The following is a 133,889-nucleotide window of genomic DNA, read 5'->3' as shown; positions in this document are numbered from 1 at the left end:
GTTTCCTCCCACACCAAAGATGTGCGGGTTAGGTTGATAGGCCATGCTGAATTGACCCTAGTGTCAGAGGGATTAGCAGGGTAAATATGTGGGTTATGGGGATAGGGCCTGGATGGGATTGTGGTCCCTGCAGACTTGATGGGCCAAATGGTCTCTTTCTGCACTAGGGATTCTATGATTCTCTGAACTGGATGCTCCAAAGCTCTGTACAACCAATAAGTACTTTTGATGTGTAGCATTAAGAAATGAGGGCAACAGAGTTGCACAAAGCGAGAGTGCCCAGGAACAGTAATACGATAATGATCAGACAGTCTGTTTTTTGTGATGTTGACTGAGAGATCAATAATGGCCAGGATAGGGAGGGATAATTCTTATTCAAAAGAGTGCCTCAGAATCTTTTGTCTGGGCCCAAGCAAGCCGACAGGACCTTCGTTTAACATCCCATCTAGGATATACAGTGGCACGGTGGTTGTCACTGCTGCCTCACAGCACCAGTGACCCAGGTTCAATTCCCGGCTAGGGTTACTGTCAGTGTGGAGTTTGCACGTTCTCCCTGTGTCTGCGTGGGTTTCCTCCGGGTACACAGGTTTCCTCCCACAGTCCAAAGATGTGCTGGTTAGGTGGATTGGCCATCTAATTTGTCCATTAGCATCGGGGGGATTAGCCGGTAAATATGTGTGGTTACGGTGATGGGGCCTGGGTGGGATTGTTGACGGTGCAGGCTCGATGAGCCAAGTAGCCGCCTTCTGCACTGTAGGGATTCTATGCTTCTTCTATTCTATGATATGGCACTGCCCACAGTGCAGCACTCCCTCAGTACTGAGTCAGTCTAGATGCAATAAGATATTTGATGTTGGAAAGATTAGATTTTGAGAGCTTGTTACTGCGCAGATAATAGTTGTCTCAGACAGAGAGATAATTCCATTTAAAATTATGTTTTTGAATTCCAAATCTGTTTTCCCTTAAGTATTTGATCAACAGGCTCGGAAGGAAATTGCGGGTCCCCTAGCAGAGATATTTGAATCATTGTTAGTCACAGGTGAGGTGCCTGAAGATTGGAGGGTGGCAAATTGTTTAAAAAGGGCTGCAGGGAAAAGCCTGGGAACTACAGGCTGGTGAGCCTCACATCTGTGGTGGGTAAGTTTTTAGAAGGTATTTTGAGAGACAGGATTTACAGGTATTTAGAGATGCAAGGACTGATTAGAGACAGTCAGCATGGGACCCGGGTGAGTGGAAAATCATGTCTTACAATTTTGATTGAGTTTTTTGAAGGGGTAACCAAGAAGGTAGATGAGGGCAGTGCAGTTGATGTTGTCTACATGGACCTTAGCAAGGCCTTTGACAAGGTACGGCATGGTAGGTTGTTGCATAAGGTTTTAATCTCACGGGATCCAGGGTGAGGTATTTAAATGGATACAAAATTGGCTTGATGACAGAATGTGGAGATGCCGGCGTTGGACTGGGATAAATGCAGTAAGAAATCTCAACACCAGGTTAAAGTCCAACAGGTTTATTTGGTAGCAAAAGCCACTAGCTTTCGGAGTGCTCCTCCTTCGTCAGGTAAGTGGGAGTTCTGTTCACAAACGGCATATAAAGACACAGCTCAATTTACAAAATAATGGTTGGAATGCGAGTCTTTACAGGTAATCAAGTCTTAAAGGTACAGACGATGTGAATGGAGAGAAGGTTGAGCACAGGTTAAAGAGATGTGTATTGTCTCCAGCTGGGGAGACAATATACAACTCTAACCTGTGCATTCCAATCATTATTTTGTAAATTGAGTTTGTGTCTTTATATGCCTTGTTTGTGAACAGAACTCCCACTGACCTGACGAAGGAGCAGCGCTCCGAAACCGAGTGGCTTTTGCTACCAAATAAACCTGTTGGACTTTAACCTGGTGTTGTGAGACTTCTTACTTGATGACAGAAGCCAGAGGGTGATTGTAGAGGGTTTTTTAAACTGGAGACCTGTGCCTCAGGGATCTGTGCTGGGCCCACTGTTATTTGTCATTAATATTAATGATTTGGATGAGAATATAGGAGGCATGGTTAATAAGTTTGCAGATGACACTAAGATGGGTGGCATAGTGGACAGTGAAGAAGGTTATCTCGGATTGCAATGGGATCTTGATCAATTGGGCCAGTGAGCTGACGAATGGCAGATGGAGTTTAAGTTAGATAAATGCGAGGTGATACATGTTGGTCGATTGAACCAGGGCAGGACTTACTCAGTTAATGGTAGGATGTTGGAAAGAGTTACAGAACAAAGAGATCTAGAGGTACAGATTCAAAGCTCCTTGAAAGTGGAGTCACAGATGGACAGAGTGGTGAAGAAGGCAGTCAGCATGCTTTGTTTCATTGGTCAGAACATTGAGTTGGGACGTCTTGTTGAAGCTGTACAAGACACTGTTAAGGCCACACTTGGAATACTGTGTACAGTTCTGGTCACCCTTTTATAGAAAGGATATTATTAAACTAGAAAGCGTGCAGAAGAGATTTACTAGGATGCTATCGGGACTTGATGGATTGAGTTATAAGGAGAGGCTGGATAGACTGGGACCTTTTTCTGTCGAATGTAGGAGGCTGAGGGGTGATCTTATAGAGGTCTATAAAATAATGAGGGGCACAGATCAGCTAGATAGTCAATATCTTTTCCCAGGGTAGGGGAGTCTAAAACTAGAGGGCATAGGTTTAAGGTGAGGGGAGAGATACAAAAGTGTGCAGAGGGGCAATTTTTTCACAGAGGGTGGTGAGTGTCTGGAACAAGCCGCCAACAGTAGTAGTAGAGGCAGGTACAATTGTGTCTTTTAAAAAGCAGTTAGACAGTTAAATGGATAAGATGGGTATAGAGGGATATGGGCTAAATGCGGGCAATTGGGACTGGCTTTGGGTTTTTTAAAAAAGGACAGCATGGACAAGTTGGGCCGAAGGGTCTGTTTCCATGCTGTAAACCTATATGACTCCATAACATTAAACTTAAGTTTTTGTCAGGGTTTCAAAAAAATCAATTTCTGCCACAGTTATCCCAAAGAATTTAAATTGTTCTTCATGTTCAATGTCCTTCATCTTGTTTCAATCATTATCAAGAAAGCAGGTGATTTGCCACGAGATGCATAATGTTTCTGTGGAGCTACCGTGCCGTCCACATCCACATCCAAAGTGGATGGGGCGGCACGGTAGCACAGTGGTTAGCACTGCTGCTTCACAGCACCAGGGACCTGGGTTCGATCCCGGCTTGGGTCACTGTCTGTGTGGAGTTTGCACATTCTCCTCGTGTCTGTGTGGGTTTTCTCCGGGTGCCCCGGTTTCCTCCCACAGTCCAAAGATGTGCGGGTTAGGTTGATTGGCCATGCTAAAATTGCCCTTACTGTGTCCTGGGATGCGTAGGTTAGAGGGATTAGTGGGTAAATATGTAAGGATATGGGGGTAGGGCCTGGGTGGGATTGTGGTAGGTGCAGACTCAATGGGCCGAATGGCCTCTTTCTGTGCTGTAGGGTTTCTAAGATTTCTAAGCTGGTTTAACAAAAGGGAGCCAACCTCTGTACAACTAGAAGTACTTTTGACATGTAGTCGCTGTTGTAATGTTACGAAACTAGGGCACATGAAGTAAGAACAAGGAATTACATTTTATTCTTTCTGAAAGACTGAAGAAAAATGGTACAGGTTTTTTAATCATAAAGGGAAAGGGAATTAGCAAAGTGGATGTGGAATAGGAGGGATAGATTTTATCTATGATAATCTAAAACGTGAAACTGAATCAAGTCCATTTTACATCTCTGTTTTTTATGCCCAGTGTCTTCAATCTGTTATTTTCTCAAAGGGAATGACCCTGACTAAATGTGGAGTGGAGTTCTACTGGTCAGTTAGTGTTTTCCTCAAGTTAGCACCTTCCAGTAACTCCTGCCTGACTAGGCTGCACACCTGTAGGCTTTCAACTTTCCTCTGGATACAAGTCAACCAGGTCATGAGATCATAAGACATAGGAGCAGAATTAGGCCACTCGGCCCATCGAGCCTTCTCCACCATTCAATCATTGCTGATATTTTTCTCATCCCTGTTCTCCTGCCTTTTCCCCATAACCCCTGATCCTCTTATTAATCAAGAACCTATCTATCTCTGTCTTAAAGACACTCAATGACCCGGCCTCCACAGCCTTCTGGGGCAAAGAGTTCCACAGATTCACCACTCTCTGGCTGAAGAAATTCCTCATTTCTGTTTTAAAGGATCGTCCCTTTAGCCTGAGGTTGTGCCCTCTGGTTCTAGTTTTTCCTACTAGTGGAAACATCCTCTCCACGTCCACTCTATCCAGGCCTCGCAGTATTCTGTAAGTTTCAATAAGGTACCTCCCTCATCCTTCTAAACTCCGACGAGTGCAGACCCAGAGTCCTCAACCGTGATGAGGGGGCTGCAGATGCTAGACGTGTTGAGCATGGCTCCTAAACCTGTGCTGAGACCATGCAGCAAAACGGAAAGATAATCTTGCGTCTTGGAGGCTGGAATAGGAGGACGATGAACCTTGGCATGAACATGAGCCAAACTCCTCAGCAAGTGTACGTGAGATAGCCCTGTAATTAATTAGGACATGAAATATCAAACTTAAATATAACTTCAGTTACGACTTCACATATCAACACCACAGCCAAGGTGGGAGATTCAGATGGGTGTAAATCTGTCCTAACAGCCCATTACTAACACAGTAACACCCTGTAAGCCGACAGAATCACAGGCCTTACAAATATTAATCTTGGGCCTCATTTAAATCACGGAATCATTACGGCGCGGAAGGAGACCAAATGGCCCATCGTGTCTGCACCGGCTCTTCAAGCGAGCATCAAGACCTAGTGCCGTTCCCAGCCTTTCCCCTGTACATTGTTTCTATTCAAGTAATCACCTAATGCCAGCTTGAATGCCTTGATTGAACCTGCGTCCACCATCGTTCCAGGCAGTGCATTCCAGATCTGAAACACTGGTTGTGTGAAAAAGCCTTTTCTCACATCACATTTGCTTCTTTTGCAAATCACTTTCACTATACTTTTACAAGTGGCAAAAGTTTCTCCCTATCTACTCAGCCCATCATTCTCGTGATTTTGAACGCCTCTATTAAATCTCCTTTTAGCCTTCTTCCCTCCAAGGAGAACAGTTCCAACCACTCCAATCTATCCCCACAACTGAAGTTTCTCATCCCTGAAACCATTCATGTAAACCTCTTCATTCTCTCCAATGTGTTATATCCTTCCGATGGTGTGGCACCCGGAACTGTACAATAATCCAACTGATGTCTTGTATAAGTTCACCATAACCTACTTGCTCTTGTACTCTATGTCCCTATTCATAAAGCTGAGAATGCGAGATGCTTCATTAACAGACCTCCACCCATTCTGCCACCTTCAGTAATCTATGCACATATACACCCAGCTCCCTCTGCTCCTGAATCCCTTTAAGAATTTTACCCTTTATTTTATATTCCCTCCATGATCTTCCTACCAAAATGCATCACCTCTCACTTCTCTGTATTGAACTTCATCTGCCACCTATCTGCCCACTCCACCAACTTGTCTCTGTCCTTTTGAAGTTCTACTCCGTTCTTGTCAAAGTTTACAATACTTCCAAGTCTTGTGTCATCCATAAATTTTGAAATTGTCTCGATCATTAATATATATCAAGAAAAGCAAAGATCCCAATATTGACCCATGGGGAACAGCACTATAAACCTTCCTCCAGTCTGAAAAATATACACTGACCGTTACTCTCTGGTTTCTATTATTCAGCCAATTTTGTATCCATGTTGCTACTGTCCCTTTTATTCCACGAGCAACAACTTTTCTGTTGTGCGGCACTGTATCGAATGCCTTCTGAAAGTCCATGTACACCACATCAGCCGCATTATCCTCATCAACACTTTCTGTTACTTACTCAAAAACCTCCAGCAAATTATTTAATTTGATTTCCCCGTTAGAAATCCATGCTGGCTCTTCCTGATCAACCCACATTTTCTGTGTGACAACTAATTCTATCCCGAATAATTGTTTCCAGAAACTTCCTCACCACTGATGTTAAACTAACCAGCCTGTAATTGCTGGGCTTATCCTGGCAACCTTTTTTGAATAAGGTCATAACATTTGCCAAATGCGGGCAATTGGGATTAGCTTAGGGATTTAAAAAAAAAAGGCGGCATGGACAAGTTGGGCCGAAGGGCCTGTTTCCATGCTGTAAACCTCTATGACTCTAATTGCAATTCTCAAATCCTCTGGCACCTCCCCCGAGTCTAGAGAAGACTGGAAGATTATGGCCAGTGCCTCTGCAATTTCCATTCTCACCTCCTTGATGCCTTGTCAACTTTCAGCACTGACAGTCTATTCAACACTTCCTTCTTAACATTTTGAACCATTCGAGGGACAGAGATTCGCTGCTGTCACCATGCCCTGGTTAGCATCTACCTCCTTGGTAAAGATGGATGCAAAGTATTCATTTAATACCCCAGTGATGCCCCCAACCTCCATGTTTAAATTCCATCAGCCCTGCTCCTCCTTTTACCACTTTTTACTATTTATATGACTAGGAGACTCTATGTTTGCTGCCAGTCTTTGCTCACAATCCCTCTTTGTTTCTCTAATGCGCTTTTTCACCTCCCCTCTGAACCTTCAGTATTCCTCTTGGTTCCAAGCTGTGTTTTCTACCCGACACCCGTCATTAGCACACTTTTTCTTCTTTATCTTAATTTCCATCTCCTTTTTTAAACAGGGATCTCTGGATTTGTTTGCTCTGCTTTTCACTTTTAAGGGAATGTACCGTGACTGTGTCCAAATTGTTTCTGAGTTGAAGGTAGCCCCTTGTTCAGCTACAGATTTTCTCGCCAACGTTTCGTTCCAGTTTAACCAGCCCAGTACCAATCCCGTCTTGCCCTCCTTTGAGCCAGGTCCTTATTATCGCCACATCATATTTCCACAACACAATCTGCACCTGTAACTACCCAATCTAATTGACTATACTTTGTGTATTCACATAATGCACAATAACCCTGATTTAAATGTAATTACTTTCTCCCTTACTCCGACTTCACTTACTATTCACTACTCCGGGTGCTCCAGTTTCCTTCCACAGTCCAAAGATGTGCGGGTTAAGTTGATTGGCCAAACTAAATTGCCCCTTAAGGGAATTAGCAGGGTAAATATGTGGAATTACAGGGATAATTGTTGATGCAGACTCAATGGGCTGAATGGCCTCCTTCTGCACTTTAGGCATTCTATGATACCAGTCCTTCCTGTCCCTTCCAGTATTTTGTAAAGCCTGATTTTCCTCTCCTGCTGAGTTAGTCTGAATCCCACTAAACAGCTAAAGTTTATTATTAGTCACAAGTAAGGCTTACATTAACACTGCAATGAAGTTACTGTGAAATTCCCCTAGTTGCCACACTCTGGCGCCTGTTTGGGTCAATGCACCTAACCAGCTCGTCTTTCAGATTGTGGGGGGAAACCGGAGCACCTGGAGGGAACCCACGCAGACACGGGGAGAACATGCAAACTCCACACAGACAGTGACCCAAGCCGGGAATCGAACCCGGGTCCCTGGCACTGTGAGGCAGCAGTGCTCACCACTGTGCTGCTTGCTGCTCACCCATTTCTAGTCGCCCTGGCCAGGGAGAGGAGAACTGTACAGCAGCATCAGGAGGCAGCTGACTGAAGTACAGGGTATTGCAAGAATCTTAGTGCTGGGTGGAATGGAGGTGGTCGGACAGTGTTGAACCTGGGGCAGAAGAGCATTCCTTTTCCTTCAGAGCCCACTAAGGAAAGTTTTTTGTAACTGACTTCTTGACAGCTGCCCCTCTCAGGAATGGGTTGAGTGGCTCTGGCATCCCATGCAAATCCTGGAACCAGGATTATCTTTATTAATGAACCTCCCGATGCCTCAGCCAACGTCAAAACCAGTGAACAGATTGGGAAGTGCAGCCGTTCAGTTTTAACTGCTCCTTGCTCTGTTCCCGGTGAGCAGAGAAGGTTAAAATCTTCCTGAAAATACTTTTTATCTTAGAATTATAGAATCATAGAATCCTACTGTGCAGTAGGAGTCCATTCAGCCCATCAAGTCTGTACAGACCACAAACCCACCCAGGCCCTAACCCCATAACCCAATACATTTACCCTAGCTCATCCCCTGACACTAAGGGACAATTTAGCATGGCCAATCCACCTAACTCACACATCTTTGGAGGGTTGATGGAAATCCGCACATCTTTTGTGGCGACCTGCTTTAAACGTGACAATACAATGATGGCGCTAGTCAGTATCGAGAAATTCTATTGTGTCACCCTCCTGTAAATACCACTTACTTCAGTTGGAAATGACAAGTTTTCAGATTAAATAATGTTGAAGATATTTTTGAAGACCCCTATTACTGAATTTGGACTTCCTGTTCTTTCACAAATAGTTTTGAGGTATCACTAACTGGAGAGGAGTTCAAAACCAAACTTACCTAACTTTGTGAAAGAAAGATCTGCTTTTCTGATGCATGACTATTCTTCTGTGACATGAATCACTGAACTTTTACAGTGTAGGAGGAGGCCATTTGGCCCATTGGATTTGCACTGGCTCTCTGAAAGAACATTCTACTCAGGCCCACCCCCGGCCTTATACCCATAACCTTGCACGTTTGTTCTTTTCAGACAGTAATCCAATTCCCTTTTGAGTATCGCGCGATTGAACCTGCCTCTACTCAGGAAGTTCACTCCAGACTCTAACCACCTTCTGGGTGACAAGATTTTTCCTCACATCACTTCTACTCCTTTTGCCCATTGTTTTCAATCTGTGCCCTTTAGTTTTTGCTGCTCTCTCGAAAGGGAACAGTTTCTCACACTATTTACCCCGTCCATACATGAAATAAGTATCACATTTTGTATTGTGGCTACAACAGTGAATATCTTCATTACAGTTGTTGGCTATAGGCCACTTACACTAGTTTGCTTTCAGGGAAAATGCTGCTGGCTAAACTGCAGTGTCACTTGCGGGTGATCATTTGTCACCACCAGCAGCTGGTGATTGAAAGCAAAGGTCAGATGCCAATTAAACAATGTCTTTAAAAAACCTTTGGGAACTTCTTAAACTTAACTTTGCACTGGCTGGACACAGTATAGTCAGTGCAGACTCAATGGGCTGAATGGCTTCTTTTTGCACTGTAGGATTCTATGATATCTGTGCCAAAAGGCAGAGTAAAATAATCAAAAATTATTTCACATACGTTTGGCAGATTTTTCAGGTGCATTATTGCGAGGGCGGACTTATTATTTACAAAGGTGAGGAACTGCAATGCTGGAAATCTGAGAGACCTGAAACATGAACTGTTTTTTATTATTCATTCATGGGATGTGGGTGTTGCTGACTGAGCTAGCATTTACTGCTGCTTAACCGCTTTAACTGTTTCTCTTGTCACAGGTGCAGCCTGGCCTGCTGAGTATTTCCATCATATTCTGTTGTTTCAGAGTTGATATTCGCTTGATCAGAGATCTAGCTGAGGCTTTGAGCAGGATATTGATTAAAGATAAATGAAAATGGCTGAGGAATGGCCAAATCTCGAGAGGGCACAGAGTATCAATCAGGGTGATTTTATATCAAAAACTCAGGTTTTTTGGAACAATAGCAGTTGACCTTTTCGTGTGGAGAAGGAAGCGGCGTTGGAGTTTATGAAGCGTTTCCATTTTACGATGATGTAGCTGCTCCTGCCAAAGGATTCAAATGGATATGGATCACTTAGAGACAAAAAGCCTTGAGAAAGATGTCATGTGTAGATGCAGGCTTGGTGGGCCAGGGGGCCTGTTTCTGTCCTTTGTTTGTCTCTGTTTTGCGAGAGATTACAATAATTAAGATGTCAGGACTAAGAACAAAAGTTCTGTAGAACGTTTTCACCTAAATTTAATATTAATCACTTTTAAAATAAACCAACAGGAAACCTTTTGAAGTGAACAGTGTAAGTGGCTCTGGAGAAGTCATACAGACTCGAAACGTTAACTCTTTTAACTCCATCACTCAAACCAGCTTCCCATCCATTGACTCTGTCTACACTTCCCGCTGCCTTGGAAAAGCAGCCAGCATAATTAAGGACCCCACGCACCCTGGACATTCTCTCTTCCACCTTCTTCTGTCAAATAGTGACCACAACTCTGTTAACTTTAGGATAGTAATGGACAAGGATGAGTGCTGTCCTACGGGCAGGGTGCTAAATTGGGGGAAGGCTAACTATAGCCGGATTAGGAAGGAATTGGTGGATGTTGATTGGGAGAGGATGTTCGAGGGTAAGTCCGCGTCTGGCATGTGGGAGTCTTTTAAGGAACTATTGATAAGGCTGCAGGATAGGCATGTGCCTGTAAAAAGGAAAGATAGGAAAGGTAGGATTCGAGAGCCGTGGATAACCAGGGAAATTGAGGATCTGATTAAAATGAAAAGGGAGGCGTACGTTAAGTCCAGGCAACTGAAAACAGATGGAGCTCTGGAGGAATACAGAGAGAGTAGGAAAGAACTCAAACGGGGAGTTAGAAGGGCAAAAAGAGGTCACGAGATGTTCTTGGCAGGCAGGATTAAGGAGAATCCTAAGGCATTCTATTCATACGTTAGGAACAAAAGAGTTGTCAGGGAGAAAATAGGACCTCTCAGGGACAAAGGAGGGGAATTATGCTTAGAACCCAAGGGAATAGGGGAGATCCTAAATGAATACTTTGCATCGGTATTCACGAAGGAGAGGGGCGTGTTAACCGGGAGTGTCTCGGAGGGAGGTGTTGACCCGTTAGAGAAAATCTCCATTACAAGAGAGGAAGTGTTAGGTTTTTTAGGGAACATTAAAACTGACAAAGCCCCAGGGCCTGATGGCATCTATCCTCGACTGCTCAGGGAGACGAGAGATGAAATTGCTGGGCCTCTGACGGAAATCTTTGTCGCTTCTTTGGACACGGGTGAGGTCCCTGAGGATTGGAGGATAGCGAATGTGGTGCCGTTGTTTAAGAAGGGTAGCAGGGATAACCCAGGAAATTATAGGCCGGTGAGCTTGACGTCCGTGGTAGGGAAGTTGTTGGAGAGGATTCTTAGAGACAGGATGTATGTGCATTTAGAACGGAACAATCTCATTAGTGACAGACAGCATGGTTTTGTAAGAGGGAGGTCGTGCCTTACAAATTTGGTGGAGTTTTTTGAGGAAGTGACAAAAACGGTTGATGAAGGAAGGGCCGTGGATGTCGTCTATATGGATTTCAGTAAGGCATTTGACAAAGTCCCACATGGCAGGTTGGTTAAGAAGGTTAAGGCTCATGGGATACAAGGAGAAGTGGCTAGATGGGTGGAGAACTGGCTTGGCCATAGGAGACAGAGGGTAGTGGTCGAAGGGTCTTTTTCCGGCTGGAGGTCTGTGACCAGTGGTGTTCCGCAGGGCTCTGTACTGGGACCTCTGCTATTTGTGATATATATAAATGATTTGGAAGAAGGTGTAACTGGTGTAATCAGCAAGTTTGCAGATGACACGAAGATGGCTGGACTTGCGGATAGCGAAGAGCATTGTCGGGCAATACAGCAGGATATAGATAGGCTGGAAAATTGGGCGGAGAGGTGGCAGATGGAGTTTAATCCGGATAAATGCGAAGTGATGCATTTTGGAAGAAATAATGTAGGGAGGAGTTATACAATAAATGGCAGAGTCATCAGGAGTATAGAAACACAGAGGGACCTAGGTGTGCAAGTCCACAAATCCTTGAAGGTGGCAACACAGGTGGAGAAGGTGGTGAAGAAGGCATATGGTATGCTTGCCTTTATAGGACGGGGTATAGAGTATAAAAGCTGGAGTCTGATGATGCAGCTGTATAGAACGCTGGTTAGGCCACATTTGGAGTACTGCGTCCAGTTCTGGTCGCCGCACTACCAGAAGGACGTGGAGGCGTTAGAGAGAGTGCAGAGAAGGTTTACCAGGATGTTGCCTGGTATGGAGGGTCTTAGCTATGAGGAGAGATTGGGTAGACTGGGGTTGTTCTCCTTGGAAAGACGGAGAATGAGGGGAGATCTAATAGAGGTGTACAAGATTATGAAGGGTATAGATAGGGTGAACAGTGGGAAGCTTTTTCCCAGGTCGGAGGTGACGATCACGAGAGGTCACGGGCTCAAGGTGAGAGGGGCGAAGTATAACTTAGATATCAGAGGGACGTTTTTTACACAGAGGGTGGTGGGGGCCTGGAATGCGCTGCCAAGTAGGGTGGTGGAGGCAGGCACGCTGACATCGTTTAAGACTTACCTGGATAGTCACATGAGCAGCCTGGGAATGGAGGGATACAAACGATTGGTCTAGTTGGACCAAGGAGCGGCACAGGCTTGGAGGGCCGAAGGGCCTGTTTCCTGTGCTGTACTGTTCTTTGTTCTTTGTCAGGAAAAAGATGCAAAAGTCTGAAGTCACGTACCAACCGACTCAAGAACAGCTTCTTCCCTGCTGCCATCAGACTTTTGAATGGATCTACCTCGCATTAAGTTGATCTTTCTCTACACCCTAGCTATGATTGTAACACTGCATTCTGCACTCTCTCCTTTCCTTCTCTATGAATGGTATGCTTTGTCTGTATAGCGCGCAAGAAATAATACTTTTCACTGTATGCTAATACATGTGACAAATCAAATCAAATCTTTTTTTCTCTCTCAAGATGCTGCCAGACTTGCTGAGTCTTTCCAGTATTTTCTGTTTCTACTATCGTATAAATGGTTTCTGTGGGTAATTCAGTGTTCTTGGGGCACAAAGCATCAAGGGTATTGTGAGAACACAAGTCGATGGAGTTGATTTTTTCAATAGATACTTGACAATATTAACAGGCAGGATTCCAACTGCCCTCAACTGTTAGACTTGCGAGTGCGGTTGACAGAGGGGAACCGGTGGATGTGGTGTTTTTGGATTTCCAGAAGGCGTTCGATAAGGTGCCTCACAAAAGGTTGCTGCAGAAGATAAAGGTACACGGAGTTGGGGGTAAAGTGTTAGCGTGGATTGAGGATTGGCTATCTAACAGGAAGCAGAGAGTTGGAATAAATGGGAGCTTTTCTGGTTGGCAGTTGGTGACTAGTGGCGTGCCGCAGGGATCGGTGCTGGGGCCTCAACTGTTTGCCATATACATAGACGATCTGGAGGAGGGGACCGAGTGTAGGGTAACAATGTTTGCGGATGACACAAAGATGAGTGGGAAAGCGAATTGCGTGGAGGATGCGGAAAGTCTGCAGAGAGATTTGGATAGGCTAAGTGAGTGGGCAAGGATCTGGCAGATGAAGTATAACGTTGACAAGTGTGAGGTTATCCACTTTGGAAGGAATAATAGTAAAATGGACTATTATTTAAATGGTGAAAAATTACAACATGCTACTGTGCAGAGGGACCTGGGGGTCCTTGTGCATGAATCGCAAAACCTCAGTTTGCAGGTGCAGCAGGTGATAAAGAAGGCAAATGGAATGTTGGCCTTTATCACGAAGGGGATGGAGTATAAAGGCAGGGAGGTCTTGCTGCAATTGTACAAGGTACTGGTGAGGCCGCAACTAGAGTACTATGTGCAATTTTGGTCCCCTTATCTGCGGAAGGATATATTGGCCTTGGAGGGAGTACAGAGAAGGTTCACCAGGTTGATACCGGAGATGAGGGGGTTAGCTTATGAGGAGAGATTGAGTAGATTGGGCCTGTACTCGTTGAAGTTTAGAAGGCTGAGGGGAGATCTTATAGAGGCATATAAGATAATGAAGGGGCGAGACAGGGTAGAGGCAGAGAGATTCTTTCCACTTAGAAAGGAAACAAGAACTAGAGGACACAGCCTCAAAATAAGGGGGAGTCAGTTTAGAACAGAGTTGAGGAGGAACTTCTTCTCTCAGAGGGTAGTGAATCTCTGGAATACTCTGCCCATTGAAGCAGTGGTGGCTACCTCGTTCAATATGTTTAAGTCACAGGTAGATAGATTTCTGATCAATAAGGGAATTAAGGGTTATGGGGAGCGGGCGGGTAAGTGGAACTAAACCACTATCAGATCAGCCATGATCTTATTGAATGGCGGGGCAGGTTCGAGGGGCTAGATGGCCTACTCCTGCTCCTATTTCTTATGTTCTTATGTTCTTAAGGATCAACAAGGTCATCTATGTGTGGATCCACAAGAGATGGGTGAGATCCCAAATGAATATTTCTCATCAGTATTTACTGGGTGTTTTCTATAGGCTGCCCAATAGTAGCAGGGATGTGGAGGAGCAGATTGGGAAGCAGATCCTGGAGAGATGTGATAATAACAGAGTGGTCGTGATGGGAGATTTTAATTTCCCAAATATCGATTGGAATATCCCTAGGGTAAGGGGTTTAGATGGGGAGGAGTTTGTTAGGTGTGTTCAGGAGGGCTTCCTGACACAGTATGTGGATAAGCCTACAAGAGGAGAGGCTGTACTTGATTTGGTATTCGGGAATGAACCTGGGCAGGTGTCAGATCTCTCAGTGGGAGAGCATTTTGAGGATAGTGATCATAACTCTATCTCCTTTACATTAGCATTGGAGAGAGATAGGATCAGTCAAGCTAGGAAAGTGTTTATTTGGAGTAAGGGCAATTATGAGGCTATTAGGCAGGAAATTAGAGGCATAAATTGGAAGGAGGTTTTCTCAGGGAAATGTACAGAAGAAATGTGGCAAATTTTCAAGGAAAATTTGTCTGGAGCTCTGCACAGCAACGTTCCAATGAGATAGGGGAGTTATGGTAGGTTACAGGAACCATGGTGCTCAAAAACTGTAATGAATTTAGTCAAGAAGAAAAGGATAGCCTACAAAAGGTTCAGGGAGCTAGGTAATGTTAGAAATCGAGAAGAGTATACGACTAGTAGGAAAGAACTTAAGAGGGAAATTAGAAGAACAAGAAGGGGTCATGAGAAGGCCTTGGCAGACAGGATAAAGGAAAACCCCAAGGCACTCTACAAGTATGTTAAGAGCAAGAAGATAAGATGTGAAGGAGTAGGACCTATCAAATGTGATGGTGGGAAAGTCTGTATAGAACCGGTAGAAATAGCAGAGGTACTCAATGAATACTTTACTTCAGTATTCACAGTGGAAAAGGATCTTGGTAGTTGCAGCGCAGACTTGCAGTGGACTGAGAAGATTGAGCATGTGGACATTAGGAAAGAGGATGTGTTGGAGCTTTTGAAAAGCATCAAGTTAGATAAATCGCCGGGACCGGATGGGATGTACCTCAGGTTACTGTGGGAGGCGAGGGAAGAGATTGCTGAACCTCTGGCGATGATCTTTGCGTCATCAATGGAGACGGGAGAGGTTCCGGAGGATTGCAGATGTGGTTCCGTTATTCAAGAAAGGGAGAAGAGATAGCCCGGGAAATTATAGACCAGTGAGTCTAACCTCAGTGGTTGGTAAGTTGATGGAGAAGATCCTGAGAGGCAGGATTTATGAACATCTGGAGAGGAATAGTATGATCAGAAATAGCCATTGTTCAAGGCAGATCATGCCTTACGAGCCTAATTGAATTTTTTGAAGATGTAACTAGACACATAGACGAGGGAAGAGCGGTAGATGTAATTTATATGGATTTCAGCAAGGCATTTGATAAGGTGCCCCATGCAAGGCTTATTGAGAAAATGAAGGGGCATGGGATACAAGGGGACATTGCCTTGTGGATTCAGAACCGGCTTGCCCACAGAAGGCAACGAGTGGTTGTAGATGGGTCTTTTTCAGCATGGCGTTCGGTCACCAGTGGAGTGCCCCAGGGATTTGTTCTGGGACCCTTACTCTTTGTGATTTTTATAAATGACCTGGATGAGGAAGTGGAAAGATGGGTTGGCAAGTTTGCTGATGCCACAAAGGTTGGTGGTGTTGTGGATAGTGTAGAGAGATGTCAGCAGTTGCAACGAGACATAGATAAGATGCAAGACTGGGCGGAGAAGTGGCAGATGGACTTCAACCCAGATAAGTGTGTGGTGGTTCATTTTGGCAGGTCGAATAGGATGAAAGAATATAATATTAAGGGTAAGACGCCTGGCAGTGTGGAAGATCAGAAGGATCTTGGAGTCCGGGTTCATAGGACGCTCAAAGCAGCGTCGCAGGTAGAGGCTGTGGTTAAGAAGGCATATGGAATACTGGCCTTCATCAATAGAGGAATTGAGTTTAGAAATTGGGAGATAATGCTGCAGTACTCCACCTGGAGTACTGTGCCCAGTTCTGGTCGCCTCATTACAGAAAGGATGTGGAAGCCATAGAAAGGGTGCAGAGGGGATTTACAAGGATGTTGCCTGCATTAGGTGGCATGCCTTATGAGGATAGGTTGAGAGAGCTAGGTCTTTTCTCCTTGGAGAAGCAAAGGATGAGAGGCGACCTGATAGAGGTGTATAAGATGTTGAGAGGTATTGATAGAGTGGATTCTCAGAGGCTTTTACCCAGGGCTGAAATGGTTGCCACAAGAGGTCACAGGTTTAGGGTGCTGGGGAGTAGGTACAAAGGAGATGTTAGGGGTAAGTTTTTCACTCAGAGGGTGGTGGGTGCGTGGAATCGGCTGCTGGTAGTGGTGGTGGAGGCAGATTCGATAGGGTCTTTTAAGAGACTTTTGGATAAGTTCATGGAGGTTAGTAAGAAAGTTATAGGTAAGCCTAGTAGGTAGGGATATGTTCGGCACAACTTGTGGGCCGAAGGGCCTGTTTGTGCTGCAGCTTTTCTATGTTCTATGTTGAGAAAAGCATGGATGTTAGGGAACTTGGAGAAAGTCTTGAGGAGTGTACATATTACAGAGAAGGAGGTGCTGGAAGTATTAAAGCGCATTAAGGTAGATAAATCCCCAGGACATGATGAAATGTATCCCAGGATGCTGTGGGAGGCTAGGGAGGAAATTGTGGGTCCCCGAGCCGAGATATTTGAATCATCGATAGTCACGGGTGAGGTGCCTGAAGATTGGAGAGTGGCAAATGTTGTACCTTTGTTTAAAAAGGGCTGCAGGGGAAAGCCTGGGAACTACAGGCCAGTGAGCCTCACATCTGTGGTGGGTAAATTGTTGGAAGGTATTTTGAGAGACAGGATCTACCGGCATTTAGAGACGCAAAGACTGATTAGGGACAGTCAGCATGGCTTTGTGAGTGGAAATTTATGTCTCACAAATTTGATTGAGTTTTTTGAAGGGGTAACCAAGAAGGTAGATGAGGGCAGTGCAGTTGATGTTGTCTACATGGACTTTAGCAAGGCCTTTGACAAGGTACCGCATGGCAGATTGTTGCATAAGGTTAAATCTCACGGGATCCAGGGTGAGGTATCTAAATGGATACAAAATTGGCTTCTGAGGCTGGTTGTAGAGGATTGTTTTTCAAACTGGAGGTCTGTGACCAGCGGTGTGCCTCAGGGATCAGTGCTGGGCCCACTGTTATTTGTCATTTATATGAATGATTTGGGTGAGAATATAGGAGGCATGGTTAGTAAGTTTGCAGATGACACTAAGATTGGTGGCATAGTGGACAGTGAAGAAAGTTATCTCCAATTGCAATGGGATCTTGATCAATTGGGCCAGTGGGCTGATGAATGGCAGATGGAGTTTAATTTAGACAAATGCAAGGTGATGCATTTTGGTAGATTGAACCAGGGCAGGACTTACTCAGTTAATGGTAGGGCGTTGGGGAGAGTTACAGAACAAAGAGATCTAGGGGTACATGTTCATAGATCCTTGAAAGTGGAGTCACAGGTGGACAGAATGGTGAAGAAGGCATTTGGCATGCTTGGTTTCATCGGTCAGAACATTGAATACAGGAGTTGGAATGTCTTGTTGAAGTTGTACAAGACATTGGTAAGGCCACACTTGGAATACTGTGTGCAATTCTGGTAATCCTATTATAGAAAGGATATTATTAAACTAGAAAGAGTGCAGAAAAGATTTACTAGGATGCTACCGGGACTTAATGGATTGAGTTATAAGGAGAGGCTGGATAGACTGGGACTTTTTTTCTCTGGAGCGTAGGAGGCTGAGGGGTGATCTCATAGAGGTCTATAAAATAATGAGGGGCACAGATCAGCTAGATAGTCAATATCTTTTCCCAAAGGTAGGAGAGTCTAAAACTAGAGGGCATAGGTTTAAGGTGAGAGGGGAGAGATACAAAAGTGTCCAGAGGGGCAATTTTTTCACACAGAGGGTGGTGAGTGTCTGGAACAAGTTGCCAGATGTAGTAGTAGAGGCGGGTACAATTTTATCTTTTAAAAAGCATTTAGATAGTTACATGGGTACGATGGCTATATAGAAATAATGAGAGTTGTATGCGATAAAGAGGAAGAAGAGAATGAGGAAAAAAGAGATTGCAGGAGATAGAATTACAAATGTTTCAAGTAGAGCTTTGGAGAGTGAAGTTAGCTATTGATGAAAGAGTTTGAGAGAGAGAATTATGCTACACAGTATGAACTGTCTAAAGTGAAGCTTCAAATAAAAGGATAAAGGAAAGGTAATGATTTAGATGGTGACTGATTCTTTTCAGGAATTTGATTTAACTAAACATCTTTGTCTCTAAGATTACAGAGGATTGAGTTGAAAGATATTTCTCCTCATTCGCAAAGTTGGCTGTGAAATTAAATTGGCCAAGGGATTCTTGGGCTATCAAGTTACAGAGTGTTTTATCAGGTACAGCTATGACTGTGGATGCAAGCTTATCAGGGGGGCAGTCTGCAGACTATGAGATAATAAAGAGAGCAATATTAAATGTTTATGAGCTTGCCCCTGAAGCGTATCAGTTGAAGTTTAGAATGAATGAAAGAGGCCAAAGCAGACTTTTGCAGAGTTTGCAAGAGAAAAGGAAGATCTCTGGGATCAATGGTTTAGATGATTAAATTTTGACAAGACATATGAAAATCTAAGAGAGGTTATGATTATGGAAGAATTTAGAAATAGCATACAAGTCTCTTTATTTCTATCTCTTAATCTATTCTTCCCCTTTCCCCTTTCTCTCTAATTCAAGTTTTCTCATTTCTCTTTCTTTTTCTTTCTTCCAATTCAAGTTTGTGCCCTCTGTATCTCTTTCAATATCAAGCTGTTAACTTTAAATGCTGGGTAAGTACTTTAACCATACCAGTCTGACCAGACCCTGTTTTCATTTTCACCTTAATTAAACCAACTCTCACAGTCAAAAGGCTTTAGCTGAAAGATGGAATAAAGAGATCAAGAAAGCTGTTGTTTTAGCTGACATGATATTTCATGCAAACAGTAAGTGAAGAGTCATATAGAAATCAGCAAGGAAATTGGAGATACAGGAAGTCTAGTGAGGGTAAAAATTGTAGTTACCAGGAAGAAGCCAAAGGGCATTGCACTTGGGGCGAATGGGATCAAAGGTTATGGGGAAAAAGCAGGATTAGGCTACTGAGTTGGATGATCAGCCATGATCGTGATGAATGGTGGAGCAGGCTCGAAGGCCAAATGGCCTCCTCCTGCTCCTATCTTCTATGACATTAATTTACTAAAGGTGGAAAGGTGGAGAAAAATATTGAAGGATAGAAGACAATAGGTTACAATAATTTTCCTCTGGGTGCTCTGGAGGACTGATCCTCTCACAATCCAAAGACATGCTGGTTAGGTGGATTGGCCATGCTAAATTGTCCCTTAGTGTCCAAAGATGTGTAGATGAGGGAGGGTAGTGGGGTAAATATGTGGGGTTATGGGGATAGGACAGTGGGTAAGATGCTTTATCGGCGAATTGTTTCAGACTCGATGGGCCGAATGGCCTCCTTAGGGGTTCTATTCTTTTCTATAAGGGTGGACACACAAGACCACATTGTTGAGGTTTAAATGGAAAACCTATTGCAGTAACAAGGACTCAGAAGAGTTCTGTGAGTCAGAATAACGTGGGCTCTGAGACTTTGGGGCAAGACAAGGCAATAGCTTTTGTACAAGTGGCAAAGAAGGGATAGTAACAATTAAAGAAGTGGCAATGTATTCACACCCTACCCAAGGGAATTTTGAAGGACAGGTTACAGTGCTGTTTAAAGATTTCATATACAAAGGAAAAATATATCCATGTGTACAGGGAAGAGAAGGAAAACGTACGAGGATGAGTCAATCCTTAATGTTGTGGGATATTACTGTCTCTTGCCCAGAAGGGTTATGGCAGGAAAGAGTATTAATCAATGGAATTCATGGGGAAGCCAAACATATTCCATTGTGTAGGTAAATTTAAGAAATAATTTGTCGTGGTTGTTGAGGTAGTGGAGAAATTACCCATTGCAGGAATTCACTTTAGCCTAGGGAATGATAATAGCTGGGTCACAGATGTCGACAATGTCTACTGAAGTAAAACAGCCCGCTGAGATGCAATCAACAGAGATTTTGCAGAAAGAGCATCCTGAATTGCTTCCAGATTGTGTAGTGAAGAGGTCATAAATTCACAAATTTAAACAGGAAGAGGAAGAATCGAAAAGGCAAGAGTAGGATGCTGAAATTCAGTTAGCTGGATGGCTTTGAAAAGATTACTCAGGAGGAGAAGATTGAAGAAAATGAGACTGTAGTGTTTAGTTCAGTGAAATTAATAGAGTTACAGCATCAAGTGACAAAGGCAAGTGCAGATAGAAGATAGAAGGGCAAAGGCTGTGGCTGGGGAAAAGGTCTTAGTTTTGCTGTCAGTGTCAGGTGAGTTATTAAAGGTAAGGTTTAGTGGACCGTAACAGATTGAAAAGGGACTGAGCAAGGCAAACTATTATGTAAATACCCCAGATAGAAGAATCAATGGATATGTCATGTTAATATGCTTTAAAAATACTTTAACATCCACATCATAAAAAATACTTTGACAGGGAGCATGACGAGAAGGTGGTAGTAAATAATGAAAACAGGGTAGAAATGAAGGATTCTGAAATTGACTTTCCTTTAATCGGACAATGAGGAAATACTCAGGAATCTAACTGTGATTGAGTTACATTCCACAATAGTGTCAAAGTGATTTGAAAGAGCTATTGCAGTCACAAAAAACAGTCATAAAAAGCTGGCGAACACAAATTTAGCTGTACGTAATGTGGATGTGGGGAATTGCAGTCACAAAAAGCAACATCCCTATAAATCCAGGAAAATTAGTACAGGTACAAAAGGAAATTGAATTCATGTACAGCTCAGTTGGAATACCTGGAGTTTGCCCAATGTGATAGTGCTGGGATGGATCACAAAATCTGGTATTGATTATTGCAAAGTGAACACACTTAGCAGAAGTGGACTCGCATCCTATTCCACAATTGGAAGATTCAGAAAATGGGACAATCACAGCGTTTATCACAATAATTGATTTGCTGCAGGGATATTGGCAAGTACCCTAAGAAAGGGAGAGAAATCAGCTTTTGTGATGTCGGATGATCAATACCAATTCAAAGTCACACCATTTGGTACAAAGAACATTTCATTACAACAACATTTCAAAGACTAACAAAGTAATTGCAGGACTGAGTAATTGCATTGTTTATTTTGATGACTTTCAGTCTAACACTGGGAGGAGCTGTTTAAATGAACCTGTTTGATCATTTCCAAGAAGCCAATTTGGTTGTAAACTTGGTTAAAAGTGAATTTTCAGAAGTGCAAGTTACATATTTGGGCCACATTGTTGAACATGGTCAAGTGGCTCCATGAGATGCAAAAGCAAGACATTGTGGAATGCCCGCTGCCTACTGCTAAACAGGAAGTTTTGAGATTTCTAGGCGCAAATGGATTTTACTGAAAGTTTGTGAAAATGTTAGCAGTGTGGTGCCTCCACTGACTGAAATTAAAACAGAAAATTCCAATGAACACACGAGTGTCAGAATACATTCGACACTTTATAAGCTGTACTACTGCACCTGCTCTAGCAACACCTGATTATACAAAGCAGTTTAAGTTGGCTATTGATGTGGGTGTCAGTGCTGTGTTATTACAAGAAATTAACTCAGAATTGAAAAGCTGGTGGGATATTTCTCAGGGAAGTTGAATGGACGTCAGAAGAAATGTTTAACCATTGAAAAAGAAACACTCAAGGCTGGTGTTAAATTTCAAAACGTTGCAAAGCTTTGTTGCAAGCAATTCTTCAGAGACAATTACTGGCCACAATCCTTTGAAATTTCTGCAAATCGTTTTGAAACCAGAGTGCCAGGCTGTTCAGCTGGAGTTTTTACTGAAACGAATTGTACATGTGGCTGGACGAGAAAATGTGATTGCAGATGCATTGTCAAGAATTTAAAATTGAAAGGAACTTGGACATTTGGAGAATGGGCTGAAAAGAACTCTATTTTAACAAGATAATTGTGCATAATTTCTTGATTGGTGCATGTACCCTATAATGTAATCATTTTGCGTATAGGGATAAATATAACATTTTTTATTGCCCATGATTTATGATTGCATTAGTATACAGTGAAAAGTATTGTTTCTTGCATGCTATACATAGCATATCATTCATAGAGGAGAGAGTGCAGAATGTAGTGTTACAGTAATAGCTAGGGTGTAGAGTAAGATCAACTTAATGCGAGGTAAGTAAAGCATTATTAGAGTTTAAAAGAGTTAGAATAAAGTTTTAGAAGCATAGAACGAGAGTAAAAGATAGAATTAGAAAGTATGCTGGGCACAGCTTGCAAGAAGTCGCCCCCCCACCTCCCCCTCCCCTCAAGGAAATGGTAGTGAGCTGCCTTCTTGGGTTGCTGCAATCCCTCATGTGTTGGTATGTCCCAGTGCTGTAAGGGAGTTCCAGTACTTTGACCCAGCGACAGTGAAGGAATGGCGATATATTTCCAAGTTGGGATGGTGAGTGGCTTTGATGGGAAGTTACAGGTGAGATGGTGTGTTCTCAAGTATCTGCTGCCATTGTCCTTCTAGTGCATCTTGTCAATGGTACACATGGCTGCCACTCTTCATCAGTGGTGGAGTGTCAATATTTGTGGACAGGGTACCAATCAAGTGGGCTGCTTTGTCCTGGATGGTATTAAGCTTAGAGTGTTGTTGGAGTTGCACTCTTCTAGGCAAGTGGAGCATATTTCATCACTCCTGACTTCTGCCTTGTAGATGGCAATGGTTCTTACCCCATAACACTCGTGTTATGATCCTTGGTTAGATTCTGGGAGATCTGGTTCGGGACCAATAACATTGTTTAAAATAGATAAAAATTAAGATTCAAGACACTTGCTTTTGGGAATAAAGTCGCAAGATTCCATGGGTTTTGAATACACAAAAAAACTACTATACAAATTCAGAAAGATAAAACAATTGACAATACCTATCTTATATTCGAACATTCAGGGCAAGTATGTGGTACATGTGAATTAACAGACAAACTATTTGGAAGGCTGACTAATGGAATGTTAGCCTTTATTGCAAGATTTGAATTTAGGAGAAGTGAGGTCTTGATTCAATTGTATGGTAGCTTGGCTACATAACACCTGGAGTAGTTTGCACAGTTTTGTTCCCCTTCCCTCAGAAAGGATATTACCATAGAGGAAGGTCCACCAGACTTGTTCTGGGGATACCTGGAGTGTCTAATGAAGAGTGATTGGGCAAACTGGGTCTGTATTCTCTAGAGTTTTGAAGAATTGAAACCTACAAAATACTTAAAGGAATAGACATCGTAAATGTTTCCCTTGGGTGGGGAAGCCGAGAACCAGGGACACAATTTCAAAATAAGGGGGAATGCCACTTAAAACCAAGTTGACGAGAAATTTTACCCCATCTCTCTTCATTAGACAGTCCAGGTATCCCCGGAACAAGTCTGGTGAACCTTCCTCTATGGCAATAATATCCTGAGGGAAGGGGACCAAAAATGCAAACAACCCCAACTGCTATCTAGCCAAGCTACCATACAATTGAATCAAGACCTCACTACTCCAAAACTCAAATCTTTTTGCAATAAAGGTTAATATTCTACTAGCCAGCCTTCCAAATAGCTTGCTGCACTGCATGTGGACCTTAAGTGACTTACAGACAAGGACACCCGGGTCTCTTTGTACATCTACACTCTCCAATTTCCAATGTGAGATCCTCTCTTGAAACATGAAGTCCCAAAGGACCGTAGGCTGCACTCCCCTTTGAGAGAGACAGCTAACTGGTGGTAATTTGACCTGAGGGTCATCACACCTCAGACGAGGGGCAAGGTTGAAAAGGCTGGGCCTTTATGAATAACCTCAGCATTACGGAAATTGAACCCACACTGTTGATGTCGCTCTGCATCACAAACCAGCTGTCCAACCTACTCAGCTAACTGACCCCCTAGATCCTCGCTTACTACTGCCCTGACCCCATCCTTATTATCAACGCAACTCAACACCTCCTTTCCCTTCTTGTCTGTCATTGCTAAATGTTGAATGTCCTTGAATATTCAGTTCTAAGTTTTGGTTACCATGCAGCCATGTTTCTGTAATGAATCATATCATTCCATTTAGCTCTACGTGTTTTTAGATCAACAACTTTGTTATGAACGTTGCTCACATTCAGGTAGAGTGCCCTTAATTTTGTCTTTTTGACATTCTGCATTTGGCGCATACTCTGCTTTTTTACCTCTTGCCTTCTAGGTCCACTACTACTTTCTGTTACTGACTTTACTTCCTCCCAATTTGGGCCACATCTCGCTGACCAGTTAGTTTAAACTCACCTCAATAGAATGAGGAAATCTTGCGAGTATATCAATGCCAGTCCTGTTTTATAACCTGTCCAACTTGTACAAGTCCTACCCACCCCGGACCTAGTTCCATGGCCTCAGAAATCTGATGCCCTCTATCCTACACCATTTTTCCAGCCACGTATTTAATTGACCAACCCTCCTATTCCTATGCTCACTAGCCAGTGAAACAGAGTAATCTTGAAATTACTAATCCGGCTCTTGAGGTCCTGCTTTTTAATTTCCTTCCTAATTCTTTGAAAACTTCTTTCAGGACCTCATCCCGCTTCCTACCTATGTTGTTGGTACCAATGTGGACCATGATTTCTGGCTAATGTGTACTTTCAGTGGGGAGGGCAATCAGACCACAAGAAACTACAAAGGGTTGTGAAAGAAGCCCAGTCCATCACTTAAACCAGCCTCCCATCCATTAACACGGTCTACATTTCCCACTGCCTTGGAAAAGCAGCCAGCATAATCAAGGATCCCCACGCACCCCAGACATACTCTCTTCCACCTTCTTCCATCGGGAAAAAGATACACAAGTCTGAGGTCATGTATCAACCGACTCAAGAATAGCCTCTTCCCTGCTGCCATCAGACTTTTGAATGGACTTACCTTGCATTAAGTTGATCTTTCTCTACACCCTAGCTATGACTGTAACACTACATTCTGCACCCTCTTGTTCCCTTCCCTATGCATGGTATGCTTTGTCTGTATAGCGCGCAAGAAATAATACCTTTCACTGTATACTAATACAGGTGACACAATCAAATTGAGGGTATTTTAACAATTTAATGATTGCACATTAATTTTTGCCATAACATTTAATTGTACAGTAATGCATATTCAAATATCTGCTATAGATGCACAAAATAAATTTATTTGAAATTTAAAAAGCATTGCAAAATCTTCAACTTTCAATCACAGAGGAACGATATTTGTTCCGTTAGCTGGTAGTGCATCATGAGAAGTGATGAAGAACATGATTTTTTAAAAACTGTATCTATTTACATCATGTAGGCTGAAGCTACCATTCTCATATTGTTGCAATACAACAGATTTATTTCAACACAGGGTGGCCATTTGGCCTTTTGAATCCACATTGTTCCATAGAGAGCCAATCCAGTCATTCTACTGCTTGATCCCTGTATCCCCGCAAGTTTATTTCTCTCTTGAATTCATGGACCATCTCTACCACAATATGGTCGAATTTCTGATTCAGATGGAAGAGGAGAAAGTTTGGTCCCAAACCAGTGTCCTCTGTTTGAACAGAGGGAAATATGATAGGATGAGGGATGAATTGGCTAAGGTAGACTGGGAGAGCAGGCTGGCAGGTAGGATAGCTGAGGAACAGTGGAGGATTTTTAAGGAGATCCTTTTCAGTTCTCAGCAAAAATATATTCCAGCAAAAAACAAGGATTGTAAGAAAAGGGAGAACCAGCCGTGGATAACGAAGGAAATAAAGGAGAGTATTAAAATAAAAACAGCTGCGTACAGAGTGGCCAAAAATAGTGGAGAAACAAGTGATTGGGAAAAATTTAAGAAACAACAAAGAGAGACTAAGAAAGCGATAAAGAAAGGAAGGATAGACTATGAAGCTAGGCTAGCAATTAATATAAAAAATGATAGTAAAAGTTTTTATAAATATATAAAAAGGAATAGAGTGGCTAGAGTGAATGTTGGACCCTTGGAGGACGAGAGGGGGGAGTTAATAGTGGGAAATGAGGATATGGCTGAGTCTTTAAATAAGTTTTTTGTGTCGGTCTTCACGGTGGAGGACACAAATAGTTTGCCAAATATTAACGATAGAGGGTTGGCAGCAGGAGAAATACTTAATACAATTAATGTAACCAGAGAGGCAGTGCTGGGTAGACTAATGGGACTGAAGGTGGACAAGTCCCCGGGTCCGGATGGAATGCATCCCAGGGTATTGAAAGAAATGTCAGAGGTAATAGTGGATGCGTTAGTGATTATTTATCAAAACTCGTTGCATTCTGGGGTAGTGCCGGTTGATTGGAAAACGGCTAATGTTACGCCGCTGTTTAAAAAAGGAAGGAGACAAAAGGCGGGTAACTATAGGCCGGTCAGCTTAACGTCTGTAGTAGGGAAAATGCTGGAATCCATTATTAAAGAGGAGATAGCAGGGCATCTGGATAGAAATGGTTCGATCAATCAGACGCAGCATGGATTCATGAGGGGAAAGTCGTGCTTGACGAACATGTTGGATTTTTATGAAGATGTGACTAGGGCGGTTGATGGAGGAGAACCGGTGGATGCGGTGTTTTTGGATTTCCAAAAGGCGTTTGATAAGGTGCCCCATAAAAGGCTACTGAAGAAGATTAGGGCACACGGAGTTGGGGGTAGTGTGTTAAAGTGGATTGGGGACTGGCTATCCGACAGGAAGCAAAGAGTCGGAATAAATGGGTGTTTTTCCGGTTGGAGGAAGGTAACTAGTGGCGTGCCGCAGGGATCGGTACTCGGGCCGCAACTATTTACCATTTATATAGATGATCTGGAGGAGGGGACGGAGTGTAGGGTAACGAAGTTTGCAGACGACACAAAGATAAGTGGAAAAGTGAATCGTGTGGAGGACGGAGAAGATCTGCAGAGAGATTTGGACAGGCTGAGTGAGTGGGCGAGGATATGGCAAATGGAGTATAACGTTGATAAATGCGAGGTTATACACTTTGGAGGAAATAATAACAAATGGGATTACTATCTCAATGGAAACAAATTAAAACATGCTACCGTGCAAAGGGACCTGGGGGTCCTTGTGCATGAGACGCAAAAGCCCAGTCTGCAGGTACAACAGGTGATCAAGAAGGCAAATGGGATGTTGGCCTATATTGCGAAGGGGATAGAATATAAAAGCAGGGATGTCTTGATGCACCTGTACAGGGCATTGGTGAGGCCGCAGCTGGAATACTGTGTGCAGTATTGGTCCCCTTATATGAGGAAGGATATATTGGCATTGGAGGGAGTGCAGAGAAGGTTCACCAGGTTGATACCGGAGATGAGGGGTTTGGATTATGAGGAGAGGCTGAGGAGATTGGGTTTGTACTCGTTGGAGTTTAGAAGGATGAGGGGGGATCTTATGGAGACTTATAAGATAATGCGGGGGCTGGATAGGGTGGAGGCGGAGAGATTCTTTCCACTTAGTAAGGAAGTTAAAACTAGAGGACACAGCCTCAAAATAAAGGGGGGTCGGTTTAAGACAGAGTTGAGGAGGAACTTCTTCTCCCAGAGGGTGGTGAATCTCTGGAATTCTCTGCCCACTGAGGTGGTGGAGGCTACCTCGCTGAATATGTTTAAAGCGCGGATGGATGGATTCCTGATCGGTAAGGGAATTAAGGGTTATGGGGATCAGGCGGGTAAGTGGTACTGATCCACGTCAGATCAGCCATGATCTTATTGAATGGCGGGGCAGGCTCGAGGGGCTAGATGGCCTACTCCTGCTCCTATTTCTTATGTTCTTATGTTCTTATGTTCTTACTTCCACCATCCTCGTAGGCAGCGAGTTCCAAAGAGAAAATCAAGAAAAATGAATTTTGCTTCCAATACACCAAATAACTCTTGTGCAAATGTAATTTTGCTTCTTCCCCAAAGAAACAGTCTGCCAAATTATTTTTTAAACAGAAGTCAAATTGCTCGTGTGAGCAATGAATGAAGTTCACAATGTAAAACACACTACTGCTATGGGCGACACATTCTCTCCGTGTCTGCGTGGGTTTTCTCCGGGTGCTCTGGTTTCCTTCCACAGTCCAAAGATGTGCGGGTTAGATGAATTGGCCATGCCAAATTGACCCTAGTGTCCGGGGGATTAGCAGGGTAAATGTGAGGTTACGGGAGTAGGGCCTTGGTGGGATTGTGCAGATTAGATGGGCCGAAAGGCCTCCTTCTGCACTGTAGTGATTCAATCCTTACAAACCAAAGCCTTTCCCCGTGAGTGTACCTACCGCTCAGAAAGAAAAGTGCAAGTCAAAGCATTGCTCCATTTATTACCTTCAAAACACACACTGCCACCTGGTGCATACAAATTGGAGGAGTATTCCTATTCTAGCACACAAGTTTGAGATATGTTTTCAGGTTGAAAGTTTATTTTATTAGGGTCACAAATAGGCTTACATTAACACTGCAATGAAGTTACTGTGAAAATCCCCTAGTCGCCATACTCTGGCGCCTGTTCGGGTACATGGAGGGAGAATTTAGCATGGCCAATGTGCCTAACCAGCACATCTTTCAGACTGTGAAGAAACCGGAGCACCTGGAGGAAACCCATGCAGACATGGGGCGAACGTGCAAACTCCACACAGACAGTGACCCAAGCCGCGAATCGAACCTGGGTCCCTGGTGCTGTGAGGCAGCAGTGCTAACCACCATGCTGGTGAGAAATATCTAGATGGAAAGTATACCTTAACTGTATTGATCATATAAAGGTCCTGACATATAGATTTCATAGAAACAGAGCAAACGAGAGTTCCAGGGAATGTATTACAAAGTCTCTTTATTCCTTCATGGGATGTGGGCATTGCTAGTACGGCCAGTATTTGTTGCCCATCCCTAACCGCCCTTGAACTGAGTGGAAGGCAAGAGTCAACCACATTGCTGTGGACCTGGGAGTCACATGTAGACCAAACTGGGCAAGGATAGCAGATTTCCTTCCCTAAAGGACATTGGTGAACCAAATGGGTTTTTACGACAATGGAATTAAAAGTCTAATGATGACCAGAGGTTTTTTCTAAAAAATGAATTGAATTCAAAATACACCATCTGCCATGGTGGGATTTGAACACAGATTCCCAGGGCAGTATCCTGGTTCTTTGGATTACTAGTTCAGTGACAATACCACTACATCACCACCTCCATCCATCAGCACCAACATTTTCCAGGTTTTGATTTTGGAAAATATTTGAATACTATTACCTGATATTTAAGGTTTCATAGCATATTATTCCGGAGTGTTTTTGGATAGTGCAGAAAACACAACCCCAAAAAAATGTTATGCAGTATTTATTGCAGAGTTGGATAAATAACCAATTTACAGCTGCTGTTGATACAAGGTAGGTGACAGAGACATTCATTTGTGATCCAAGCTCACCTCTGATGTATAGGAGGCATATTTTAAAAATTGTTTAATATACTGCACAATTTATATGGTTATCAGTACATGGTTCAAATACTGATTTATATACATACATCCAAGTAAAAAGTTATTTAAAAACTACTTTGCAGTTCCAGTTGCTCATATGGAGTTTTTCTATCAAACAACAACTTTCAAAAACAGAATCAAGTCTGATCATGCAAATGTGAATCTATTTTCTTTTTCAGATAATGTCTGGCCCATTGTCCATCTTCAGCACTGTTTTTCTTGGAGATGGCCACAATTGTCACGAAACCCTGCTGATGTTACGTGCGAGAATGTTCCAACCTGAACACCAGTTTCCCATGATGTACTGTTCTTTTTTTGGATATTAGGGAGAAGCGTTTATGTAAACTGAGAACTCAGATCTTTCATTAAATCACAAATAAAAATTAAAGTAGAAGATAATAACTCTGCAAAGAACAATCTTATACTTTGACAAATTAACACTAAGCACAAAATCCAAAAGTACGATTCCCTCATAAATCCCAAATTCTGTTGCGACCCCAATTTCCCAGACAACAAAATCAAGCCAATGATTTCCACACCAGACATCTTAAGTGACCAGGGCAAGAGAATGGTCTTCAATTACATAGAACATAGAACAGTACAGCACAGAACAGGCCCTTCGGCCCACGATGTTGTGCCGACCTTCATCTGAAACCAAGATCAAGCTATCCCACTCCCTACCATCCTGGTGTGCTCCATGTGCCTATCCAATAACCGCTTAAATGTTCCTAAAGTGTCTGACTCCACTATCACTGCAGGCAGTCCATTCCACACCCCAACCACACTCTGCGTGAAGAACCTACCTCTGATATCCTTCCTATATTCAGTGAAGAAAACAATCTTCTGCACAAACTGGTTGTTGCCCTCAGCACTTCATCTCTAGTCGAGTCCCAAAGATGGCTGTCCCTCTCTCCTGCTGCCTTCAGCCCCTAATCTCTGGCTGAACTGGTTCCTGGAGATGGCTGTATCTCTCTCTCTCGCTGCTGCTTCTTCAACACCTCATTTGTGTTGAAACTGCTTCCTGGCTCACAGCACTGACTACCAATTGTATTAATTGCAAGAACACTGCTCCCTATCTTTCCTTTTCCATCCTTTCTTAGTTGCTGCCCTGACATGGTTTGCAAAATACATGGCAGTTTGATTTTATTTGTGCAAAACTCATTTCATTTTAATAACATCCTATCATTTTGTGACACCATTTATCATATCTGTTTTACCTCATTTTTTGAGCATCTTTGTTTCTAGGTAGGACACAGTACTAAAGAATTGTTTTGGTAGACTGCCTCAAAGCAGAAAGGGGAAGGTAGCTGTTTAGCTATTTTCTTCACTCGGAGAAGAGCAGTCTATATCTCCCAGGCCACACTGTTGATAAATTAAAGTCTTTCAACTTCCTCCTAATACATCCAGCATGTTACAGTTGTACAGAATTTTAAACTTGGTAAAAATGTTCAAAAGGGTCTTCACAGGAGTGTTATCAAGCATCAGGTAATATTAAAAATGAACAGGAACTAATCAAAAAAGGTAGGTCTTAAAGAGCGTGCTGAAGGAGAAAAGAAAAGCAGACGGGTTTTTAAAGGGAGGGAATTAGAGTTTAGGGCCCAGGCCGCTATAAGCATGGCCACCAATGCTGGAGCAAATAACATTCGGGATGTCTAAGAGGCCAGAATTGAAGCAGCAGAGGAATCTTGAGCCACTGAGGGGCTGGGGGAAACCACAGAAGAATGGATGTGGAATTTGAAATTAAGATCTCCAAGCTTGATCATTCCATTGATGTCTTGGCTCCTCTCATCTTCCAACCTAAATTTTTGCTTATCCAAATTTCCATTTCCTGTATCTAAACTAATTCCAAATTTACTCAATCACTCCACTTGCAGATCTTCACCAGTTCCCCGTGACAACACTGGATTTTAAAAATCCTCATCTTGGTTTTCAAATCCTTCCATGGCCTCATACCACGTCATCTACATGATCTCTTCCTGCCCAATCTACGTACTCCTGCAACTCTGGTTTTTGGTGGCTGCGCTATTGTCTTAGCCCAAAGCTCTGCATTCTCTTCCTTCTCTCTCCTCTTTAAGATACTCCTAAAAACTTAACTGATCAAGCTTGCATTCATCTTTTCTGATTCTCCTTCTTCGACGGTGTAAAAAGAAACAAAAATGGTTTTAATTGCTCTGGTTAAGCATCTTGGGATGTTTTACTGTAACTGCATTATGTAGATAAATAATTATTAAAATATAAAACTCTTACAGCAAAGTTAACTATAGAAAACCTTGATTTTTTGATACTACATAATTTATTGTATGTTGACTTAATTGGGGGAAAAAACAGAATCCCGATGAGTCAAATCCCAGGTGATCCGCCCACAAATTCATGTTAAACAAGGAGCTTTGTGATGGCTGAGACAACCCCATTCCCACATGAATATGTCTCTATGTAACCTATATGCCTACAAACACACAGTCCATGTCAAAAACAACAGATTCAAATACCAAATGCAAACAGTAAAGCACTGAATGTATGAAAAAGTCTTTATTTGATTTGTTCACACCTTGTAAAAGGCCAAAGTTTTGCATTGAAAAACCAAGAGTTAGCCCTGGAAAAACCCCCGAATCTTTTTCTGCTTAGCATGCTGTCTTTTGCAGGTGTGAGATACAGTCCACAATGTCAATGTAGTCAAACACATTTTCTGTATTTTTGTGCTGCAAAGTCCTGGAGCATCTTTACGGCTTTTGCGGCATCAGCGAGGGAAACAGGCTGGTGAGCAGATAGATGTTCATTGGAGTCTTTGGGATCATCTGCGTCTTCAGCTGAAGAACGTACTACATCTATGATGGCATCACTGGTCAGTTCTGTCCTGCAGCACACAGCATCATCTATTGCCATGCAAGTTTCTATGGTTGTTTCTGCTGGAATTTCCATGCTGTTCTCCCGCAGGCGAGTAAAAGGTTCCTGCTCATCAGGTTGGTTGGCTTCTCCTGCTCCATCTCATTGGCATCTTGTGCAGTTGTAACCTGATTGAACCCAGCATGGCAGAAGCTGTTGGCAAGTGTTGCTTCTGTCACCATCTTCCATGCCTTCCTCATCATGAACATGCCTCTAGTACAGTTGGATCGTATTCCTGTTTATTGATGGCCTCAAGAACCAGAGAGAGCAGCTGCCATCAGGAGTGGGTTTTCATTTCAGGCTCCTAATCCCCTGATCCATTGGCTGGAGCGTGGCCGTGGTGGTGGGAGATAAAAACATCAGCTGGATGCTTGAGGCCAGTGATGTTGGAGCGTGCAGGACAGCTGTCTGGTGACGATCATTTTCCCTTTTGCTGATATGTTTTGTCCACTTATCTGATCCAAGCCTCAAAAATACTGGAGGTAATCCAGGCAGTTTTGTTCGTCTCGTACTGTACGGGGAGTGTCTTGACATTCACGAAGCAACTTAGCTTCTTGGACTTTCCTATCATAAGAGGCGGTGGCTTTTCAGTGCCATCCATGTTGGAATAGACCATAGCAGTGACACATTTCTGACTCTGTTTTTCACCTTTAAACAAAGGGTGGTCTGGCAAAGACAGTAAAACAGTCCGGTTCGACAGGTCTGAAAAGTGATGCATACTCATTCAAAATGTGGGCGAGACCATTTTGGGGCCAATCTGTCATTGCTGTTGTAATCGCCACGCCCTCACCGCTTACTGTGTGGAAGACTGTGCCATGCTAGGTCTTGAATCGGTCCAGTCATCCATCACTGCAGGTGAACTTCATGTGGCCCAACTTCTTTGCCAGGGTAACTCACCTCTCCTGCAGAATTGGACTGGAGATGGGAATGTTCTCTGCTCAGGCTGCCTTAAACCAGGTTGACAGAGCTTCTTAATTGTCAGGATAGGCAGCCGTCCTTATCCGCTTCCTCGCTGGAGAGAATGCCTGCTTCTTGAACTGTTCCAAGATGTTTGTCTTGTGTTTCATAATGGTGGACAAACTTGATGGCAGAATCTCCCACTCCTTTGTGATATCACCTTTCTGCTTTGCGCCATGGTTTTCCACTTGCAGTACCAACTTCACTTTCTCTCTGATCGACAACACTTTTAGCTTTCTCACAAGTTTAGCCATACTGGCAGATTTTGCCCATCCTTTCAGAGAATTGCAATAGCAAATGATGGTTTGTCTCGCAGTCCACGATTTTGCACTTGTTTTGTCTTACTCTGCTCCAAGTGGTCAGCACAGTCATCTTTGACAAGTTCGGCAAATCCAGAGTTATCAGCACAGAATCTCAGTTTATCCCAGGTATCGCTCGATGGAATTTGCTATCCTTGTGGCAGGGTTGATGACAACTTCAACACAGTAAGAAGTCTCACAACACTAGATTAAAGTTCAACAGGTTTATTTGGCATCATGAGCTTTCAGAGCACTACTCCATCAGGTGGAGAAGAAGTGTAATCCACCTGATGAAGGAGCAGCAGCACTCCAAAAGCTCGTGATACCAAATAAACCTGTTGGACTTTAACCTGGTGTTGAGACTTCTTACTGTGCTCACCTCAGTCCAATGCCAGCATCTCCACATCATAACTTCAACATAACCAGAACTTCACATCATTTGCATTTAACTCACTGCAATTTTACTGTACATCCCTTAAAATAACAACAAAGAAAATTACATTGCAGGAACAGGCCCTTCGGCCCTCCAAGCCCACACCGACCATACTACCCAACTTAGCTAAAACCCCCTACCCTTCCAGAAACCATTTCCCTCTATTCCCATCCTATTCATGTATTTGTCAAGACGCCCCTTAAAAGTCACTATCATATCTGCTTCCACTACCTCCCCCAATAGTTGAGTTAATTCAAATAGAAATTTATATTCAGCTACTCTACATTTTTACACAATAATTAGCACTAATTGATAAACCACAAATAATAAATCTCAACACATTTTCAGTTGCCTGTTTCTCAACGAGTTCAAGTATCAGCAAACACTGCAAGTTAAAATATTAAATTGAAACACAGCAACATTGAAAACAAATGAGTGCATAGCCTTCAACACTGAGGGTGTCTTGATGTAGTGGAGCTTTTAGTCCCTTTTAAAAAAAAAGTGGGCCGATAATAAACCATTTTCTCCGCAAGCACGATGGGACATTCCCTTTAAGAGTGCAGGCACCCTCTCTGGTGCAGAGATGTTGAGAAAAGGGTCGCATCTACCACCCACACACGCTATAAAAATACACCTGTCATGTGCATTTTAATTATGAGAGACTTAGCAACAGTCTCATTGCCCGAGGATCGCATTCTATTTATATACAGAAAGAAAGTGGACCTCTTTCGATTGAACTGCGCCAATCCCTTTAATTTTTCTCTGCCATGACCTCTTAAAGGGGATGGAAATAAAAGGCGCCATTTGCCCGATTTAAAGGTACCGGCACCCAAGCCCTCAGAAAAGATTATTGCCTACCACATACTTCCCCGCTGCTTCCCCCAAGAACTATATAGGTGAGCAAAGTAGAACAAAGAAGCCGTTTGAGAGGAGGCGACCGCTGTCAGCGACAACACCTACCTCCCACTCGGGTCGGCGACTAGGCGCCGAATGAGTTTGCTTTTTGAAATGCAAACCGACCAGCAGGCGCGTGACACAGGGGCTCGCTCCAGCAGCCAACGGTCGCGGCGGCTGGCTGTGCCCACTGCGCGTGCGCCGACCTCCCCCTCAGTCAGCCAATAGCCTGTGTGCGCCTGCGTGAACTCCGGCAGTCGAAGCCGCGGCGACGGCCGCCACTTGCTGCGCCTGCGCATCAGCTCCCTCCGCCAGGCCAGTCTTGTCAGCTTGCAAGTCCCTCCCGCACTGGAACCGTCGCGCCTGCGCATTTGGGCCGAACCGGCTGACGGGCTTAGCGCGCGTGCGCATTGAGCTCAACCGGCCGGCAGACGGGCTCGCACGCGCGCATTCGGCCGCAGTGCGCGTGCGCACCACTTCGGGGCCAGTCAAAGAGATGGAGCGCGCGTGCACGGGGGTGGGTGGGCTTGGAAGCGCGCCGCCGCTGGGCCCGCGCGTGCCCGACCCCCGCCCGCGCGTGGCATTGTGGGTGCCCGGGTTGCCCGCCGAGGCGCGCGCGGATCGAAGGTAAGGCACCGAGTGGAACCATCGAGGGTTAAAAAATTTAAACCGCGACCGTTAACCAAAAAACAAAACTCCCCGAGCGGCCGGCAAAATATCAAAGAAGCGGCATTTTAACCCTGTAGCGCCCACAGGAGTCTGTCCTTAACCATCTCAATGTCTCTCTCAGCACACAGGTTCGGCGGAGAGCAGGAGGAGGGCGACAGAAGAGACATCTTTTTTAAAGCGTTGAGAGTGAATATATACATAATATATATAATATATATCCGCACACACATACACACTGCTTCCTAACCTCTATATGCACGCCAAAACGTACCTGAATCATTGACCATGTCGGTGAGGGAAACGTTCAATCCGGAGCACTATGAGTTGGACAAGAATTTCCGTCTGACCCGCTTCGCCGAGCTGAAGGGGACGGGGTGCAAAGTGCCGCAGGATGTCCTGCTCAAGCTGCTGGAGGCCCTGCAGGAGAATCACTACCAGGAGGATGAGCAGTTTCTGGGGGCAGTCATGCCCCGTCTGGGTGAGTCTGCATACCCTTTTGCAGAAATTTAAAACTGGAATCCGCATTTGCAGCTTGTATTATTCTGCTGTGCTCTCTGCACATTGCACACTCGCTTATTTCTCTTTCTCTCCCCCTCCTTCAGGGTTTGCAAACAAAAAAAAGAGGTGAAAAGTTAATGCCAACTCTCTCTCTGCCCCCGCCCCGGTCCAATCTCGCTTTAATTAAAGAGATCAACTACTTTATTTTTCCCTCCCAAAAAAAATCCAATATTCTGCCCCACTTTATCCATTCTTTCACTTTTCAGATCTTTGGGTTAAATTAGGGTTTTTCAAATGGTGGTAATTGAAACCTTGTCTCTCACTGTTCAATGTATGTATGTCTTTTTAAGAAAAGTTGTACAGCAGTGGAATTCATTAACCCTTCAAAGTCCCTGCATCAAATAAGCATATGTGTATATTTGGTATGGTTAATTATGGTTTTTACTCAATTTTGGAACTCTGAATTTGTTTTGCAAAATACGATTAAGCAGTACAATTGTTAACACTTTGCATGTTTCAGAAATGAACAAAGTGTGTGATACAAACATTTCTCTTATCACTGTAAAGGCACATGTTTCACTGTATGTTTATATGACGAATGGGAGCTTTAAAATGAATGTTTGCATGGAGGAAGACAAGAAACGGCAGAGCTCCAGAGAAACTTAGAAGTCCATGTACAATATTAAAATGTGGACACATGCAGAAAATAATCAAAAAAGTTAATGGTTTATGGTTTATATCTGGAGGACTGGAATACAGGGGGCGGGGGTGGTCAGGGAAAAAATGACATTTGTATAGTGCTTTTTATGAAGCCATCCCAAAGTGTAATGTAGGAAATGCAACAGCCAATTTGTACATAGAAATCTCCTACAAACAGCAAGGTGCTAATGACGAGCTGATCTGTTTTTGTAATGTTGATTTGAAGGATAGATATTGACCTGAACACTGGAGATAACTCCCTTGTTCTTTATAAATATCCAAAGCTATGGTTATACCATACCTGGGGTACAGCGTTCAGTTCTGGAAACACCCCTTTGGAAGAATATATTGGCCTTGGAAGTAGCACAGCGTAAATCTAGCAGAATGCTAGATTTATGTGTTCCCAAGGTTAAATCACAAGACAAGGTTGGCCAAACTGAGGTTTTACTCCCTGGAATTCAGCGAGTCATGAGGTGATTTTGCTCAAGTTTTTAAGTTATCAAGGAGTACTGATCACTGGTAGTAACTATATCCACTGGTTGGGCAGCCTAGGACTGTGCCTAAAATAATTAGAGTCAGGTCTTTCAGTTTTGAGGTTTGGAAGCACTTCTACATGCAAGGAGCGCTGCAAGTGTGGAACTTTCTTCTGCAGATGACAGTTGATGCTGGATCAGTTCATTTTCAATCTGAGATTGTTAGATTTTTACTAGCTGAAGGTATTAAGGGAAATGGGATAAATGGAGTGTATATGGAATTAAGTTGCATACCAGCCATGATCTTGTTGATTGTTGGACCTAGCTCAAGGGGCTAAATGGCTTCCTATTCCTAGTAAGAGTTTTAACAACACCAGGTTAAAGTCCAACAGGTTTATTTGGTAGCAAATGCCATTAGCTTTCGGAGCCCTGCTCCTTCATCATGACGAAAGAGCAGGGCTCCGTAAGCTAATGGCATTTGCTACCAAATAAACCTATTGGACTTTAACCTGGTGTTGTTAAAACTCTTACTGTGTTTACCCCAGTCCAACGCCGGCATCATAGAAACCCTACAGTGCAGAAGGAGGCCATTCGGCCCATCGAGTCTGCACCGACCACAATCCCACCCAGGCCCTACCCCCACATATTTACCCGCTAATCCCTCTAACCTGCGCATCTCAGGGACAATTTTAACCTGGCCAATCAACCTAACCTGCACATCTTTGGACTGTGGGAGGAAACCGGAGCACCCGGGGGAAACCCACGCAAACACGAGGAGAATGTGCAAACTCCACACAGACAGTGACCCGAGCCGGGAATCGAACCCAGGACCCTGGAGCTGTGAAGCAGCAGTGCTAACCACTGTGCTACCGTGCCACCCACATCTCCACATCATTCCTATTCCTAGAACAGTGATGCCTCTTTCTAAAGTTACTTTGCTAACTGAAAAAAATACTGCAGATGCTGGAAATCTGAAATAGAAATTGAAAATACTGGAAATATTCAGCAGCTCTGAGAGTAACTTTCGCAAAAAAAAAGTGAATATTTCGGGTTGGAATTCTGATGAATGGTCATGGACTTGAACCGTTAACTTTGTTTCTCCACACACACACACACCAGATCTGCTGAGTGTTTTGAGCATTTTCAATTTTCATTGCTTTGCTAGTTGACTTTGTTTAAATTTTAATATAGGAGATATTAAATATCTCCTATATCTCCTGTCTGGCACAAAAGCAAATTGGGTAAGAGGGCCAATCCATGGCTTACAAAGGAAATTAGAGAGAGCATCTGATCTAAGGAAGAAGCATACAGATTGGCCAAGATAAATAATAGGTCTGAGGATTGGGAGCAGTTTAGAATTCAGCAAAGAAGGACCAAGGGATTGATTAAGAAGGGGAAAATGCAGTATGAAAGTAACCTTGCCGGGAACATAAAGACTGATACTAAGAGTTTCTATAGATGTGTGAAGAGAAAGAGGTTGGTGAAGACGAATGCTGGTCCCCTACAGACAGAAACGGGGGAATGTATAATAGGGGACAAAGAAATGGCCGAGCAACTGAATACATACATTGGTTCTGTCTTTACAAAAGAAGACACAAATCAGATGCCAGAAATGGTGGAGAATGCAAGGTATAGTGAGAGGGAAGAACTGAGGGAGATCAGTATTAGTAGAGAAATGGTGCTGGGAAAATTGATGGCATTGAAGGCGGGTAAATCCCCAGGGCCTGATAATCTACATTCCAGAGTACTCAAGGAAGTGGCTCTAGAAATAGTGGATGCATTGGTGGTCATCTTCCAGGGCTCTATAGACTCTGGAACAGTCCCTGCAGATTGCAGGGTAGCTAATGTCACTCCAATATTCAAAAAGGGAGGTAGAGAGAAAACAGGGAATTATAGACCAGTAAATTCTCCAATCCATTATCAAGGACTTTAGAGCAGAGCATTTTAGAAAGCAGTGGCAGGATCAGACAGAGTCAGCATGGATTCATGAAGGGGAAATCATGCTTGACAAATCTGTTGGAATTCTTTGAAGATGTAACTGGTAGAGTTGGCAAGCAGGAGCCAGTTGATGTGATATATTTGGACTTTCAGAAAGCGTTTGACAAAGTCCCGCATAAGAGATTATCGTGCCAGATTAAAGTGCGTGGGGTTGAGGGAAGTGTAGTGATATGGATAGAAAACTAGGTGGCAGAGAGGAAACAAAGAGTAGGAATTCATGGGTGCTTTTCAAATTGGCAGGCAGTAACTAATGGAGTGCCACAAGGATCGGTGCTGGGACCCCACAATATATATTAATGATTGGTTGATGGAACAAAATGTAACATCTCAAAGTTTACAAATGGTACCAAGTTGGGTAAGAGGGTGAACTGTGATGAGGACGCAGAGATCCTTCAGAATGATGTGGACAGGTTGAGTGAGTGGGCAAATCAATGGCAAATACAGTAGAATTTGGATAAATGTGAGGTTATTCACTTTGGAAGCAAAAACAAGAAGGCAAATTACTACCTGAATGGTTGTAAATTGGGAGGGGGAGTGTGCAGCGGGACCTGGGTGTCCTTGTGCACCAGTCACTGAAGGTAATCATGCAGGTGAAGAGGGTAAATGGCATGTTGGCCTTAATTGCGAGAGGTTTTGAGTACAGGAGCAGGGATGTGTTGTTGCAATTTGCTACCAAATAAACCTGTTGGACTTTAACCTGGTGTTTTTAAAATTCTTACTGTGTTCACCCCAGTCCAACGCCGGCATCTCCACATCATTGTTGCAATTATACAGGGCCTTGGTGAGGCCACACCGAGAGTATTGTGTGCAGTTTTGGTTTCCTTTTCTGAGGAAGGATGTTCTTGCTCTTGAGGGAGTCCAGCGAATGTTTACCAGGCTGATTCCTGGGATCGCTGGAGTTCAGACGAATGAAGGAGGGGGGGGCGGGGGGGGATCTCATAGAGACTCATAACATTTTAAGAGGACTAGACAAGGTAGATGCAGGGAGGATATTCCCGATGGTGGGGAGTCCTGAACCAGGGGTCACAGTCTGGGGATTCAGGGTAGACCATTTAGGACAGAGGTGAGGAGACATTTCTTCACCCAAAGCATGGTGAGCCTGTGGAATTCATTACCACAGGAATTAGTTGATGCCAAAACGTTGAATATATTCAAGAGGCGGCTGGATATAGCACTTGGGCCGAATGGGATCAAAGCTTATGGGGAAAAAGCAGGATTAGGCTATTGAGTTAGCTGGTCAGCTATGATTGTAATGAATAGTGGAGCAGGCTCGAAGGGCAGGAGGAGGCCATTTGGCTTCTATATTTTGTTCTGTGTTTGAAGTAAATAGCAAGCGCTATGTACTGCTGTTACTTATACGGACGGTATTGGTATTGTCCAGGAATTTGGTGCTGTTAGACTCTTGCTCGTCTAAAAAGGATCAGCTTGCATGTTGAAATCCTGAAGAAACATCTAATAACTGCAACAATACTATTGAATTATCTGCAATGGCTTTTACTGTTGAGAAAACGTTAAAATGATAAACAGCTTCAAAACATAATTTATTTGCCTTTTTCTCTTTTGTCTCTTTCTTTTTCACTTATATCCTTTTTTGTCTTGCATTTTAATTAGGTTGATTGATTAGGGTTAGGTTGATTGGCCAGGTTAAAAAAAAAATTGTCCCTTAGAGTCCTGGGATGCGTAGGTTAGAGGGATTAGCGGGTAAAATATGTGGGGGTAGGGCCTGGGTGGGATTGTGGTCGGTGCAGACTCGATGGGCCGAATGGCCTCCTTCTGCACTGTAGGGTTTCTATGTTTCTATGTTTCTAATTGGTAAGCTTAACTTGTTTTTGTATTTCTATTAAATTGTTGTAAGTCTTTGGAGCTAGGTTATTGAAACTTGGGGTTCAGGTCATTATAGCCACCAAACTGAGATTCCAGACTTTTTTGCCAGAAAAGTACAAAATGACTGATGTGGGAAAACATCCACTGAATCAGCATAGAGTACCACTTTCAGCTGTCTGTCGCAGTGTTAATCAATTCTGATCACACGTTTTGCCATTTCATTATTCAACATTATGGGCCCGATTTTACCATTTTCATTCTAAGTGCCGAATCTGGCTGTAGTACAGATCCGACTTAGAAATCCGCTTTCAGGTGCCCCCATATGCTCTTAGCCATCTCCAGTCCGATTCGTGCTGTGGGCGGGGCTTAGTGTGGCCGGAACGATCGGAGCTCTGAACTGTGCATGCGCAGTTAGAAAAAAATTGGAAAAAGCGCGCCCGTGTCGGATCACTCTCAAGCTGCAGAAAGCGGCCCGGGAGCGAGGGTGTATCTCGGGGTGGGGGGGGGGTGCAGATGGATCTCTGGTGGGGGGGGGGCAGATGGATCTCTGGTGGGGGTGCGGGGGGCGCAGGGGGGTCCGCTGCCACTCTGCGGGTGATTGGTGGGGGGGAGGGGGGTGGTGGATAAGGGGGACAGTGACGTGTGTGTCCCTTATTCACCCCCCCACTACCCAGACCAGTCGCCACCCCTGCCCCCTTCCCCCTCACCGATCACCCGCAGGGTGGCAGCAGACCTCCCTGCCCCCCCACCAGACAACGATCAGCCCCCACCCCCCCCCCCCCACCACCAGACAATGATCGGCCCTCCCCAACCCCCCCCCCCCTGCCAGGGATACATCTGACCCACCTGCTCCTCCTCTCCCCCCCCCCCCCCCCCCCCCCCCCGCCCCAACCAGACAACGATCTGACCTCACTCCCCTCCTCCCCCCTCCAACCAGAGAATGATCTGACCTGCCTCCCCCTCCCTCCCACTCTCCCACCACTGATCTGAGTCAGAGAGCCGTTGGAAGCACTGAACGCGCTCTTCAGAGGCTGGAGCACCCGATTCAGACTTTTATTCAGCAGGTCCCTAAAAGCGCGGTTCCGGATCGGCAAACGCAGTGGTAAAGGGGGAAATGCTGATAGAGTTGGGCGGGCAGTTCATTAATTCAATGTAAATGCATGCAAATACATTTAAATCGTCGTTGTGCCCGATTTGGGCGTGGAACGGATCCCCGCCATTCGCGGGTCTCGGTAAAGTGGCGATCTGTGCGGACACGGGTGCAGATCGCGATAAAGTCCAAAGATGTGCGGGTTAGGTTAATTGGCCAGGTTAAAGAAATTGCCCCTTGGAGTCCTGGGATGCGTAGGTTAGAGGGATTAGTGGGTAAAATATGTGGGGGTAGGGCCTGGGTGGGATTGTGGTCGGTGCAGACTCGATGGGCCGAATGGCCTCCTTCTGCACTGTAGGGTTTCTATGATTTCTATGAAAGGCCTCACACCCGACTTTACCGCGATTATGCGCCCGAAAACGGGCGCAAATTGTTGGTAAAATCGGGCCCTATGACTCTTTGACTCTGTTTCCCACTTGCATAAATGGCTCTTTATCATCACTTTCCATCATTGACCAAGGCTCATGATCCTGAGCATGGAATCCCCACCTGGGCTAACTTGAAAACAGGCAGGAGCAACTACCCCTCCAACTGTCCAAGGTTTCAAAATGCCTTGCTATCCTTAAAATGCTGCCGTGAATGTGAAGAGCATTGCATAAAACTTGATTACCATGCATCCAAGGTAATGTTAAAGATCCTAGAATATAGATTGTAATCAGAATCCATAGAATCCCTACAGTGCAGAAGGAAGCCATTCAGGTCATCGAGTCCGCACTGACTGCAATCCCACCCAGGCCCTATTCCCAACGGCGGCACGGTAGCACAGTGGTTTGCACTGCTGCTTCACAGCTCCAGGGTCCCGGGTTCGATTCCCGGCTCGGGTCACTGTCTGTGTGGAGTTTGCACATTCTCCTCGTGTCTGCATAGGTTTCCTCCGGGTGCTCCGGTTTCCTCCCACAGTCCAAAGATGTGCGGGTTAGGTTGATTGGCCAGGTTAAAAATTGCCCCTGAGATGCGTAGGTTAAGAGGGATTAGCAGTTAAAATATGTGGGGGTAGGGCCTGGGTGGGATTGTGGTCGGTGCAGACTCGATGGGCTGAATGGCCTCCTTCTGCACTGTAGGGTTTCTATCTATCTTCTATCTATATTTACCCTGCTAATCCCCCTGACGCTAGGGTCAATTTACCATTGCCAGTCAACCTAACCTGCACATCTTTGAACTGTGGGAGCAAACCAGAGCACCCAGAGGAAACCCACACAGACACGGGGAGAATGTGCAAACTCCACAAAGTGACCTGAGACCAGAACTGAACCCGGGTCCCTGGCACTGTGAGGCAGCAGTGCTTGCCACTGTGCCACCCTAATGGTTTGCTTTGGTTTCCATTGGCCGTGATCAACTGAGAAGAATTGTGGAATTAGAAAGGCTATAACGGTGATGACAATGTTCAGCAAAAGAATCATAGAATATCAGTAAGAAGTATACACATGCGTTGTGGACTGTCAAAGGCTGGGTGGACTGGCAAAAGCTTTTGGAAGTGACAAACAATCCGAATTGATTGGAGAGATAAAATAATGATTTTAGCTCTGCTTGTGGGACAGATTGCTACAATCCGGACAGATTGAAACTGAACCTGGTGTAATTGGGTGTGGATGAGACCAAGCTGTCTAAATCACTGCTGTTTTTTACCATCTGTGCAGATTAAAAGAAGCTATAGATAAAGGTCAGGAAGGTGTTGAAGTAAGAGATCAGCTGGTGAACGTAGGAGATCTAATGGATGAAATGAATGAAGTGGTGAAAGTTGATGGAATAAAAGTTAATATAAAAGATTAAAATTGGAAGAAATAATGATGGGACAGCTAAGGTCCAATGGGATGAAGTAAAAATGGTTGAGAACTTCAAACCTTTTGGTGTCCAGATCACCAACAACCTGTCCTGGTCCCCCCAATGCCGACACTATAGTTAAGAAAGCTTGCCAAAGCCTCTACTTGCTCAGGAGACTAAACAAATTTGGCAGGTCCGCTACACCTCTCTCCAACTTCTACAGATGCACCATAGAAAGCATTCTTTCAGTTGTATCACAGCTTGGTATGGCTCCTGCTCTGCCCAAGACTGCAATGAACTACAACGGGTCATGAATGAAGCCCAGTCCATCACTCAAACCAGCCTCGCATCAATTAACACTGTCCACACTTCTCATTGCCTTGGTAAAGCCGCCAGCATAATTAAGGGCCCCACACACCCCGGACATTCTCTCTTCCACCTTCTTCTGTCGGGAAAAAGATATAAACGTCTGATGATACGTACCAGCCGACTCAAGAACAGCTTCTTCCCTGCTGCCATCAGACTTTTGAGTGGACCTACCGCGCATTAAGTTGATCTTTCTCTACACCCCAGCTATGACTGTAATGCCACATTTTGCACTCCCTCCTTCCCTATGTATACTTTGTCTGTATAGCATGCAGGAAACAATACTTTTCGCTGTATACTAATACATGTGACAATGATAAATTGAAAAAGAAAGGTCAAAATATAAATGGTCAACAGCTGGAATCATAATTTAAGTACCTTGAAAATATCAATCATCAGAAGATGATTGCTGCCGGAAGTAAATCAGAATTCGAATAGCAATGGCAAGGAACACATTCTCCAAACAGAAAAAAATTACTCAGCATTGAATAAGTAGAAATCTTAAGAAAGGGAATATCAAGATAGTGGTTCGGAGTATCTTATTGTATGAAACATGGACCTGAACCAAAGCAGACATCCAAAAACTGGAAAGTTGTGACATGCGGTTCTGGAGAGGGATGAAGTGGGTAAGTTGGAGAGAACAGGAGCAATAAAGAAGCTCTTCGGATGGTGGAGGAGGAATGATTGTTAGTGAATATCATCATGAAAAGACAACAAGGTTGGATTGGTCCATATTCTGTGGCATGAGAACTTGCTGCAGGCAGTGATTGAAGGAAGGATGGAGACCAATGGGGAGAAAGACAATGATGTTAGAAAATGGGAAGCTCCTACAAGCAACAAAGAGGAAAGCGTCAGACTGTGAGGCATGGAGAGAAGCACTGAATTCCTACAGTGCAGAAAGAGGCCACCGAGACTGCACCGACTCTCCATCCCATCCCTGTAACCATGTGTATTTAGCATGACTAATCCACCCAAACTGCATATCTTTGGACACTAATGGGCAATTTAGCATGGCTAATCCACCAAACCCACACACCTTTGGACTATGGGAAGCAATCGGAGGAAACTCGCACAGGGAGAATGTGCAAACTTCACACAGTCACCGAAAGCCAGAATCAAACCCGGGTCACTGGTGCCACGAGGCAATGTGCTAACCATTGTGCATTGCATTGCCCTGAGTCTCGAAATGAGCAGAAGACCTCGATGAGCCACACAATCAAATGCCAGAATAATGTTTTTGTAATATTGAGCCTGTGGGCTAATTCTTGAAGCGCTTTTGGCACTCTGCTTTCTATAATCGTACACCTTTGCTCTTAACATGCATAGAAAATAGATGGAGGAGTAGGCCATTCAGCCCTTCGAGCTAGCTCTGCCATTCATTATGATCATGGCTGATCATTGGATTCAATACCCTGACCCTGTCTTTTCCCCCACACTTGATTCCTTTAGCCTCAAGGACTGTATCTAATTCCCTCTTGAAATCACACAACATTTTGGCCTCAACTATTTGCAGTGGTAGTGAATTCCACCGATTCACCACTCTCTGGGTGAAGATGTTTCTCCTCACCTCAGTCCTAAAAGGCTTACCCCTTTATCCTCGAAATATGACCCCTAGTTCTAGACTCCCCCACCATCGGGAACATTCTTTCTGAATCTACCCTGTCTAATCCTGTTAAAACTTTATAAGTTCCTTTGAGATCCCCTCTCACTCTGCTAAACTCAGCTTGAATATAATCCTAACTAATTTAAGTCTCTCCTCGCATGACAGTCCCGCCATCACAGGAATCAGCCTAGTAAACTTTTGCTGCACTCCCTCTATAGCAAGGACTTCCTTCCTCAGATAAGGACACCAAGACTGCACAAACCCCAAGTGTGGCCTCACCAATGCCCTATACAATTGCAGTAAAACATCCCTATTCCTGTACTCAAATCCTCTCGCTATGAAAGCCAACATACCATTTGATATCATTACTGCCTGCTGTACCTGCACGCTTACTTTCAGTAAACTGATGCACAAGGCACCAAGGTCTCGCTGAGTATCCACCCCTCTCAATTTACACCAATTCAAAGAATAATCTGTCTTCCTGTTTTTGCTATCGAAGTGGATAATCTCCCACTTATCCACATTGTACTGCATCTACCATGCATATGCCCACTCAGCCTTTTTTCTTGCCAATTTGTATGCTTCTTCTTTGAATCTAGCACTATCTCTAAGTTCCCTTCTAAGCCATGGTTTGGCCACAGTTCCCTTTCCATTCTTGTGCCAGATAGAAACAAATAATGTTTGGAGTTCACCTATTTGTTTCTTGAATGCCTGTCCACTGTCCTTTATTTCAGTAATATTTCTCAGTCCATCATAGCCAACTCACGCCTCGGACCATAGTTACCTTTACTGAGATTCAGGACCCTGGTCTCAGAATCAATGACCTCACTATCCACCTTGATAAAGAATTCTATCATATTATGGTCACTCATCCCCAAAGGTTCTCTCAGAACTAGATTGCCAACTAATCCTTTCTCATTGCACAATGCCCAATCCAAGATGGCCAATTCCCTTGTTTTATTAACGGGCCAGAAAACTATCCCGTACACACTCCAGAAATTCTTCCTTTATTGTACTGTGACTAATTTGACTCATCCAATCTATATACAGATTAAAGTCATCCATAATCACAGATATCCCTTTATCACATACATCTCTGATTTCTTGAGAATTGTTAGTTACCTATCTCTAGCCCTTCACCATCGCTACAGTAGCCTGTTGCTCAAATGTGCAAGAGCAACTGGTACTGTATTTACAACAATGGATACTTCAAGAACTGTATTTACTAATTCTTGAAGTATCCATTGTTGTAAAGCCTTATTCCCATTAATAACCTGGTGAAATTCTTAGATTTCTGCTTTATTCTTAGCAAATAGTTACAATGCTTGTATGGCATTTATGTAGCAAATTGCTGTGCTCTCTGTAAGCAGAGTGATAAACTTGCTAAGAATTGATACATAACTCTTTTGTACTTTACCTTAAGAACGAAAATGCACAGTTGCTGAGGTGGGTGGAGTGGGAAACACTTAAAGCTTTGTTTTACTTTGAGGAAGATTGGTCAGTTTATGTATTCCCATTACCATAACTGCTACAGTACTACTTCACTCTATGCAAATAATTAAGATTGGAGGTTTTTTAGATCCTCTTTCGATCTGTTATTTTTATACTTGTTTCCCATTTATTGTAACTTTGTTTATCTCAAATTATCTTCCGCCATTAATTTTTCTGTTCATTCTTCTGGCCTTAGATATACTGTGACTTTCTTTGCATTTGAAAAGAAACAAAATTAATTATTGAAAAACAACTGCACTGGCATTCTAATATAATATTGCATTTTTACATTGAATCTTTAACTGCTTTTCAAGGCTTGAGATTGTGTGTGGTGTGCGTTTTTAAGCAGCATTTTATTTTTCCTTGGTCCAAATACTGCCTTGCCGATTTGGAATTTGTATCCAATAAAATTAATAAGAAATATGAAATGCTACCTTCTTAAGTGGTAGTTTTCATAAATTGACCTAAGATGTGTTTTTATTTTCTTTTTAACATCTGCAAGTAGTTTCAAATCACATGATATAACTAATTTATGTAAACATGCTTCTGTATTCACTCTTGAATTTGGAAAATGTTCCACTTGCATTTCCCCAGTAGTCTCAAAAAGTAAATTTCATCTGATCAGAAGGAGGATTGAATGAATGTCGTTCATTGACCCAACATGTTAGAGCTAGCTCCAGTAACCTAATGTGGATTCACTTTGTTGCTATGCTGATGGAATGAGTAAATGGTGACCATTTTATCATCTTGTCCAAAAGACAGCATCTCTGTTGCAGCAATCCTTCAGTATTGTGCTGAAAACCCAACCATGCCTCTGTAGTGGGACTTGATCCACAACATGATTGAGGAAAATGTTACCCTTGGACCAAGGCTGACAACCATAGTACAGAATCAAAATTGAGGGATGCATTTGGTTTGCAAGTTTAATGTTGGTGGCAAGTTGTAAAACTGAATTCAAAAATATCTGTTAACATGTGGACTGGAAATTAGTCATGAAAACTGCTGGATTATTTTCAGAGATGATAACTTTCAATCTTTTCTGGCCTACTTCTGACTTTCCTTCTACAATGTGGTTTGTTCCTATGCTCAGTGTACCCAATAAATACTGTCCGGGCTATATTGCCCACATTCCAAGAACAAACAATATAATTCAAAAATAAAATGCTTCTGCAATATAAACCTGGAGTAAAGGACTGACTGCCCTGGGATGAAGCAGCATGCAGGCTTTCTTGTCCAGGAAGTCCAGATGTCTCTAGATTTGGCGTTAACAATAGTTATAAAGGAAAACTATTGCATCAATGACAGAGTTGTAGTGTAAATGAATAAATAAATTGTTTTTTGGGTGCTTTGTTTGTATTGGGTGATAATTATCTGGTCGCTTAGTGTTCTCTAGTTGTCAAAATTCAATTAGTCTTTTGGCCTTCCTTCATATGTCTCAAACTTCGAACAAAATTGTATGCTCCAATTGGTAAAGGACTTCCTGATTTCTTGCTCAATCAAATAAAGTTGTTCAATATTTATTGGTTGTTACTATTAATTTGTAATTATATTTCTGTCATTCTTAATTGTTCATGAAAGTGCCTAGACAAAATTGCTGTCTCTTTTTATGAATATAGAAACTAGAAGCAGGAGTAGGCCATTCGGCCCTTTGAGCCTTCATTTTGATCATGGCTGATCATTGAATTCAATATCCAGATTTCCCCCCTTCCATATCCCTTTAGCCCCAAGAGCTATATCTAATTTCTTCTTGAAATCAGACAATGTTTTGGCCTCAACTACATGCTGTAGTAGTGAATTCCACACATTCACCACCCTCTGGGTGAAGAAATTTCTCCTCGCATCAGATCTAAAAGGTATCCCATTACCCCTAGTTCTGGAGTCCCTCAGCATTGGGAACATTCTTTCTGAATCTACCCTGTCAAGCCCTGTTAGAATTTTATAAGTTTCTATGAGATCCCCCTCATTCTTCAAAACTCCAGTGAATATAATCCTAACCGATTTAGTTTCTCTTCATATGACAGACCTGCCATCCCAGAGATCAGCCTGGTAAACCTTCGCTGTACTCCCTTTAAAGCAAGGACATCCTTCCTCAGATAAGGACACCAAAACTGCATACAATATTCTAGATGTGGTCTCACCAACACCCTATACAATTGCAGCAAAACATCCCTATCCCTATACTCAAATCCTCTCGCTATGAAGGCCAACATACCATTTGGCTTCTTTACTGCCTGCTGTACCTGTGCGCTTACTTTCAACAACTGATGCATGAGGACTCCAAAGTCTAGCTGAGTATCCACCTCTCTCAATTTACACCCATTCAAGTAATAATCTGCCATCCTATTATGGCTACCAAAGTGGATAACCTCACATTTATCCACATTATATTGCATCTGCCATGCAGATGGCCACACACTCAGTCTGTCCAAATCACGCTGAAGCATCTCTGCATCCTCCTCACAACTCACCGTCCCACCCAATTTTGTATCAGTGCAGATTTGGAGATAATACATTCAGTTCCCTCTTCCAAATCATTAATATATAATGTGAACAGTTGGGGTCCTAGCACAGATCGCTGCGGGACTCCGCAAGTCACTGACTGCCAATCAGAAAAAGTGACTGCCAATCAGGAAAAAAAGAACAAAAAAAACACAAATGCTTAATTTGAGCATAGATCAAGACTTCCTGAAAGGTGCATGACTGTAGTTGCATTGATCTTCATCGTTCTTCCAATGATGCAATATCTTTTTAATTTTTGTACAGTTTTATGCAAATACTGTGTAGTGCAGGACCAGCGGTAACCTTGAGACTGCTGACAGGCCTTGGAAAATTGTATGCTCTCTAAGACAGCCTTTCCTTAAAATTCAACTCGTGCTTTGCTAAATTTAATTATAGTAGTAGCTAATCAAATGCCATAAGCAAACATATGTAATTAAATTGCTATAAATATTAGACTTTATGGTTTAAATAGGTATGATCCCCCACTTGGATGAAGTATTTAAAAATTGGTGATTTTGTTTTTAAAAGTCCAAAAATGCATTCTTTCAATTTGTCAGTCAGTTTTAATGAGTTTTTATTATTAATAACTTAGAAGTATGTTTTTGAACTTCCTTCACATTAGAGGAATTTATGGCATGGAATCGTTCTTTGCTTTTGATTCCAGCACTTGTAATCCCCAAAAATTAATGGCTGCCAATCGATATATATTTGGAGTGAGCACAGCTGATTCTGAAAGGTGAGTAACTCTTGAAATATTTAGTCTGGCTTTTACTTTTTGATAGGATACGGAGCACCAAAAATGAGCAGTTGATTGCAACCGCTTTAAGATGAAATATTGACAAAATAATTGACAACCAAAAAGCCAAATAATTAAGACTCCTCTCAATTTTTGTCAGTCACTTTTGCTCATTTTCTCTCTCCTGTTTCTTGATGTCCTCTCTCACGCCACTCTGCCCAGCCTTGCATAAAGAATAGCTATCTGGGAATGTTGGAGCTGCTGCTTTACCGGGAACTATAATCTGCCACTAGTTGATGCCTTAAAAATAGATGAAGGGAGTCAGAGAGAGGAAAAAAATGTGTTCTAGCAATTGTTTATAGCAGCTGCATCCATCCTTGTAATGATGTGTGAAATTAAATGTCAGCTTGTATGTAGAAACTTGTAAATGAGTTTATGCCTTTCCCTTTTGTAACTTGAAAGTGTTTGTTTATATTGTTGCAACCAGAAAAGCGATTGAGGTGGAACCAAACTTGATTAAGTGGGTGGAAAATAATTTGTTTCTGAAGTTGAACATTACTCAAACATAGTTATAGGCTATAGAATGCCACATATATTTGGAATCAGTTGATGTTAACGCTTTCCTTTTTAGGATTATATAACATTCATTTGTTTTGAAAATAATCTCTTGATTTGATTTTGATTTGATTTAATATTGTCACATGTATTAGTATACAGTGAAATGTATTGTTTCTTGCGCGCTATACAGACAAAGCATACCATTCATAGAGAAAGAAAGGAGAGAGTGCAGAATGCAGTGTTACAGTCATAGCTAGGGTGCAGAGAAAGATCAACTTAGTGCGAGGTAGACCCATTCAAGCGTCTGATGGCAGCAGGGAAGAAGTTGTTCTTGAGTCGGTTGGTGCGTGACCTCAGACTTTGTATCTTTTTCCCGATTCTTGGCCGATTTGAAACATCTTTCTCTACATTTGACTGTTTCTTTGGATCTGGGCTGTACTGAAATTTGCTCCTGATTTTTAATAAAGGTTACAGACTATTTTTCCAGTGGGCTATTAATTTTACAGGATCCTTTGGAGTTGTTACCGCAGTTATGATCAGAGATCAGTAATTTCACACAGCTTACACTTTAATCAGTTTCATTAATTTAAAAAAAAATCATTTATGGGATGTGGGCATTTCTGGCTAGGGCAGCATTTATTGCCCTTGAGAAGGTGGCAGCAATCTAACTTCTTGAATCGCTGCAGTCCTTGAAGTGTAGGTACACCCATGTGAAGTTAGCAAGGGAAGTGCAGGATTTTGACCCAGCTACTATGAAGGCTCAATGATGTATTTCCAAGTTAGGGTGGTAAGTGACTTGGAGGGGAACCTCCCGGTGTTGTTCCCAGGTATTTTGTCATTCTAGTTGTTATAACTGTCATGGGTTTGGAAGTGCTGCCTGATTTGATTTGATTTATTATTGTCACATGTATTAACATACAGTGAAAAGTATTGTTTCTTGCGTGCTATACAGACAAAGCATGCCATTCATAGAGAAGGAAATGAGAGAGTGCAGAATGTAGTATTACAGTCATAGCTAGGGTGTAGAGAAAGATCAACTTAATGCAAGGTAAGTCCATTCAAAAGTCTGACAGCAGCAGGGAAGAAGGTGTTCTTGAGTCGGTTGGTACGTGACCTCAGACTTTTGTATCTTTTTACTGAAGGAAGAAGGTGGAAGAGAGAATGTCTGGGGTGCGTGGGGTTCCTAATTATGCTGGCTGCTTTGCCGAGGCAGCAGGAAGTGTAGACAGAGTCAATGGATGGGAGGCTGGCTTGCGTGATGGATTGGGCTACATTCACAAACTTTTGTAGTTCCTTGGGCAGAGCAGGAGCCATACCAAGCTGTGATACAACCAGAAAGAATGCTTTCTATGGTGCAGGGCTGAAATGATTGCCATAAGAGGTCACAGGTTTAGGGTGCTGGGGAGTAGGTACAGAGGAGATGTTAGGGGTAAGTTTTTCACTCAGACGGTGGTGGGTGCGTGGAATCGGCTGCCGGTAGTGGTGGCGGAGGCGGATTCGATAGGGTCTTTTAAGAGACTTTTGGATAAGTTTATGGAAGTTAGTAAGATAGAGGGTTATAGGTAAGCCTAGTAGGTAGGGACATGTTCGGCGCAACGTGTGGGACGAAGGGCCTGTTTGTGTTGTAGCTTTTTTATGTTCTATGTTCTATCTGTAAAAGTTGGTGAGAGTTGTAGCTGACATGCCAAATTTCCTTAGTCTTCTGAGAAAGTAGAGGCATTGGTGGGCTTTTTTAACTATAGTGTTGGCATGGGGGGACCAGGACAGGTTGTTGGTGATCTGGACACCTAAAAATTTGAAGTTCTCGACCCTTTCTACTTCATCCCCATTGATGTAGACAGGGACATGTTCTCCTTTACGCTTCCTGAAGTCGATGACAATCTCCTTTGTTTTGTTGACATTGAGGGAGAGATTATTGTTGCTGCACCAGTTCACCAGATCCTCTATCTCATTCCTGTACTGAGGAGGTCAGTACAGGAATGAGATAGAGAATCTGCAAGGCCTGAGGAGCCTTGCTGAATTCCTGCAGTGTATCTTGAGATGGTACACATTGCTGCTACTGTGTCGGTGATGGAAGGGGTGAATGTTTGTGAAAGGGGTACCAATGAAGTGGGCTGCTTTGTCTTGGATGGTGTTAAGCTTCTTGAGTGCCGTTGGAGCTGCACTCATCCAGAGGATCATTGGAGTTGCACACATCCAGCCAAGTAGAAGGCATTCCATCACACTCCTAACTTGTGCCTTGTAGATGGTGGACAGGCTTTGGGAGTTGTTGGTGAGTTACTTGCTGCAGGATTCCTAGCCTCTGACCTGTTCTTGTGGTCACAGTATTTATACGTCTAGTCCAGTTCAGTTTCTGGTCAATGGTAACCAGAATGTGGTAATTCAGGACATTCTGTAAGTTGAAGCAGATTCAGTGTTGTGAAAATGGTTGGCTTAGAAGCATGCTGTACTATTCTGATTGGAAATGGGCTTATTTAGATCGGCCAGAAAGATGTTAGATTAGCATCTTTTTTATGCATCATTGCAAACTAGATTGGAGTGAAATAACATAGAAAATACTGGAAAAACTCAGCAGGTCTGGCAGCATCCGTGGAGAGAAACCGAGTTAACGTTTCAGGTTCATGACCTTTAATCAGAATGGACCTGAAAAGTTAACTCTATTTCTCTACACAAATGATGCCTGGACATCCTGAGCACTTCCACTGTTCTCTAGATTCCTTTGCGATTTCCAGCATCTGCAGTATTTTGCTTTTATGTAATGTTTTAGATTGGAGTGAAGTTGGATTGAGTTTTTTGGGTGCTAAACGGAAAGTGGCAATAAAAGGGTTGCACTGTAAATTAATCATAGGGATAGTTTAGTGAGTTTATTTTTTTTATAATATAAACTGTACAGCATTTATGTAAATAGTTCTTCCAAGTATTTACACCACTGTTACCCTTTGAATTCAAATATTAATAGTTATTCCTATTATTCTCTGAACAGGATTGGAATTCTTAATAACTACTATATATAATAACCACTTATATATAACTTCTGCTAAGTTACGGGAGAGACCTGAATCTGTTTCAGAATATTGGATTTCTGTGTTGCAAAGCAGCTCTGTGCAGATATGAGAAGTTTCAAATCTTGGCTATCTTCTTAATGGAAGATGCCATAGATTATTGAAGAAAAAATAGTTTTATTGGTCCTTAACAAAAGCCATGTTTTTCAGTGATTTAATTCCTGGCTGAACAGTAAATTATAGTTCAGTGTCAGTAACTGAATTGCATAACTCCATTTGCTGGCCAGCCACTCCAGCTACTTTCCCTGGCCACAGTCTCTGGTTGAACAAGACCATTTGTAACCTTAGTGTCCTATTTCACTTTATGACAGCTTCTGACCTCATCACCAAGACCATCTATTACCACATCATTATATCGTCCATCTCTGCCTCAGGACATCCTCTGATGCTCACATCCATACCTTTGTTGCCACTGGCCTTGATTTTTCCAGTGCTGCTCTGGTTACCTTCCACGTTTTGTAAGCATAAGTTAAACCAAAACACCCTGTTCTTATGAGGCACCTTAGAATCTTTTACCACATAGCTATAAAAATGTGCATTGTTCTTTTCCTCTGGCATTGCATTTGAATCATAGAACAGAAGAGGTTTTAACAGTTGTTTAAATCATTTTTTTTAAATGAATGGCCTCCCTGAAAAACTATCACTTCCTTGGAGAACTGGTATTTATCTGGACTCCCAAGATTTTCATACTGAAATCTTGAACAAAGTAAACCAATTCAGTTGAATGGTTGTAATAATGAATCTTTGATCTTGGAACTTTTAAAAATTATTGATGGCCCATTTTGCTGAACTCGTGATTTCTGTGTCCTGCCCTTTGTAAAGCTGATCCTCTCATTTTCATGTATTGGTTTTAATTGTTGTTAGTTCTAGCTTTAATAATAGTCAAGCCACTTTTCTGGAACCCAGATTAACTTTGCTTCAATTTAATCATGTTTGTTTCTTCACCCTATGTCTGTAGGTTTGTGTTGTGATTTATTTTAATCTATGTACTTCAGTCTTTGGATTGCTAAGGCAAACGTTGCTAACAACAATACAGTCTATTTTTCCACATTTTGTTATCTTCTCTCTTTATTATAATGGATTTTGTTTGGAAATTGACCTGATTCCATATCTTCAAATACGGTATTGTCAAAATAATATAGTTTGGCGTTCATGCTAACTTTAACTAGTGTGTTATCCTCTGGGTTTACTTTGATTGTTGGATAAGCTGTAGCTTTCTATTTTTTGTGCCTGCAGGTATAGTATCATTATGGACTAATGATACTAATGACACAAATTCTTAACTTGCTAAAAAAACAGAGAATATATCTTTAGTGCAGTCTGATAAAAGTCGCTGTTGCATTCATATAAATTGAAGTATTTTGTAGTGAGAAACATTCACATTGTGAGTTTCTGATTTTGGCTTTTTTTCTTGGAAATTGCGGATAACATTATGTTCCAGTTAAATGATGCAATTGCAAAACTTGGTGCTAAAGTTCATACCTCCTTCATTTCCATGAACTCCAATTTTGTTGTTGTCTTGGTTTTTCTGTTGATAAAATTCAGCTTTTTAATTGCATTAAGTGGGAAGAACTTGGAGACTTTTCCCCTTGTGTTGAATGACACAAATAAATGTTTTTTTCTTGTATAAACTAAGTAATACTCTGTGCCTGTTTAGTTATTGTGCCGAATGAAATTGTTTATAAATATAAAATATGTTTTTGATGAACAGAAATGAAATGAAGTGAGAAAGTTTGCAGAAGATTGTAAGATTTGTGAGAAGTTAAATAATTTTGTACTGCTTATTTACTAATGAAACTAAGCTGTATGTTAAATATGCTGCTAAATGAAGTATATTTGTCTGCCATTACTTTGCCATTTGAAGTGTTTATTATGCATCAAATAAACTACATCAGTATGTAGCTCAATCAATGGATTCTTCAACACTTTCTTTATCCCTGATGAGGTTTACAATCATTTTATCTTGGACCAAAGTAAGAGAATTATTTCCTTGAATTAAGAATGGTTAAGGTTTTGGTATTTTGGGGAATAGAAATTTGGGAATCGCAAATTAATTTATCTGTGCAGGAATAGGGTATATGTTTCTACCTTTGACACTGTCATTACCATGTACCTTGAAGCTCAGCTGTTCATAACTATATGTGTAATAAAGCCACAAACCTGAAAAGCATCTCCCTACTGCATTGATATGTATACATTTCACTTCCCAAGTCCCTCCTTATTGCCTGCCAAAATCTGGCCAGTTTTCTGCTCTTGGCTTTGACTTGTTGGAATTGTTTATCCAAATGCCCAGCAATATTCATTTTGCTCCTTGCATCCAACAGATAGTTTAGTTGAATCACTGTAGCCTGACCCAGATTTTGATAGTTCATGTGCTGGAGAATATTTCATTTAGAATTAGTTTTAAAAATTTAGTCATCTATCATCCATAATGCAAGATAAATGGTATATTTAATAAAGCAATCAATATGAATAACATTAAATTTTTACAAATAGGTATTCCTAAATCAGAACCATATCCAATAGATTTCAATAATCCACCTGCATTACTTTATATAGTCACACCTAGAGGGACAGGTAGTATTAAGGAAGCAGGGCGGCTGCAGAAGGACTTGGACAGGCTCGGAGAGTGGGCAAAGAAATGGCAGATGGAATACAATGTGGAAAAGTGTGAGGTTATGCACTTTGGGGTGGCACAGTGGTTAGCACTGCTGCCCCACAGCGCCAGGGACCTGGGTTTGATTCCTGACAAGGTCGCTGTCTGTGTGGAATTTGCACGTTCTCCCCGTTTCTGTGTGAGTTTCCTCCGGGTGCTCCGATTTCCTCCCACAGCCTGAAAAGCGTGCTGGTTAGGTGCATTGGCCCGAACAGGTGCCAGAGTGTGGCGACTAGGGGAATTTCACAGTAACTTCATTGCAGTGTTAATGTAAGCCTTAGTTGTGACTAATAAATAAACTTTAAAGGAGGAATGGAGGCATAGACTATTTTCTAAATGGGGAAATGCTTAGGAAATCAGAAGCACAAAGGGACTTGGAAATCCTTGTTCAAGATTCTCTTAAGGCTAACATGCAGGTTCAGTCGGCAGTTAGGAAGGCAAATGCAATGTTAGCATGCATGTCGAGAGGGCTAGAATACAAGAACAGGGACGTACTTCTGAGGCTGTATAAGGCTCTGGTCAGACCCCATTTGCAGTATTGTGAGCAGTTTTGGGCCCTGTAACTAAGGAAGAATGTGCGGGCCTTGGAAAGGGTCAGAGGAGGTTCACAAGAATGATCCCTGGAATGAAGAGCTTGTCGTATGAGGAACAGTTGAGGACTCTGGGTCTGTAGTCGCTGGAGTTTAGAAGGATGAGGGGGATCCTATTGAAACTTGCAGGATACTGCGAGGCCTGGATAGAGTGGACATGGAGAGGATGTTTCCACTAGTTGGAGAAACTAGAACCAGAGGGCACAACCTCAGACTAAAGGGACGATCCTTTAAAGCAGAGATGAGGAGGAATTTCTTCAGCCAGAGAATGGTGAATCTGTGGAACTCTTTGCCGCAGAAGGCTGTGGAGGCCAGGCCATTGAGTGTCTTTAAGACAGAGATAGATAGGTTCTTGATTAATAAGGGGATCAGGGGTAATAGGGATGGAAAAAAAAATCAGCCTTGATTGAATGGCGGAGCAGACTCGATGGTGAGTGACCTAATTCTGCTCCGATGTCTTATGGTCTTAAGGGTTAAAAGCAATATGTCAGTGAATGGAAATAACATATTTTATTTCGTCAAATTGGTCATGGTACTTTGAATCATGGTAAAGAAACTGTTACAAAAATTATGCCAACTGTTATTGTTAGCTTTAAAGTTTGATTTCCTAGACTTTGCAAATATTCCAAAATAAATCACAAAAGCAGTATTTGCAATGTTAATAGCATAATTTACTTCTAACGTTACTGGAAGATGTTTGGCTAAGGCTACTGGAGAGACTTTAAACTAGAAAGGTTGGGGGGAGGGAATCGAAATGAGGGGACTGAGAGCGAGGAGGTTAGCTCGCAAATAGATAAGGAATGTAGACAGGGTAAGAGGGAGGTTAGACGAGTGAGGGAGAAGGGAAGTGCTCAGGCTGAAGGTCTGAGATGTGTCTATTTTAATGCCAGGAGTGTAGTGAATAAAGTGGATGAGCTTGGAGCGTGGATTGCTGCTTCGAATTGTGATGTGGTGGCCATTACGGAGACTTGGATGTCTCAGGGACAGGACTGGGTGCTTCAGGTGCCAGGTTTTAGATGTTTCAGGAAGGACAGGGAGGGAGGCAAGAGAGGGGGGGGAGTGGCACTGTTGATCAGGGATAGTGTCACGGCTGTAGAGAAGGTGGACGCCGTGGAGGGACTGACTACGGAATCTCTGTGGGTGGAGGTTAGGAATAGGAAGGGGTCGGTAACTTTGCTGGGTGTTTTCTATAGGCCGCCCAATAGTAACAGAGATGTTGAGGAGCAGATGGGGAAACAGATCCTGGAGAGATGTAGGAATAACAGAGTTGTCGTGATGGGAGATTTTAATTTCCCAAACATAGATTGGAATATCCCTAGGGCTAGGGGTTTGGATGGAGAGGAGTTTGTTAGGTGTGTCCAGGAGAGTTTCCTGACACAGTATGTGGATAAGCCTACTAGAGGAGAGGCTGTTCTTGATCTGGTGCTGGCTAATGAACCTGGACAGGTGGAGGATCTCTCGGTGGGTGAACATCTTGGGGATAGCGATCATAATTCTATCTCCTTCACGATAGCATTGGAAAGAGATAGGGTCAGGCAGGCTAGGAAAGTGTTTCTCTGGAGTAAAGGGAAATACAGTGTCATCAGGGAGGAAATTAGACGGGTAAATTGGAAGGAGGCATTCTTGGGGAAAAGTACCGAAGGAAAGTGGAGGATTTTCAAGGAATGTTTGTCTGGAGCTCTGCATGACAACGTTCCGATGAGACAGGGGGGTGTTGGTAGGGTACGGGAACCGTGGTGCACGAAGGTTGTGATGAACCTGGTAAATAAGAAAAGAGAGGCGTACAGAAGGTTCAGAGAGCTAGGAGGTGTTAAGGATTTAGAGGAGTATACGCGATGTAGGAAGGAGCTTAAGAAGGAAATTAGGAGAGCGAGAAGGGGTCATGAGAAGACCTTGGCGGGTAAGATTAAGGAGAATCCCAAGGCTTTCTACAAATATGTCAAGAGTAAAAGGATGAGATGTGAAGGCATAGGACCCTTAAAAGGTGAAGGGGGAAAAGTTTGTGCGGAACCGTTAGAAATGGCGGAGGTGCTTAATGAATACTTTACCTCGGTATTCACGGTGGAAAGGGATCTGGGTGGTTGTACTGCTGGATTGCGGAGGACAGAAAGGATCGAGCATGTGGACATAAAGAAAGAGGATGTGTTGGAACTATTGAATGGCATCAAGGTTGGTAAGTCGCCGGGACCGGATGGGATGTACCCCAGGTTACTGTGGGAGGCGAGGGAGGAGATTGCGGAGCCTTTGGCGATGATCTTTGCATCGTCGATGGAGACGGGAGAGGTTCCGGAGGATTGGAGGATTGCGGATGTGGTCCCTATATTCAAGAAAGGGAACAGGGACAGCCCGGGAAATTACCGACCGGTGAGTCTAACCTCAGTGGTTGGTAAGTTGATGGAGAGGATCCTGAGAGACAGGATTTATGATCATCTAGAGAAGTTTAGTATGATCAAAAGTAGTCAGCACGGCTTTGTCAGGGGCAGGTCGTGCCTTACGAGCCTGGTTGAGTTCTTTGAAAATGTGACCAAGCACATTGACGAAGGAAGAGCGGTGGATGTGGTCTATATGGACTTCAGCAAAGCGTTCGATAAGGTCCCCCATGCAAGACTTCTTGAGAAAGTGAGAGGGCATGGGATCCAAGGGGCTGTTGCCTTGTGGATCCAGAACTGGCTTGCCTGCAGAAGGCAGAGAGTGGCTGTGGAGGGGTCTTTCTCTGCATGGAGGTCAGTGACCAGTGGAGTGCCCCAGGGATCTGTTCTGGGACCCTTGCTGTTTGTCATTTTCATAAATGACCTGGATGAGGAAGTGGAGGGATGGGTTGGTAAGTTTGCTGACGACACCAAGGTAGGTGGTGTTGTGGATAGTTTGGAGGGATGTCAGAAGTTGCAGCGAGACATAGATAGAATGCAAGACTGGGCGGAGAAGTGGCAGATGGACTTCAACCCGGATAAGTGTGTAGTGATCCATTTTGGCAGATCCAATGGGATGGAGCAGCAGTATAAAATGAAGGGTACCATTCTTAGCAGTGTAGAGGATCAGAAGGACCTTGGGGTCCGGGTCCATAGGACTCTTAAATCGGCCTCGCAGGTGGAGGATGCGGTCAAGAAGGCGTATGGCGTACTAGCCTTCATTAATCGAGGGATTGAGTTTAGGAGTCGGGAGATAATGCTGCAGCTTTATAGGACCCTGGTTAGACCCCACTTGGAGTACTGCGCGCAGTTCTGGTCACCTCATTACAGGAAAGATGTTGAAGCCATTGAAAGGGTGCAGAGGAGATTTACAAGGATGTTGCCTGGATTGGGGGGCATGCCTTATGAGGATAGGTTGAGGGAGCTTGGTCTCTTCTCCCTGGAGAGACGAAGGATGAGAGGTGACCTGATAGAGGTTTACAAGATGTTGAGGGGTCTGGATAGGGTGGACTCTCAGAGGCTATTTCCAAGGGCTGAAATGGTTGCTACGAGAGGACACAGGTTTAAGGTGCTGGGGGGTAGGTACAGGGGGGATGTCAGGGGTAAGTTTTTCACTCAGAGGGTGGTGGGTGAGTGGAATCGGCTGACGTCGGTGGTGGTGGAGGCAAACTCGTTGGGGTCTTTTAAGAGACTTCTGGATGAGTACATGGGATTTAATGGGATTGAGGGCTATAGATAGGCCTAGAGGTGGGGATGTGATCGGCGCAACTTGTGGGCCGAAGGGCCTGTTTGTGCTGTGACTTTCTATGTTCTATGTTCTATGTTTGTTAAAATAAAAAAAACTACACACTTTGCACAAATGTAGATTTCTGTAAGTATACCAAACACTGAACCCAGCGGCACCACTCTGCAATGGTCTTCAGTGAAACTGGCGGTTGTTGTAGTGTTAATTCAGCAAATTCATGATTACCATTGATTTTAGAAGGGGTTGGACTGATCATTAATTGTTTCAGTGGCAGAAATAGCGGGGCTACATCAATCCCAGGAATTAGTGGTGTGTAATTTCCTGGGACTTCTGCACATAGAGGTGCCTTCAGCCTAGATAAACCATTGCTAGTTTACTTTAGATTTTCTATACTTTTCCAGGAAATTCTGGGCCATGGTGTCTCTCTCTTGCCCATTATAAATACTTGCATGTGTGAATAAATAACTATTGCACTTACATAATTCAAAGTTATGCCTCCCAAAACAATCCTTTGGATTAGGGTGTTTGTTTTAAAGTGAAGACACAAAAACATTTGATTCACATGTTCACTACTTTGATTTGTGCTATATAAAGTATGAACCCTTTTTAAGTAAGAGTCAATTTTTGTTGATAAGAATATCTCTAGATATCAAACATGAGTAAATGAATTGAAGTATATGACTTAAATGGCAGCATATGCTTTGATAATAAATAGGAGTAGGCCATTCAGCACATTGAGCTTGTTCCACCATTGGATAAGATTATAGCTGATCTGATTGTGCCTTCATCTCCATTTTCACGCCTATCCTCATAAGTCTTGTCTCTCTTGTCAATTAATGACCCAACATCCAATGTGCAGAGGAGATTTACCAGGATGCTGCCTGGTTTGGAGGGTAGGTCTTATGAGGAAAGGTTGAGGGAGCTAGGGCTGTTCTCTCTGGAGCGGAGGAGGCTGAGGGGAGACTTAATAGAAGTTTATAAAATGATGAAGGGGATAGATAGAGTGAACGTTCAAAGGCTATTTCCTCGGGTGGATGGAGCTATTACAAGGGGGCATAACTATAGGGTTCGTGGTGGGAGATATAGGAAGGATATCAGAGGTAGGTTCTTTACGCAGAGAGTGGTTGGGGTGTGGAATGGACTGCTTGCAGTGATAGTGGAGTCAGACACTTTAGGAACATTTAAGCGGTTATTGGATAGACACATGGAGCACACCAGGATGATAGGGAGTGGGATAGCTTGGATCTTGGTTTCAGATAAAGCTCGGCACAACATCGTGGGCCGAAGGGCCTGTTCTGTGCTGTACTGTTCTATGTTCTCTGTGAAAGAAAATTCCATAGACTAACAACCCTCTGAAAGAAGAAATTCTACCGTATTCCCATCTTAAATGAGACACTCCTCGTTTCTAAACTTGCCCATGAGAAGAAATATACTCTGTGTCTACCTTGTCAAGCCCCTTCAGAATCTTGTTTCAATAAGATCGCCCCTCATTCTTCTAAAACTCCAATGAGCATAGCCCAACGTGTTTAACTTTTCCACCTGAAACAACTCATTTGTCCTAGGAATCAGCCTAGTAAGCTTCTGAACTTCTTCCAATGGAGCATATCCTTCCTTAAGAAAGAAGACCAAAACTACACACATCCGGGGAATTTTGCAAGATGACAACCCATGGATCCACTACATTTGCAGACACTTCCTTTAAGATCCTGGGATGCAGGCCACCAGGTCTAGTGGACAACCTTTAGGTCTCATTAGTTTTCCTAGTACTTTTTCTTTAGTGATCATTGTTTTAAATTCCTTTCTTCCTTTTGCCGTCTGCTTTTCTACTATCCTTGGAATGCTGTCTGTGTCTTCTACAGTGAAGACAGATGAAAAACACCTGTTCAAAATCTCTGCCATTTCCTTCTATCACATTATAAATTTCACAGCCTCGCCTTCTAAGGGATTAATGTTCACTGCCATTACTCTTTTTCTTTTTACATACTTGTAGAAGATTTTCCTATCTTTTATAATTCTTGATAGTTTTTTCCTCATACTCCAATTTCTCCCTTTTTGTCATCCTTTGGTTTCTAAACTTTTCCCAATCTTCTGGTCTACCATTAATCTTTACAGCCTTGTACATCTTTTTCTTTAATTTGATACCACCCCTAACTCCATTAATTAGTCACGGATGGTGCATCTTCCTCGTTGAATGTTTCTTTCTTACTAAAATACATTTTTATTGAGAGTTATGAAATATCAATGCCACTGCTTCTCCACCAATTTACCTTTTAATCTGTTTTTCCAATTCACTTCATCCAACTCTGTCTTCATACCCTTGTAACTAGCTTTGTTTATTTCACTAGTTTCAGGCACAGATTTCCCCCCCATCAAACTGAATGTGAAATTCTATCCTGTTATCATTTTTAGCTAGAGAATCCTTTATTAATCCTGTCTCATTCCACATTACTAGGTCTAAAATAGCCTGTTCCCTGATTTGTTTCAAGAAATTGTCACAGATACACTGTATGAACTCATCCTTTAGATTAGCTTTGCCAATTTGATTTGTCCAATCTATGTGAAGATGAAAGTAGCACAGTGGTTAGCACTGCTGCTTCACAGCTCCAGGGTCCTGGGTTCAATTCCCGGCTCGGGTCACTGTCTGTGTGGACTTTGCACATTCTCCTCGTGTCTGCGTGGGTTTCCTCCGGGTGCTCCGGTTTCCTCCCACAGTCCAAAGATGTGCGGGTTAGGTTGATTGGCCAGGTTAAAAATTGCCCCTTAGAGTCCTGGGATGTGTAGGTTAGAGGGATTAGCGGGTAAATATGTGGGGGTAGGGCTTGGGTGGGATTGTGGTCGCTGCAGACTCGATGGGCCGAATGGCCTCCTTCTGCACTGTAGGGTTTCTATGATTACAGTGCCTTTCATTTTTTTGATTTATATTCTGTGGAACAGTGCAGCTATAAACCATTCTCATCAGTGATTCCTTTCCTTTCGTATCTCCCCCAAAAATGATTCTACATTTTAATCCTCTGAGCCAAGATCATTTCTCATTACTGTACTGATCTAATCTTGATGAACAGAGCTACCTTGCCTCCTTTTCATTTCTTCCTATTTTCTGAAATGTCAAATATCCCTGAATATTTAGGTCGCAGTCTTGAACACTTTGCAACCATGTCTTTAATGGCTATCAATCATATCATACAAATTTATATTATGCTCTGGATGGATGGCTCATCAGAACAGGAGTAGGCCAGTCAGGTGTAAGTTTGTACTCTGCATATTAGCTATGGTAACTGACGTATGGCAGACAGCATGTGTGCTAGATATGTTTACCTCCAGTGAATTGATTTTGAAGTAAATGCATCTATTGATCAAAAAATAAATTATATATTTTAAAGCTGGTGATTTTAGATTGTTTGAACCAGTTTCTGAATTCTATCATTAACTTTTGCTTTAGACTCATAACATCTTACAGCACAGCCACTGTTTGGCCTGTCAAACTTGTGCCAACTCTCTGAAAGATCTGTCCAATGTAATTGCATATGCCACCTTTGTTCTTAAACTCTGAACTCAGACCAACATAATTGCCCTTAATGAGGAGGTGGTGATGAACTACCTTCTTGAACTGCTGGAATACATGTGGTGTAGGTACACCCACAATGCTGTTGGGAAGAGAGTTCCAGAATTCTGACCCAGCGACAGTGAAAGAACAGCAATATATTTGCAAGTCAAGATGGTGTATCTTGGAGGGGAACTTTCAGGCGGTAGTGTCCGCATGCATCTGTTGCCCTTGTTCTTCTAGGTGGTAGAGGTCATGGGTTTGGAAGGTACTGTCAAAGGAGCCTTGGTGAGTTGCTATAGTGTTTCTTCTAGATGGTGCAAACTACTGCTACTGTGTCAGTGGTGGAGGGGGTGAATGAGGGTGGAGCACCCTTTAAAATACCAATCTCTGACGTGTTGTAGCTGGAATTGAATAGTTTGGCTAGGGGCATGGCTAGTTCTGGAGGGTGCTATGGCTGGAATATTGTTAGTGCTCATTGCCTTTTCAACATCCAATGCTTTCATCCATTTCTTTTTAATGTGTGGAGTGATTTGAATTGAGTGAGGATTGGCATCTGTGATGGTGGGAGCTTCTGGAGGAGGCCAAGAGGGCTCATCCACTCAGCACTGGCTGAAGCCACTTGCAAACTACATTTTGTAGTTTGGTGCTTTGTGACTTTTTCCTGTACTGTTGCAGACCTTGTATTAATGTTACCTGTTAGGTGACAGTGTCGTGAATTTGTCATCCAATTGCTATTGAGTAACCACATCTACTGCTGTCCTTGCACATACTGTTGTACATAAATCTATACTTTTCCATGAAGATCTGAATTGTTCATTTTAGATATCTTCCAACTCCATCCCACCCTAAGAATTTCTGGGTTCCATTTGAATGTTATTGGTATGTAAATAAAACAAAAATTTTGAATATCTTGAACTCGTGCAATGCTTTTTATAATCACCGGTACCATGATTATAAATCAACGAGTCATTTATCGGTGTGAAGCTTTGAGTGCAAATTATTTCTCATTTGCCTCCATATGCATTTTGGGATTTAAAGAGGTGAATGTTATATACATGTGCAAGTATACATAACCACGTAGCTGCCCTGTCATGGTCCTGGTTGATGTGTCCTTAGTGTTTTTAATCAGGTAACAGTAAGTTATATTGGATACATCCATTTCTATTTTGTTTAATTTAAAAAATGCTAAAACTCAGCTACAAAGTAGTGGTTCCAAAAATGTTTTCCTAAAATTACAAATTATTATGAATGTAATAGGATGGAAAATCATGGTCTAACGCAAGTTATATTTTGCCAGGTAAAGTGCAATGTTTCATCGTAACTTCAGGCAGTTGTAATATAACCTGATTTCCACAAAATGTTTGTTTTACTTCAAAACATGAATGTTGTGTTCTATTCCTTTGAGCTGTTTTTGCTCTTTTTAATATACCTTTGTTAATTTTGTAGGTATTGGGATGGACACATGTGTTATTCCCTTAAGACATGGTGGACTTTCTCTGGTTCAGACAACAGATTATTTTTATCCTATTGTTGATGATCCTTATATGATGGTGAGAAAATTTTAATGTATTTGTATATAACGAATAGCATTAAAAGGAGTTGCATAACTCATTAAACAAAACACAGGCATTTACTACTACTTCAATTGATAGAAAATAATCTTTGCATCACAAAAGCTAATGAAGTTTAAAACCAGATACTTACTTTAACATTTTAACCACCACGATTATTATGACCAGCCATGTTGTGTTTATACCTGCTGTTAATGGTGCTGTGAATAGATGATTTTTTTAAAAACAATATTTCAATATGTCTAATCTGTGTTCTTTGTCATCAAATGTGCCAGTTTTACTGTAGCTGTCAAGTGCCCTGTATTTTATACGACATTTCATTTTATCTGTGACACCTCCGTACAGAAAGGGTCGTAAATGCAATCCAATACATTCAATCTGCATTTTTGGTCATCTGTTATTTGAGTTTTGGCCCTACTCTTTGTTGATTTGAGGATTATATGCAACTAGAAAAGCTGCTGAATATGTACTGGTCTGTTCAGAATTGATTTATTTTTCAAAGCTTAATATTGAACTCTGAAGAGTTGCATAAAATGTAGTGTCTGGCATATGATCTCCCTGTTTCTAGAGTATATTGTAGCTCTCTTGTGAAGTGCAGTTACTTCCATCTTTCATGTAGGCAACATTGAACTACTTTCTGTTTTGTCAGGAAGGAGGCACTGAGGATGCAACCAAAGCGATTTAACAGCTTTTAGCATTTTATATTGTGAAGAATTCTATTAGGTTATGTTTGGTTTCTTCTAAAAGTGAATTTGGCACTACTTTTCAAGAAGTTTGTAATGTTTCTCTGTGAATAGTCCAGTAATAAAGCTATACTACCCCTAGCTGTCTCACTTTATGATGGATGCAAAATTATTTTGTTTGAAGAAAGTCTGCCATTGAACTAAATCAATTTACTTGCCTCTTGTTGACCTCTAGTTTAGCAGCCAAAAGTCACCAGTACACTCAAAACCCAAACTGTGTTGCAGGAAATCGATAGATGGTTTTTCAATCACTGGATGTGAGCGTTGCTGGCATGACAAACATCTGTTGCCCATTCCTAATTGCCTTTAAGAAGGTCTGGTGGTGAGCCACCATCTTGAATCACTTGTAGGTCTTGTGGTGCAGGTAGTACTCCCAAAGTGTCTTTAGGTAGAGAGTTCAAGGGTTTTGACCCCAAAACAATAAGGAATTGCAATTTTATAAATAAGAATGGTGTGCAACCTGGAAGTGGTGCTCTTAGCATTGGTCTTCAAGGTGGTAGAGGATTCAGTTTTGGTAGGTGGTTTGGAAGGAATCACAGTGAGTTGCAGCAGCACATATTGTAGCTGGTAAATGCTAGTAGTGAAAGGAGTGAGTGTTTAAGGTGATGGATCGATGCCAATCTGCTTTGTCTTGGATGGTGTCAAGTTTCTTGAGCATTATTAGAATTGCAATCATCCAGGCAAGTGGAGAGTTAATCCATCACACTCCTGACTTGTGATGGTGAAAAGGCTTTGAGAGATCAAGAGGTGAGTTACTTGCCACAGAATACCCAATCTCTGCTCTTTTAGCCATACTATTAACGTGACGGGTCAGTGGTAATCCACCAGAATATTAATGGTGGGTATTTAATTGTAGTGCTGGTCATTGCTGGCACATAAGTGGCAAATAATGTGCCAAACATCAACCCGAGACAGAATGTTGTCCAAATCTTTCTGCACGTGGGCACAGACCTCTTTTAAATTCATTCGTGGGACACGGGCGTCGCTGGCTGGTCAGCATTTATTGCCCATCCCTATTTGCCCTTGAGAAGGTGATGGTGAGCTGCCTTCTTGAATCGCTACAGTCCATGTTCTGTGGGTTGACCCACAATGCCGTTAGGAAGGGAATTCCAGGATTTTGACCCAGCGACTGTGAAGGAACGGCGATATATTTCCAAGTCAGGATGGTGAGTGACTTGGAGGGAAACTTGCAGGTGATGGTGTTCCCATCTATCTGCTCCCCTTGTCCTTCTAGATGGAAGTGGTGGTGGGTTTGGAAGGTGCTGTCTAAGGATCTTTGGTGAATTGCTGCAGTGCATCTTGTAGATAGTACACGTTGCTGCTACTGAGCGTCGGTGGTGGAGGGATTGAATGTTTGTAGATGTGGTGCCAATCAAGCGGGGCTGCTTTGTCCTGGATGGTGTCAAGCTTCTTAAGTATTGTTGGAGCTACACCCACCCAGGCAAGTGGGGAGTATTCCATCACATTGCTAAGCTTTGAGGAGTCAGGAGGTGAGTTACTTGCCACAGTATTCCTAGCCTCTGACCTGCTCTTGTAGCCACTGTGTTTATGTGGTGAGTCTAGTTGAGTTTCTGGTCAATGGTAACCCCAAGGATGTTGATAGTGGGGGATTCAGTGATGGTTACACCATTGAATGTCAAGGGGCGGTGGTTAGAGTGTCTCTTATTGGTGATGGTCATTGCTTGGCTTTTGTGTGGAGTGAATGTTACTTGCCACTTGTCAGCCCAAGCCTGGATATTGTCCAGATTTTGTTGCATTTGAACATGGACTACTTCAGTATCCAAGGAGTCACGAATGGTGCTGAACATTGTGCAATCATCAGCGAACATCCCCACTTCTGACCTTATGACAGAAGGAAGGTCATTGATGAAGCAGTTGAAGATTGTTGGGCCTAGGACACTAACCCTGAGGGACTCCTGCGGAGATGTCCTGGAGCTGAGATGATTGACCTTCCACAGTCACAACCATCTTCCTATCTACCAGGTATGACTTCAACAAGCGGAAGAGAGTTTGTCCCCGATACCCATTGATTCCAGTTTTGCTAGGGCTCCTTGATGCCACACTCGGTCGATTGCGGCCATTGGCTATGGGAGGTATGAATGGAACTAAACAATGCAATCATCAGTGAATCCTTCTGAGCTTGTGAGCTGAGCTTGTGAAACAGAGAATGTCATTGAAGCAACTGAAAACTGTTAGGCCAAGGACACTACTCTAAGGAGCTCCTTCAACACTGTTCAAGGACTGAGATGATAGACCTCCAGCAACCACCACCATCTTCCTTTGTAGTAGCTTTGATTCACTGAGGAGCTTTCTTCCTGATTCCCATTGACTCAGTTTTATTCAGGCTTCTTGACTCCAAACTCTGATTATGCTGCTTTGAAGCCGAGGACAGTCACCTCTGGAATTCAGCTCCCACGTCCAATCCTTGGATTGAGGCTGCAATACAATCGAGAGCCAAGCGATCCTGGTGGAATCCAATCTGAGCATTGGTGAACAGGTTATTGGTGAGGAAGTGTTATACCCAGTTGGTGAAGGAAGAAACCAGAGCCAGTCTTGGAATAGATTTACTCACCGGGTGAAACGCTACAGGTATATATCTCCTGACTCCACTTCATTTCTAAATGAATGTCTCTAAGTAACCATCCAAACAATGGCCGTCACCTGTATGTACTTAACTTCAACTGATACAATATAATTAACAGCAAGTGCAGCTTGATATAACTTTTGATGACGCCTTGATCATTTGACTGATGTTTGAGAGTAGACTGATGGGACAGTGGTTCACCTGGATATGTATAAGATTGATATATACGTTGAACCCACCATTTTCTGATTACAAGTACAGATTTAGTTTTGACCATAAAAGTCATTTACAGTTGCTTTTCACCTTTTTACCTTAAAGACTTAATTGAATTCCTGTATTACAGATACTTTGACTAAAATATGGTAACAAAAATAAGAATGATACAATATTGTTAGTCACCTCCAGCTCCCCTCAAATTAATTTGGCGATATTGATGAAGTATGCTTGACAAATATGTTTATCCTGTGAGGTACTCTCACCAAGTGCAAAATTACATTATTATTACTAGGAATGAGTTGAAGTAGTCAAAAACTTTGAAACAGTTGTCTGAAAAATGTTAGAATTTTGGGTTTGTGTGAAACCGCTTAATATTGTTCAACCTTTATGATTTTATTAGGCTGTTGTACATCAAAAAGTTGCCTGCTGTTTTGGGAATAGGTTCTAATGAATTATTGCTTGACTTTACTGCATTGTCTACTCTATACTGGAGGTTCTAGAAAGAATTCAGTTAGAGACTATTCCAATTTGCGAGCATCCAAATTTTAGTCTTTCTCATAATTCAGACTTCAATCTTGAGGGATCAGTGTCTAGTTCTTTCCTGTCTCTGAGTTCCTGGCACTCTGTCTCCTTTGGATCTAACAAAATTGGATGTAGGTTAATGATTACATTCAACTTGGACATTTTTGTTTTGGTTACATAGTTCAGCATTCTGTTGGCTTTTGGATTGTTATCTTGGTTGAACATGATGAGTGCACCAAGGCTCCTAGATGTCCCTAAACTTCAGCAACATCAACAAAGTTCATAGTCTGCTTGAAATACAGTTTTCCATTCTGTGCACAGTAGTTTACATGTGCCCAAAAGAAATTGGAACTTATTTTGCAATTTCTAAGATGTCTCTTTCAGTTAAATGGCTCCCCTACTTTAGCATCTTTTGAAAAATGTGACATTTTCATTGAATTTAAATAGAAATCATTGTGAATTTGAAACACCAACTCACGGCCACTTCCGTTGACTCTGACATTCTTTTAACAGCCACCTATTGGCCGGCTATTTCTGCATCCATTTCTAAAGTTTACCCCAGATTCAACTAGCTTAGAGTTTAATCAATAGTCTTTCATCTAAAACTTTGTCACATATGTTTTAAAAGTCTAGGTACACTAGTTAAGTAAATCCAGACAAGGCATTTGACAATGCAGTTCCTCAGAGAAATTTACAAAATGGTCAGGCAGAATCCTTGATTCTGAATCATAACTAACAGATAATCCTTAAATTTAATTCTGATGATCAATTCATTACTTTACATAGAATTGAAAAACAGTTGATGTGCAATTGCTCATATCTTTCAATATGGCTACCTTGTTAGCCTACTATACCACTAATCTTTAATGCACAGTTCTCATTTCCATGTTAGATAGCTGGGCATCCCCAACAGATTTTATAATCCATGCGATTTCTCCCTTTTATATAGAGTTAATTTTGCATAAAAGCCATCTTTTCATAATGACATATTTGTCCTGAATAACTTTATTCATAATACATGTACATCTCTGTGATATATGGGCGGCACGGTAGCACAGTGGTTAGCACTGCTGTTTCACAGCTCCAGGGTCCCGGGTTCGATTCCTGGCTCGGGTCACTGACTGTGTGGAGTTTGCACATTCTCCTCGTGTCTGCGTGGGTTTCCTCCGGGTGCTCCGGTTTCCTCCCACAGTCCAAAGATGTGCGGGTTAGGTTGATTGGCCAGGTTAAAAAATTGCCCCTTAGAGTCCTGGGATGTGTAGGTTAGAGGGATTAGCGGGTAAAATATGTGGGGGTAGGGCCTGGGTGGGATTGTGGTCGGTGCAGACTCGATGGGCCGAATGGCCTCCTTCTGCACTGTAGGGTTTCTATGATATGCTACCAAATTACAAATTAATTATGATAGGTTAATTTTTGTATCAAGCTACACAATGGTGATGCTTTAACATCAGCTACTTTGAAAGTTGCACAAACCGTTCATAAACATAAACAAAGTAACTTGTACTTAACACCTTTTAATGCATACTTGAAGGTGTATAATAAAGGGGGGGAGGGGGTACCTTATCACAAATCTGCAAATACAGTTGCAGATTTATTGCAGACCACCTTCTGAAGTCCCTAGATAGCTGCAACATTGCTCAAGTACAGCTCATAAAGTCATAGAGGTTTACAGCATGGAAACAGGCCCTTCGGCCCAACCCGTTCATGTCCCCTTTTTTTTAAACCCTAAGCTAGTCCCAACTGCCCGCATTTGGCCCATATCCCGCTATACCCATCTTACCCATGTAACTGTCTAAACGCTTTTTAAAAGGCAGAATTGTACCCGCCTCTACTACTACCTCTAGCAGCTTGTTCCAGACACACACCACCCTCTGTGTGAAAAAACTGCCCCTCTGGACTCTTTTGTATCTCTCCCTCTCCCTTAAACTTATGCCCTTTAGTTTTAGACTCCTCTACTTTTGTGGAAAAATATTGACTATCTAGCTGATCTGTGCCCCTCATTATTTTATAGACCTCTATAAGATCACCCCTTAGCCTCCTACGCTCCAGAGAAAAAAGTCCCAGTCTATCCAGCCTCTCGTTATAACTCAAACATAAAGTTAAGTGTCTGCAAGTGCATGGAGCACTCACTGTGCATATCCTATGATACTAATTACTATGATACTACTAGCTCACCTTGTATAGCTCTGCGTCTTTACTCAGGTTCCTGACAGAACTTGAGCCATATCACCAAGTAGCCAACTTTTGACCTGACTTTGGAATAAAGAAAATGCAGGATGGATGAACCTAAGAACGAGAAGCAGAAGTAGGCCATCTGGCCCCTCGAGCCTGCCATTCAATAAGATTATGGCTGATACTTTTGTATACTCAGCTCCACTTACCCACCCGCCCACCATAACCCTTGATTCCTTTACTGTTCAAAAATTTATCTATCCTTGCCTTAAAAACATTCAATGAGGTAGCCTCAATTGCTTCACTGGGCAGGGAATTCCACAGATTCACAACCCTTTGTGCGAAGAAGTTCCTCCTCAACTCAGTCTTAAATCTGCTCCTCCTTATTTTGAGGCCATGCCTCCTAGTTATAGTTTCACCTGCCAGTTAAAACAACCTCCTTGCTTCTATCTTGTCTATTCCCTTCATAATCTTATATGTTTCAATAAGATCTCCCTTCATTCTTCTGAATTCCGATGAGTATAGCCCCAGTCTACTTAGTCTGTTCTCATAAGCCAACCCTCTCAACTCTGGAATCAACCTAGTGAATCTCCTCTGCACCCCCTCCAGTGCCAGTATATCCTTTCTCAAGTAAGAAGACCAAAACTGTACACAGTACTCCAGGTGTGGCCTCACCAGCACCTTATACAGCTGCAACATAACCTCCCTTACGTATGACTGCTGCTAGAAAACCAGGCACAAACAGATGATGCAATACTTGTGTTTGCAAACATGCTGTGCATTGTGGACTGGTATCTTTATTGAGAAAGATGCTAGGCTAGAGGTAGTGAGCATATAGTGGTGTGGTCCATGGTACTTTGAACCTGTTACAGCCACATGAGGAGGGGTAAAATATGACTCCCCTATCATACCACTCCAAGTCTGACTGTATCAGGGATTTTTGTGAATTTAGACAGATGAAAGTATTTACTCACTCTGTACTTAGCCATCCAGGTAAAGATATAAAAGTATTTAAAAAGGTAAACTAGAATACGTTGACATTTTGATCAAGTGAAGGACCAACAATATAGTTCCAAGTCAGCATGCTGTGTGGCTTGGAGGGGAACATGCTGATGGTGGTGTTCCCATGTATCTGCTGCCTTTTTCCTTCTAGGTGCTAGAGATCATGGGTTTGGAAAGCACTATTGAAAGAAACTTTGAGTTATTGTAGTGCATCTTGCAGCTGCTCCACTATGCATCAATGGTGGAAGGAGTGAATGTTTATTGTGGTGGATGGGCTGCCCATCATGCGGTCTGCTTTGTCCTGGATGGCGTTGAGTTTCTTCAGTGTTGTTGGAGTTGCATTCCAAGCCACACACCATCCTGACTTGGAAATATATCGCCGTTCCTTCACAGTTGCTGGGCCAAAATCCTGAAGCTCCCTCCCTAACAGCATCATGGGTGTACCTACATCACATGGACTGCAACGGTTTAAGAAGGCAGCTCCACCATCTTTTCAAGGGCAATTAGAGATGGGCAATAAATGACTTAGCCAATGACACCCACATTATTGAATGAATAAAAAGGAAACTTGTCCAGGCAAGTGGAGAGTATTCTGTCACACCTCTGACATGTGCCTTGTAGACAGTGGGCAGACTTTGGGAGTTTATGTGAGTTACTTGCCTCAGAATCCCCAACCTCTGACTTGCTCTTGGAGGTACAGTATTTATGTGAATGGTCCAGTTCAGCCCATAGGTCAGTTAACACCCATGAGGCAAACAGAAACAGAGTTAACGTTTCAAGTCCAGTATGAGTATTCTTTGGAACTGAGAATATTTTTTATGCTATTGGAGAAGTTGGGGTTGTTCCCTGAGAAAAGAAGGCTGAGGGAACATCTGATAGAGTTCAAAATCACAGGAGTCCAGACAAAGTAGATGGAGAGAAACTGTTCCATTGGCGTAAGGTGATTAGCAAAAGAGCCACTAATGACAATGAAAATCATTTTTGAGCAGCGAGTAGTTAGAATCTGGAATGCATTACTTGAGGACGGTGGAGGCAGATACAATTGTGGTTTTCCACAGGGAATTGGGTCAGCAGCTAAACACAAAGAAATTGCAGAGCTACAGCGGAGCGATGCCTGGGGAGTTGGTGGTGTTGATGGGACCAGTGAATTGCTCTTGCAGAGAGCTGGCATAAATGTGACAGCCCAAATAGTCTCCTTATGTGCTGTAAACATTCTATCATTCTATGAAGTGCTCGTTAGTAAAAGTTAAGCTCCACGTAGGTTTGATGCATTTCTGCATCGAGTGGACACTCCCATCGTTTTATGATATGGTCATCAACATTTTGAAAATTGAGTCATATGGGAGTAAGTGTGCACTTATTTCAGTTACCTATTGATATCTGATTGTTACATCTAGTATTGTCATTATTTTCCAATGTATCTGCTTAGTATACAATTGAATTGAATTCTTTAGCGGTACCTGCTAAAGACAGTAGATATTTGTAGTATTTACTTGTATTGACTCCTTTTTATTTGTACTCTTTGCACCATGGTGCTTTTTATAGTGACTTTGTGTAAAACGTACTTGTGAATTAATTAACCATTTAAAAAAGCAAGAATGAGTACATTTGTCCTCAAAAGTCTTTGTTCAAATTCTAGTTCAACTTTAGCTTGGATAACCATTAACTAACAGCAAGTTAGTAAATACATATTTACATGAATTTTCATTAGATTCCACATTCTCCAGATTTTTTTGAATTCATAATTTTAAATTCATAAACCATTATTTCTTATCTGACAGTTAAATGATGTATTTTGTATTTGTATTTTCCTTTCGAAGAATCTTTGATTTTGCATTCCTTACCCAATCTGTGTTCTGACCTTTGTTTTTCCCTCCTGCCCTCAATTTTTACAGGGTCGTATTGCTTGTGCCAATGTTCTGAGTGATCTTTATGCCATGGGTGTCACAGAGTGTGACAATATGTTGATGCTTCTTGGAGTCAGCAATAAAATGACAGACAAGGTAAGCTACAATATTAACAAATGCATCCAAATAATGCCATAAATATCTTGAAAACACACAATTCAGAATCAATGGTAATTGTAGATTTTATTAAGCAAAAAGTTATTACTAAACTTATTTTTGCTTCCAAAGTTTAACCTTCAAAATAAAAATATGAATAGAATCCTGGGATGATAAACTAACCAATGAACAGTAAAAAGAACTGTAAGCAGAAGTGCTGGGGACACAGGTCAGTTAGCACCTGTGAAGCAAACAAGATGATCAATGTTTTAAACTCGTACACATCTTATCTTTTAGTTCTGAAGAAAGATACGAGTCCAAGATATCAATGGTTTACTCAGCAGATGCTGACTGGCCTGCTGTGCATTTCCATTACTTCCTGCTGCATAACCAGTGTTTCACTGAGTCTCGTTAAAAAAGCGATCTCAGACTCCAATGCAATGTAGCATTTATCATTGAATGTGAATAAGACCAGAGTTAGTCTCTCCATGCTCCAACTGTTAATTTACAATGCTCCAGGCTCTTTGACATTAGTGCCAACTTGGCGAGTGCATTACATGGAATTGAAGAGGAGAGAGTGCTGGCTAAGTTTGTAGAACAAATTTGGTACTTTTTCTTTAAATCCTTAAAAATATGTAATTATAAAGTTAGAACAGCATTATGTAATCATTTGTTCATAATAGTCATTCAGGAAAATGTAAAAAATTGCGCTGCTATTGTAGGTTTATAGGGTTGATTGATGGCTAAGCGAGGGAATACTAAGTAACAATGAGTTCTTCTCCATGAAAAAGAACCGATTACAGGCTACTCATGTACACATCTAAACATGTTTCAGGGTAAACTTGCTAGAGTCCTTGAAACAGATCACTTTCACTGCCATTCTTCCATCTTCTTAATCAGAATCTGGCTGTCAAAAGCTGCAAAGCAAGATTGAAAGTTAGCACATGCAAAAGCAGCAATGTGAATTTAATGCTGCATCTGTTTAAATTAGTGCACAGTTCCACAAAGGCTAGTAATTCTCTGGTACTTTCCTGCCTTTTTCTTGTGAAAGCCTAGATGCTGAGTACTGGCAAGACTACTTAAATGTCCCGGCTGCCAATCTGATATTGGTCTCTGATGATATTTACATAAACATACTTATCAGCATGTGACAAAAAGAGCACTCAGGAGTAGGAGGTATAGCGTGCGTTACTTTGTTTGCCCCCTCCATCCATGCTTTAATCACCTATTTCAGTGTAGGCCAGAGATCAAGTCTGGTACTTCCCTGGTCCAATTGACTGATTGATAACTAATTTGTGAGAACTATCCTGCTGGACTAGTTTCAAGGTGGTGACCACTACACTTAATGAAAGAGATTGCTCACTTGGAAGTGATTATAACTGAGCTTTACACTATGTTTGTGTTGGCATTTTGCTAGAGTCTTGGACTCCTGGCATCCAGGTAAAGTAGTGAAGACAAAAAACTCTGGTCTCATTCAAAATGGATTTAAATGCTGGGATATTTGGAGGATAATATTGGAGATCTGAATTCAACTCTCTTACCTCCACTTATCTTTATGATGGAGTATTGAACTGTATAAATTGCCATTAAAAGTAAATTAAATTTATTGATTCTCTTTGTTATGGGGTCTGGTTTAATGTCTGTTTCGTTTTGAGTACGTAAGAAACAGTTGTAATGCTTAAATGATCCAAGTCTCTGCTTGTAGATAAAGTGGATATTGCGCTGTTCCCGTTAATGTATTCCCATGAATAATGAATAATTTTATGCTCTTTTGAACATGACTATCATTCCTTTTCATTTGAAGTGAAAAGAAATTTAAATTAGCCCCTATAAAACTACATACTATAAATGCATAGCAGAAATATTTTATCACTTAACAAGAGTGCAGTACAAACTTCAAGTCAGTTTGTGATTCAGAACAGTGTATTGATAATGACCTCTCATTAGGGTTCTAAAATTGACTTGTGTTTTTCAGTCTCAAAATGATTGGTTGTAGCTATTGATAGTTTGTCTTTGCTTGTGCTCCCCTGCTGACTTCCTCACGACAAACGTTCAGAAGCAGAATGTAGTTACTAATTGGAGGGAGTGTGGACTGGGTCTATCTGCATTTTAGTGTTGACGTGGATTGGTTTAGGTGAGCATCTAGGTAATATAATTAGGTAATATAATTGGAATACAGATTATAAAACTTTAACAGAGATAAGACACACTGATAGTTACTTTGTAGCTTTCTGACGGATTCAAGTCCAGTCCAGTCTACTGGATAAAAATTTCTTCTTGCTGTTAGAGATGCTATGTGAAATTTATTTGGGCAACTTGAGCCCAGGTTTTAATTGTTAAGCACCGCACTAAACTGCTATCACTGACACTGCTACAAATAGCAAACTCATTTAGAGGCCATGTGTATGCCTTGGGTGAGAAGTAAAAATTATTCATAATGATCAATTGGAGTGTTGAACCACTCGTACCTACCATGGAGTCCCACATGACTAAATGTGAAAGGTAACAATGTTCCTTTTGCAAATATCTGAAACTAGAGATGTCTACAAGTAATGGTATTCTGACTGAGGATTAACCAATTAATGCAGAGCTAAGAACAAAACAAAGAACAGTACAGCACAGGAACAGGCCCTTCGGCCCTCCAAGCCCGCGCCACTCCCTGGTCCAAACTAGACCATTCTTTTGTGTCCCTCCATTCCCACTCCGTTCATGTGGCTATCTAGATAAGTCTTAAACGTTCCCAGTGTGTCTGCCTCCACCACCTTGCCCGGCAGCGCATTCCAGGCCCCCACCACCCTCTGCGTAAAATACGTCCTTCTGATATCCGTGTTAAACCCCCCCCCCCTCACCTTGAACCTATGACCCCTCGTGAACGTCACCACTGACCTGGGAAAAAGCTTCCCACCGTTCACCCTATCTATGCCTTTCATAATTTTATACACCTCTATTAGGTCACCCCTCATCCTCCGTCTTTCCAGTGAGAACAACCCCAGTTTACCCAATCTCTCCTCATAACTAAGCCCTTCCATACCGGGCAACATCCTGGTAAACCTCCTCTGCACTCTCTCTCAAGCCTCCACATCCTTCTGGTAGTGTGGCGACCAGAACTGGGCGCAGTATTCCAAATGCGGCCGAACCAACGTTCTATACATCTGCAACATCAGACCCCAACTTTTAAACTCTATGTCCCGTCCTATAAAGGCAAGCATGCCATATGCCTTCTTCACTACCTTCTCCACTTGTGACGTCACCTTCAAGAATCTGTGGACTTGCACACCCAGGTCCCTCTGCGTATCTACACCCTTTATGGTTCTGCCATTTATCGTATAGCTCCCCCCTACGTTAGTTCTACCAAAATGCATCACTTCGCATTTATCTGGATTGAACTCCATCTGCCATTTCTTTGCCCAAATTTCCAGCCTATATATATCCATCTGTAGCCTCTGACAATGTTCCTCACTATCTGCAAGTCCAGCCATTTTCGTGTCGTTTTCGGATCTCCAAGAAGAGCACATTTCCACTCCATCTGACGAAGGAGCAGCGCTCCGAAGCTTATGGTATTTGCTACCAAATAAACCTGTTGGACCTTAACCTGGTGTTGTGAGACTTCTTTCTGTGACCAAGCCAGTTCTCCACCCATCTAGCCACCTCCCCCTTTATCCCATGAGATCCAACCTTTTGCACCAACCTACTTTTCAAATCTTCAGACTTTTGGAATTCAAATAGAATAAAATAATGAATAAGAAATAGAACTGAAACCTTGGTTTCATAGGTCGGATTATCAGAACCCCCTGGCTATATATTCGCTGCGGCTCAGGTCAGCAGTGAGAGGTTAGGGTCATTACATGTGGTTGGGTCAGTGGCAGGAGATCTGACCTGAGCTGATACTTGGATCTGAAGTAATAAATGTTTAAATAGAAAGCAATCTCCATTTGACTTTTTAAAGTGAGTGATGTTTGATGTGAGATTTGGGTACAGGAACCTAATTGATATCATAGTGAACTCATCATCCAGAGATCGTGAGGTCAAATTCCACTATGGCAAGTTATGAAATTGAATTCAATAAATCTGATAATTTGCAGGCTAGCATCAGCTAATGACAGTGGAAGTTGCTGTGTGTTGTAAACTCAACAGGTTCACTAATGTCCTTCAGGAAAGAGAAACTAGCATTTCTACCCAGTGTGATTTGTACCTGACTTCAGTCTCACACTATGGTTGATTCTTTATGCCTCCAGGCAACTAGGGATGGACACTAAATGTTGGCTTTCCAGTCTCACTTGCATATCAAGAAGTTTAAAAAAGTTACAGTTGATAGGTATGCAGCATAAATTTTATGTCATCACTTGTACACCAATTTATAAAATTTTAATATCTGAAACTGGCTTTTAAGATATTCAAATAATTTCAAAGTTTAATTGTGCTTTACATACAGGAGCGGGACAAAGTAATGCCACTAATAATACAGGGTTTTAAAGATGCAGCAGATGAGGCAGGTACATCAGTTACTGGTGGTCAAACGGTATTAAACCCATGGATCATTTTAGGAGGTGTGGCCACTACAGTCTGCCAACCGAATGAATTCATCATGTAAGTTTAATCCTTAGTGTATACAATTATTTTGTAACATGAATATGGTTTGAATGTATAATGGATCAAAGATTATGGCCATTTTTTGTGTTCAAAAGAAAAACTTGTATTTGCTTGTATTTCATGGTTTCTTCGTTTAAAGTTTCTTTGAATTTAGTCACAAGTTTATGAAGTGTTGACTATAAACTGAAAGGGTTGGAACTGAGGTCTGTGGATAACAATTTGTACTGTTTTCACTCCAAATGGAGCTGTTTCAAACCTGTGTAACTCATTAAAATGCAGCATAGAGAATTTTTCCAACTATTAGGGGTACACTCCAAATGACACAAAGGCTGGAATCCTCCCAAATAGATTCTAAGTGTCGAATTCGCGTAAAAACTGGAGTAAATCACGTTGGTTTTTTCAGTCGGAGTTCAGAGTGCACTGCAGAGGCCACCAGTGTGAACATCATTAAATTTCAGGAGATGGGGCCTATTCCCACTGGAGAGGCTGAAATCAGTGCGCTGAGTGGTCCACTACGCATGTCAGTGCCGAGATCGGTGCGTGCACAGTGGCCCCGCACTGCCGGCCTCCCGATTGCTGGCCAGCCCTGTGACCTTTGCAACGCTGGCTCTCTGCCCCCATGGCCTGATTTGCTGGTCCCTCAACCATTCCTGGGCCCAGCCCCGATCCCCAGCCAGCCCCAATCGTTGGCCTCCCACCTTCCCCCACCAATCCCGACTGCAGAGTGGTAGCTGGACGCCACCCCCCCCCCCCACCCCCAACCACCACCAAATCACCCACACCCCAGATGCCCTGACCCCTTGGCACTGCCCCATGCCCGGTGGGCAGTACCAAGGGAGGAAGCAGACGTGCGAGGGAACCATGGTTTACTAAGGAGGTTGAATCTCTTGTGAAGAGGAAGAAGGAGACTTGTGTTAAGATGAGACGTGAAGGCTCAGTTAGGGCACTTGAGAGTTACAAGTTAGCCAGGAAGGACCTAAAGAAAGAGTTAAGAAGAGCCAGGAGGGGACATGAGAAGTCTTTGGCAGGTAGGATCAAGGAAAACCCTAAAGCTTTCTATAGGTATGTCAGGAGTAAAAGAATGACTAGGGTAAGATTAGGGCCAGTCAAGGACAGTAGTGGGAAGTTGTGCGTGGAGTCTGAAGAGGTAGGAGAGGCACTAAATGAATATTTTTCATCGGTATTCGCACTGGAGAGGGACAGTGTTGTCGAGGGGAGTACTGAGATGCAGGCTGTTGGACTGGATGGGATTGATGTTCATAAGAGGAGATGTTAGCAATTCTGGAAAGGGTAAAAATAGATAAGTCCCCTGGGCCGGATGGGATTTATCCTAGGATTCTCTGGGAGGCTAGAGAGGAGATTGCAGAGCCTTTGTGTCGTCATTGTCTACAGGAACAGTGCCAGAAGACTGGAGGATAGCAAATGTTGTCCCCTTGTTCAAGAAGGGGAGTAGGGACAACCCTGGTAATTATAGACCGGTGAGCCTTACTTCTGTTGTGGGCAAGGTTTTGGAAAGGATTATAAGAGATAGGATTTATAATCACCTAGACAGGAATAATTTGAATAGGGATAGTCAGCACAGTTTTGTGAAGGGTAGGTCGTGCCTCACAAACCTTATTGAGTTCTTTGAGAAGGTGACCAAAGAGGTAGATGAGGGTAAAGCGGTTGATGTGGTGTATATGGATTTCAGCAAAGTGTTTGATAAGGTTCCCCATTGTAAGCTTTTGCAGAAAATACGGACACATGGGATTGAGGGTGATTTAGTGGTTTGGATCAGGAATTGGCTAGCTGTAAGAAAACAGAGGGTGATGGTTGATGGGAAATATTCATCCTGGAGTTCAGTTACTAGTGGTGTACCGCAAGGATCTGTTTTGGGGCCACTGCTGTTTGTCATTTTTATTAATGACCTGGATGAGGGCGTGGAAGGATGGATTAGTAAATTTGCGGATGACACTAAAGTCGGTGGAGTTGTAGACAGTGCGGAGGGAAGTGGCAGGTTACAGAGGGACATAGATAAGCTGCAGAGCTGGGCTGAGAGGTGGCAAATGGAGTTTAATGTGGAAAAATGTGAGGTGATTCACTTTGGAAGGAGTAACAGGAATACAGAGTACTGGGCTAATGGTAAGATACTTGGTAGTGTGGATGAACAGAGGGATCTGGGTGTCCACGTGCATAGATCCCTGAAAGTTGGCACCCAAGTTGATAGGGTTGTTAAGGTGGCGTACGGTGTGTTAGCTTTTATTGGTAGAGGGATTGAGTTTCGGAGCCAGGAGGTCATGCTGCAACTGTACAAAACTCTGGTGCGGCCGCATTTGGAGTATTGCGTACAGTTCTGGTCGCCGTATTATAGGAAAGATGTGGCAGTGTTGGAAAGGGTGCAGAGGAGATTTACCAGGATGTTGCCTGATATGGTGGGAAAATCGTATGAGGAAAGGCTGAGGGGCTTGAGGTTGTTTTCGTTAGAGAGAAGAAGGTTAAGCGGTGATTTAATAGAGGCATACAAGATGATCAGAGGATTAGATAGGGTGGATAGTGAGAGCCTTTTTCCTCGGATGGTGATGGCTAGCACGAGGGGACATAGCTTTAAATTGAGGGGTGAGAGATATAGGACAGATGTTAGAGGTAGGTTCTTTACTCGGAGAGTAGTAAGGGCGTGGAGTGCCCTGCAGCAGTAGTGACTCGTCAACATTAAGAGCATTCAAATGGTTATTGGATAAACATATGGATGATATTGGAATAGTGTAGATTAGAGGGGCTTTAGATTGGTTCCACTGGTCGGTGCAACATCGAGGGCCGAAGGGCCTGTACTGCGCTGTAGTGTTCTATGTTCTAAGGTGCTCCCTAGACATTGGCATTTTGCCCCTTGGGCAGTGCCAGGGGGCTCAGGCTGGCACAACCAAGGTGCCAATGGCCAGAGGACAGCCCCCTCTTGCTGCCTGACCCCCGGGGGGGAGCCCCGATTTCCATCCTTCATTCCAGCGTTGTCAAGCCACTAGCTCCCTGTTAATGAGGAGCTACTGTAAACCCTGCTGGAGTGAAATACTCCTAGCAGGGTGGGAGGGGCTTAATCACATTTAAATATTTCAATGAGCCCTGAATGTGTAATGCAGCTCCACGCCTATTTCCAGCACGAAGCTGATGGCACCAGAAATCTGGTGCTGGGAGAGGCACTTAGGGCCAGACACCCAGCACGGATCGTGCTAATCCAGCCCCGCTGAAATCTCCCAGCCCGCTAAAAGATTAGCGCAGCAGTATGGAAGAATTTCGCCCCAATGTTGCACTAAAAGTACTGTCAAAATGGATCCACACAATCAATATTCACAGAAAAATAACCTTGGAAAATCAGCTGACGGGTTTCTTCCTTGTATTGTATTAATTAGACATACACAAATGGACAAAACTTCATGCATTTTGTTTTTCCCACTGCAATTTGTAGGTATTTATCTCAAAATGTGAAACTGAGGTGTTAAAATGGGGGCAGAGCCCTGCTTGAATAAGATTCATACAATTTGGAGACGCAGAGTCACCAGACACTCCTGACTGCAGTTTGTTTGCCTTCTGCAAATTTTGTAGTTTGTGTGTTAGAAGAATTTCTGAACTGAAGATGATTCCATGGCAATATTAAGTGACTGGGGTGATTTATTTAAGTTTTTATTTATATAACATACAAAAATTCTTACTATCTCATTCAATTATATGTATTGATTGATTTTTTTTTTCCTGAACTGGCTTTTTGAAGCATATTCAGCATCTCCTTCAGTCACTATAATCAAGATAGAAAGTTCACCATTTGGCATTAATGAGCACGACCCTGTGTTATATCACCCTGACACAGGGTTTTTTTTTTAAAGTACTGGCTGTCCAAAGATATTTTTATATACTTTGGAAAGATTTAAAATGTTAATTAGGAATGTGTATTGAAAATCATGTTCACTCATGGCTTACTAAGAGTATTGTATTATTTTCCAAAAAAAACCTTTGGAAACCAATAGAAAAAACCTGTTCACTTTATGGTGAGTTTGCATTTTCTAAAAACCCTCTTGCCATTCAGGAGAAGAATAAACATTGTGTGGAATTTTATCCATTGGGAGTTATTACATTTTGACAGGTTGGAACATTAAAAATATTCACGGACGAAGCTTTGATTGTTGAATCTTAAAATTGCACTCAGCTAGAGTCACAGTTTGCTACACATCTGTGTACGCAACATTCCTTTTTCATGCCTCAAGTAGCAATTTTAAAATCGGGAATTCAGCACAAAAATAATGCACCAAAAATGGAAGAGGAAAATACTTTGTGCACATCTCATTTGTAAGTAGTTATATTTTCCTTTAGGAAGAATCACGATTCAAAATATTGACATGATGACGATCTAAATGGCACTTCAACTGTGCTTGGTTTGGATTTAAATGAATACTACATTAAAGTAAACACACATGATTCAAATTTACATGCTTCTGATGACCATTGTAGGATAGCTCTGCGATGTCTATATGTTCATCCACACTCGAGTGCACTGACCAGAAAGACCTGCGGCAGGATTCTCCAGTCCCGCTGCACTGAAAAAATATTTGGCTGAGTGCAAAATTCTCCATCCTCTGGCAGCAGCAACGGGGCGTGAACAGCCGGTGTTTACATGATTACATCATATAGATTGATACCACGAGATGGCTCACACTTGTACTGTTGAAAAACTGTATATTTTGCCTTCCAAAAGTACAGTTGACTTAGTTGAGTATCAAACTCGGTAGCAATGTTGTAGTGAATCCAAATATTTTGTGGTTTTTATACTACTGCTTATAATTATATATGCAGCATTAGACCATGTCTTTTCACACTCTACTTTGGAACTTGAGGCTTTAGCATAGCACAAGCTTTACGGAATCACAATTTGTAGGTAATTGCCATTTGATCATTTAAATCAAATTCTAAGTAACAAGTACAAATGACTTTCCAATTGAACAAGCCCTGAAAGAAATCTTAACTAATAGAATGCTGCTTACGTCTGTCATTCTCCTCTTCCCTTCCTAAAAAGTGTCTGATCGCTCTCCAGCACAGAATAAATTATAGCCTTGCCCTGCAGGAAATTACAGGCAAAAGCTTGCACCCTCATTTTTAACACACACTCGTGACACCAGAGTACTATGTCGCCCTCTGCTGCTGTAATTTTGATATTTTTCCTATTTCATTGACTCTATTTTATAAAAAATGTGAAAAAAATACTTTGGCTTCTTTCTGACTACATGAGTAATTGTGCCATAAAGAACAAGAAGGTCCTAAATTAATCTTGTCTCTTCTCAGCCAAGACAGCAGTCATGATGCTAATCAAATCAAATCTTAGCCCAGTGTTTATGAAGAAGAAAGGTTGGCCAAATAACTCTTGTTGAAAATACATGGATTTAGCGACCTTCTGAGGCTGTACCATGCACTCTGGGGTAAATTAGCCTACCACACTTTCCAGGCATGCAAGTTTGGAAAAAGTCTAGATGGGTTGAAACCTAAAGTTTATTTATTAATCACAAGTAAGACTTACATTAACACTGCAATGAAGCTACTGTGAAATTCCCCTAGTCGCCACATTCTGGCGCCTGTTCGGGTCAATGCATCTAACAAGCACGTCTTTCAGACTGTGGGAGGAAACCGGAGCACCCGGAGGAAACCCACGCAGACACGGGGAGAACGTGCAGACTCCGCACAGACAGTGACCCAAGCCGGTAATCGAACCCGGGTCCCTGGTGCTGTGATGCAGCGGTGCTAACCACTGTGTCGCTCACCTGAGACCACAAAAGGTGACAATACCATCAGGTGGAACAGGGAAGAACATTGTGGGGAGGAAATAATAATCATATTAGCTGCATTTATTTTTCTTGTAAAGAAATTGCTTCTTTCCATCTTTAAGAATTTGTACATCGGGATATTTACTTGCAATCCAAGGGTAAATTTTGAAATAATGTATGCTGTTGCTGAGGCCTTGCACTCAGAATTCATGGATCCCAGGATTTGAATCCTAGAATCAGAGGCAAAACATACCTCATATTGTTCACAATGCATTTATTCATGTGAGAATTGTGCAGTCTTGTGATGAGCACTGCATATGTGCATCTGAAAGGTCACAGTTTGACTTTATCCCTAGTTTACAGTATTTAGTATATAGCAGTGATTTTGCCATTGTTAATTTTTGTGCAGCTGCACAGTACTTCACAGTATGTTAATACAACTGAATTTAAAACTAACTTTTCAATTTCCTAGTCTGAGATTCTTTTCATTTGGTAGCTACCTCAGTCAGTTATTAGTGAGGGAAGAATTTAGCTGGTGTATCTGCTTCAGCACTTGCCAGGCTGTGGTTTTTCCTTCCACTAAAGTGAATGTTTGGGGAATTGCAACGGAAAACCCTGTCCATTGTGTCTATTTTTCAAAAATAGAAGTAACTTGGGAACTGTTGGTAAGCTGTTGCTTCCTTGGGTGAAAGAAAGTTAATATTTTATGATCTATGATTGATATGAAATATGGAAAACCTATGGCTTAATACAACAACATCGCAGTAATGTTCCCTAATGTAACTTGTGCTCCAATTGAATATGCACCATTAAGAAACATAATTGGTGAGACTGTTTTTCTCCATAGTGTTCAGACAAATCTATTTTTAGCTCTTTAAAAATACGGTTCAGTGATGTTTTCCACTCTGATTTGTGCATGTTTTTCAATGAATGCAACAAAAAAGTCTACCATCCTTCTATTATCTTTTTTGAGAATGACAGTAAAATTGATTAGGCTAGAGTAATTTTTGCATCATTCGCAACTCCTCAAATACTGAAACAGTCCATGTCCAAATGCAGCAAGACCTGGATAATATTCAGGTTTGGGCTGACAAATAGCAAATAATATTCGTACCTCAAATGCCAGGCAATGACCATCTCCAACAAGAGAGGATCTAACCATCGCCTCTTAACATTCAATGACATTACCATTGCTGAATGCCCTACTATCAGCATCCTGAGGGTTAACATTGACCAGAAACTGAACTGGACTAGCCAAATAAATACTGTGGCTGCTAGAGCAGATCAAAAGCTAGGAATCCTGCATCAAGCAACTCATCTCCTGACTCTGCAAAGCCTGTCCACCATCTACAAGGTACAAGTCAGGTGTGTGATGAAATACGATGCGCTTGCCTTGATGAGTGCAGTTCCAACAATGTTCAAGAAGCTCAACACCATCTAGGACAAAGCAGCCCATTTGATTGCCACCCCTTCCACAAGCATTCAATCCCTCTTCAACTGACGAACAGTGGCAGCTGTGCCTACCATCTACAAGATGCACTGCAGAAACTCGCCAACGTTCCTAAGGCAGCACCTTCCAAATCCACGACAACTACCATCTAAAAGAACAAGAGCAGCAGGTATCTGTCGCTGGGTCAAAATCCTGGAACTCCCACCCTAACAGCACTGTACCTATACCAAAGGGATTGCAGCAGTTCAAGAAGTGAGCACACCACCACCTTCTCGAGGGCAACTGGGATGGGCAATAAATGCTGACCTTGCCAGCGACACCGACATCCAGAAATGCATTTTTTAAAAAAATAATGGCACATGAAATGGAAAACAGTCGTGGAATTTGTGTGGCTTCACCATCAGCACACAGTGATATGTTGTTCTAAAACTTTTCTACAAATAGATACCATGCTGGGCGTTTTAATTCGTCACCAGAATTGCTTGGTCAAACCTTCTGTTTTAAACTAACTAACTTTGTCCACTTGTCAATGTTATATGTAATTCAGTAGTTACGGATAAGTTGACGCATGGAGTGGCAAGTTATTCGTCGTGTATTTCTTCGTGATGTGTTAAAACGATTTTAAATATTTTGCAGGCCAGACAATGCAGTACCAGGCGATGTTTTGGTACTAACAAAACCACTTGGGACTCAAGTAGCAGTTGCTGTGCACCAATGGCTTGATATTGTGAGTATTTGTACACCAATAGTAATGCAGTATTTTGCTTTTTAGCTGTTTGATTAGATAATTTAGTTATTTATGCCCTCCTTCCACCAAAAAATAAGTAGACACTGTTAATTTTCATAATTCAACTTAAACTGTGTTCAAGTCAGAATACTACTTTTTGCAACTGTGGTGCTGGACAAGCACTGTTATTACCATGGTTGCAATAAGATGATCTTTCTTATTTTTTGTTTGTTTGCATTAACTTAAATAGTTCTACACTTGTTTATCACTAACCACTTGAAAACAATCCATTTTGAGGTATTCTGGTGGTTGAATGCACAGATAACATGCTATTTGTGGGTAATTTTAGGAATTTGCCTTTCGTGGAGATTTGCCTGCTTTGCAGTGTTCATCGAAAATTCAAGCTTGATGCTGGGAGTGCATGTTCATAAAATTATTCCTAATATAAAGAAGGTATTTTCAGTATAATTTCATGATGACTGTTCCATGTTTTTATAAACAGCCAGAAAAATGGAATAAGATTAAGCTTGTTGTCACTCAAGAGGATGTGGAGTTGGCTTACCAGGAAGCAATGATGAATATGGCACGTTTGAACAGAACCGGTATGCCCTGAGTGATTTGTTCCATTGTTGATAACAGACACAATAAGAATATCAAATAATTTTTCCTTCAAGACAATAAGTCTCATCCTACTTGAGAATGTTTGCTAGACTAAAACTTCAGAACAATTGTATATACGCTATTATTGCTAGTCTCTTCAATAATAAATAGATTGCTTGTATTCTGTGTGAAAACAGAACTTGTTGCTATTTCTCTGGCATCCCCAGCTTTGTAAGAAATGTGAGAATGTTCATTAACTTCAGCTGCAGCATGGTTATCAATATCATCGCTGAGTTAGGTCAAACACGTCCTCTCTCTCCCTCTCTTTCCCCCCATTTGTAGACTTGCTGAAGTGAGAAGACAACCGTAACATGTTATTTAGCATGCTGAAATTGTAGCTCTAGCTTTTTGCTTTTATCATTTATCTCCTTTCTGGCCACAATAGGGGGTGTAGCTAAGCACAGGCCTATCATTGTTAGAATTAAAACTGTCCTACGTCGACCCAGAACAATCAAATGCTTCTCCTTTCTGAAAAGAGCTTAGTGAAGAACTTTTGAAGTTGAAACACAAAATTAATATTCACTTAAAATATAATTACTAAATCATGCATGACTAAATATAATTACTATATAATGGATTATTAGTCCAGACCTCTGGATTACTGGTTCAGCTACATAATTTCGGCACTACCATATCTTCAGATTGAAGGAGTGCCAATTTGAATGTATCTGAAGCACAACTAGTTTAGTTTAGCCATCTATCACCAAAACGGGCCTCACTCTTCTCTGCCAAAACTGATCACTACTCAATGCAGTATGCAACAAATCCAAACAGCGATGGAGAAATTTTGGACTTAGCTTGAGGGAATGAAACTGGGCAAGTCAAAGGGGAATCAATGGGAGCAAGCACTTTGGTAATGATCATAATTCAGTTATGATTTAGCACAGTTATAGAAAAGGACAAAAATAGACTCAAGTTCTCCAGTGAGAGAGGCCAGTTTTACTAAGCTCTGTGGTTCAGAAAAAAAGTAGACTTTAACAGCTAGTTGAAGTTAAATCAGTGTTGGAGCACTGGCAGGCATTCAGTAGACTATATGGTTCATGGATTGTCTATGTACCACAAAGGAAAAAAGTTGGAATTCCCAATGCCAATGTGCATACAAGGAGGATAATGTCAGATATGGAGAACTCAAAACTACAAAGTGCTCAGAAATGCAGAAACAAAATGAAAATTGGAAAAGTAAACATAAGGCATGAAAAAATGTTCGAAGTAAAGTCAAGGAAACTCCAAATATTACAGAATTGCACATTGCAGAAGGAGCAATTTACCCAGTTACACTCCCCATCTTCTCCTTATGGCTTTGCACATTCTTCCTTTTCAGATAACAATCCAATTCCCTCTTGAATGCTTCAATAGAATCTGCCTCCACCACTCTCAGGCAGTACATTCCAGATCTTAACCACTCGCTGCGTGAAAAAGTTTCCCTTGCTTCTTTTGTCAGTCGCCTTAAATCTTTGATCTTCTACCAATGGGAATTATTTTCCCTATCTCCTCTGTCCAGACTTTGAATACCTCTATCAAATCTCCTCTCAACCTCTCTTCTCCCAGGAAAACAATCCCATTTTCTCCAATCTATCTACATAATGGAAGTTCCTTGTCCCTAGGAATCATGCTCATGAATCTTTTCTGCACTCATTTATTGCCTTGATATTTTTCCCAAAGTGTGGTGCCCAAAACTGGATGTAGTTTTCGTACTGAGGCAGAACCGGTGGTCTGTACAATTTTAGCATAATATCTTTGCTTTATACCAGGCTTGTCCAACCTTTTCATGTGGGGAGTAAGCACATTTCAAAATGTTTCTCACTCAAGGCTGATGAGCAAATTTCAGAAAGATAGTTTAGCACATTAAACATGAATTTCAAAAACAAGACGCCCGTATAAAAAGAAACAACTTGCTGAGCAAAAAGACAATGAGTAATAAATAAAGCTGAGGATTAGAGAATAATAGGGTGAGTTTGTGTTTCCAGTTCACTCCCAGTCTCAGGGTAATCAATCGCTCACCTTCCTTTGCCCACAGTGAGAGTGGATGAGAACCATGAGACTGGGAGTGAGCTGACTTATGGACGCACGCTATCCCCACACACGCAAACACTTTTCCGTCACACTCTTTCCTTCTCTCCCCTATCACTATCTCCCCCTCTCACTCTCCTCCTCTCTGTCCCCCTTGCCCCCTCTGCCCCTTGTTTGGTTAAATTGAGGTTTTTAGCACAATCAAAACATTACCAACCCATTCTCAAATTATCCAATTCATAAGTTTTTAATAATTTGAATGTTTCTAAAACAAAATGACTTCAGGGGGTTCATTTTCAGCTGTACAGTACATACTGTTTATCTCGATCCATTTCTTAGCCAGTAAAGGAGAGGTTTCAGCCACGCACTTAGAACAGGCTTGCATTTCAAATGCACTAAACTTTGAAATCCATGTGACGTTTAAACACCAATGTTGGCCATCATGTCTAAAGTGTGACTTATTTGCTCAAGTGTTCAAATATATTATTTATATTCAAGTCTGCAACATGTCTGCAAGCAGGTTACAGTACATGCCTCTTAATGCAGCAGCATTTCTGATACTTTCTGTTTTACAGCTGCTGGCCTTATGCACACCTTCAATGCACATGCAGCCACAGATATTACAGGCTTTGGGATTCTTGGGCATGCTCAGAACCTGGCAAAACAGCAACGGAACGAAGTGTCATTTGTAATACATAATTTACCAGTCCTTGCTAAGATGGCAGCTGTGAGCAAAGCATGTGGGAATATGTTTGGGTTGATGCATGGCACTTGCCCTGAAACCTCAGGTAATTATTAATATTATTTTTGAAAATGGATGAGTTTTTAATATTTATATTATACCCCTAGAAATTACAAAGCACAGTTTACATAGGTAGGCAGACAGGCATGTACATTTTTGCAATGTGCGGTAATTGAGTGTCAGCTTGGCTTAGTTGACTCCAATTCCAAAACAAGAGTTAAATTCATAATCTAGTCTGACGCCCCCAGGGCAGTCTGACTGATGTGTTTCACAGAATCATAGAAACCCTACAGTGCAGAAAGAGGCCATCTGGCCCATCGAGTCTGCACCGACCACAATCCCACCCAGCCTCTACCCCCATATCCCTACATATTTACCCGCTAATCCCTCTAACCTACACATCTCAGGACACTAAGGGGCAAAATTAACATGGCCAATCAACCTAACTGAGATGCTGTCTGCCTGAAAAGGAAAGACATGGATTTGTATAACGTTCCTCACGATCACAGGACATTTCAGAGCGCTTTAGTCAATGAATACTTTTGAATTGTGGTCAGAGGTGTAATATAAGAAACACTGCAGCCAATTTATACACAGCAAGTTCTATGAACAGCAAATGTGAAAATGAGCGGGTAACCAGTACTCCCTCAGTACTGAGCTGGATTGTCAGTCTTGATTTTTGGAGTGAGAGTTCAACCCGGAAGTTTCTGATTCAGGTGGGAAGCATGAAAAATAGGAGCTGGATGCGAACATTCGGCCCTTTAAGCCTTCTCCATCATTCATTATGATCATGGCTGATCATTCAAGTTAAAAGCCTGATCCCGCCTTCCCCCACACCCCCTCCCCCCATAGCCTATAGAAACAAGTGAGAGTGCTGCCAACTGAGCCATGCTGACGCTGGATATTTAACATCCTGCTGTTTGAAGAACTGGGAGCCCTGGTGTCTTCGCTGAAAGTTCTTTGTCAGAAATAGAATAAGTTGTCATTCAACTCATTTTTGTTCCATTTTAAAGGTAGAGATTTCCGTTGCGCAGAGTCTCTGTGCTTCAAAAAATAGCAACAATTTGATCGAGCTATATAAATGCCAGTATCTTGTTTCTATGACATAGACTTGAACAAATGGAAAACTGTGTTGATTTTGATTTTTCAGCCTCGCGCTTTTCAAACAGTATCACGGCACTTTTATATCAGATAGCACTTGGCCTTGTTATTTAACTCAGAGCCTGTTTTTGTGATACTTTTGGTGTGGTACCTGAATCAGTGGTACTGACTCATTTTAATGAGTCCTATTTGTCTTTTCCTGACTCTACCTGCTCACCTGAAGGTGCTCACACTTGCTGAATTGTAATTTAATTGGTGCTAGCCATCTTCTAATTGATTGCCCAAATAAGCACTCTTCACATTTGAGCCTGGAGAAATATGAATGCTGTTCAATTCTGGGGTTTTGAAACTGAACAAAACACCGTCCTCCTCCTTCATGTTTGTATTTGCAAGCTTCCTGGTAGGGATCCCTAAATGGTGAGTGGGAGCAGGAATTCCGACTGTTTCTCGGCATATGGCACATATCTACCCATATTAACAATGGGTAGATATAGAGAACCCATTTATAAAGGCCCTATAATTACACAAGCATATATTCCTTCAACTTTTGCTATTACCATACTCTGATAGTGACATAAGATGCTGACCTGTGAAATATGTTTATTGGCAGGAGGCCTTTTGATTTGTCTTCCACGGGAACAAGCAGCTCGATTTTGTGCAGAAATAAAATCACCAAAATATGGCGAAGGTTATCAGGCATGGATAATTGGAATAGTGGAAAAGGGCAATCGTAGTGCCAGGATCATTGACAAACCACGGATCATCGAAGTAGCTCCAACAGTTGCAACGCAAAATGTCAATCCAACTCCTGGTGCCACGTCTTAAAAGAAAAAAATGCACATAGAAACGGTGACATTTATTGCAGTTCTGATGCCATCCCAAGCAACTTTTTAAATTTAACTTGTCTGCCAAGTGTCGGCCATTTGGCAGATCATGCGTGGATATAAAAATAAATCCATTGCCTTGTTTTTCTGTTACATTAACTGAAGATACACCTAATACTACGGCAGCTTCTAAGTTGAGAACTTAATATCCAATACTGTTGATTCATTTTGAATCTTTAGACACTTACTGTCTGTGCTGCATAGGCTCTCTTAAAGTGCTTCATGTAGAGCACACCTTACCAACGGCAGTGCAGCAGCATTTCATTTGTCTGGTCACTATATTAGATGAAAACTACTTGTCAGCAAATTTGTTGCCTTGAAAGCTTTTCAGAAGGGGTTACAGTTGTTATAACGATTAATGGAATGCAGCAGTTTGCATGATTTCATTTGGTCTTTGGTTTGTAATGTTTTTTCACACAGTTAAGATGTAATGTTAGTGTTGACTTTATTCAGTTGATCTGTCTGTAAAAACGAGTAGGTCCTCTGTGCTATATTCGCATGGCCAGCACTTCACTTGGAAGAAAAGTATTTCTTTCCAATATGGTATAAATCTTAAACAATAATGTTATCATGGTATGTTTTCTATTTTTTTGTAGCAAACACAGATGTATGTGCTAGTTTACACTGTGGTTCGCTGTTTTATCATGCAGAAAATGTTGCAGACCAAACGAAAGGCTACTGTAAAATACTCTAAGATTGAAGCTCAGATTGAACTACACTATGACTTTTTTAAAATATAATCAATTATGTTGACATTATGTGCTGTGGTTATTAGTGTTTAATACATTTTATATTTTGTAAAGTGATATCTGCATCTGCTTTTCTATAAATACAAATAATCTTTAGCATAATGCTGCTTAGCTTTTATTTTTTTAATTAAGTTCCATTGATTCTCTACTATTCTGTTGAACTATATTGCCGGTGTCACATCTTGAAGTTTAACATAGTATTCTGATGAATATTTGAAGTTTTTCCTCTTCTCCCCCCACCTTCTTGTATGTTACTTTATTTGTAAGCACACGCCTTTGTTTCTGTATCGGATATTTTAAAAGTGTATTAAGATTGGGATTTTGTTACTTGGGGCCTTTTATTTGCTGCTTCACCACCTCCCCTCACCTCTTTCCAATAGAAGTTTCACTTAGCACAATAACCCAGTTCATTAAATTGGAGATTTGTTGAAACGGTTGTTGATTTTATTTTTCCTATCTCCCTGCCACTCTTGTATTAAGTTATTTTGATTAATTTGTTCATTAAGGCAATTTTCAGCAATGCAGTAATGCAATAAAAAACTGTGACTTGGGCTGGTGCAGAATTCCATGTGGAGCTTTTGAGTGGAACAGATTTATTTGTTCTAATGTGTGCTAACTTCATGATGAAGTACATATGTGTCTGTGTTTAGTCATCCATATTTGAGAACTTGGATCCTTAAGGAATTGAATTTTTTAAAAACAGTTCTCTTCAAATAGAAGAGTAATGCTGTCTACGTGCTGGAAGTTTTCCATGACATCTGTTAGTGCCATGATTAACTGAAATGTGTGTCTGTGATAGCACACAGTCATTCCGTCTGTTTACTTGACCATTATTTCCCCAAAAAACAGTAATAAGCTTGCCCTATAATAGCAACAATTGGCACCCACTAAAGACATTTTAACAAAACATGAGCAAACAGATGGCCGAGTGGAAAAGAAAGATCACAGGATCGACACATGGTGCATGTGGAACTAGATGTTTACATCAGTCTTAGCAAATGATGTGTTAACAAATTTAGAATCTAGTTGTTCATTCAGCAGCCTCGCTTCATCTTTCTGGGATTTTTGGGTATAACATGTCTCTGGGAAAATCCATATCATTGCAAATGATCTGAAAAATGTGCTGGTTTGGTGCATTGACCCGAACAGGCGCCGTAGTGTGGCGACTAGGGGAATTTCACAGTAACTTCATTGCAGTGTTAATGTAAGCCTTACTTGTGACTAATAAATAAACTTTTAACTTTATTTTTTGATACTAGGTACTGGTGTCAGATGACACAACCCAGTTGTGAGAGTGAGTTTGCATTTCCTCAGTTGGGTACTGTGATCATATTTTAGGTACAGCCCCTCACCTGTTCTGTCAAAGCGTTATACCTGAATGGTTAATATTTTTCTTATTTCTCCACAGATGCTACCTTTCCTGCTGAGTGATTACAGCAATTTCAGTTTTTCTTCCCCATTTCCAGCATCAAAAGTATTTTGTCTTTAAGGAACAATGCTGTATGCACCTAGATAGCCCACTTAGTGAGTTCCTCGTGATACAAATCTCTTGAATATTATTTTAAACTTTTGAATCATTGCATTGATTTTATTCATAATTTACTTTTTAAAAACATATGCATTGATACAACTGGTGCCTTTCTGGTTGACACCCATGGGTTGGAGGTGTTTTTGAATTTTATTTTATTGCTTGTGTTTCTTAAGTCGGTGCCAGTTTGCTACTTGAATGGTACGAGTCAGTCAGCATGCCAACTTGTTCAAGGAATTCAATTTTGTTCTATACAGTTGCCGATGACATTCTATTAATAGCTATCTTCCAAGCCTGATGCCTAACGTAATATTTGAGAAAACCCAAGGATTGAAATGACATATGCCATAATTTTAAGCAAATGTGAAGAGGCGTTGATGCGGTTTCATGTATTTCTTTGGGCTTCCAAAGTAACTGAGGACTGCAACAGACTGAATGTTGCCTTGATTTGTTTTTTTTTTACAGAAACGGAGCATGAACCTGGGAATTGTGGACCAAAAGCGAAAACGCTGGAAAATCTCAGCAGGTCTGGCAGCATCTGTAAAGAGAGAAAAGAGCTGACGCTTCAAGTCCAGATGACCCTTTGTCAAAGGCTTTGACAAAGGGTCATCTGGACTCGAAACGTCAGCTCTTTTCTCTCCTCACAGATGCTGCCAGATCTGCTGAGATTTTCCAGCGTTTTCTTTCTTGGTTTCAGATTCCAGCATCCGCAGTAATTTGCTTTTATCCTGGGAATTGTAGAGACCGTTTGCCTTAACATCAGTGTTGGGAGAAATGCCCAAGAGCATTCTAGAGAATGCTATCCATGTTCATCTAAATAATGCTAAAGCTATAAGAAAAAAAATGATGTGATGTTTGGTTTTTTTAAAAAAATGGCTGTGCCTTAGAAATCTTAAATTCTGCATAGGTTTTTTTTGAGAAGGGTAATCCAGTAGATTCTCCATTGTATAATTTTTGCTTGCTTATTAATACTGCAGTTCTTGAATCTAATAGTAAAATTACCATCTTTTAAAAAAGAATCTAACCATTGAAACTTGTCAAATAGAATTTGCAAAAGGTAATCCAGTGGATTCAGATCTACTTGTTTTCTGAAAAAGGTAAAGTTTTAAAGGTAAAAAGAATTTATCAAGATTGAATCCTACCTCCTGTTTGAAGAGAACCACATTTAATGTGGATGACCCAGAAGCCATCTGGATGTAAGCATCTATTGAGAATAAATGCTAATTGTTCCTGGAAATTTGTTTCAATTCATGAATAAGTCAGCCTTCTTTATAAGCTTCGGGCCAGCTGGACAAAGGACTGCAGCAACGTGCATCGGAGTTCTGACAAGCCAAATGTTTAAAGGGTTTTTTGTCTGAAATAAGCCGCTTTATAGACCAGTATTTTGTTGAAGATTTTGGAAAATCAAATGCTGGTCGATTGCTCCACATTGAGCTTAAAAGCACCTTTGTAAATCAAGAGACCAAATAAAGAGTGGAAAAGATTGTACTTATCACTAATTTTGACCTCAAAATAAAATCTGAAAATTGTGGACACAAATGCAAGTGTACGATTATAATTTCATTTTTTTCTTCTTTCACCCGTTTGTGGACGTTTTAATGCTCTAACACCTGACACGCACGCATAGAAACTAGTTTGCAGATTAATCACCACCCTCCAACCTACTTATCAAAGGAAGATTGCATTTAATGTTTGATTCGTCTTAGATAAGTCAGAGGAATACTGCTGAGGTTGTTCTATTTATCTCATTCAAAGGAATGATTTTCTCAGAACAGAATTTAAAATGTTTTTTTGCTGCAGAAATTTTGGTCCTGGGCGACAGAGGCTGTTGGTTTCTGACGATGCCTTTAGTCCATAAAGTCCCTAGGTAGAGTCCTCGGTAAACGGTAAGCTTTGACTTTTTTTAAATATTCATGGGATGTGGGTGTCGCTAGTTTGGTCAGCATTTATTGCCCATCCCTAATTGCCTTTCAGCTGAGGGCATTTAAGAGTCAACCACATTGCTGTAACTGTGGAGTCGCATGTAGGCCAGATCAGATAAGGATTTCCGATTTCCTTCCTTGAAGGACAGTAGTGAACCAGATGGGTTTTTACAAAAATCGACAGTGGTTTTGTGGTTTTCCTTAAACTTTTAATTCCAGATTTTTATTGAATTCAGATTTCACCATCTGCTGTGGTAAGATTTGAAGCCGGGACCCCAGAGCAGTACCCTGGGTCTCTGGATTACCAGTCCAGTAACAATACATCTATGCCACTGCCTCCCCTATTTATGACCTAAGAAATCTACCAAAGGGTTTGTGAACAGCTGAAAAAAGAGGCTGATGTTTTTAGTGATCTAGAATCAAACTGATTTCAGTAAGCAGGACAGCATAACAAATAGAAGCGGGACCATCAAGCCTCAGTCATTCAGTATCAACATGGCTGATCTATCTGAATTCCACCTTACTGCATTATTACCCCCTTATTCCTCAATTCCCATAGTAGCCAAAAATCTATCGAACTATTGAATATACTCAACGACACCATCCACAGCAGCTTGATGGAACTGACTCAATGGGGAGTGAATAACAAAAGATGAATTATTTGCAAATAACTATTACAAAGAGGTGGCTAATGAATAGGTTATTTGTAAATATTGAAGAGTTGTTACACAAATATGGTGAGAATATTAGAAAGATGAAGAATAGGCTAGAAGGACAAGTGAAGGGGAGTGGAAATGGTCGCATTGTGATATGGTAGCAATCGAGGACATAGACTAATCCATGAAGGTGCGTTTAAAACCCAGCAAAACAGTTTGTGAATTGTATTCAGTTAATTAAATAAATCTGAAATAAAATGGTGGTCTCAGTGACGGTGAAAAATTAGATCTTGGATTACCACAGAAATCCAGCTGGTTCACTAATTTCTTTTAAGGAAGGAAACTTGTCATCCTTACTTAGTCTGATCCATATGTGACTCCAGATCTGTGTTTGATTCTTGCCTGTCAAGCAAACCACTTGGTATGCTGATGGCATGTGGCCTAAGGAAGAACTGGTTAGCTTTTGGTGAAGGTGCCGATTCTGGATTTTTTTAAAGAATCTTTTACCATTGGGAGATGGAGCAAATTGTCTTTTTTAAGTGTTGAAGGTAGTTTTATTTAGAATGTTGTGGGTTGACTCAGCTGCTGTGGTGGAATTTGTCACAGCAGTCAAATCTAAGCAGAGTTTTCGGAGCAGGTTAGTAGATATGGGTTGGCCTGAAGCTGCCTCTGATAAGTTTTATTTTGCAGCATTGTAGTTACAGAGCATCAATCAAGGTGGGAGATGCCTCAAGGAGGGGCTGTGTAATTGTAATGATGTTGAGTTAACACAGTGTGGCAGAGGTATGGACTCAATTGAATGCCCTATTTTTTAAAATCTGTGTCTGGACTTCTTAATCTTGAGAAGGCTATTCAGTATATAATAAACATGTTCAAATAGATTGTGGGAAGCACGTGCATGTTCTGAGGACTGATAGAATGATATGGGGGGGGGGCAATTCTCCCAAAAAAATTCTGAGTGTCGAATTTGTGTAAAAATGGAGTAAATCATGCTGTTTTTTTAGCGGGAGTTTCAAAATGAATTTCCCACACTCTACAAAAGCAGTGCAGTGGGATGGGAGAATCGCCCGCATGGAGTGTACACATTGCAATATGGAAACTGCCATCCCAAATTGTGTCACAGACATGGTTGATGTCAGGATGGCTACATGGGCAATATCAGGTCAGATCTGTGTGGGAGGGCCCTGTTTGACATTTATTTTTACTTATTTATGGGATGTGGACATTGCTGGCCTCATCATAATAGAAGATTTCCTTCCTTTGGGAACAAATTCTTCTGTCCTTACCTGGTCTAGCCTACATATGACTCCAGACCCACAGCAATGTAGTTAACTCATAAATGCCCTAGTTTATATCAAACTGCTACAAAGTCAATAAAAAGGAAGGAAACTGGACAGACCACCCAGCATTGACCTAGGCACAGAAAGCAGCAAACCCAGCCTAAAGTCATCCTTACTAACATTTGGGGGCTTGTGCTGAATGCAGTAGACTTGGAACAGATCTAGCAACTCAAGCTGGGCATCCATGAGGTGCTGTGGGCAATAAGTAGCAGCAAAATTGTACTCAACCACAATCTAAACTCAGGGCCCAGAATATCCCCCACTCTATATTACCAAGCCAGGGGATGAACCCCAATTCAATAAGTTCATGCCAGGAGCAGCATCAGACATACCTAAAAATAGAGGATCAACCTGGTGAAGTTACAATACAGAACTACTTGCATGCCAAACAGCATAAGCAGTAAGTAATAGAGATTGGCAATTTCCACAACCAATCGATCAGATCTTCTGCAGTCCTGCCACATCCAGTTGTGAATGGTGGTGGATAATTACATAATTCACTGGGGTGAGGGGGCCTCACAAATATCTGCATCTTCAATGAGAAGTCCAGCAACATCAGTGCAAAAGATAAGGCTGAAGGTTTCACAACAAGCTTCAGCCAGAAGTGCCGAGTGGCTGATCCATCTTGGCCTCCTCCAGAGGTCCCCAGTATCATAGATGTCAGTCTTCAGCCAACTTAGTTCACTCCATGTGATGTCAAGAAATACCAGAAGGCACTGAATACTGCAAAGGCTATGGGCCGTCACAATATTCCAGCAATTCTATTGAAGGCTTGTGTTAAGAATTTGCCTTGCCCTCAGTGACCTGTTCCAGTACAGCTATAATATTGGCATCTACCTAGCAATGTGGAAAATTGCCCAACTATGTCCTGTACACAAAAAGCAGAAGAAATCGAACTCGCACAATTATAGTCCCATCAGTCTACTCTCGATCATGAATAAAATGATGGAAGAGGTCATCGAGTGTTATCAAGCCGCACTTGCTCAACAATAACTTGCTCAGTGACACTCAGTTTGGCTTCCATCAGGGCCATTCAGCTCATGACCTCATTACAGACTTGGTTCAAACATGGACGAAAAAAGGCTGAACTCCAGAGGTGAGGTGAGAATGACTGCCCTCGAATGAGTATGGCCTCAATGAGCCCGAGCAAAACTGGAGTCAATGGGGATTGGAGGGGAAAACCCTCCACTGGTTGAAGCCATACCTGGTATAAAGGACGATGCTTGTGGTTGGAGGTCAATCATCACGGTTCCAAGATACCATTGTGGGAGTTTCTCAGGGTGGTTTCCTAAGTCCAACCATCTTCAGCTGCTTAATCAATGACCTTCCTTCCAACATAATGTCTGAAGTGTGGATGTTTGTTCATAATTGTCGGCACCATTTGTAACTCCTCAGATACTGAAGCAGTCCATGTCCAAATATCCAGGGTTTGTGCCATACAAAGTGCCAAGCGGTGCCCATCACCAACAAAAGATAATCTAATCATCACTTCTTGACATTCAATTCATTACCATTGCTGAATCCCCCATCAATAACATCCTGGGAGTTACCACTGACCAGAAACTAAATTGGAATAGCTGTGTAAATACTGTGGCTACAGGATCAGGTCAGAGGCTGGGGATCTGGCAAGTAACTCACCTCCTTTCTCCCCAAATCCTGTCCACCAACTACAAGGCACAAGCCAGAAGTGTGATGGAATTCTCTCCACTTGCCTGGATGAGTGCAGCTCCAACAAACCTCAAAAAGCTTGACACCATCTAAAACAAAGCAGCCTGCTTGATTGGCACCCCTTTCACAAACATTCACTCCCACCATCATTGACGAACAGTGGCAGGCAGTGTGAACCATCTACAAGAGGTGCTCCAGGAACTCACCAAGACTCCTTAGCACCTTCCAAATTCATGACCTCTACCATCCAGAAGGACGGGGCAGCAGATATCTGGGAACACCACCACCTGGAGGTTCCCCTCCAAGTCACTCACCATCCTGACTTGGAAACATATTGGCCGTTCCTTCACTGCCACGGGGTCAAAATCCTGGAACTCCTCCTTTAACAGCACTGTGGGTGTACCTACACCACAGGTACTGCAGCAGTTCTAGAAGGTACCTAATTACCACCTTCTCGAGGGCAATTCGGTTTTGGGCAATAAATGCTGAGCCTATCCAGCGGTGCCCATATCCCATAAATGAATAAAAACATTCAACAGTAATGACTTCTATTTTGAAAATCTACAGCATGTAACATTTGTTTATTGGTGAGTGGTACATTATTCCTAAAATTGTGGGTGCATCTCTCTCTCACGCTCCTCCCTCGTCCCCACAGCTGCCCCTCTCTCCTAATCTTTACACAAGCTACAGTATTGAAATTCACATGAGAACTTTGGCCTTTTAGATGCAATACAATAGGGTGCCAAATAGTGGAACTGTTTGACAGGAAAAATAAGCACTATCAGGAGACTATAAGTTACTGTTTCTTATTCATTCATGGGACGTGGGTGTCACTGGTAAGGCCAGCATTTATTGGCCTTGAACTACATTCGTGAACTCAACTGAATGATTTGCTGGGCCATTTCGGGGGTTGGTTTCCTTCTTTAAAGGATTTCAGTGAACCAGATGAGTTTCTACAACAATCCAGTAGCTTTATAGTTGTTATTACTGAGAGTACCTTTTTTAATTCCAGATTTATTAATTAAATTCCCCATCTGCTGTGGTGAGATTTGAACTTGTCTCATCAGAGAATTTTACAAGTCCAGTAATTTAATGAGCAGGCTACATTACTGTGTAATGTTTCTCAAATATATTCTTCCGTATAGTGTTGCCATTTGGATTTGCCTATTGTAGCGTGACCTTGTTTTCCAAGCTGAAATATAAGAACACTAGAACTCAAGCCTACTTCATTGGCCGAAGGGCCTGTTTGTGCTGTAGTTTTTCTATGTTCTATGACTGATCTGATTGTGGCCTCGACTTGCTTTCCTGTCTGCGCCCCATTAATATCCCTATATCTTTTAAAAAGCATTTAGATAGTTACATGGGTACAATGGGTACAGAGGGATATGGGCCAAATGCGGGCAATTGGGATTAGCTTAGGGGTTTTTTTTAAAAAAAGGGTGGCATGGACAAGTTGGGCCGAAGGGCCTGTTTCCATGATGTAAACCTCTATGACTCTAAGCAGTCTTGCCAGCCTTTGTTGATCAAAATTGTGTCTCAATCAGCATTGAATATATTCAATGGCCTCTATTGCTCTCTGGGGAAGAGAATGCCACAGACTGATGACCTTCTAAGAGAAAACTTTTCTCCTCAATTGTCACAAATGTGAAACTCATTTTTAAACGGTGTCCCTTCGTTCTGGACTCCCCATCCTACCAAGTTCCTTTAGGATACAAAGGACAAAGAAAAATACAGCACAGGAACATGCCCTTCGGCCCTCCAAGCCTGTGCCGATCATGATGCCCGAACTAAACTTTAAAAAAAAACCTTCTGCCCTTACTCGATCCATACCCCTCTATTCCCTCCCTATTCATGTACCCATCCAGATGCCTCTTAAATGTTGCTAACATGCCTCCTGGCAGTGCATTCCAGGCACCCACCACTCTCTGCATGAAAAACTTCCCCCACACATCTCTCTCAAACTTTCCCCCTCTCACCTTGAACCCTGTGCACCCTTGTAATTGACACTTCCACCTGGGAAAAAGCTTCTGATTATTCACCCTGTCTATGCCTCTCATAGTTTTGTAGACCTCTATCAGATCTCCCCTCAACCTCTATCTTTCAAAAAAACAATCCTAGTTTATTCAGACTCTCCTCATCATCAACGTCCTTGAGACCAGGCAACATTTTGATGAACCTTCTTTGCACTTTCTCCAAAGCTTCCACATCCTTCCTGTAGTGTGATGACCAGAACTGCACGCAATACTCCGAATGCAGTCTAACCAAGATTTTATATAGCTGCAACATGATTTCCCAACTCTTGTACTCAGTGCCCCGGCCGATGAAGGCAAGCATGCCATATGCCTTCTTAATCAACTTGGCCAGCTGTGTTGCCACTTTTAGGGAACTGTGGACCTGCACGCCCAGATCCCTCTGTATGTTAAAATTCAGCAGTGGCTCAATTGGCAGCACAGTAACTCTCGGTCGGATGTTTGTGGGTTCAAGTCCCACAGGATTGAGAGTGTTGAGGCTGATATTGCTGTGTAGTGTTGCACTGAGACTGCCACTCTCATGTGATGTTGGCACTGGTGGCGATGCCAATCTTTGGATGAGATGTTGAATTTAGACCCTGCCTTTCTGCTCAGGTGGAAGTAAATGATTCCATGGTGCTATTTTGAAGAAGATCAGGAGAGTTCTCCCCCAGTGTCCTGTGGACAATATTTATCCTTCAATCAGCATCATGTAACAAATTATCTGGTTATTATCAGGGGAGACAGTGATATAGTGGTATTGTCTTTGGACTAGTAATCCAGGATAACTTTGACTTGATTTATTATTGTCACATGTATTAACATACAGTGAAAAGTATTGTTTCTTGCGTGCTATACAGTCAAAGCATACAGTTCAAAGAGAAGGAAACGAGAGAGTGTAGAATGTAGTGTTACAGTCATAGCTAGGGTGTAGAGAAAGATCAACTTAATGCAAGGTAGGTCCATTCAAAAGTCTGACTGCAGCAGGGAAGAAATTGTTCTTGAGTCGGTTGGTACGTGACCTCAGACTTTTGTATCTTTTTCCCGATGGAAGAAGGTGGAAGAGAGAATGGCCGGGGTGCGTGGGGTCCTTAATTATGCTGGCTGCTTTGCCGAGGCCGCGGGAAGTGTCGACAGAGTCAATCTGGGCACCTGGATTCAAATCCCATACACAGTGGATGGTAAAATCCATTCAATAAAAACCTGACATTAAAAATATAAGGATGGCCATGAAACCATTGTCAATTGTTATAAAGGACTTTAGAAGAAAGGTGCCTTCCTTACCCAGTCTGGCCTTCAATGCTCCCGGCCCACAACATTATGGCTGACTTTTAAATGCTCTCTTAAGTGAGTTCAAGGACAACAAATGCTGGCTAGCCAGTGAAGGGAAAAATGGGCTGTTATTGTAGAAGTGCGGGCTGTGTGCAAATTAGCTGCCGCATTACAACAGTGAGTAGCTTCGGATGCCCTGAGGTTCTGAAAGGTGTTGTATAAAGGTGGCACAGTGGTTAGTGCTGCTGCCTCACAGCACCAGGGACACTGTCTGTGTGGAGTTTGCACGTTCTCCTCATGCCTGCGTGGGTTTCCTCCGGGTGCTCTGGTTTCCTCCCATATTCCAAGGATGAGCAGGTTAGGTGAATTGGCCATGCTAAATTGCCCCTTTAGTGTCCCAAGATGTGTAGGTTAAGAGGATTAGTGCGATAAATACATAGGGTTACAGGAAAGGGTGTGAGTGGGATATTCTGTCGGAGAGTCGGTGCAGACTCGATGGGCTGAATGGCCTCCTTCTGCAGTGTGGAGATTCTATGATCCTATAAAATGCATTGTAAATCTCGGTTGTGAGTTTATAACTAAAAGAGAAAATGCTGGAAAATCTCAGCAGATCTGGCAGCATCTGTAAGGAGAGAAAACAGCTGTTTCGAGTCCAGATGAGCCTTTGTCAAAGCTGTCAAAGTTCTGAGTTTATAATGCTGAGTTATAAAGCGAAAGGGTTTTCTTTTGCAGATTTTCCCAGCAAGTCCTGGGGTCAATTGCATTTTGCAATGAAGAGGCTTTCAAGCTATGCTAATAGGACAGGGTTGAAGTTAAATAGGCGTGTACTGAGGGGATGTATTTGCATGTTTCCGAAGGGAGGTAGTTCCTGTCCTCGCTCAGCTGTGTCAGAGTTGCCTTTCCTCTGCAATGGCTGCTGTCACTCGCCTCAAACTGGTTCTGCAACATCTGAACTCGGGAGTTGTATCCTTTTGCTGCTTGGACTCCACCCTGCCCACAATGGGAAAACGTTATTGCCCCGAGGCTTCTCCCGCTCTCCCTTCCCCGTTCCCCTTCCGACACAATAACAGCGCTGTATTGATGCCGATGTTCCTCCGGGATAGGCATTGCCAAAACAGTGAATCAGATACTGAGGAGGTTTTGTTTAGGGAAATGTTACAAGGAGATGTGTTGGGACTTACAGCGTGTTTCTTTTTTAAGCGCCGTTTCCCAACCCGACACGTCCTTAAATAAAATCCTGGTCCACAGTCAGAGCAGTCGGAAATAAATGTTTGTGGTTGTAGCAAGTAGCATTGTCACTTCCTGAGTTTTACCCCATCCTGGTTGATCTCTGCCAGCTTCTGCCCCTTTTCTGTGTCATTTTCCCAACGCCCTCTATTCCTCAATGTAACAAATATTTATCCACCTCCACTTTAAATACTTTTTGATTTTAATTTATTATTGTCACATGTATTGTGAGCTATACAGGACAAAGCATAAGAACTCGGAGCAGGAGTGGGCCATCTGGCCCCTCGAGCCTGCTCCGCTATTCAATAAGATCATGGCTGATCTTTTTGTGGACTCAGCTCCACTTACCCGCCCACTCACCATAACCCTTAATTCCTTTACTGTTCAAAAATTTATCCTTGTCTTAAAAACATTCAATGAGGTAGCCTCAACTGCTTCACTGGGCAGGGAATTCCACAGATTCACAACCCTTTGGGTGAAAAAGTTCCTCCTCAACTCAGTCCTAAATCTGCTACCCCTTATTTTGAGGCTATGCCCCCTAGTTCTAGTTTCACCCACCAGTGGAAACAACTTCCCTGCTTCTATCTTATCTATTCCCTTCATAATCTTATATGTTTCTATAAGATCCCCCTCATTCTTCTGAATTCCAATGAGTATAGCCCCAGTCTACTCAGTCTTTTCTCAGAAGCCAACCCTCTCAACTCCAGAATCAACCTAGTGAATCTCCTCTGCACCCCCTCCAGTGCCAGTATATCCTTTCTCAAATACCATTCATAGAGTACATAGGAGAAAGGAGAAGGTGCATAATGTGGTGTTACAGCCATAGTTGAGCTGTAGTCAACAAATAGGAATCTGACATGTGTCTTTTTTATCCAGGTGTTCCAGGGTTGAGTGTAGGCCAAAATGTCATTTGCCTTCATAACTACTTGTTTAACCTGCTTGCTAGCTTTTTTGTGATTCATGTACTAGAACACCTCAGTCCCTCTGTACTTCACTCATCCTCAGTCTCTCTCCATGTAGATAATCTGCCTTTTGATTCCTCCTACCAAAATGTATGAGCTCGTACTTCCCCACATTAAACTCCATTTGCCAGATTTTCAGCCAGAAACCCAACCTATTTATAGCCCAAGATATCCTTATCACAACCTGCCCTTCCACCTATCTTTATATCATCGGCAAATTTGTAAACCTTACATTCTGTTCCTTCCTCCAGGTTATTCATGTAAATAGTGAACAATTGTGGGCCAAGAACTGATCCCTGCCGGACTCCACTAGTTACATATTTCCACTCTGAAAAGGATCCGCTTATTCCAACTCTGTTTTCTATGTGACAGTTTTCAATCCATGCTAACACACTCCCTCCAATTCCAAGGGCTTTTACTTTATGGACCAGCCCTTATGTGGAATCTTGTCAAATGCCTTTTGGAAATCTAAATACACTACATCTACAGATTCCCCTCTATTTTCTCTGTTACGTCCTCAAAGAATTTGAGCAAATTTGTCAAACATGATTTACCTTTCATAAAACCATGTTGACCGGGTTTGATTGTATTCAGCTTTTCTAAATGATTATCTATTTCCTCTTTGATTATTGACTGCAGCATCAACCAATAATAGATGTTAAACTAACTGGCCCATAATTCTCTGCCCTCTATCTATCTCCCTTTTTGAACAAAGGCGTCACATTGGCTGTTTTCCAATCTTTCTGGTGCCTCCTGGAATTTAGTGAGTTACGAAACTTTTCAACCAATTCATCCACCATCTTTGCAGCGGCTTCCATTAAAACCCAAGCGTGCAGTTCATCAGGTCCTGGCAACTTGTCCACCTTTAACCCCCTTGAGTTTCTCTAATACTCTATCCCTTGTAATTGGGATTATTGTAGGTTCTACCATGTTATTTGAAATCAGCCCATTTGATATCTTAGGGATATTTGCAATGTCTTCCATGGTGAAGACTGATACAAAAATAATTATTTAGCATATCTGCCATTGCTTTGCTGTTTTCAATTCACCCATCTCATTCAGTAGAGGTTCCACATTTACCTCCGCCGCCTGCTTCCTATTTATATATCCATATAAACTCTGACTATTTGTTTTTATGCTGCATGCAAGTTTTCTCTCCCTTGTGAGCTTTTTAGTCTTTTGCTGCTGGATCCTATAAGCTTCCAGTCCTCTGGTCTCCCACTATCCCTTACCACTTTGTATATCCTGCTTTTCAATTTTAACATTATCCTTGATCTCCTGTGTTAACCATGGATTTTAGCTCTTTCTCATAGAATCCCTCTTTGTGATTGAGATAAACTCCTGCTGAGCGTTTGGGACCAGCTCTTTGAATATCTGCCACTGCTCATCTATTGACCTGTACCTTAGCTTGTTTACCCAGTTTCACCTGAGACAACTCCTCCCTCATTCCATTATAATTGTCCTTACTTAAGTTGAAGACACTGGTTATGGACCTATGGTGTTCACCCTCAAACTGTATCTGGAATTCTATTATATTGTGGCTACATCCCCCTAGGGAATCCTTAACCCACAAGATCCCTTATTAATCCTTCTTCATTACATCCCTTATTAAACCTTCTTCACTACCGGGACTTGATGGATTGAGTTATAAGGAGAGGCTGGATAGACTGGGTGGGACTTTTTTCTGTGGAGCGTAGGAGGCTGAGGGGTGATCTTATAGAGGTCTATAAAATAATGAGGGGCACAGATCAGCTAGATAGTCAATATCTTTTCCCAAAGGTAGGGGAGTCTAAAACTAGAGGGCATAGGTTTAAGGGGAGAGATACAAAAGTGTCCAGAGGGGCAATTTTTTCACACAGAGGGTGGTGAGTGTCTGGAACAAGCTGCCAGAGGTAGTAGTAGAGGCGGGTACAATTTTGTCTTTTAAAAATTATTTAGATAGTTACATGGGTACGATGGGTATAGAGGGATATGGGCCAAATGCGGGCAATTGGGATTAGCTTAGGGGTTTTTAAAAAAAAGGACGGCATGGACAAGTTGGGCCGAAAGGCCTGTTTCCGTGCTGTAAACCTCTATGACTCTATGATTACACAAAAGTAAATCTAAAATAGCTCACTTCTGGGTGGGCTCTAAACGTACTGCTCAAAAAAGCGATCCTTGATGCAGTCCACAAATTCTTCTTCTGTGCTACCCTTGCCGGTTTGGTTTGTCCAATCAATGTGCAGATTAAAATCTCCCGTGATAATTGCAGTTTCCTTTGAACATGCCCTTGGTATTTCTGCATTTGTGCTCTAACCTCGTGGGTGGTTACATTTTGCGGGTCTGCGGACCACTCCCACTGTTGTATTCCGTTCCCTGCTATTCATGATTTCAACCCAAACCGATTCTGTATCACTATCCATTGCCTTTATGTCATAACTCAGCACTGCTCTGAAACCTTCCTTGATTAACAAAGTTACCCCACCTCCTTTCCCCTATGGCCTGTTCTTTTGGAATATTGAATGTTCTGGAATGTTGAGCACCCAGTCCTGGTCACCCCGCAACCATGTTTCTGTAATAGCTAATACATCATACTCAAATGTTGCAATCTGTGCTATCAACTCATCTATCTTGTTGCAAATGCTTCATGCATTCAGATAAAGTACATTTAGCTTTGATTTTTTTTACAGTAGTTTACAACTCTGGATTTGTTCTGTGTTGCATATTTTTATTGGAGGTGCAGACAATTAAACCCAACGTCCACCCCCCACCCAGATGAATGTTAAAGATCCCCTGAGACTGTTTTAAAATGATTTAAGTTCTCCCAAGAATGATCCCTCAAGTTAAATTATTATTTTTAAATTATTACCTATCTACAGCGCCTCCCGTGGCCACAGGGGCTTATGTTGTAGCTGGTGAATGCTTTTGAAGTGGAAAACACTGTTGTAATGTGAAAACAATGCAGCATTTGTGCACAGCAAGATCCCATAACAGTCACATGGTCTCAATTTAACATCTCTGGAATATACTTGTGTGCCGTAAATTACTCTTTGACTCTTAAGATGGCACCTCCAACAATGCAGTACTCCCTCAGTGCTGCACTGGAAGGTCAGCTTTGATCTTATACTCAAATCCTGAAGTGGGTCTTGAACCAATAACCTTCTGACTCAGCAGAGGTGCTGGCTGCAGCAGACTCTAATCTGGCCATTATCCTATCGTTGTTTATGAGGCCTTGCGGTGTGCAAGTTAGTTGCCATGTTTCCTATATTAGGACAGTAACTTTTATTTCAAAAGTACTTTCCTGGATTTGAGACATCCTGAGGAGTAATATATGAATGCAAGTTCCTTCAAAAGAATTTGCATTGAGACTACAAATCTAATCAGCTTTGTGTCTTTCCTTCCTCACAGAGCTTTGGGCCTAGTTCTCTCTCCAACCCTCTGGTAGTCATGAGAATGATTTAGGGCTTAGAAATTTAACTTGGGCTGTTTTTTCTTTCTCTTCATTCTTTCATGGGATGTGGATGTCACTGGCAAGGGCAGCATTTGTTGTCCATTCCTAATTGCCCTTGGACAGAATATTTCAGAGGGCAGTTAAGAGTCACCCACATTGCTGTGGATCTAGAGTCATATGTAGGCCAGACCAGGTAAGGATGGCAGATTTCCTTCTGTAAAGGGGATTAGTGAACCAGATGGGTTTTTCACAATTGATGCTATTTGTCATGGTCACTAGTTTTCAATTCCAGATTTATTTATTGAACTTAAATTTCAGCAGCTGACGGGGTGAGGATTCGAATCTGGGTCCCCATAGCTTTGGCCTGGGTCTTTGGATTGTTAGTCCAGTGACACTAACACTATACCACCATCAGTTTTCGCCCTCCTGTTTCAGGAAAAAAAGGTGGCACAATCTTAACATACACCCAAACACGTCTACCTAAAGTCAAAGTGAAATTGGGCCTTTGGCTTTGCTTATACATTGAACAGGTGAGGTGTGGGTGCTAGTTGAATATGAAACAACAATAATCGGCAACAATAATCTCTCCCTCAATGTCAACAAAACGAAGGAGATTGTCATCGACTTCAGGAAGCGTAAAGGAGAACATGCCCCTGTCTACATCAACAGGGACGAAGTGGAAAGGGTCGAGAGCTTCAAGTTTTTAGGTGTCCAGATCAAAAACAACCTGTCCTGGTCCCCCCATGCTGACACTATAGTTAAGAAAGCCCACCAACACCTCTACTTTCTCAGAAGACTAAGGAAATTTGGCATGTCAGCTATGACTCTCACCAACTTTTACAGATGCACCATAGAAAGCATTCTTTCTGGTTGTATCACAGCTTGGTATGGCTCTTGCTCTGTCCAAGACCGCAAGGAACTACGAAAGGTTGTGAATGTAGCCCAATCCATCACGCAAACCAGCCTCCCATCCATTGGCTCTGTCTACACTTCCCGCTCCCTTGGCAAAGCAGCCAGCATAATTAAGGACCCCACACACCCCGGACATTCTCTCTTCCACCTTCTTCTGTCGGGAAAAAGATACAAAAGTCTGAGGTCACGTACCAACCGACTCAAGAACAGCTTCTTCCCTGCTGCCGTCAAACTCTTGAGTGGACCTACCTCGCATTGAGTTGATCTTTCTCTACACCCCAGCTGTGACTGTAACACTACATTCTGCACCTTCTCCTTTCCTTCTCTATGAACGGTATGCTTTGTATAGCGCGCATGAAACAATACTTTTCACTGTATGTTAATACATGTGACAATAATAAATCAAATAAATCAAATCAAATCTAAAACTCCTCGTAGATTACCACAGTGTCCAATTTCTCCCCCCATTGTCTCTCCCCGGCTGACGCTAGGGGAGTTGTGTCGTTGAATTCAGGGTGGAAGTAAACGTGTGGCTGGAATGTATCTAAATCTAAGTTACTTGCTCATTGTAACTTTACTGTCCCAATTGGATTAAAAAAACCTCATTATAGAATGATACAGAAGGAGGTCACTGGGCCCATCATGTCGGTGCTAGCACTCTGAAAGAGCTCCATCTAATCCCATCACCATGACCTTTCCTTCGTGCCTTACATAATGTTCCCCTTCAGCTAATTATCCCCTTTCGTTATTGAACCTGCTTTGCCACTCTTTCAGGCAGCACATTCCACATCACAGCTTGCTGTGGAAATAATACATTTGCTTTCTTACGTCTAGGAATAATCACGTTTTTATTTGCAGTAAATGCACCAAGCAAACAGAATCTCATCATGAAAGCTGATTTACTTTATCCATATCTCAGACATCCTTTCCCACATCAGGTGAAGTTGCTACACACGCTTATCCGAGAAGGTTGCGGTAAGTAATGAACCGAATCCTGCCGGTATCAGCACGATACTTGTTCACGCCACTGTTAATGCACAAACCAGCCAGCAAATTCAGGCTCTAAGTTGCTCATTTTCAGAACTTGCTGGTCCATTTCCATCCGTCCGCCAAACACCATCTCACCTTTAGCCTTTCCGGTGTAAGAACTTGCTGGGTTTGCACTCTAAGAACAAAGAAAATTACAGCACAGGAACAGGCCCTTCGGCCCTCCAAGCCTGCACCGCCCATGCTGCCCGACTGAACTAAAACCCCCTACCCTTCCGGGGACCATATCCCTCTATTCCCATCCTATTCCTGTATTTGTCCAGATGCCCCTTAAAACTCACTATTGTATCTGCTTCCACTACCTCCCCCGGCAGCGAGTTCCAGGCACCCACCACCCTCTGTGTAAAAAAACTTGCATTGTACATCTCCTTTCAACCTTGCCCCTCGCACCTTAAATCTATGCCCCCTCATAATTGACTCTTCCCCTCTGGGGGAAAAAGCTTCTGATCACTTTACTTTAATTACTAAACACACACAAAAATTCAAGGGTCATAATTAGCTTTTTAAACAAAATTATTATTGTTAATGCTCATCAGTCCCTCTCTGAGTCACAGAGGGGGCAATTTAAACTGTTCGGTCTAACTCTGGAATGCAGTAAACTCTTCCTGAGGATTCTAAAAATTTCATATTATCGAATCATAAAATCCCTACAGTGCAGAAGGAGGCCTTTCAGCCCATCGAGTCTGCACCAACTCTCTGACAGAGCATCTTACGCAGGCCCACCCCAACTCTATCATCGTAACCTGCATTTAACCTACACATCTTGGGACACGAAGGGGGAATTTCCCATGGACAATCCACACAACTTTGGACTGTGGGAGGAAACCGGAGCACCAGGAAGAAATACCACACACACACGGGGAGAATGTGCAAACTCCACACAGGCAGTCGCCCAATATGCAGTATCCAGTGCCTTCAGCCATTCCTTGATATAACTTAGGAGTGAATTAAATTGGCTGAGGACTGACAACTGTGATGCTGGGGACCTCTGGAGGAAGTCAAGATGGATCATCCACTTGGCACTGCTGGCTGAAGATTATTGTGGATGTTTCAGCCTTGTCTTTTGCACTGATGAGCTGGACTCCTCCATCATTGAGGATGGGGACATTTTATTGTCCACGACCATTCACAACTGGATGTGGTAGGATTGCAGAGTTTAGACTTGATCCATTGGTTGTAGAATCACTTAGCTCTGTCTATTACTTGCTGGTTTCGAATGCAAGTAATCCTGTGTTGGAGCTTCACCAGGTGGACCCCTCATTTCTTGATATGCCTGGTGTTGCTCCTGACATGTCCTCCTGCACTCTCCACTGAACAGTTGTGCATTTGAACATGAGGTTGGGGTAAAAGATACAAAATTATCAATAGCAAAAACAGGAAATGCTGCAATCATTCAATAAGGTATTTAGCACCAGTGGAGAAAACAGTTAAATTAACATTTCAAGTGCAGATGTATTAACTTCTGAATGTTCGCTGCACTGCTGCTAACTGATCTGCTGAATGTTTGCACCATTTTCTGCTCTCATTTCAGATTTTTGGCATCTGAGTTCAGATGGATGTTACACAAGTCAGGGATGTGGAGTGCCATGAACTCTTGTCCAAATATTATCTTCTTCAAATCTGCCTCAATCAACATAAACTTTAACTGGCTGTCTCCAAACCCCCCAAAAATCAATTTGATGTAGATTTGACTTTACCATGTTAAATTATTACAAAAAGTCAAAGAATAATGACATGATAATTTTAATACAGTTATAATTAAACACTGGACTGGCTTTTTCTGTTAACTATACTGGGGGATTTTCACAGTAACTTCATTGCAATGTTAATGTAAGCCAACTGTGACACTAATAAGTAAACTTAAAACTTAATTGTTTTGAAAGAGTGATGGCTGAAGTTGTCACTGAGGGACTTGGCATGGGAAGGTCTTCATGCACAGTCATAAAGTCACCAATGTCCCAGATGACCCGAGGATCTCAGACGTATTAACTTCTGAATGTTCGCTGCACTGCTGCTAACTGATCTGCTGAATGTTTGCACCATTTTCTGCTCTCAAAGGGGAGAGCTGACTGCTGGTGATTTGATCTTAGGGTCACCACATCTCAGGTGTTGAGAAGACGGGGCCTTCATGAATAACCTCAGCCGGTACAGGAATTGAACCCGTGCTGTTGGCTTTGCCCTGCATCACAAACCAGCCGTCCAACTAACTGAGCTAAACCAACCCCCCCACGCAGCAGTATGGGGAGGCTAGATTGAAGGTTGTCAGTATGGACGTATTGGGCCTAGTGGTCTCTTTCTATGCTGCATATTCCACAGTTGAAAGGACAGTCCTCCAAAACGTTATCAATTCTCATCATTTTAACAGAATATTTCAGTAAAAGAAATAACAATGCTAAAATAACAATCCTAAATGGCACTGAGGTTCATTAAGATAAAAGCAAAATACTGCGGATGCTGGAATCTGAAACCAAAAGAGCAAAAGCTGGAAAATCTCAGCTGGTCTGGCAGCATCTGTAAAGAGAGAAAAGAGCTGATGTTTTGAGTCTGGATGACCCTTTGTCAAAGCTTTATTAAAACAAATTTACGGCAAATTGACATGAACAATAATGATTTGTGGATTGGTTTGGCTAAAACTCAGTGGCTTCAATGCATGCAAAGGCTGATGAGAACTGCAAAACCTTCCATTTCATTGGCTGGCCTTTAAAGGTCTGGTAGCATTTATTCCTAATTGCTGATTTTAATCAGTGTGGCTTGTAATATACTAAAGATGTACTTTGATCGGTTGTTTATGATGTAAAATATTGTAGAAATCTAAAGAAATTAATGTAAGTTTGATGTGAACAGATTGAAACCTTCTGTTGTAAGGGGTTGTGTTCTGGGTCTGCTGCAACACATTCTTTTGCAAGCTTATTAGGCTGCTGTTACAGGCAAAAAAATCATTATCCAGTGAAGGAATGTTATGTTTGCTGCTGCGATTTGATCTAATTGGCTGTTGTGTGGGGGAAGAAAACGATTTGTCGAGGTTTTACAGAATGTGTTGAGCAGTTTAATGAGGTCCCGCCGCTGACTCCGAGGATCATAGAATCCCTACAGTGCAGAAGGAAGCCATTCGGCCCATCAAGCCTGCACCAACAACAATCCCACCCAGGCCCTATCCCCATAATCCCATGTATTTACTCCGCTAGTCCTCCTGACACTCAGGGGCATTTTAGCATGGCCATATTTAAGGGGCATCTGGATGGGTGCATGAATAGGGAGGGAATAGAGAGATAGGGACCAAGTAACAGCAGAAGGTTTTATTTTAGTTTAGTTGGGGCATCATGATTGGCACAGGCTTGGAGGGCCGAAGGGCCTGTACCTGTGCTGTACTTTTCTTCGTTCTTTATTCTAATCCACCTAACCCGCACATGTTTGGACTGTGGGAGGAAACTGGAGCACCCGGAGGAAACCCACGCAGACACGGGGAGAATGTGCAAACTCCACACAGTCACCTATGGCTGGAATCAAACCCAGGCCCTTTGCACTGTGAGGCAGCAGTGCTAACCACTGTGCCACCATGCCTGTAAGAGTTTTAACAGCACCAGGTTAAAGTCCAACAGGTTTATTTGGTAGCAAATGCCATTAGCTTTCGGAGCGCTGCTCCTTCGTCAGATGGAGTGGATATCTGCTCTCAAACAGGGCATACAGAGACACAAAATCAAGTTACAGAATACTGATTAGAATGCGAATCTCTACAGCCAACCAGGTCTTAAAGATTCAGACAATGTGAGTGGAGGGAGCATTAAGCACAGGTTAAAGAGATGTGTATTGTCTCCAGACAGGACAGTCAGTGAGATTCTGCAAGTCCAGGAGGCAAGCTGTGGGGGTTAGTGATACTGTGACATAAACCCAAGATCCCGGTTTAGGCCGTCCTCATGTGTGCGGAACTTGGCTATCAGTTTCTGCTCAGCGACTCTGCGCTGTCGTGTGTCGTGAAGGCCGCCTTGGAGAACGCTTACCCGAAGATCAGAGGCTGAATGCCCGTGCCCGCTGATGATCTCCACATCATGACCACCATGCCTGCCCAGAGTTCCCAGCAATCCGTTTAGTGAACCTGTTGAGGTGTTGCACTGATCTTTGGAGTTTTAACTCCTGCTGATGGCAAGCTTGTTTTAAAGTTGACTTTTTTTTCACCAAATTTGCCAACAACACAGATTTCACCCGCTCTTTGAGAGAATCTTGAGGAAGGGTGTATATTTCTCTCCTGTATCTCTACGCCTCTTGAAATGCTATCCTCTTTCAGTAAAATTAGAATATATCATGCTGCGGCAATGTAAAGGCTGCAATAGTCAGCCAGTTCCCCTGGAATATGGCTGGATCATTCCAGAGTAACTACAGGATAGAATATTCCACATCAGATCACAGGGGGCACTGACATAAAACAATGTTGTCAAAGTGTGAATTTTGTCTTATAAAAATCAATTGCGTTCTGTCTTCTTATTTGAAATGATCCTTTATACCTAGCTACACTTTGGAAAGCCAACTTCTCACCCCAGAGCAGAGGCAGTTTTATGAGGAAAATGGATTCCTTCTTATTAAGAAGCTGGTCTCTGATGAAGATATTAAACACTTCAGGTAAGTTGTTACAATTTAAAGAAAGAACATTTCCATTTATACAGCACCTTTATCACATTGAACTGAGACTTTGGAATGAAGATCGTTTTGCCTTTGTTACAGAGATGAGTTTGAGCGGATCTGTCGGAGGGAAGTTGAGGTTCCGATGCTAACAATAATGAAGGACATAGCCATCAATAAATCCGAATACGTTGATGATCAACAGGCAGTTTCTAAGATCCAAAATTTTGAGAACAATGAAGTTCTGTTTAAATACTGCTGCTTGCCAGAGGTGAGAGACAAGGATTCAAAGCTAAATATAAAGAATATGCTTAACATATGTAAATGAAAGAGACCAAATGATATGTCTGTCTGTATATATATTGTGTGTGTATAAATGTATACATATATATAAGGAAACACTAAGATTAAACTCATATAAGATATTGGACGGATTTCTCCCAAAAAGATTCAAAGTGTCGAATTCGCGTGAAAACTGGAGTGAATCAGTGGGAGTTCAGACTAGAATCTCCCACACTCTGTGCACTGCAGAGGCCATGATGTGGAGATGCCGGCGTTAGACTGGGGTAAACATAGTAAGAGTTTTAACAACACCAGGTTAAAGTCCAACAGGGTTTATTTGGTAGCAAATACCATTAGCAAAAGCAAATGCCTCACTGCAGAGGTCACCAGCATGAATATCATTTCATTTCAGGGGGTGGAGCCTATTCACATTGGAGAACAAAAGAACAAAAAACAAAGAAAATTACAGCACAGGAACAGGCCCTTCGGCCCTCCAAGCCTGCGCTGACCATGCTGCCCGACTGAACTAAAACCCCCTACCCTTCCGGGGACCATATCCCTCTATTCCCATCCTGTTCATGTATTTGTCAAGACGTCCCTTAAAACTCACTATCGTATCCGCTTCCACTACCTCCCCCGGCAGCGAGTTCCAGGCACCCACCACCCTCTCTGTAAAAAACCTGACTTGTACATCTCCTTTAAACCTTGCCTCTCACACCTTAAACCTGTGCCCCCCAGTAATTGACTCTTCCACCCTGGGAAGAAGCTTCTGACTATCCACTCTGTCCATGTCCCTCATAATCTTGTAGACTTCTATCAGGTTGCCCCTCAACCTCCGTTATTCCAGTGAGAAATTTTTCCACCCTCTCCTCATAGCTAATGCCCTCCATACCAGGAGGCTGAAATCATTGCGCTGAGCAAGCCACTGCGCACGCGCCGATCTGTCAGTGCTGAGGTCGGTGTATGCACAGTGGCCCCTCACAGACAGCTTCACCGATCGCTGGCCAACCCCGTGACCCACGCAACACCGGCTGTCCAACCCCCCGCGGCCCGATCACTGGACCCCTGACCATTCCCGGTCCAGCCCTGAGCCCCGCCCATCTCCCGGCCCGCCATGATCTCCAGCCCCACCCTTCCTCCGATGACCCCCCCTCCCCCCCGCCCCCACTGCAGTCCCGACCCAACCCCCACAGCACTGACTCCCTCAGCAGGCTGACCCTTCTTCACTCTGGCGGGGTCAGGCCGCTAGTTCCTGAAAGTGGAAGCTAGTGTAATCCCCGCTGGAGTGAAACACGCTGGTGAGGTGGGAGAGGCTAGCCGGCCCGGAGACTTCAGTCCCAAATCCGCTAATCTCATTTAAATTATATGGAAATGATTATTTAAATCATTTCCACGTCTCCCTACCGATTTCCAGCGCTGAGCAGACGCCACCGCAAATCCGGCACTGGGAGACGCTTTGGCATCGCCTGCCGCAAGATTCTCCTGGCTCACTGAGCTAAAGAAAATAGCACAGCAGAATGAGAGAATCGCTTCCATTATCTTACAATAACAGTTCTCTGTAATACACTGCCTGAGAGAGTGATGGAAGAAGAATACATTGTGGTTTTTAAATTTGAAATTGAATAATTGGATATTACCTGAAGAGTAAAACGTTGCCTGGTTATGGGGAAAAGGTGGGCATTTAGCTGAGTTGCTCTTGCAGAGAGCCAGCACAGACACAGTGGGCAGAGTGATCCCCTTTTGTGCTGTAAGCATTCTTGAGAGAAACATTTAATTTTTTTGTTAATAATCAGAAACATTTACATAACATTCTACCTGTGAACACATGTGTTAGGAGGGGCCATTCGGCCCCTCAAGCCCACTCTGCTATTTAACAAGGTCATGGCTGATCTGATTGTAGCCACCCCCCTTATCCTTTCATCCCTTGTTAATCAAGAATCCATCTAGCTCTGCCTTAAAAAAAACTTCCACTGCCATTTGAGGAAGAAAGTTCGAAAGACTCACAACCCTCTGAAAGAAAGGAATTCCCCTCATCTCCATCTTAAACGGGCAACCCCTTATTTTGAAACAGTGACCCCTCGTTCTAGATTCTTCCACAAGAGGAAACATCCTCTCCACATCCATCCTGTCAGTACCCCTTTATGTGTTTCAATCAAGTCATCTCTTACTCTTCTAAACTCTAGTGGCAGCACGGTGGCACAGTGGTTAGCACTGCTGCTTCACAGCACCAGGGACCCGGGTTCAATTCCAGCCTCAGGTCACTGTCTGAGCGGAGTTTGGACATTCTCCCCGTGTCTGCATGGGTTTCCTCCGGGTGCTCTGGTTTCCTCCCACAGTCCAAAGATGTGCAGGTTAGGTTGATTGGCCATGCTCAATTGTCCCTAGTGACAAGGGGTTAGCAGGGTAAATATGTGGGGTTACAGGATCGGGTGGTGCAGACTCGATGGGCCAAATGGCCTCCTTCTGCACTGTAGGGTTTCTATGAACTTCTATGAACTAGTGGATACAAGCCTAGCCTGTCCAACCATTCCTGATAAGACAATCCACCCATTCCAGGTATTAGTCTGATAAACCTTCTCTGGACTGCTTCTAACTCATTTACATCTCTCCTTATATAGACCAGTACAGCACACAATACTCCAGAAGTAGTCCCTCCCTCTTGAGGGCAAGTAGAGGTGCACCAGCCTAGCCAACTATAGCCACATAGAACATAGAACATTACATAGAACACTACAGCGCAGTACAGGCCCTTTGGCCCTCGATGTTGCGCCGACCAGTGAAACCCATCTAAAGCCCCTCGAATCTACACTATTCCAATATCATCCATATGTTTATTCAATAACCATTTGAATGTTCTTAATGTTGACGAGTCGATTAGTGCTGCAGGCAGGGCATTCCACGCCCTTACTACTCTCCGAGTAAAGAACCTACCTCTAACATCTGTCCTATATCTCTCACCTCTCAATTTAAAGCTATGTCCCCTCGTGTTAGCCATCACCATCCGAGGAAAAAGGCTCTCACTATCCACCCTATCTAATCCTCTGATCATCTTGCATGCCTCTATTAAGTCACCTCTTAACCTTCTTCTCTCTAACGAAAACAACCTCAAGTCCCTCAGCCTTTCCTCATACGATCTTCCCACCATACCAGGCAACATCCTGGTAAATCTCCTCTGCACCCTTTCCAACACTTCCACATCTTTCCTATAATGCGGCGACCAGAACTGTACGCAATACTCCAAGTGCGGCCGCACCAGAGTTTTGTACAGTTGCAGCATGACCTCCTGGCTCCGAAACTCAATCCCTCTACCAATAAAAGCTAACACACCGTACGCATTCTTAACAACCCTATCAGCCTGGGTGCCAACTTTCAGGGATCTACACAGGAACACCCAGATCCCTCTGTTTATCCACACTACCAAGTATCTTACCATTAGCCCAGTACTCTGTATTCCTGTTACTCCTTCCAAAGTGAATCACCTCACACTTTTCCACATTAAACTCCATTTGCCACCTCTCAGCCCAGCTCTGCAGCTTATCTATGTCCCTCTGTAACCTGCCACTTCCCTCCGCACTGTCTACAACTCCACCGACTTTAGTGTCATCCGCAAATTTACTAATCCATCCTTCCACGCCCTCATCCAGGTCATTAATAAAAATGACAAACAGCAGTGGCCCCAAAACAGATCCTTGCGGTACACCACTAGTAACTGAACTCCAGGATGAATATTTCCCATCAACCACCACCCTCTGTTTTCTAACAGCTAGCCAGTTCCTGATCCAAACCACTAAATCACCCTCAATCCCATGTGTCCGTATTTTCTGCAAAAGCTTACAATGGGGAACCTTATCAAACGCTTTGCTGAAATCCATATACACCACATCAACCGCTTTACCATCATCCACCTCTTTGGTCACTTTCTCAATAAACATGAATGAATAAAAAACCCTGGTACCCTATACAACTGAAGCAAAACCTCCTTCCTTTTGTAATCAATTCCCTTCGCAATAAACAATAGCTTTCATAATTATCTGCATACTAGCCTTTCATTCAAGCACTAGGACACACAGGTCCTGCTGAATCTCTCACCATTTAGATGATATGCCTTTTTATTCTCCTTCCTAAAATGTAACAATTTTGTATTTTCCCACATTATACTGCATTTGCCAGATCCTTTCTCACTCACTTCACCTATCCACATCCCTTTGTAGGCTCATTATGCTCTCTTTGCAACTTGCTTTCACACTCATCTTTGTCTCATCAGCAAATTTAGCAATCACACCTTCGGTCCCTTGATCCAAGTCACTTATATAAATTATAAGTTGAAGCCCCCGCACAGATCCGTGACACACTGCTCATTATATCTTGCTGATCAAAAAAATGACCCATTTATGCCTACTCTCAGCTAGCTAATCTTCAGTCCATGCCAATACGTTGCCCCCTACACCATGAGCTTTTATTTTCTGCAGTAACCTTTGATGTGGCACCTTGTCAAATGCCTTCTGGAAATCTAAGTACAGTACATCCACCTTTATCCACAGCACATGTGACTCCTTCAAAGAATTCCAGTAAATTGATTAAACATGATTTCCTTTCACAAAACCATGTTGACTCTGCCTGGTTGCCTTAAACCTTTCTAAGTACCGCACCATAACATCTTTGATAATGGATTCTAACATTTTCTCTGTGACAGAATTGAAATTTCTATATTCCCGTCAGTCCACACATTATGTGTGGGATAATCAGCAAAATCCAATCTAAGCCTATTTACTGCTGTACCCTTTATTTTTTAACTTGAAGCATTTTTCTAATTCCTTAAATTACCAGTGGAATCGTTTGGAAGCTGATTTAATGGCAGATGTGACCTGGATAATGTGTCTTTTAGATGAAGTTCCTTCTCAGTTTAATATGGTTTTGCTTTTAGATATTGAAGTATGTGGAGTGTTTTACCGGCCCTAACGTCATGGCAATGCATACGATGCTGATCAACAAGCCCCCTGATGCAGGTAAGAAAGAGAAATGCTAAATGTATAGAGACTCAGCCAATGTCCCGGGGACCCGGGTTCGAATCCCGCCACGGCAGATGGTGGAATTTGAATTCAATAAAAAATATCTGAAATTAAGAATCTACCGATGACCATGAAACCATTGTCGATTGTTGGAAAACCCATCTGGTTCACTAATGTCCAAGGCGGCCTTCAAGACACACGACAACGCAGAATTGCTGAGCAGAAACTGATAGCCACGTTCCGCACACACGGGAACGGCCTCAACCGGGGTCTTGGGTTCATGTCACACTCTGTAACCCCCATGACTCGCCTGGGCTTGCAAAATCTCACTAACTGTCCTGGCTGGTGACAATACACATCTCTTTAACCTGTGCTTAACCCTCTCTCCACTCACATTGTCTGTACCTTTAAGACTTGATTACCTGTAAAGACTTGCATTCCAACCATTACCTTGTAATTGAGTTTGTGTCTTTATATGCCCTGTTTGTGAAACAAATCCTGCACTCACCTGATGAAGGAGCAGCGCTCCGAAAGCTTGTGCTACCAAATAAAACCTGGTGTTGAGAGACGACTTAATGTCCTTTCGGGAAGGAAATCTGCCGCCCTTAACTGGTCTGGCCTACATGTGACTCCAGAGCCACAGCAATGTGGTTGACTCTCAACTGCCCTCCTAAGGCAACTAGGGATGGGCAATAAATGCTGGCCAGCCAGCGACGCCCATGTTCCACAAATGAATAGAAAAAATGTATATTTAAAAATGATTGTACCCATTGTGCCAATTTTCCACAGTGATCAACTTGTTCTTCCATTATCTTAAGGAGGAAAATTTCCAGCTGCAAATCTGTTGAGGTATTGAACTGCTAAAATTCCTTAACTTAATACAGTTCTCTATCCGTAGAATTATTTTCAATTTTCTGGTCATTGCTACAAGCCAATTGCAGCATTAGGTTACAGTGAGCTGACACTTGTTTAAGTAATTATTAAATGTTCTCAATCTTTTTCCCCATATCTCATGGATCTCAGTAACAATGCATATTCGGGGAATCTCAGAGTACGAGAGGGATAATCAAAGTTTGTCAGCAATGTAGAAGTGATCTCAGTACGTGTGTGTTTGCAGGTAAGAAGACATCCCGGCATCCTATGCACCAGGATCTTCATTACTTCCCCTTTAGGCCGGCCGATCAGATCGTGTGTGCCTGGACTGCCATGGAGAGGGTGGACCGCAACAACGGGTGCCTCGTTGTGCTGCCAGGGACACACAAGGGCAGAATGAAACAGCATGATTACCCAGAGTGGAAGGTATGTACTCGGCTACCAAGCTGCCAGTGTGGAAATCTTTTATCTATATAAAAAAAGTAACAGTTTTGCAAATGTGTGACACATGAAGAAAATCACACTGGGTTGAAAGTGAGGGGGAGATCATTCACAGTGAAGGAAGCTCACAAAGAGGAACATGGATAAAATAACCTGAGACTGGACACACTGCATGGTGATGTGACAGACATTGACTATGATACCACAGTCTGTTATTGCACAGTAAGATAACATATGAGCAGCACAGTGATTAGCGCTGCTGCCTCACAGCACCGGGGATCTGGGTTCAATTCCGGCCTTGGGTCACTGTGTGTGTGGAGTTTGCACATTCTCCCCATGTCTGCATGGGTTTCCTCGGGTGCTCCGGTTTCCTCCCACAGTTCGGTTCGGTTGATTGACCATGCTAAATTGCCCCTTAGTGTCCCAAGATGTGTAGGTCAGGTAGATTAGTGGGGCAAATATGCAGGGTTACAGGGATAGGGTGGGGGAGAGGGCCTGGGTGAGATGCCCTTTCAGAGAGTTGGTGCAGACTCGATGGGTTGGATGGCCTCTTCTGCACTTTAGGCATTCTGTTCTATATTCTATTCTGTTCTATTTTATTCTAAGAACACACAAATACAACAAAAGATTTTTAGAAACTCCTTCGTTTTTTGTTTTGCTTTAAACTTTTAAAAGTTTAATAATGTCAGCCCGATGACTTTATTCTTAAAAAAACAGGTTCCAAAGATGTGAAAGTGTGAAATGGAATGTTAATATTTCAACAGAAATAGTCTGTTACCATGGTCAGGAACATTACAATGGCCAATCAGATCAGGCTGAATCCCAGATTTTATTGGCCACTAGGAGATGTGGAAACAGGCCGGTGGATCTGTAAAATAGGGTATAAAAACAGAAAGTGCCGGATCTCAGCAGGTCAGGCAGCATCTGCGGGGAGAGAGAAACAGAGTAGAATATAACTCCTCGTCAGAACAGTGAGAGTGTTTGGAATATCTTGTCCTGAGAAATAGTCATATTGGACTCGAGACGTTAACTCAGTTTCTACCTTTACAGATGCTAACAGACCTGTCGATTTTCCAGCACTATTTTATTTAATTTCAGAATTCCAGCATCCTCAGTATTTTAATTTACATGACAGTAAAATATCCCACAGTGCCATCAGCGACAAGTCCAGTCCCATGGTTATTTTACAAGCAGCAGAGGAAGTGTTGGCTGGCTGTCCACCTGTGGCCCGGTTGAAGCCCTTATGTCATTGAATCATAGAATCCCTACAGTGCCGAATGAGGCCATTCAGCCCATCGAGTCTGTACTGACAACAATCCCACCCAGGCCCTAACCCCTTAACCCCACATATTTACCCTACAAATCCCTCTGACATTAAGGGACAATTTAGCACGGCCAATCCACCTAATCTGCCAATCTTTGGACTGTGGGAGGAAACCGGAGCACCCGGAGGAAACCCACTCAGACATGGGGAGAATGTGCAGGCTCCACACAGTCACCCAAGTGGGGAATTGAACCCGGATCCCTGGCGCTGTGAAGCAGCCATGCTAACCTGTGCCACCGAGCCACCCAAATGGCTAATCCGAACAGTCTTCATCTTATTCTCTTTGAGTTCTCTGCCTGAAGGTTGGTTCTTGGGATTGTTCACCAAACCACAACAAAGTGCCTGCGATTGTTACCATAGGTAGGGTGCGGAGGTCAGCCCGGAGTCTGCCTCAGCCCAAATGGGGATTGAACCCCGTGCTGACGGTGTTAATCTGATCCCTGCACCAGCCGTCTAGCCAGCTCCAAATCCCAAACACAGCCAGAGCTTTTCTAGATTGCCGGAGTCTTCAAACTGCAACTTGCGCTCATTAATTTCTCCAAGAATATATCTACCCAAGTTTCACTGGAGCCACCTGAAGGAGCTGGGAAAACTGCTTTGGGATTTTTTTTTTCTTCATTCGAGGGAAGTGGGCGTCATTGGCTGGTCAGCATTTATTGCCCCATTCCTAGTTGGCCTTGAGAAGGTGGTGGTGAGCTGCCTTCTTGAATCGCTGCACTCCACGTGCTGTAGAAATTTACTGATTCTACCATGGCATAGGATGATTTTTTAAAAATATGTGCAGATTGAAACTTTTTTCATTCACAATGCCGTTAGGGAGAGAATTCCAGGATTTTGACACAGTGACTGCAAAGGAACGGCGATACATTTCCAAGTCAGGACAGTGAGTGGCTTGGAGAGGAACTTGCACTGGGTTAAGGATTCTTTTCTGTGTTTTTACTTTCCTCCTTGGATCTGGAAGTACATCCAGTAGTGACCTGCCTAGAGGTGGCACATTTCCACTCCATCTGACGAAGGAGCAGCGCTCCAAAAGCTAATGGTATTTGCTACCAAATACACCTGTTGGACTCTAACCTGGTGTTGTTAAAACTCTTCGAGGTGGTGAGGACAGCTTTTTAATTTGTTCACAAGGAGATAGATTTGAGCAGCGTGGGACAGTTCCTATAGCGACAGCCTCAGTATACAACGTTTGAGACTAACTGTGGAGGATTGTCAGACACTCAACAAAATAAAGCGTTTCAACTACTTAACCCAGGTGAACAGTACTTTCTGTTGGGCGATCCTTTCTCCATTCTTGGCATCACTTAATTAGAGATTTCCTACCTTTGAGATAAAATATTGTTGGGTTGCTGTTTGATAAAACTATTTCAAGACAACTAATTATTTTTTATTTAGTTTATTTATTAGTGTCACAAGTAGGCTTACATTAACACTGCAATGAAGTTGCTGTGAAAATCCCCTAGTCGCCACACTCCGATGCCTGTTCGGGTACACTGAGGGAGAATTTAGCATGGCCAATGCACCTAACCAGCATGTCTTTCGGACTGTGGGAGGAAACCGGAGCACCCGGAGGAAACCCACGCAGACTCGGGGAGAACGTGCAAACTCCGCACAGACAGTGATCCAAGCCGGGAATCAAACACAGGTCCCTGGCACTGTTTAAAACTTAATTTTAGATTCCAATATTAATTATAAAATAAATCCCATTCATTATTATATTTCTATATAAAAATTTAATATTCTACATTAATAAAAGTTAGTTTAATACTTTTGGTGCAAGAATTATGAATATTTCTGCAACTGTCAAAAAATTGCTGTTCCTTCAGTTTCTTCATCTTAGATTTTCAACAGAAAGGTATCTTCTCATTGAACTTGAAGCCAAAACTGTAAAGCTTCTGATTTTCTATAGTCTTAGCTGAAGATAAGTTGCCATTAAGTGTAAATATACTGTCTCCCCACCCACTGTATCTTCAGGATGGTGTGAATAAGATGTATCATGGCGTGCGTGATTATAACCCTGATCATCCCAGGGTTCATCTTGTGATGGAGAAGGGTGACACTGTGTTCTTCCACCCCCTGCTCATCCACGGATCAGGAAGAAATCGGACTCAAGGCTTCCGAAAGGTAAGAGGTCACTTGTGATGAGGGGCACAGATTCGACCTCTCACGCGCTTTGCGTATTTGATCAATAGAAATTTCACCACTGCCTTCTGTGAAATCAACTGAAATTAAACCTGGAATCTTGCTGACCTGCATCACTGACTGCCAAACTCTCAAATACACTTGACAGTTGAGCCTTTGGGCCGGTGGTTCTCCCAATTTTGATTATCTGAATTTGTTGGCATTAATATGAAACAAATTCTGATTTACAAGTCAAGCCTTCTGTGTGATGTTCAGGTCTGGTGGTTTAATAGAATCATAGAATCCTGACAGTGCAGTAAGAGGCCATTTGGCCCATTGAGTCTGCACTGTCTCTCCAAAGGAACATTTTACCTCCCCCTCCCCCGGATTGAATAAGTAATTGCGTCTTAGTACGTGGAATCCAGGAATCTTTATTAGTGTAATGAGGATGGCATTCTGAGATTCCATCTTTCATTCCATGAGAACTGAATGACATCTTCTTACAGCAGTTAGGGTGTTTCAATGAAGCAGTGTTATGAACCTTCAAGCAGCTAAGAACAGAGGGTCATTATCAGAAGCCTGTTTTCCTCCTAACCTCCTTTTTTTGACAGAGAATGGGCAGTGATTCTGGATGTCTTGAGTGTGCGTGATGGAAATATGGTTGATTGGCTACTCAGTTTTGAACACCAGTCCAGTCAGCTGTACTCCAACTCCAGTGGATCACACAACTCCTGTTGGTTTTGTTAATCTTCAGATCACCTTGAAGGTCAGATGGAGGTTAGCTGACAGGACATGATTCTACTCCCAGGGTGTAGCGAACCTCTGGAACAGGCTGGAACCTCGTTGGGTGGACGCTGAATTCATTTAGGTGCGAGTTGGTCATGTGTCTGGCTGGGATGGAGATCATCTCCTATAAATGGTAGATAAGGCAGGTAAACCAGGACCCGTGATCTCCGGGGCTTGTTTTGATGAGTCAGAAAGAAATTTCCCAGAATCTTCCCTCCCAAATTGGTCTGCTTTGTTGCCTCTCTGAGGAGACCTCACAGTTTTGGGTGAGGTGGGCAGTGTATAATATGATTCTACATAAGGTAACACAACTGTGTGAGACGGGCTGGCGATACTGGAGAACCTTCATCTGTTCTGTCATTGTGTGATTGTATGTTTACTTGTTTATCACACACTGTATTCTGTGTTTGCTTTCCTGGTTTCTAGGCAATCTCATGCCACTATGCAAGTTCTGACTGCTACTACATTGATGTAAAGGGTACCCTCCAGGAAAACATTGAGCAAGAAATTCTCGAGCTCGGACGAACAAAGTATGGCATTGATGGCGACATAAATATGGCGGTAGGTTCTTTTTAAAAATAAAATATATTTTGGCCATTGGTCGCCATCAGGATCTTCCAGCCCACAGGTTTTTGTGTGACTCGCCTGCCCTGCCAGGGAACCCATCATGAGGGGTCGACGTTGGCAGGACCGGAAAATTCCAGTCTTTGCCAAAATGACAGGCCGGCTGGAATTCTCCGATGTTGCTCGCTGCCAGCGAGAATGGAGAATTCGGCGCTCGGCCAAATCTCCATTCACTGCAGCAGGACTGGAGAATCCCAGCCACCATCTTGCAAGCAAAAACAATCACGACAGGTTTAAGCTCTTTCTAGTCTTATGATACATTATGATTTCTTTTGTAAATTACTTCATGCACACTACAGTTTGAAAGCACCAATTTAAAAAAATTCTATGTGGGGGACTCTGTGCAGATGTTAACATGATCCTGAAAACCAATGCAACATCTGGCATATTTGTAAGGATTCCCTTCCTGTAGTTACATCGAGGAAATACTCAAGTGGCATCGCTAACCAGTCAACAAATACCAATATTCTACAGAATTTCTCGAGACTTAACTCCAAAAGCTGTGGAGAGGGAGCGAGTCCTATTGGGCAAAGCTACTGCATATGACACTATCACATTGACTAAAGAAGGACTGTATCATGTTTACAAATCAAACAGAAGATCGCTATAGACAGAATATAATTACTGCATCCCCCCCCCCCCAGGCCATTCGGCCCCTCCAGTCTGCTCCACCATTCAATAAGAACATGGCTGATCTAGCTGCTGTCTCAACTTCATTTTCCTGTCTGTCCCCCATAATCCTTGACTCTCTTGTCTGTCGATAATCTGTCTAACTCAGCCTCATGTTTATTCAATGAGCCCGCCTCCACTGCACTCTGGGGAAGAGAATTCCAATGATTGAACTCTCTGGGAGAAGAAATTCTTCATCATCTATGTCTTAAAAAGGAGACCTCTTATTTTGAAACTGTGCCCCCTGGTTCTAGATTTATCCTCTCAGCGTTCAGCCACTCAGGATCTTGTATATTTCAGTAAGATCACCTTTCATTCTTCTAAACTCAGATGAGTATCAGCCCAAACTGCTCCACCTTTCCTGTAAAGCAGCTCTTCATCTCAGGAATCAGCCAAGTGAATCTTCCCTGAGCTGCTTCTCACAGTGTTTCTGAATAAATCACACTCCTCAAACTGTTTTGTTTGTACAGTGAGGTTCTCAGCAGACGTCCTTTGTCCTCGTTGACTTTTACTACTTTTCAACTGCAATGGCTGGAATTCTCCGGCCGTTCATGCTGGTGGGATTCTCCAGTCCCGCCGCAGCGCACCCTTGCCCATGGGTTTCCCATTGGCGTGGGGTGACATCATTGGGAATTCCCATTGACAGAGGCGGGACTGGAGAATCCCGCCGCTAGCAAACACCGCGCCACCTCCCGCCGGCGGGAAACACGCGGCTGGGAGGCTGGAGAATCTCGCCCAATGTGTTGAAGCTCTTGACACGGATTCACAGTTGCTGCAGTTTCTCACCACGTGACTGACAGGGTCTGGGCAGTGACATTGGTGATGAGGAGGCAACCTGCATCTCCAGAGAGAGGGGGGGAAAATCAGGGGACTTAGCTCGAAATAGTAACCACATTGGACTGAAGGAGAGTGAAGGAACAGACAGAATAACGATAAAGAATGAGTCTGCAACTTGTGTAAAAAAAAATTCTCTCCCTACCCCTTTGCAGCAGCACATGGATGGGTGGCACAGTGGGTAGCACTGCTGCCTCAGCGCCAGGGACCCGGGTTCAATTCCCGGCTCGGGTCACTGTCTGTGCGGAGTTTGCATGTTCTCCCCGTGTCTGCGTGGGTTTCCTCCGGGTGCTCCGGTTTCCTCCCACATTCTGAAAGACGTGCTGGTTAGGGCGCATTGACCTGTACAGGCGCCGGAGTGTGGCAACTCGGGGATTTTCACAGTAACTTCATTGCAGTGTTAATGTAAGCCTACTTGTGACACTAATAAATAAACTTCAAACTGAGTGATAAAGGGAATTGTAAGTTTAGTTTATTCATTAGTCACAAGTAAGGTTTACATTAACACTGCAGTGAAGTTACTGTGAAATTCCCCGAGTCACCAGCCCGTCACCTGTTCGGGTCAATGCACCCTAACCAGCTCGTCTTTCAGAATGTGGGAGGAAACCGGAGCACCCGGAGGAAACCCCACGCAGACACAGGAGAACGTGTAAACTCCACACAGACAGTGACCCAAGCTTGGGATTCGAACCCGGGTCCCTGGCGCTGTGAGGCAGCAATGCTAACCATTGTGCTACCGTGACGCCCCAATTAATGGTGTCTATAATAATCCCAAAGCACAAAGCTATCTCACAGTCAGCTCTGAAGGGAACCAATGCTAACACCTCTTTGCTTTCATCTTTCTAGGATGTTTGGTGTGTGAAAGGACGTCTTGTGCGTGGAGAAAGAACCAATCTGTAGAACTGTCTAGATTTGACTCTGAGTAGCCAGTAGAGGATGCTGTGGGTTTGCAATACATATCCTTTCCCCCTGCAGCGTCCATCACCGTGATTAGTTAATAATTTGTGTTTTCTAACGATAATCTCACCATGTTTAGTCTAATTTGAATGCACTTTACTTATTTTGGAATGATCTTTAATTTGAGCGTACAGATTGCTCCCTCTGTTAATTCTTGATGTGATAGTGTACTGCAAACAACATCAAGAATGTTTCCAATAAAGATACCTGTGACCCAACCAGTGAGGTGCTGACACTCACTGATGCTGATTGCGCTATTGTTGTTTGATTTTAATTGCGTTATGTTTCCGTTTTTTAATGTTAATTTACATTGCTGTCAATATGTCAATACTAAATTAAATTTAGTTAAATTTGAACAAACTTTAATTGTGTACTGCACATTGACAAAACACTACATATAAATATTTTTAAGCAGGTAATTTAACCAGGCAACATTGCCATTCAGTAAACTCACTGTTTGTTCTGAAATCGAGCCACACAGATTTTCAAGTTTGCTGACGACACCACCGTAGTGGGTCGGATCTCAAACAATGACGAGACAGAGTACAGGAATGAGATAGAGAATCTGGTGAACTGGTGCGGCAACAATAATCTCTCCCTCAATGTCAACAAAACAAAGGAGATAGTCAACAACTTCAGTAGGCGTTGTGGAGGACATGCCCCTGTCTACATCAATGGGGACGAAGTAGAAATGGTCGAGAGCTTCATGTTTTTAGGTGTCCAGATCACCAACAACTTGTCCTGGTCCCTTCATGAGGATGCTATAGTTAAGAAAGCCCACCAACTTTCTCAGGAGACTAAGGGAATTTGGCATGTCCGCGACAACTCTCACCAACTTTTACAGATGCACCATCACAGCTGTTGTATCACAGCTTGGTGTGGCTGCTGCTATGTCTGAACTTGTCTTGGACACATCTGATGACCAAAAGGCCTAATGAGACACTGAGGGAGTGTAGACCCTAACCTGGAATTCCTCTCATTTGGATAACACAGCAAGTCTCACGTGTTTCTCATTGCACGTGCTGGAGAACAAAATATTCCTGAAGTTCCAGGGAAACACCAGTAAAATACAGACTTCCCTCTGCTTGCAGCCAGGAAAGGGTTTCTACAGGATCTACATATGGCTTATTCGTGGAGCACTGAGTTAGGTGTCCAGTCATAGGTTTCTGTGCTGAGGATATATTCAAAGGTGACTGAGTGAATTTGTGTGTGGGGTGGGGAGGGTGAGGTGGTAAATCAAATTCTTCAACGCAGATCTCTGAACAGTCAAGTGTTTCCACTTAACACCTGGGCTGGAGTTGAAACATATTTCCAGCCACTGACAAAGGATAGAGTCATAGAAGTTTACAGCATGGAAACAGGCCCTTTGGCCCAACTTGTCCATGCCACTCTTTTTTTTGAACCCCTAAGCTAGTCCCAATTGCCCACATTTGGCCCATATCCCTCTATACCCATCGTACCCATGTAACTGTCTAAATGCTTTTTAAAAGATAAAATTGTACCCGCCTCTACTACTACCTCTGGCAGCTTGTTCCAGACACTCACCACCCTCTGAAAGAATTGCCCCTCTGGACACTTTTGTATCTCTCTCCTCTCACCTTAAACCTATGCCCTCTAATTTTAGACTCCCCTACCTTTGGGAAAAGATATTGACTATCTAGCTGATCTGTGCCCCTCATTATTTTATAGACCTCTATAACGTCACCCCTCAGCCTCCTACGCTCCAGAGAAAAAAGTCCCAGTCTATTCAGCCTCTCATAACTCAAACCATCAAGTCCCGGTCGCATCCTAGTAAATCTTTTCTGCACTCTTTCTAGTTTAATAATATCCTTTCTATAATAGGGTGACCAGAACTGTACACAGTATTCCAAGTGTGGTCTTACCAATGTCTTGTACAACTTCAACAAGACGTCCCAACTCCTGTATTTCAATGTTCTGACCAATGAAACCAAGCATGCTGAATGCCTTCTTCACCACTCTGTCCACCTGTGACTCCACTTTCAAGGAGCTATGAACATGTACCCCTAGATCTCTTTGTTCCATAACTCTCCCCAACGCCCTACCATTAACTGAGTAAGTCCTGCCCTGGTTCAATCTACCAAAATGCATCACCTCGCATTAATCTAAATTAAACTCCACCTGCCATTCGTCAGCCCACTGGCCGAATTGATCAAGATCCTATTGCATAGCTAGGTATGATGGAACACATTAACCACACATGACAGGTGATATTTCGATGGATTTTAGATGTACCGTTTTTATTGCAACACTTGCTGAGGTTATGTAACTCAGCACTGAAGGGACTCCCCTTATCTGATTTGATTCTCCATGTTCTTCCTACCAAAGTGTATCACCTTACACTCCACATTGAACTTCATCTGCCTCCTATCTGCCCACTCTACTAATTTGTCTATATCGTTTTGAGTTCTGCACTGTCGTCATCACAGTTTACAATACTACCAAAGTTTCCATAATCCGCAAACTTTAAAATTGTCCCCTGCACATCAACATTGAGATCATTAATATATATCAGCTACTATAATTTAGATCAGAAACTCCAAAGTGTTTTAGGAAGTCCACTTGGATCATAAGTTTTGCAATTTGTTATTGGCTTGAGTGAGCATGAGCTGTTCCACTTCAGGTATGATTCAACTGACCCACTAGGGAGCTTTTATCAATAAAGTTTATTTATGTTAACACATGTTATACAGTTAACACATAGAAAGAAAATTAGCAATAACCTTTACCAATTACGAACAAAACAATTATGATATATAAACCTTAATAAGTATTAGAAATGTTCTAATCAAACAAACTTCCCTATACAAAACCCTTGCTACAGGTTTAGCACAGAAA

General features: G+C 42.5%; 2 protein-coding genes and 1 long non-coding RNA gene across 3 annotated transcripts; 2 read left to right on the top strand and 1 right to left on the bottom strand.

The window, feature by feature from the left end:
• Positions 1-29,574: 29,574 nt before the first annotated feature.
• On the bottom strand, positions 29,575-35,306 carry LOC144508094 (uncharacterized). Its single transcript, XR_013500204.1, has 2 exons — positions 35,157-35,306; positions 29,575-31,856 (listed from the first exon to the last, which is right to left on the bottom strand). It is a non-coding gene; the product is annotated as an uncharacterized LOC144508094 (long non-coding RNA).
• A 408-nt stretch (positions 35,307-35,714) lies between these two features.
• On the top strand, positions 35,715-97,593 carry sephs1 (selenophosphate synthetase 1). Its single transcript, XM_078235975.1, has 9 exons — positions 35,715-35,819; positions 35,983-36,339; positions 66,470-66,573; positions 75,729-75,836; positions 80,269-80,423; positions 88,290-88,380; positions 88,883-88,982; positions 91,626-91,838; positions 93,504-97,593. The coding sequence occupies exons 2-9, from the start codon at positions 36,147-36,149 to the stop codon at positions 93,716-93,718; spliced, it is 1,179 nt and encodes a 392-aa protein (XP_078092101.1). The 5' UTR covers positions 35,715-35,819; positions 35,983-36,146; the 3' UTR covers positions 93,719-97,593.
• Positions 97,594-105,758: 8,165 nt separating this feature from the next.
• phyh (phytanoyl-CoA 2-hydroxylase) lies at positions 105,759-131,387 on the top strand. The gene is made up of 9 exons (XM_078234751.1): positions 105,759-105,884; positions 112,372-112,427; positions 117,003-117,113; positions 117,216-117,384; positions 122,320-122,401; positions 123,522-123,703; positions 127,017-127,166; positions 128,376-128,510; positions 130,923-131,387. Exons 1-9 carry the CDS (start codon positions 105,831-105,833, stop codon positions 130,974-130,976), a joined length of 993 nt encoding a protein of 330 aa, XP_078090877.1. The 5' UTR covers positions 105,759-105,830; the 3' UTR covers positions 130,977-131,387.
• Positions 131,388-133,889: the final 2,502 nt, after the last annotated feature.

The sequence above is a fragment of the Mustelus asterias genome, chromosome 19 (genome assembly GCF_964213995.1).
Source record: "Mustelus asterias chromosome 19, sMusAst1.hap1.1, whole genome shotgun sequence".
Classification (NCBI taxonomy): Eukaryota; Metazoa; Chordata; class Chondrichthyes; order Carcharhiniformes; family Triakidae; genus Mustelus; species Mustelus asterias.
This window is presented reverse-complemented; position numbering and strand designations above follow the sequence as displayed.

Bases quoted from the DNA above. Each gene is read 5' to 3' on its own strand.
- phyh (XM_078234751.1), top strand. From the start codon at position 105,831: ATGGCTGCTGTCACTCGCCTCAAACTGGTTCTGCAACATCTGAACTCG. The intron at 117,114-117,215 runs GTAAGTTGTTAC...CCTTTGTTACAG, and splicing joins GAAGATATTAAACACTTCAG to AGATGAGTTTGAGCGGATCT. The intron at 122,402-123,521 runs GTAAGAAAGAGA...GTGTGTTTGCAG, and splicing joins CAACAAGCCCCCTGATGCAG to GTAAGAAGACATCCCGGCAT.
- sephs1 (XM_078235975.1), top strand. From the start codon at position 36,147: ATGTCGGTGAGGGAAACGTTCAATCCGGAGCACTATGAGTTGGACAAG. The intron at 88,983-91,625 runs GTATGCCCTGAG...TCTGTTTTACAG, and splicing joins GGCACGTTTGAACAGAACCG to CTGCTGGCCTTATGCACACC. The intron at 91,839-93,503 runs GTAATTATTAAT...GTTTATTGGCAG, and splicing joins CACTTGCCCTGAAACCTCAG to GAGGCCTTTTGATTTGTCTT.